This window comes from Panicum virgatum, chromosome 1K, assembly GCF_016808335.1.
Source record: "Panicum virgatum strain AP13 chromosome 1K, P.virgatum_v5, whole genome shotgun sequence".
Taxonomy (NCBI): Eukaryota; Viridiplantae; Streptophyta; class Magnoliopsida; order Poales; family Poaceae; genus Panicum; species Panicum virgatum.
Window position 1 is genome coordinate 22,949,678 of NC_053136.1, and position 144,179 is coordinate 23,093,856.

The 144,179-nt window shown below is 47.6% G+C and overlaps 3 protein-coding genes and 1 long non-coding RNA gene across 4 annotated transcripts; 1 reads left to right on the forward strand and 3 right to left on the reverse strand.

The window, feature by feature from the left end:
- Window positions 1-51,703: 51,703 nt before the first annotated feature.
- On the reverse strand, window positions 51,704-53,181 carry LOC120651821. Its single transcript, XR_005666330.1, has 2 exons — window positions 52,148-53,181; window positions 51,704-52,071 (listed from the first exon to the last, which is right to left on the reverse strand). It is a non-coding gene; the product is annotated as an uncharacterized LOC120651821 (long non-coding RNA).
- Window positions 53,182-82,213: 29,032 nt separating this feature from the next.
- On the forward strand, window positions 82,214-83,176 carry LOC120699946 (monooxygenase 2-like). Its single transcript, XM_039984062.1, has one exon. The coding sequence runs from the start codon at window positions 82,732-82,734 to the stop codon at window positions 83,062-83,064; it is 333 nt and encodes a 110-aa protein (XP_039839996.1). The 5' UTR covers window positions 82,214-82,731; the 3' UTR covers window positions 83,065-83,176.
- LOC120699937 (transcription factor bHLH144-like) lies at window positions 83,085-84,633 on the reverse strand. The gene is made up of 2 exons (XM_039984053.1): window positions 84,381-84,633; window positions 83,085-84,273 (listed from the first exon to the last, which is right to left on the reverse strand). Exon 2 carries the CDS (start codon window positions 84,150-84,152, stop codon window positions 83,346-83,348), a length of 807 nt encoding a protein of 268 aa, XP_039839987.1. The 5' UTR covers window positions 84,153-84,273; window positions 84,381-84,633; the 3' UTR covers window positions 83,085-83,345.
- Window positions 84,634-99,747: 15,114 nt separating this feature from the next.
- LOC120653921 lies at window positions 99,748-100,251 on the reverse strand. The gene has a single exon (XM_039931590.1). The coding sequence runs from the start codon at window positions 100,249-100,251 to the stop codon at window positions 99,748-99,750; it is 504 nt and encodes a 167-aa protein (XP_039787524.1).
- Window positions 100,252-144,179: the final 43,928 nt, after the last annotated feature.

Sequence of the window (144,179 nt, forward strand, 5' to 3'; positions counted from 1 at the left end):
ACCTTGGGTACTCGAACCAGATAAGCTTTGAGCCTTCTTCTCAGCTTGGAAAACCTTATTGGTCTCCTTCATCATCACGCCATTCACCATGTTTGGCTGTATACATACTTGTCATGTCCTCATCACAGTCTGCGTGGCATGCTCTGAAGCGCTTGAAAGGAGTCTGCCAGCGCATATTCCATGTGTCAAGCTTGTCACACCACTCTCACCGGCATGACAGTATAGTCTTGTCTTGTCACGCCACCCTCGCCGGCGCGACAAGATCTGATCTTAGAAAAATCATATCTTTTCATACGTACTCGGATGAAGATGATTTTTATATGAAAATTGTATCTCTCAACAAGATCTACAACTTCGTAGTTTTGAGTTTTTTCATTTGGAGTCATTACGATGCTTAAATATTTTATTTAAACTTTTAACAGCATAATAAGCACTTTACCTCTATCGGATCGTCGCAAACTTGGCGTGTTTATCATGATTCCACCTATTAAGTTCTATATAACATTTGATATATGAAATATTATGAATTAAATTATAATAATTTAATAAGAAATATAATGAGAAATCGAACTATATAATTGTTGGATATAGAATATAATTGTTGGATATAGAATATAATGTAACTCTCTAGATATTAGTATATGGTAGCTAATATCAAGAGTGGTGGGATAGATGGGAGGCACCTCGAGCGATGGTCTTGGCTAGACAAGCAAGTGGTGTGATAGACAAGCGTCCCGCTGACCAGAGGATGGAGATATTATGGTGGAAAAGAAGGCTATAGGTACATAACTTTCATTATAAACTAAGTTGACAGCTAAAGAGAAGGGGAACGTACAGTCAGCAAGCCATGTCGGCATTACGTGCATATGTGGATAGGTATGGACCTACGGCGAACAACTAAAAAAATATATGAACTTTTTGGGTTGATTGACACACATCCACACAAATTTACGATGGAATTAATTCAAGGTTGACAATTGAATTAAAATAATCAAATATATATATATATATATAATCGTAATAATCTTAATTTTCTAAACACTGGACATTTTATTAAGTAGCTAAGTTGAGGGGCACAATTAAAAACCTTTAAAAGTTGAATTAAAAGAAGATTAAATGACACTCATCAACATTTGAAGAAAGGATTAAGTTCTAAATGAATATTTAAAGGGAACATATCAGGTGCAAACCAACATCTCCTTGCAAACTATGAAAACTCCAACATGAGACATTGGATCAACATCCAAGGGTATGGAGGACTGGATAATTTTACAATCCAGACCCGCCCTCCCTTGGATTGGGTCATCATAGTTTTGCAAATCCCCCCTCCCACCTCTCTGCGCCCCTCCCCTTGGATGTTGATCTGATGGCCTAGATTGAAGTTTTCATAATTTGCACGGAGAGATTGGTTTGCACCTGATATGTTCTCCTATTTAAATGGTCTAAGTTGCATTAGAGAAAAGAATCACACTGATAATAAGGTGAAAATCTAGCTAAATTTGGCCAAAGTGAGTAAGTTGAGTATTTAAAAATGAGACGGTAAAAAATAGTATAAATAGCTGGACAACATTAAGACTAGACCAAATGAACGAAATAAGTTTAAGTGTCATTCAAAAATATTTGAATTTGAATAAGTATTTGAAGAAAAGCAATGTGATCTATTAGTCATTTTATAGAGTTTCAAGTTTGAAATGTAGTTGAACAGTGAAGTTGTGGCCAATATAAAAGTTGTAATATGAATCCTGTACTACAATATGGGAGAAAGTTTTAATAAAAGTTTGAAGCATTTGAGTTGTTGGTATCAAATAGATAAAACATATGATAAAATTGTCAATTCCGGGATGAATCTAAAATAACCTAAGCGTTGGGATGCAATATATAGCAAAAGACGAACAAAACAATTACTAAGGTCCTGGCCAATCTATTTTGTCTCTAGTCATAAAGAGTCAATATAGCTTTGCTCAACAATCTATGTTCATGCAATATCAATTTAGCTACTTGATCTCCAGATTACATCATATGTATAGTCTTAGTAATTTGAAATTATAATATTAAAACTTATCACTATGGAAGAGGGAAGCCATGTCTATCAATTCAATAGATAGATATTTTAAGGTCTTAATCTTTTAATAAGTTACTTGATCTAGCTTATAGCTACCATTAATATCTAAACTGTTACATTATATTCTATATTCAACAATTATATAGTTTGATTTTTCATTGTATTTTTTAAAAAATTATTATAATTTAATTCATACTATTTTATATATCAAATGTTATATAGAACTTAATTGGTAGAATCATGATAAAACGCGCCAAATTGGAGACGATCCGATAGAGGTACAAGTGCTTAATATGCTGTTAAAAGTTTAAATATAATATTAAAGAATCTTAATGACTTTAAATGAAAAAACTCAAAACTACAAAGTTGTAGTTCACGTTGAGAGCTATAATTTTCATATAAAAACCATCTTCATCCAATTTCGTATGAAAAGATATAATTTTTCTAATATCAGACCTTGTCGCGCCATCGGGGTGTCACGCCGGTGTGAGTGGCGTGACAAGCTTGACACGTGGAATATGCGTTGGCAAACCCCTTCCGAGCGCTCCAGAGCGTGCCAACGTGGCACATCTTGTCACGCCAATGCATATGACGTGACAGCATGTTTTTGTCACGCCACGTGGACTGGCGCAACCAAAATGGTTAGATCTGCAAATATTTGTTTGAGTGATTTATTTTTAAAATAAAACTTAAAAATAGGTTAAAAATAAAAAATTCCCGTTTCACCTCCTCCAGCCGCGTATTTTTGGTATGCTGTCTTTTTGCGTACTTGCAAGTTGCAACACGCCGGGGTCCCAACTAGGTTAGGGTAAAGTCGCCCTCTTTCCAGTCGAGATTTCTTCTGTTGGCAAAGATATGGAACTGGATCCATTTCCGTGCGCGAGGTCAGAGCAGGCACCCAACAGTGCTCCCGTGCGTACTGTTTGCTCCCAGTGGTGCGCGGGGACGTGACGGGGGTTAGTTGTTCAATACTACTCCTGTGGCTACAAAGTACTAGTAGTCAGCTAGTGGGAGGAGGACGACCCGTGCCCCGTGCCCCGGTGCCGTGCGCGCGCACGCACGCACTAGCGCTCTGCTCCTCGAGCGGTGCGGTGCGGCTGGCCACGCGCGCCTGCGGCCCGCGGCGCACGCGTGCGTGCCGCCCCCTCTCCTCTGGGCCGTCCGCTGGTGCCTGGTGGATCCGGTCGATGTGGATGGCATGCATGGCCCTCTCCATCCAGCTGGCAGCCGGCTTCCTGCTTGCTCCGCTCGGACAGAGCAATAGAGCATTGACCTGACGCTGCGTGCTGCGCGAATGGATGTGATGTGCGTGCGCTGACTGACTGTTCCTGCTGCCCACTGAGTACCAGCCGGCTGCCGTCCACCACGGCCCCCGCTCGGGGGCTCTGTTGGCCTCTTAATTGTCGTATGTGTTGTTGATCTCACGCTTCCATGTATATTTATCCTGTTCATTCATATATCCCTATCGCACGCGAGGAGTCCGACAGCTAGCGCCACGACGGAGCAAAGCAATTGAACCACACACTACATGTACCGAGATGCACCTCAGCTGGCCTGCTGGCGGGCGAGCGCACCTAGCTGCATGCTGTCCCCGTTGGCACCCGCGGCGAGCGCGGGCGAGAGTGGCGGACGCACCCATCGCACGCACGCACGCACGCAATACGTCGTTGCGCTCGCGCCACAGAAATAGTGGTGGAAAGCACGAGCACGATCGGACTGCCCCGAGGCCGCACCCACTGCCGGCCCCAGCGTGGTGCTGGACGAACGGAACCGCGAACCACCAGAGAGAGATATCGATCTCACGCCGGCGAACGCGCGCGTGGGATCTGCGCACCAGCTAGCTCACCAACGGACGCTCGCCCATAGCTATCGCATGCCGCGCGCACAGCCAAGTGAGCGAAGCAATGGGCGGCGCGCACAGGGCCGTCCTGGATCACTCGCCGAGCGCCGAACGTTATTTCGTTATTTATAAAATCAGTTCTCTTTTTTTTTTAAAAAAAGTTTGTATGGAGAAGAAAAGAGGAGGATGACAGCAGTCAGCAGATACATAGTAGTTCAACAAGCTAGAAGCTTGTGGAAACGTCAATCTTTTTTTCTTTTGGTCCCAGGTAAATTCGAACAGTTTTTATAGGTCGAACTGTTGCCAATTTTGTCATAATTAACTAGCCGGTCTTCAGAGCAACTCCAAGAGGCTAGGTATAATCCTATAACAACTCCAATGTGGGAGCCCAAATCCGTGCTAGTGCTGCTCTGCGGTGGAGCAGCAGCTCCAGAGCTGAACCCTAAATTTAGAGTTTTGGAGGACTGTAAAAGAATTGAAACCTTCCTAGCTAACCGGTGGGGTAAACCAACAGATCTGACTATCCATATTCAAATTGCCTCCATGTCGGGGCCACGTTGCCGAAGCAGGGGAATGCCAGCGACTTTGGCAGCCACAGCCGGGGACTGGCAGTGTCGGCCCGGTGCCTCGACGGCCGCATCAAGGGATGGGGGAGGAGCGGTGGTGTGACGGCCATGTACAGGGAGGGGGCAGTCACGCGCCGATAGGGGAGGAGCGGTGGGGACAAGTCACGCGGGCTGGAAGCGGCGGGGATGGAGCAGAGGGGCGAGGAGGGCGCGCGGGAGGGAAATGACGAGTGGGAACCGCTCGGCGAAGATGCCTAGCCAACGGGAGAGGATACCGAGCCCGATAGAAAAGAGAGGAAGAAGGAGAGGCTGTTGGATTGTTTTTCCTAGTGTTTTTCTATTTTTACAGATCCGAATGGATTTAGCTACGCTCTTGAATTTGCTGGTTTGCGTATCAATTACATATCTTTTCTCGATCTAGCAATGACCACTACACCCCCCCAAATGTCGTCTACAGTTTGGTCGGCAAAGACTGAATCAGCGTCTGGCGATCAGTCGCTATAGACTTATGCCGACTGACGTCTTTAGTCATACAAAGTGGCGCCGCTATAACCTTATAGAGACAGACAGACCTATAGCGACCTGTTGACAGTCATTATTTCAAATTCTAACCGTTAACTTCTCGGGAATAAATTGAGCTTTACACTATATTCCATTCATATTCTATTTAATTCTAATAAGTTTTAGAAGTTTTGGATGAGTTGTGATTTCAGGAGCAGATGTACCAAAAGCGGACAAATTTGGGCACAAACCCAGGCCGACTGGCCTCTCCTAGGCCGGCCGGCCTGGCACCCCTGAAGACCTTGCCACGTCTTCGATCCAAGGGCAACATGACACACTCACAATGCCTCTGAGTCGTGGATTGGATGTCGGTTTGATCGAATGGGCCGAAAGGCTTGCACAAGGATCAAAGGACCCACAACTCAGCGTAAACCCTTGTCCAAGTCATCGATCCACAACCCTGCGAAGATCACAAGCGTACAAGAGTAACGTCGATGCAATGGAGGGCTGAGGAGTGCCAGAGGGAGGCCGGCCGGCCTAGCACGTTCCTGGGTACAACTCAAGCAAGTTACACCGACACCAAGGAGAGATCACAGACGTCCAGGTGAAGGCGGTGGCCAGATGGCCACAACCCTAGGCCGGCCGGCCTAGGGGAGGCCGTCCGGCCCCACCTTGCATCGTCTCGCGTCCCGATTTTGCGTGGAAGACAAGCACACCGTCCTTAACTGCTTACAACTGACGCGTCCCGATTTTGCGTGGAAGACAAGTACACCGTCCTTAACTGCTTACAACTGACGCCACGTGCTTCACCTACTCAGAACTGACCATGGAGGACTATAAATAGGACCTCCATCCATCACTTGTAACACACACCATTTGGAGCTCAATCTCTCTTACTTTCTAGGGTAGGTTAGTAGTTTGGGAGTTAGGGTCGAGTCGAGCTTGCTCGAGATTTCGGAGTCGTCGGAAGTCTGGTTATCTTTCTTTTGACTTTATTAATATAAGTTATCTTCTCTACTTTTCTGAGTCAGCTTTACTTTTCGCATTCTTTTATCTTCTCGAGTCTGAGTGTTCAGCTCGAGCGCGGAAGTTGTACCCTTTAGCTTAGGTTAAGTTATCTATCTAGTATTCGGAATCTTATCTTAAGGGTTTTCTTGATCGGACTAGAGTAACTCAAGTTAGTTCTCTAGGTTGAAGGGTATTTCTCTCAAAGGCCTTGAGAGAAATCCTAACACCGAGTGCAGACGTGGTGTCTGAGCTTAGTGTTAGCTAGAAAGTGTGTTCCACCCCACAAAACTATTGTGGTAGGCGGCAGATGTTGACAGCCCTGTCCGTCCCTTAATCCACCACGTTCGGGTGCTTTCATAGCTGTAGTGCAGGTTGCCGTTGGACTCCCCTCTCATCCTTTTCTGAAGTCCTTCCTCTTCCAGCCGCCGAAGTAAGCTCTTCTATCGCGAAGATTAGTTAGGTAATTAGTCTGATCTAGAGAGGCTAGCTCGATAGTTCAGAAGTGTATCAGGTGTCTTATCTCGCTCGTTGTCCTCATAGCTGCTACCTCTCTAAGGAGTTGAGTCTCCGTGTGTCACTCGGTCATTGATTGGCCATTTATTTCATCTATATATATCTAGCTTACCCCCGTCGAGTTTAGTCGGTTGATTGAGCTAGTACGGTTATCATTCAATTTACGATACTCTTTATTATAGTGCTTCCTTGAGGAAAATTACGATACCCTGGAATACTCCAAGGTGAAGTGCTACAGTGGTGATTCTATGCGCTTGCGGAATTTATATTCTATTGGGCATAAGAAATGACAACAAGCATTTCTGGCGCCGTTGCTGGGGAAGCAATTGGCTAAAGATATCGTAAACAGTTTGATAAACTTTACTAGTTTGTTCCGCTAATCCTGGCGGGCTTACCATCGCTCTCTCTATCTTGTGATTGATGCAGAGTAGTGGATGACTGGTTTCGACCTACCAAATAACTTCAATCCGAATCCAGAAAGAATTGGGAGGATTGTGAGATGCCACGTCGTCCCACCTCAGAAAAGACTCACTTGGCCCATAAGTTCTCCATCCACTTCAGCCTCATCACCCATGGCTCAGAAGACTCTTCGTCAGTTCTCAGCCCCGTACAATAGCCACATTCCTACTGCATTCACCAAGACCAAGCCGGCAATGACGGCTTTGAGCTGAAAACTGGACTGGTGAACATGGTTCAAGCAAGTCCAATCTATGGAAAGGCATCCAAGAATGCCAACGCCCATCTCCAGAACTTCCTGGAGGGGAGTAACACCATCAACCCCAAAGGAACTACGATGGATATCATCCGCCTTCAACTATTCCCGTTCTCATTGCTCAGGAAGGCCAAGACGTGGTTTTACTCCAACAAGGAAGCTTTCACAACATGAAAGCTTGCTCAAATGCATTCCTGACCAAGTACTTCCCGGTGGGCAAGACCAATGCCCTTCGGAACAGAATCTCCGGTATCCAGGAACTACCGCATGAGACCATCGCAGAAGTCTGGGAGCGTCTGCAGGAATACATTCAAGCATGCCCACACCACGGCATGGAAGAATGGCTGATCATTCAGAACTTCTTCATGGCCTGAATTAGCAAGCCAAGGACCATGTTGATGCAGCAGTGGGTGGTTCATTCCTCTCTCTCTCGATGTTGCGGGAGCGAAGACGCTGATAGACAAGATATCCTCCAACCAGAGTTGGAGAGGTGAGAAGGAGCCAGCCCGCCCAAGGGCGTGCACCAAATCGACAGTGTCGATATACTGGCTGCCAAGATGGATCTTCTTATGAAGCTGGAATCTCTACACAAGGAGGTTAACCAGGTCTCAGAGTCTCGAATGATTTGTGAAACATGTGGCGAGACTGGGCACTCGGGCACTTGGAGCCCATTGACTCAAGAGGACGCAAACTTCGTTGGAACCAACAACAATCCCAACTCGGGATTCCATCCTCAGCAAGGCTGGAAGTCAAAGCCCAACCTCCCCTTCGGTCAACATCAAGGTATGAATTTCAATAACAATTTTCAGCCTACCCTAAAAGATGTAGTGTACGGACAAAAGCAAATAAATGACAACATTAGCAAGAAGTTCCTTTGTAATGACAAGATTTTGGAGTCTATGGCCGCACAGCTAGAGGGCTTTAATTCTGTCATTAAAAATAAGTCCATGCGAGAGCCACCTCTCCCACAGGATGCAGGAACCGGGCGGAAGGCCACAACCGCCAGCCATACCTACACTGATGATGAAGAACAGGAGGAGGCCGTCGACTCCAACACCTTCGCAACATAGGAAGACCCTGTGGAACCCCCTAGAACTTCACGGGACTACCAAGATACAACTGACTTATCGTTTCCAGAGCGGATAAGGAAGCCAGTGGCTGACGAACAATTCGGCAAGTTCGTCGAGGTGATAAAGAAGTTGTATGTCAATATACCGCTTCTTGATGCAATGCAGGTACCTATGTACGCCAAGTATATCAAAGATATCCTTGGAAACAAAAGGGTGCTACCCACCACCGAGGTTGTACAGTTAACAGAGGAGTGTAGCGCTGCTATACTCGATCCCCTCCTGGTGAAGAAGAAGGACCTAGGCTGCCCAACCATCACATGCTCTATCGGGACCCAACATTTCTCAAATGCTCTATGCGACTTGGGAGCAAGTGTCAGCGTCATGCTGAAGGTAGTCTATGACCGCCTTAACCATCATGCGCTTGCCCCTACTGCCATGTGCTTGCAACTAGCAGACCAATCGGTTTCCTACCCCGTGGGAATAGTGGAGAACATTCCGGTCAAAATCCAGAATTTCCTGATTCCCGTTGACTTCGTCGTCCTCGACATGGAAGTCGTCACCAAGACGCCTCTCATCTTGGGAAGGCCGTTCTTGAGCACAGAAAATGCACATATTGATGTAGGAGCCGGAGAAATCCATCTCAACATCAATGGCCAGAAGGAGAAGTTCGCCTTCAAACCGAAGGTCGAACAATGCTCACAAGTCAAGGCAATCAACCAGAAGAAGAGATCCGAGAAAGAGCCGGAGAAGCCATCCATCCCACCTATTGAAGCCCTCATCGAATTCGTAGAAAGTCTACGGATTCAGGAGGAGGCGAAACAAATTAAGCTTCACAACTACATAAATGCGAGACGAAGGATCCAACATAAGAAATTTCTTGAGTCGGAAAAGAAAGATGTCAAAACACCACCCACAACCAAGAAAGTGTGGCGTAAGAAAGTGTCGTTGTCAAGGACTCCACCCAGCGACGACAAACAAACCAAAGGTATGGAGAGTCCCGCTCCGGACTCAAAACCCGAGCCCGCACCATGAGGTTCATGGTATGTATCCCTCATTTCATTGCATATAGGATAGTTTGAATTTCCCATGCATAAAATTTCGTTTAACTTCTGCACAAGCATATTTGTTTTCAAACCAAAGCATGTTTGAACTTCAAAACTTAGTATGCATTAGAACTTCACAAAAAATTTCAAAAATTTTTGGCCGAATGTCAGGCCGGCGGGCCCCACATTGTTTCACTTTGGCCAGGAGCAGCAATGAGCAGGATGCATTGTGTGCACATGGAGCAAGGAAGAAAGGAAGCGCACTGAAGGTGCCAGATTCATGCTGTTCGGCCCCAAGCAGGCCAGCCGGCCTCTCTGCTCCTCATGTCCTGTCACCACCAAAAGATGCACTACCACCTGCAAATCTAGGGAGTAGAGCGCCGGCGTGGCTCGTTCTGCACCAAGGAGGAGCCGACCGGACTGCCCCAGGCCGGCCGGCCGGCCTGGCCCCTGCACTCCTCTATAAAACTCGTCGACAGCGACACTTCTCGGTGCACCAGAGACTCAGGTTTGCATGCCTCATCCAGAGCTCGTCCATCTCCTCTCCCTTTCTTAAGTCTCTTTGCTTAATCAAGCTCTTCTGAGCTAATTGAGTAGAGAACTTAAGTGCTAGCTCAACCAAAAGCAAATAAAATTTCGTGGTAATTAGTGAAGTTCATAAACCAGAAAATACCTAAAATATTTCCCTTCGAATAAATTCATGGAAAGCTTAACAATGAACGTTTGTGGTGGTGTAATGCCCCACAAGTATGACTAACCCTCTTCCTAATTTCCATATCCTTTGGGTATTTTATGTGCTAACATTTTGCAGGCACCATGATCGGAAGAGCGAAGGAGAAGCTCAAGAAGGCGCTCTCAATGAGCTCACGAAGCTCATGAAATTCATCTTCCTCCCGGGATAATATGTCAGTCAACTTCGGTCGCCGTACGAATATATCCCGGAGCGAAGAAGAAACTCCAGTAGTCCGAAGACCCCATCTCCGCATCAAGATTCTAACGATGGTCGAGAAGATCGCCGTCAAGAGCGACTACGAGCGGGAGGCCCTAGAGCTATTGAAGAAGCAAAGTTTCGGCCATGCCAAGATGTTCAAAACTCGCTTTCTCATGAAGACTCAAGCAGGACATGAACCAAGCTTGCACTCCAGTCAGGACCATGCTTGCTCATTGGCAAAAACAGATCTGTTGTTCTCCAGTCAGGACCATGCTTGCTCATTGGCAGAAGATGATCTCCAGCAAAAGCCCCATTGATATGACCTCCTTGGTCAGTCGTATAGCGAGGTATATCGATGTTATAGAAAATGCCGAAGTCACCATCTTGCTTGAGATAGAAGCGTTCTGATATGAGGTCGGTCTCGAGCATTTTGTGCAAGGGCACATGATGCGCGAAGGGCCTAAAAACTCTATCTTTATGATAGGGAGATCGAGCTTCCATGCCCGAGACTCTCTCTCTACTCAGTGAAAAGCCTAGCTGTAGCTTTCACCCAAGAGTATTCCAGGGTATCGTATCCACGGGGGATGTGAGTACACTATCTACGGGTTCAGGCTATCGAAGGACACACGCACTGGTGTGGGAAGGATAGGATAGAGAGGACTAAGATTTAGAATCTATGTTTAGAAGAAGAGATCACGTCGCCGTTATACTTCAAACTACTGGTTTTGACCGGCTTATACAAGCCGATAGCTCCAGTAATACGTGCACTATTTGATATCCGAACGTGGAGGATTACTAGGGCTCGAACAGGGCTGTCACCACCTGCCAGCTACCTCTACAAACCGTGGGACTATCAGACAACAGAGTGGTATAGTGCAGCCTGGACACCACGTCTACGCTATTCCCTACTAACTCTAGAGGCGTACAAGGTTATCCTTGTGGCAGAACCAGTTTGAATTATACCAGTTCGAGTGCACTAAACATCTAAAAGCACCTCAACTGGCATAACCACTGGTCCTTCGGGTAACATCCCGATATAGCCACTGAATAGCGGATCGTAACACAAGTAAACATCCCGCACGAAGGCGAGTCAGAGATACAACATTCCACAATATTTTACATCACTTAGGTAAAGGTATAATTTACATCAGATTTGAAGCTAGAAAGTTGAAGAACTTTAAAGAGGTTTTACAGAAATTAAGTGTAGAAGAGAAGCTCTGCAGCTGAAAGGTAAAACACGACTATACATAAACGTCGTAGGGGTGATGCCATGATAAGCCCAAACATGACATCATTCAGCCGATTCATTGCTAGTAGATGGTTCCCATTCCATAGACCAGCCAGCAGGTAAAGCATTAGGCCAAGTCAAACTAGAGTTTGGCTCTTCCGAAGTCACACCTGAAAACATTGTCACAAGCAAGACTGAGTATACTAATACTCAGCAAGGCTGACCCGACTAAGGGTATAACATAGCCCTTTAGCTAGACATGCAAGGTTTGTGAAGGCTCTAAAGTTTATTTTGCTGAAATGCAATAAGGAGTAAGTCCTTAGTTTCAAATTTTAGCTTTCAAATTCTAGTTGGTTTAACCAGTCTAAGTTTGCACCTAACTATACAAGCATGGTAGAGAAATTATTTGCATCCAACAAGATTGAGTATCATTTTGGTTCCACTTCTTACTCTATGTGGCAAAGAGATTAAGCAGTCTCAATATCCGTGAGAGGCTGAACAGTTCGAATCGAATTTCAATCCTTGCAAGGTAAAACCTAACACACACGCTTGGAGTATCGTTGAGCCATTCCCAAGCAACCGTTAGCCTTTCATTCCGGTTCGTGGATCAGGGCCACTCTCCCCGAGTACAGCGAACAATCCACATCCTGTACCCGTAGTCGTTGCTTAACATATAAGAAACTTTCGTCATAAATTAACTTCCTATCTCTAAGAGAGAGTGGGGTAAAGTCCACTTACCGGGCCGATTGGTTACTAGGCTTGCCGCGTACCATATTTACGGCATGTGGCTAGTACTTTCAAATGCTTAATCAACACTACCACACACTGCGGCCTTATCAAGTTTATCAACATAGACGGATTTCAATATGAAGCTTGCAACCAAATCCATCCATGATCCTTATAGTGATTGCAGAAAGTAAACAATCAACTCCTATAAGCTCGCGAGTGACAGGTAATCACTCGACTTTTACCGGTCCTATTAGCATAGCAACTATTCAGGCTCAGATCTAGTGTTCAATCAATAGGTACCTAAGAATTATGCATCTAGGGTTTGCATTCAATTCCAATAACTTAAATGCACAAGTAAATAGAACAATAAGTTGCATAATTTGAAATACTGGGATTATGCACCGGGGCTTGCCTGTAGAAGAGTCTATAAAGTTAGTAAACTTCAGCTTTTCCGAATCGAAGTTCAGAACTTCAGTTAATTTCACGACGTTGGTTGAATTTCATGTAGTTCATTCTCGGACTCCGGGTTCACATTCAGGTCTTCATTATCTTCCATAATGTTGACTTGGGCTTCAGAAATATCCTCGTTTGGTTCTTGAATGAGTTCGTACGTTCTGTCGACTAGCGATATTATTTCTATATGCAATGCAGTACTCGAAATTAGTGAAGTGCTTAAGTATAACTTTTTTTCACTAAAAAGTTGTTATCCAATAAAGTAAACATTTAAGACTAGGCTTAAAAATGTTACTTTACTAGGCAATCATTTATAGAGTAAAAGCAAACACAAGGAATTCCATAAAATAACAAAACTAACTATACTTAAGAAACATGGCTTGAAAACAAAAGAAAGAAAGGGTACTTTCATTTAGAAACAAGGGGTGAATTGAATTCAAATTTAGAATTTGAATTCAAAAGAAAATTAATAACTAGGGTTCAAACATCAAACATCAAAATTAAAAAAGAAAGACTATGCATATGAATCAAATCTAAACATGGAGTTTATTCGAACAAAAACAACACTAGCATGAATTATCCTTAAAACTCAAACATAAAATTAAAACTCAAACTAAACAGTGCAAAAATTATTCCAAAAATTACCATCAACTATTTATGATTATTAGAGCCCATGGTAAAAAGATGACCCCAAGAAATTAACAAAAACATGCTTTAATAAATAAAACAGGTGTATAAGCTAGAAATAAACAAACACATGAAATAACAAGCAAAAAATAAGCATTAAAGCCACAATGTTTACACAAGACTATACATGGCAAAAGGATGCTAAGTTTCTAAAATAAATCATAACAGAGCTATGGTTAAAAAGATATAAATAAATCATTTGTTTGCTAACAATTAAACTAGAGCACACAATATAAAGTTTCAAACAAACATTATTAGCCAAAGTTATAGAGCTAGTTGAGGGGAACACAATAAAATTAATTTAGCATTTTTCTGATTTTTCTACATTTTTCTAGGATTTATCAAAGTTCACGAGATTTAAAAGAAAAAGGGACTGATATATTGTAGAAAGAACCTTAAAAAGAACCCAATCATTGCAATTGATTCCCTGGGGAGGGACGGTGGCAGAGGAGAAAAGGGGCCGGCCGATTTCCTGCGAGGGGGTTGCCGGCGGCGAGGGCCGAGGGGCCAGGGAGCACAAGGAGGTCACGGCGCATTTGTTGGAGGTTCTGGGTGGGGCGGGAATGGCTCGTGGCGGCGGGGCCATGGGAGCAGGCGGCCGGCGGAGGAGAAGCTCGTCGGCGAGGGTGCTCCGGCGATGCAAGGAAGGGATGACCAGGCTAGGAAGCTTTACGGGGGTGAGGATAGGCTTGAGGAATACTCTATTCGGGCAGAACTGAAGTGGAGAGGCGGCTCCACGTGCGCCGGCGAGCGGCGGCGCAAATGGGGAAGGGCGGCGGTGGAAGCCGAACATGGAGGGTGGCTGGCTATTTATAGATCAGTGAAGGGAGGGATGAGCATGAGGAGAGGCTCCTGGAGGAGATAGGCTCGCCGAGGGGGCGAATTTGGGGGCGAGGGGGTGAATCCGCGGCGGGCCGGTGTAACACCCTAATTTAAATTTCAGCATTTATTAATAAATTTAATTGGCTTTATTTAAATTTCTAAGGTTTATTGTGTTTAGCCTTGCATTTAATTTAATTTTGTTTCATAAGTAATTAAAATTTATCATAGGTTTAATTTTTTTTTGTGTTGCATTCATGCTGGAGCATACTTTTATTTGAGTGTGGTTTGAATTCAAATTCAAATTTGAATTCAAACTTTGTTTGAATTAGATTTAGAAAGGAGAGAAATAGAAATTAGAAAGAAAACCCAAAACCCAGAAAGCCCAAAACCCAGAAAACCCAAAAACCCTCTCAGCCCGACCCAGCTCCCAGCGGCCCAGTTCGCTCGGCCCAAGCGCACGGCCCAGCGCTCGGCTCACCGGGCCCGCTCCACCCCGGCCTGTTTCGCTCAGCACGGCCCGCTTCGCCTCCCGCTTGGCCCCGCTCCGCACGGCCCATCCCGCGCAGGCCAGCTCGCCCAGCGCCCAAGTCGCCCCGCACCGCCTGACAGCCCGACCCCACCAGCCAGCGCCCGCTCTCAGCCGCGCGTTGCCCCCTCCCCGTCGCTGCCAGCCGGGCCCACCAGTCAGCTCCGTCCCCTCCGCCTCCGCGCAGCGCAGCAACGGCTGCCCCGCGATCTCCGCCGCGACTCCGCCCGGGCTCGCACGCCGAAATCCCCGGGGCCCCTTTATTTAGCCCCCACGGCCGCAGCCCTGCATCCTATCCACTCACGCGCCGCCCCGCGAACCCCTCGCCGCGCCGCTCACCCCCGCCGAGCCGCGCCTCTGCTCCGCCACGGCCGCGCCGCCCCTGCTATGCCGGAGCCCCGGCCGAACAGCACGCCGGCTCCGCCTCGACGCTCGGGTCTTCCCCGAGCCGTTTCCCTCCGCTGCGACCCACACCGACCCCGGTTCAACCCCCCCTCCGCGAGCTCCACCGACGCGCCACCGCCGGACGACGCCGCCGAGCACCCTACGCCGGCCACCTCCTTCAATACACAGCTCGGTGAGCACCCCCAGTTCCTCACCATGTTTTTGCGCCCGTTGTTTTAGCCGTAGCGCACCCCAGCCCCTGGAACACCGCACGCCGGCGGGTTCCGCCGCCATAGCGCCGCCTCGCCACTCGAAACCGCTGCTCCGGCCCTGGATAGCCCGCGCAACCACTCCCAGTGGGTTACGCATGCGGCGGGCTACCCCCCCAGGCCAAAGCCCCGCCCGAATCGAGCCCCGGAGCGGCCGATTAGCCAACTCCGGTGAAGCGCCGCCGTGGGAGCTCCTGCTCCGGCGACGTTCCGCCGCCACCCCGCGCCCCTTTTGCCCCGGACCGCCGGATCTTGGATCAACGCGCCAGATTAGATCTGGGATCCATTAGATCTAGACCCTCAGATCTAGATCCAGCGGCCAGAAACCGCGCGTACCGGTTCGGCCGGTACTTTTGTTAAAGAGACCCCCGGTTCTGTTGAAATCAACCCGCAGTCCGAACTTGTTCAAAAGTATTTACGCAGAGGTCCTGTTTTTATTCACTTAAGCCCCTGATCTTTCTAAATATCGAACCCGCGGTCCAGAGTTGTAGTGTTTGCACGTTGGACCCTAGATCTTTAGTTTAATTACATTTTAGCCCTCGGTTTTAGCAGAAAAGCCCCTGAAACTTCAATTTTCTTACAAATAAGCCCCTAGGACTTGTTTTTAGCCTAGAAAATGCGTTTTAGCTCCGTTTTTAGCGTTCTTTATATCCACGCGATCGTTGTAACGCGTAGAATAGTTCTAGAGTAGTTTTGTGCGCTGTTTTCATGTATTGTTGTACTATTCTTAGTTTTTGTTAGTATTTGCTTGTATGCTTATTATTGTGCATTGTTTTGGCCATGTGTTCGTGAGTAGACGTTGATCCATCCGAGGAGCCCCAGTACCAGTACCCGGAGCAGCCGTCTTCCGAGCACTTTGAGCAGCAGCCAGAGCAGTACGAGGAAGGCAAGTATAACATGAACAACCTATCACTTTAATTACAATTTCATACTGCATTTTAATACTGTATGCCTATAAGGATTTCCTAGCCACTTTATATCCTTTATATATACCTTTGGGTTGCATTTTAGTTAGTTGTGCTAGGTTGCTGCGCTATAACACACCTTGGTCCTTTTTAATTAATTTGATTAATGGTTTACTTGAACTTAATTCTGAGAGTGGCACTCTGTGTGGCTTGAGTGGCTCACGTCTCGTTAAAATTGGCTTTTGTTAGAAACATGGTTTAGGGGGCCAGCACGGTGCTTAGTGCTTGGTTGGCCACTCTCCATAAGGACCGGTTCATAGAGCGACAACCTGGGCCAACAGCGCTACCACAAGGCTAGAATGGGATAGACTTGGCGTAATAATTAGATCTTTTTGGTTTGGAGTAACTTACCTGCGGGGCAAGAGTAGTAAGCTACAATGGTCCCTGCTCCTCCGGCTTGGTCTGTGCTTGGATTGCGCTCCTGTGCTTGTACCCCCGGAGGTGGGCCCCATCGTCGCCGACCTAACTCTCGCGGTTACGCCTTACCAACGAGATTCTTTTTAAAGGCCTCGTAGTGAGTCGCTGGCCATCTCACCTAAGGAAGTGTGATGAACAACTGGCGTAGCTCACGACTTGTGGGTAAAGATGTGCAACCTCTGCAGAGTGTAAAACTGGTATACTAGCCGTGCTCACGGTTATGAGCGGCCCAGATCCTCCTTTTGATTAGTGGAGTTATCTCTTTCCGACGAGGGAGGTGCTTCTCGGGGTTACCTTGGTGGCTTGGTTTTGGTATGGTTCTCAGTAGTAGTATAATTAATTCTGATTAATTACTATGTAACTGGGTCAATGGTAATTCATCAACTCGTAGTAAATAGCTTTAATAAAATTTTGCCAACACTTAAAAGCTAATGCAGTTGAGTCAGCCAGCCTAGAGCCTCATAGTTTGTGTTATACTTGTTGAGTACAAGTTGTGTACTCACTCTTGCCTCTTCTCTACTTTTTCCTCTTGGCTACGCTACTGCTGCTCAGTTCCTGCCGACGCGAGGGAGTTCGCTCAGCGCTACCAGGACTTCGAGGACTTCTAGGTGTTCGTCTCCCAGTCGACGTCCCTGTGGCGCCCTGCTTCAGCTCCGGAGAGCTTTTATCGTATTTTTGTACTTCGCTTCCGCTGTATCAGACATTTTGTCATTATTGTAATAAATAACATTCGTATTCGCTTTATTATGTCCTTTTTACGTGATATGTGCTATGATATACTGTTCATTCTGTTGTATATACGTGTGACTTGATCCTGGCACGTATATGATTGCTCGGTTTATGTTCTTTTATAAACCGGGTGTTACAGCCGGCGAGGTGTCACAGTGCGGCAGCGTGACGTGCGCGAGTGAAGCCAGCAGGGCGGCTTGGGGTGGCGGCGGGTGTAGCGAAAATGGCCTCCCATGCCATATTTCAATATAATGTTTTGGCGATTGATGACACACACAACACTTGGACTAATGTGATTGTTAAGATGACTATTCTCAGGCTTTTAGGTTCAAGTGATGACAAAGAGAAGAGAGGCGTAGCTAGGCCCATAGGGCCACCCCTACGGGGGTTCCGCAAGGGGGAGGCATGGAAAATGCAATGCAAAAGGATGCATGGTGATAGGGGGAGGTACTTAGTCAATATGGGGGAGAAGTGCAATTTGATGATGATGCCATGGACTAAGGTACAAATTTTTCATTGCTCATATGGTTCAAACCACACACAAGCCATTGTTCTACAATTCTTTCTACAATTGGTATCAAGGGCTTTTAAAATGAGCATTGAAATGTCATCCAAGCAAGCTAAGTAGTTTCTAACTTTTCAAATTGGTATCAATTTCATATTCTTGCAATTCATCTTGCTTGCTTTGGTTGTGTTGTCATCAATCACCAAAAAGGGGGAGATTGTAGCGAAAATGGCCTCTCATGCCATATTGCAATATAATGTTTTGGCGATTGATGACACACACAACACTTGGACTAATGTGATTGTTAAGATGACTATTCTCAGGCTTTTAGGTTCAAGTGATGACAAAGAGAAGAGAGGCGTAGCTAGGCCCGTAGGGCCACCCCTACGGGGGTTCCGCAAGGGGGAGGAATGGAAAATGCAATGCAAAAGGATGCATGGTGATAGGGGAGGTACTTAGTCAATATGGGGGAGAAGTGCAATTTGATGATGATCCCATGGACTAAGGTACAAATTTTTCATTACTCATATGGTTCAAACCACACACAAGCCATTGTTCTACAATTCTTTCTACAATTGGTTTCAAGGGCTTTTAAAATGAGCATTGAAATGTCATCCAAGCAAGCTAAGTAGTTTCTAACTTTTCAAATTGGTATCAATTTCATATTCTTGCAATTCATCTTGCTTGCTTTGGTTGTGTTGTCATCAATCACCAAAAAGGGGGAGATTGTAGCGAAAATGGCCTCCCATGCCATATTTCAATATAATGTTTTGGCGATTGATGACACACACAACACTTGGACTAATGTGATTGTTAAGATGACTATTCTCAGGCTTTTAGGTTCAAGTGATGACAAAGAGAAGAGAGGCGTAGCTAGGCCCGTAGGGCCACCCCTACGGGGGTTCCGCAAGGGGGAGGCATGGAAAATGCAATGCAAAAGGATGCATGGTGATAGGGGGAGGTACTTAGTCAATATGGGGGAGAAGTGCAATTTGATGATGATCCCATGGACTAAGGTACAAATTTTTCATTGCTCATATGGTTCAAATCACACACAAGCCATTGTTCTACAATTCTTTCTACAATTGGTATCAAGGGCTTTTAAAATGAGCATTGAAATGTCATCCAAGCAAGCTAAGTAGTTTCTAACTTTTCAAATTGTTATCAATTTCATATTCTTGCAATTCATCTTGCTTGCTTTGGTTGTGTTGTCATTAATCACCAAAAAGGGGGTGATTGTAGCGAAAATGGCCTCTCATGCCATATTTCAATATAATGTTTTGGCGATTGATGACACACACAACACTTGGACTAATGTGATTGTTAAGATGACTATTCTCAGGCTTTTAGGTTCAAGTGATGACAAAGAGAAGAGAGGCGTAGCTAGGCCCGTAGGGCCACCCCTACAGGGGTTCCGCAAGGGGGAGGCATGGAAAATGCAATGCAAAAGGATGCATGGTGATAGGGGGAGGTACTTAGTCAATATGGGGGAGAAGTGCAATTTGATGATGATCCCATGGACTAAGGTACAAATTTTTCATTGCTCATATGGTTCAAACCACACACAAGCCATTGTTCTACAATTCTTTCTACAATTGGTATCAAGGGCTTTTAAAATAAGCATTGAAATGTCATCCAAGCAAGCTAAGTAGTTTCTAACTTTTCAAATTGTTATCAATTTCATATTCTTGCAATTCATCTTGCTTGCTTTGGTTGTGTTGTCATCAATCACCAAAAAGGGGGTGATTGTAGCGAAAATGGCCTCTCATGCCATATTTCAATATAATGTTTTGGCGATTGATGACACACACAACACTTGGACTAATGTGATTGTTAAGATGACTATTCTCAGGCTTTTAGGTTCAAGTGATGACAAAGAGAAGAGAGGCGTAGCTAGGCCCGTAGGGCCGCCCCTACGGGGGTTCCGCAAGGGGGAGGAATGGAAAATGCAATGCAAAAGGATGCATGGTGATAGGGGGAGGTACTTAGTCAATATGGGGGAGATGTGCAATTTGATAATGATCCCATGGACTAAGGTACAAATTTTTCATTGCTCATATGGTTCAAACCACACACAAGCCATTGTTCTACAATTCTTTCTACAATTGGTATCAAGGGCTTTTAAAATGAGCATTGAAATGTCATCCAAGCAAGCTAAGTAGTTTCTAACTTTTCAAATTAGTATCAATTTCATATTCTTGCAATTCATCTTGCTTGCTTTGGTTGTGTTGTCATCAATCACCAAAAAGGGGGAGATTGTAGCGAAAATGGCCTCTCATGCCATATTTCAATATAATGTTTTGGCGATTGATGACACACACAACACTTGGACAAATGTGATTGTTAAGATGACTATTCTCAGGCTTTTAGGTTCAAGTGATGACAAAGAGAAGAGAGGCGTAGCTAGGCCCGTAGGGCCGCCCCTACGGGGGTTCCGCAAGGGGGAGGCATGGAAAATGCAATGCAAAAGGATGCATGGTGATAGGGGGAGGTACTTAGTCAATATGGGGGAGAGGTGCAATTTGATGATGATCCCATGGACTAAGGTACAAATTTTTCATTGCTCATATGGTTCAAACCACACACAAGCCATTGTTCTACAATTCTTTCTACAATTGGTATCAAGGGCTTTTAAAATGAGCATTGAAATGTCATCCAAGCAAGCTAAGTAGTTTCTAACTTTTCAAATTGGTATCAATTTCATATTCTTGCAATTCATCTTGCTTGCTTTGGTTGTGTTGTCATCAATCACCAAAAAGGGGCAGATTGTAGCGAAAATGGCCTCTTATGCCATATTTCAATATAATGTTTTGGCGATTGATGACACACACAACACTTGGACTAATGTGATTGTTAAGATGACTATTCTCAGGCTTTTAGGTTCAAGTGATGACAAAGAGAAGAGAGGCGTAGCTAGGCCCGTAGGGCCGCCCCTACGGGGGTTCCGCAAGGGGGAGGAATGGAAAATGCAAAGCAAAAGGATGCATGGTGATAGGGGGAGGTACTTAGTCAATATGGGGGAGAGGTGCAATTTGATGATGATCCCATGGACTAAGGTACAAATTTTTCATTGCTCATATGGTTCAAACCACACACAAGCCATTGTTCTACAATTCTTTCTACAATTGGTATCAAGGGCTTTTAAAATGAGCATTGAAATGTCATCCAAGCAAGCTAAGTAGTTTCTAACTTTTCAAATTGGTATCAATTTCATATTCTTGCAATTCATCTTGCTTGCTTTGGTTTTGTTGTCATCAATCACCAAAAAGGGGGAGATTGTAGCGAAAATGGCCTCTCATGCCATATTTCAATATAATGTTTTGGCGATTGATGACACACACAACACTTGGACTAATGTGATTGTTAAGATGACTATTCTCAGGCTTTTAGGTTCAAGTGATGACAAAGAGAAGAGAGGCGTAGCTAGGCCCGTAGGGCCGCCCCTACGGGGGTTCCGCAAGGGGGAGGAATGGAAAATGCAATGCAAAAGGATGCATGGTGATAGGAGGAGGTACTTAGTCAATATGGGGGAGAAGTGCAATTTGATGATGATCCCATGGACTAAGGTACAAATTTTTCGTTGCTCATATGGTTCAAACCACACACAAGCCATTGTTCTACAATTCTTTCTACAATTGGTATCAAGGGCTTTTAAAATGAGCATTGAAATGTCATCCAAGCAAGCTAAGTAGTTTCTAACTTTTCAAATTGGTATCAATTTCATATTCTTACAATTCATCTTGCTTGCTTTGGTTGTGTTGTCATCAATCACCAAAAGGGGGAGATTGTAGCGAAAATGGCCTCTCATGCCATATTTCAATATAATGTTTTGGCGATTGATGACACACACAACACTTGGACTAATGTGATTGTTAAGATGACTATTCTCAGGCTTGTAGGTTCAAGTGATGACAAAGAGAAGAGAGGCGTAGCTAGGCCCGTAGGGCCACCCCTACGGGGGTTCCGCAAGGGGGAGGAATGGAAAATGCAATGCAAAAGGATGCATGGTGATAGGGGGAGGTACTTAGTTAATATGGGGGAGAAGTGCAATTTGATGATGATCCCATGGACTAAGGTACAAATTTTTCATTGCTCATATGGTTCAAACCACACACAAACCATTGTTCTACAATTCTTTCTACAATTGGTATCAAGGGCTTTTAAAATGAGCATTGAAATGTCATCCAAGCAAGCTAAGTAGTTTCTAACTTTTCAAATTGGTATCAATTTCATATTCTTGCAATTCATCTTGCTTGCTTTGGTTGTGTTGTCATCAATCACCAAAAAGGGGGAGATTGTAGCGAAAATGGCCTCTCATGCCATATTTCAATATAATGTTTTGGCGATTGATGACACACACAACACTTGGACTAATGTGATTGTTAAGATGACTATTCTCAGGCTTTAAGGTTCAAGTGATGACAAAGAGAAGAGAGGCGTAGCTAGGCCCGTAGGGCCGCCCCTACGGGGGTTCCGCAAGGGGGAGGAATGGAAAATGCAATGCAAAAGGATGCATGGTGATAGGGGGAGGTACTTAGTCAATATGGGGGAGAAGTGCAATTTGATGATGATCCCATGGACTAAGGTACAAATTTTTCATTGCTCATATGGTTCAAACCACACACAAGCCATTGTTCTACAATTCTTTCTACAATTGGTATCAAGGGCTTTTAAAATGAGCATTGAAATGTCATCCAAGCAAGCTAAGTAGTTTCTAACTTTTCAAATTGGTATCAATTTCGTATTCTTGCAATTCATCTTGCTTGCTTTGGTTGTGTTGTCATCAATCACCAAAAAGGGGGAGATTGTAGCGAAAATGGCCTCTCATGCCATATTTCAATATAATGTTTTGGCGATTGATGACACACACAACACTTGGACTAATGTGATTGTTAAGATGACTATTCTCAGCCTTTTAGGTTCAAGTGATGACAAAGAGAAGAGAGGCGTAGCTAGGCCCGTAGGGCCGCCCCTACGGGGGTTCCGCAAGGGGGAGGAATGGAAAATGCAATGCAAAAGGATGCATGGTGATAGGGGGAGGTACTTAGTCAATATGGGGGAGAAGTGCAATTTGATGATGATCCCATGGACTAAGGTACAAATTTTTCATTGCTCATATGGTTCAAACCACACACAAGCCATTGTTCTACAATTCTTTCTACAATTGGTATCAAGGGCTTTTAAAATGAGCATTGAAATGTCATCCAAGCAAGCTAAGTAGTTTCTAACTTTTCAAATTGGTATCAATTTCATATTCTTACAATTCATCTTGCTTGCTTTGGTTGTGTTGTCATCAATCACCAAAAAGGGGGAGATTGTAGCGAAAATGGCCTCTCATGCCATATTTCAATATAATGTTTTGGCGATTGATGACACACACAACACTTGGACTAATGTGATTGTTAAGATGACTATTCTCAGGCTTTTAGGTTCAAGTGATGACAAAGAGAAGAGAGGCGTAGCTAGGCCCGTAGGGCCACCCCTACGGGGGTTCCGCAAGGGGGAGGAATGGAAAATGCAATGCAAAAGGATGCATGGTGATAGGGGGAGGTACTTAGTCAATATGGGGGAGAAGTGCAATTTGATGATGATCCCATGGACTAAGGTACAAATTTTTCATTGCTCATATGGTTCAAACCACACACAAGCCATTGTTCTACAATTCTTTCTACAATTGGTATCAAGGGCTTTTAAAATGAGCATTGAAATGTCATCCAAGCAAGCTAAGTAGTTTCTAACTTTTCAAATTGGTATCAATTTCATATTCTTGCAATTCATCTTGCTTGCTTTGGTTGTGTTGTCATCAATCACCAAAAAGGGGGAGATTGTAGCGAAAATGGCCTCTCATGCCATATTTCAATATAATGTTTTGGCGATTGATGACACACACAACACTTGGACTAATGTGATTGTCAAGATGACTATTCTCAGGCTTTTAGGTTCAAGTGATGACAATGAGAAGAGAGGCGTAGCTAGGCCCGTAGGGCCGCCCCTACGGGGGTTCCGCAAGGGGGAGGAATGGAAAATGCAATGCAAAAGGATGCATGGTGATAGGGGGAGGTACTTAGTCAATATGGGGGAGAAGTGCAATTTGATGATGATCCCATGGACTAAGGTACAAATTTTTCATTGCTCATATGGTTCAAACCACACACAAGCCATTGTTCTACAATTCTTTCTACAATTGGTATCAAGGGCTTTTAAAATGAGCATTGAAATGTCATCCAAGCAAGCTAAGTAGTTTCTAACTTTTCAAATTGGTATCAATTTCGTATTCTTGCAATTCATCTTGCTTGCTTTGGTTGTGTTGTCATCAATCACCAAAAAGGGGGAGATTGTAGCGAAAATGGCCTCTCATGCCATATTTCAATATAATGTTTTGGCGATTGATGACACACACAACACTTGGACTAATGTGATTGTTAAGATGACTATTCTCAGGCTTTTAGGTTCAAGTGATGACAAAGAGAAGAGAGGCGTAGCTAGGCCCGTAGGGCCGCCCCTACGGGGGTTCCGCAAGGGGGAGGAATGGAAAATGCAATGCAAAAGGATGCATGGTGATAGGGGGAGGTACTTAGTCAATATGGGGGAGAAGTGCAATTTGATGATGATCCCATGGACTAAGGTACAAATTTTTCATTGCTCATATGGTTCAAACCACACACAAGCCATTGTTCTACAATTCTTTCTACAATTGGTATCAAGGGCTTTTAAAATGAGCATTGAAATGTCATCCAAGCAAGCTAAGTAGTTTCTAACTTTTCAAATTGGTATCAATTTCATATTCTTACAATTCATCTTGCTTGCTTTGGTTGTGTTGTCATCAATCACCAAAAAGGGGGAGATTGTAGCGAAAATGGCCTCTCATGCCATATTTCAATATAATGTTTTGGCGATTGATGACACACACAACACTTGGACTAATGTGATTGTTAAGATGACTATTCTCAGGCTTTTAGGTTCAAGTGATGACAAAGAGAAGAGAGGCGTAGCTAGGCCCGTAGGGCCACCCCTACGGGGGTTCCGCAAGGGGGAGGAATGGAAAATGCAATGCAAAAGGATGCATGGTGATAGGGGGAGGTACTTAGTCAATATGGGGGAGAAGTGCAATTTGATGATGATCCCATGGACTAAGGTACAAATTTTTCATTGCTCATATGGTTCAAACCACACACAAGCCATTGTTCTACAATTCTTTCTACAATTGGTATCAAGGGCTTTTAAAATGAGCATTGAAATGTCATCCAAGCAAGCTAAGTAGTTTCTAACTTTTCAAATTGGTATCAATTTCATATTCTTGCAATTCATCTTGCTTGCTTTGGTTGTGTTGTCATCAATCACCAAAAAGGGGGAGATTGTAGCGAAAATGGCCTCTCATGCCATATTTCAATATAATGTTTTGGCGTTTGATGACACACACAACACTTGGACTAATGTGATTGTCAAGATGACTATTCTCAGGCTTTTAGGTTCAAGTGATGACAAAGAGAAGAGAGGCGTAGCTAGGCCCGTAGGGCCGCCCCTACGGGGGTTCCGCAAGGGGGAGGAATGGAAAATGCAATGCAAAAGGATGCATGGTGATAGGGGGAGGTACTTAGTCAATATGGGGGAGAAGTGCAATTTGATGATGATCCCATGGACTAAGGTACAAATTTTTCATTGCCCATATGGTTCAAACCACACACAAGCCATTGTTCTACAATTCTTTCTACAATTGGTATCAAGGGCTTTTAAAATGAGCATTGAAATGTCATCCAAGCAAGCTAAGTAGTTTCTAACTTTTCAAATTGGTATCAATTTCGTATTCTTGCAATTCATCTTGCTTGCTTTGGTTGTGTTGTCATCAATCACCAAAAAGGGGGAGATTGTAGCGAAAATGGCCTCTCATGCCATATTTCAATATAATGTTTTGGCGATTGATGACACACACAACACTTGGACTAATGTGATTGTCAAGATGACTATTCTCAGGCTTTTAGGTTCAAGTGATGACAAAGAGAAGAGAGGCGTAGCTAGGCCCGTAGGGCCGCCCCTACGGGGGTTCCGCAAGGGGGAGGAATGGAAAATGCAATGCAAAAGGATGCATGGTGATAGGGGGAGGTACTTAGTCAATATGGGGGAGAAGTGCAATTTGATGATGATCCCATGGACTAAGGTACAAATTTTTCATTGCTCATATGGTTCAAACCACACACAAGCCATTGTTCTACAATTCTTTCTACAATTGGTATCAAGGGCTTTTAAAATGAGCATTGAAATGTCATCCAAGCAAGCTAAGTAGTTTCTAACTTTTCAAATTGGTATCAATTTCGTATTCTTGCAATTCATCTTGCTTGCTTTGGTTGTGTTGTCATCAATCACCAAAAAGGGGGAGATTGTAGCGAAAATGGCCTCTCATGCCATATTTCAATATAATGTTTTGGCGATTGATGACACACACAACACTTGGACTAATGTGATTGTCAAGATGACTATTCTCAGGCTTTTAGGTTCAAGTGATGACAAAGAGAAGAGAGGCGTAGCTAGGCCCGTAGGGCCGCCCCTACGGGGGTTCCGCAAGGGGGAGGAATGGAAAATGCAATGCAAAAGGATGCATGGTGATAGGGGGAGGTACTTAGTCAATATGGGGGAGAAGTGCAATTTGATGATGATCCCATGGACTAAGGTACAAATTTTTCATTGCTCATATGGTTCAAACCACACACAAGCCATTGTTCTACAATTCTTTCTACAATTGGTATCAAGGGCTTTTAAAATGAGCATTGAAATGTCATCCAAGCAAGCTAAGTAGTTTCTAACTTTTCAAATTGGTATCAATTTCGTATTCTTGCAATTCATCTTGCTTGCTTTGGTTGTGTTGTCATCAATCACCAAAAAGGGGGAGATTGTAGCGAAAATGGCCTCTCATGCCATATTTCAATATAATGTTTTGGCGATTGATGACACACACAACACTTGGACTAATGTGATTGTCAAGATGACTATTCTCAGGCTTTTAGGTTCAAGTGATGACAAAGAGAAGAGAGGCGTAGCTAGGCCCGTAGGGCCACCCGTACGGGGGTTCCGCAAGGGGGAGGAAATGGAAAATGCAATGCAAAAGGATGCATGGTGATAGGGGGAGGTACTTAGTCAATATGGGGGAGAAGTGCAATTTGATGATGATCCCATGGACTAAGGTACAAATTTTTCATTGCTCATATGGTTCAAACCACACACAAGCCATTGTTCTACAATTCTTTCTACAATTGGTATCAAGGGCTTTTAAAATGAGCATTGAAATGTCATCCAAGCAAGCTAAGTAGTTTCTAACTTTTCAAATTGGTATCAATTTCGTATTCTTGCAATTCATCTTGCTTGCTTTGGTTGTGTTGTCATCAATCACCAAAAAGGGGGAGATTGTAGCGAAAATGGCCTCTCATGCCATATTTCAATATAATGTTTTGGCGATTGATGACACACACAACACTTGGACTAATGTGATTGTCAAGATGACTATTCTCAGGCTTTTAGGTTCAAGTGATGACAAAGAGAAGAGAGGCGTAGCTAGGCCCGTAGGGCCGCCCCTACGGGGGTTCCGCAAGGGGGAGGAATGGAAAATGCAATGCAAAAGGATGCATGGTGATAGGGGGAGGTACTTAGTCAATATGGGGGAGAAGTGCAATTTGATGATGATCCCATGGACTAAGGTACAAATTTTTCATTGCTCATATGGTTCAAACCACACACAAGCCATTGTTCTACAATTCTTTCTACAATTGGTATCAAGGGCTTTTAAAATGAGCATTGAAATGTCATCCAAGCAAGCTAAGTAGTTTCTAACTTTTCAAATTGGTATCAATTTCGTATTCTTGCAATTCATCTTGCTTGCTTTGGTTGTGTTGTCATCAATCACCAAAAAGGGGGAGATTGTAGCGAAAATGGCCTCTCATGCCATATTTCAATATAATGTTTTGGCGATTGATGACACACACAACACTTGGACTAATGTGATTGTCAAGATGACTATTCTCAGCCTTTTAGGTTCAAGTGATGACAAAGAGAAGAGAGGCGTAGCTAGGCCCGTAGGGCCGCCCGTACGGGGGTTCCGCAAGGGGGAGGAAATGGAAAATGCAATGCAAAAGGATGCATGGTGATAGGGGGAGGTACTTAGTCAATATGGGGGAGAAGTGCAATTTGATGATGATCCCATGGACTAAGGTACAAATTTTTCATTGCTCATATGGTTCAAACCACACACAAGCCATTGTTCTACAATTCTTTCTACAATTGGTATCAAGGGCTTTTAAAATGAGCATTGAAATGTCATCCAAGCAAGCTAAGTAGTTTCTAACTTTTCAAATTGGTATCAATTTCATATTCTTGCAATTCATCTTGCTTGCTTTGGTTGTGTTGTCATCAATCACCAAAAAGGGGGAGATTGTAGCGAAAATGGCCTCTCATGCCATATTTCAATATAATGTTTTGGCGATTGATGACACACACAACACTTGGACTAATGTGATTGTTAAGATGACTATTCTCAGCCTTTTAGGTTCAAGTGATGACAAAGAGAAGAGAGGCGTAGCTAGGCCCGTAGGGCCGCCCCTACGGGGGATCCGCAAGGGGGAGGAATGGAAAATGCAATGCAAAAGGATGCATGGTGATAGGGGGAGGTACTTAGTCAATATGGGGGAGAAGTGCAATTTGATGATGATCCCATGGACTAAGCTACAAATTTTTCATTGCTCATATGGTTCAAACCACACACAAGCCATTGTTCTACAATTCTTTCTACAATTGGTATCAAGGGCTTTTAAAATGAGCATTGAAATGTCATCCAAGCAAGCTAAGTAGTTTCTAACTTTTCAAATTGGTATCAATTTCATATTCTTACAATTCATCTTGCTTGCTTTGGTTGTGTTGTCATCAATCACCAAAAAGGGGGAGATTGTAGCGAAAATGGCCTCTCATGCCATATTTCAATATAATGTTTTGGCGATTGATGACACACACAACACTTGGACTAATGTGATTGTCAAGATGACTATTCTCAGGCTTTTAGGTTCAAGTGATGACAAAGAGAAGAGAGGCGTAGCTAGGCCCGTAGGGCCGCCCCTACGGGGGTTCCGCAAGGGGGAGGAATGGAAAATGCAATGCAAAAGGATGCATGGTGATAGGGGGAGGTACTTAGTCAATATGGGGGAGAAGTGCAATTTGATGATGATCCCATGGACTAAGGTACAAATTTTTCATTGCTCATATGGTTCAAACCACACACAAGCCATTGTTCTACAATTCTTTCTACAATTGGTATCAAGGGCTTTTAAAATGAGCATTGAAATGTCATCCAAGCAAGCTAAGTAGTTTCTAACTTTTCAAATTGGTATCAATTTCGTATTCTTGCAATTCATCTTGCTTGCTTTGGTTGTGTTGTCATCAATCACCAAAAAGGGGGAGATTGTAGCGAAAATGGCCTCTCATGCCATATTTCAATATAATGTTTTTGCGATTGATGACACACACAACACTTGGACTAATGTGATTGTCAAGATGACTATTCTCAGGCTTTTAGGTTCAAGTGATGACAAAGAGAAGAGAGGCGTAGCTAGGCCCGTAGGGCCGCCCCTACGGGGGTTCCGCAAGGGGGAGGAATGGAAAATGCAATGCAAAAGGATGCATGGTGATAGGGGGAGGTACTTAGTCAATATGGGGGAGAAGTGCAATTTGATGATGATCCCATGGACTAAGGTACAAATTTTTCATTGCTCATATGGTTCAAACCACACACAAGCCATTGTTCTACAATTCTTTCTACAATTGGTATCAAGGGCTTTTAAAATGAGCATTGAAATGTCATCCAAGCAAGCTAAGTAGTTTCTAACTTTTCAAATTGGTATCAATTTCGTATTCTTGCAATTCATCTTGCTTGCTTTGGTTGTGTTGTCATCAATCACCAAAAAGGGGGAGATTGTAGCGAAAATGGCCTCTCATGCCATATTTCAATATAATGTTTTGGCGATTGATGACACACACAACACTTGGACTAATGTGATTGTCAAGATGACTATTCTCAGGCTTTTAGGTTCAAGTGATGACAAAGAGAAGAGAGGCGTAGCTAGGCCCATAGGGCCACCCGTACGGGGGTTCCGCAAGGGGGAGGAAATGGAAAATGCAATGCAAAAGGATGCATGGTGATAGGGGGAGGTACTTAGTCAATATGGGGGAGAAGTGCAATTTGATGATGATCCCATGGACTAAGGTACAAATTTTTCATTGCTCATATGGTTCAAACCACACACAAGCCATTGTTCTACAATTCTTTCTACAATTGGTATCAAGGGCTTTTAAAATGAGCATTGAAATGTCATCCAAGCAAACTAAGTAGTTTCTAACTTTTCAAATTGGTATCAATTTCATATTCTTGCAATTCATCTTGCTTGCTTTGGTTGTGTTGTCATCAATCACCAAAAAGGGGGAGATTGTAGCGAAAATGGCCTCTCATGCCATATTTCAATATAATGTTTTGGCGATTGACGACACACACAATACTTGGACTAATGTGATTGTTAAGATGACTATTCTCAGGCTTTTAGGTTCAAGTGATGACAAAGAGAAGAGAGGCGTAGCTAGGCCCGTAGGGCCACCCCTACGGGGGTTCCGCAAGGGGGTGGAATGGAAAATGCAATGCAAAAGGATGCATGGTGATAGGGGGAGGTACTTAGTCAATATGGGGAGAAGTGCAATTTGATGATGATCCCATGGACTAAGGTACAAATTTTTCATTGCTCATATGGTTCAAACCACACACAAGCCATTGTTCTACAATTCTTTCTACAATTGGTATCAAGGGCTTTTAAAATGAGCATTGAAATGTCATCCAAGCAAGCTAAGTAGTTTCTAACTTTTCAAATTGGTATCAATTTCATATTCTTGCAATTCATCTTGCTTGCTTTGGTTGTGTTGTCATCAATCACCAAAAAGGGGGAGATTGTAGCGAAAATGGCCTCTCATGCCATATTTCAATATAATGTTTTGGCGATTGATGACACACACAACACTTGGACTAATGTGATTGTCAAGATGACTATTCTCAGGCTTTTAGGTTCAAGTGATGACAAAGAGAAGAGAGGCATAGCTAGGCCCGTAGGGCCGCCCCTACGGGGGTTCCGCAAGGGGGAGGAATGGAAAATGCAATGCAAAAGGATGCATGGTGATAGGGGGAGGTACTTAGTCAATATGGGGGAGAAGTGCAATTTGATGATGATCCCATGGACTAAGGTACAAATTTTTCATTGCTCATATGGTTCAAACCACACACAAGCCATTGTTCTACAATTCTTTCTACAATTGGTATCAAGGGCTTTTAAAATGAGCATTGAAATGTCATCCAAGCAAGCTAAGTAGTTTCTAACTTTTCAAATTGGTATCAATTTCATATTCTTGCAATTCATCTTGCTTGCTTTGGTTGTGTTGTCATCAATCACCAAAAAGGGGGAGATTGTAGCGAAAATGGCCTCTCATGCCATATTTCAATATAATGTTTTGGCGATTGATGACACACACAACACTTGGACTAATGTGATTGTCAAGATGACTATTCTCAGGCTTTTAGGTTCAAGTGATGACAAAGAGAAGAGAGGCATAGCTAGGCCCGTAGGGCCGCCCCTACGGGGGTTCCGCAAGGGGGAGGAATGGAAAATGCAATGCAAAAGGATGCATGGTGATAGGGGGAGGTACTTAGTCAATATGGGGGAGAAGTGCAATTTGATGATGATCCCATGGACTAAGGTACAAATTTTTCATTGCTCATATGGTTCAAACCACACACAAGCCATTGTTCTACAATTCTTTCTACAATTGGTATCAAGGGCTTTTAAAATGAGCATTGAAATGTCATCCAAGCAAGCTAAGTAGTTTCTAACTTTTCAAATTGGTATCAATTTCATATTCTTGCAATTCATCTTGCTTGCTTTGGTTGTGTTGTCATCAATCACCAAAAAGGGGGAGATTGTAGCCAAAATGGCCTCTCATGCCATATTTCAATATAATGTTTTGGCAATTGATGACACACACAACACTTGGACTAATGTGATTGTTAAGATGACTATTCTCAGGCTTTTAGGTTCAAGTGATGACAAAGAGAAGAGAGGCGTAGCTAGGCCCGTAGGGCCACCCCTACGGGGGTTCCGCAAGGGGGAGGAATGGAAAATGCAATGCAAAAGGATGCATGGTGATAGGGGGAGGTACTTAGTCAATATGGGGGAGAAGTGCAATTTGATGATGATCCCATGGACTAAGGTACAAATTTTTCATTGCTCATATGGTTCAAACCACACACAAGCCATTGTTCTACAATTCTTTCTACAATTGGTATCAAGGGCTTTTAAAATGAGCATTGAAATGTCATCCAAGCAAGCTAAGTAGTTTCTAACTTTTCAAATTGGTATCAATTTCATATTCTTGCAATTCATCTTGCTTGCTTTGGTTGTGTTGTCATCAATCACCAAAAAGGGGGAGATTGTAGCGAAAATGGCCTCTCATGCCATATTTCAATATAATGTTTTGGCGATTGATGACACACACAACACTTGGACTAATGTGATTGTTAAGATGACTATTCTCAGGCTTTTAGGTTCAAGTGATGACAAAGAGAAGAGAGGCGTAGCTAGGCCCGTAGGGCCACCCCTACGGGGGTTCCGCAAGGGGGAGGAATGGAAAATGCAATGCAAAAGGATGCATGGTGATAGGGGGAGGTACTTAGTCAATATGGGGGAGAAGTGCAATTTGATGATGATCCCATGGACTAAGGTACAAATTTTTCATTGCTCATATGGTTCAAACCACACACAAGCCATTGTTCTACAATTCTTTCTACAATTGGTATCAAGGGCTTTTAAAATGAGCATTGAAATGTCATCCAAGCAAGCTAAGTAGTTTCTAACTTTTCAAATTGGTATCAATTTCATATTCTTACAATTCATCTTGCTTGCTTTGGTTGTGTTGTCATCAATCACCAAAAAGGGGGAGATTGTAGCGAAAATGGCCTCTCATGCCATATTTCAATATAATGTTTTGGCGATTGATGACACACACAACACTTGGACTAATGTGATTGTTAAGATGACTATTCTCGGGCTTTTAGGTTCAAGTGATGACAAAGAGAAGAGAGGCGTAGCTAGGCCCGTAGGGCCACCCCTACGGGGGTTCCGCAAGGGGGAGGAATGGAAAATGCAATGCAAAAGGATGCATGGTGATAGGGGGAGGTACTTAGTCAATATGGGGGAGAAGTGCAATTTGATGATGATCCCATGGACTAAGGTACAAATTTTTCATTGCTCATATGGTTCAAACCACACACAAGCCATTGTTCTACAATTCTTTCTACAATTGGTATCAAGGGCTTTTAAAATGAGCATTGAAATGTCATCCAAGCAAGCTAAGTAGTTTCTAACTTTTCAAATTGGTATCAATTTCATATTCTTACAATTCATCTTGCTTGCTTTGGTTGTGTTGTCATCAATCACCAAAAAGGGGGAGATTGTAGCGAAAATGGCCTCTCATGCCATATTTCAATATAATGTTTTGGCGATTGATGACACACACAACACTTGGACTAATGTGATTGTTAAGAAATTCAATACACCGGTTGAACCGATGTTAAGGAAAAGACACACGCCGGTGTAATTGTCCAGAAGCTGGAAACTGAAGATACACTCACCGGATTAACCGACGTTGAAGAAAATGCATACGTCGGTGCATTTCCAAACGAAGACCGATGAAAATACATACACCGGTTGAACCGACGATACATCGGTCAATTGCATCGGTTCAGTTGTCCAGAGAGGTGGTTTTTGGAGGAACGTGAAGAAGTTACAATCACCGGTTAAACCGACGCTAATTTTACATACACCGGTTGATTGCTTCGGTTAAACCGGCGATACACCGCTTAATTGCTAATGGCTAGTTTTTCAAGTAGCAGTTTACATACAACGGTTAAACCGATGATGGCTTTTGGGGTACGTCGGTTTAACCGGCGTTACGCAGTTTTCTGGCAGCTTTTCTCAAACGGCTACATTTGCTTGGGCTGCCTATATATACCCCCAAGGCCGGGTCATTTGAAGGTGCTGGAGTTCAAGGAAGTATACAAGAGCTAAAGATCATCTCCAACCACCATAGAGCTTCATTGTACATCATATAGGCTTAAGCACACTTGTGAGAGTGCTTAGTGCTTGTAATAGAGATTAGTTCTTGCGAGAGCTCCCTTGAGAGAAGTCTTGCTGCGGCAAGCAATCCTTGTGATTCGCCGTGTGACCCTCCGACTTGGTGTGGAGTGGCAACGACACTTTGTGCGGGGGAAGAGGAGGCCCCCTCCTTGGTGGAGAAGCTCCGTAGTGGATTTCGGCCGGGTGACCGAGAGAGACGGTGGCGGTGCACGAGACTCGGTGTCTTGTGGGCACTTGCCTTTGCTTGCCGGCATCGCCATTGGTGGCGTAGTGCAAGACGGTGATGGGAAGAGCCTCGATGTCCCGTGGACGTAGGCGTTTATGCCGAACCACGTTACATGACCGTGTCTACTCGGGAGTTTGCATCCCTCTTGCACTTACCTCTTTACTTACCGCATTACGTTTCCGCACTTACTCTACCTTGCATACCTTTACTTTCCTAGTTAGTTTGATTAGGATTAGCTAGGTTGCAAGTCTTTTTAGGGGTAAGTAGAGAGTAGCATAGATAAACCTTAGTCATAACTAGCATGCGTAGGACGTGTTAGGTTTATCTTATGCAAGTAGTTTGAGCCCTAGGTTAAAAAGCCATTAGCGACCCTATTCACCCCCTCCCCCTCTAGGGTCGGACACCCCGGTGATCCTTACAGCGGGGAGGGGTACTCGACGCGTGGGGCATCGCGGGACAGCTGGCGGGCGGAGAAACCAGCGGCGAAGTGGTGCCCCTGTTCGGGCAGAGGCAGAAGGAAGAAGAAAGAAACCAGGGCCGGTTTTGTAATTTTCCAAAATTCTAGGGGTCTAACTGTAAACCAAAAATTTTCCGTTGATCTAGGGAAAAAGTATTCAACATGAAAGTTGTGTAACTTTTTAAGATATACATCTTTCCTGTTGTGCAAATTTTCACTAGATTAAAGGATTTTGAAATATTTTGAAATCCGTCAAATCTTTTAAAATGCAAAAGTACTCGGCTCAAGTTTTGAAATTGCAAGGGTATCCTTAAGCATAAATATATCTTTTTATGAGGGTAAAATGTTAAAAACAAAATATGCATTTTAACCCCTCATAAATTTTGAAATTTTTGCCTTTTGCAAAAACTATTTTGTAAAAAGGACTTTGCATTTTTCCAAAATAAAAAAATACCCTTGCTCTGATTTAAATTTTTAAAACAACAAAAAATTTATTTTTAACCCCTAAAACCTTGACTGTCACAATCCTTTTCTATTCGGAGCCCAACTCTAGAGTCAAATGCTACTCCCTAAGCATACACTCATGTAATATAAGGCAGAGATGATAACTTGCAACCTAAACTCTAATTCTAAATAAGAAGGTACAAGCATCCGTCGAGGTACAAGCGGAGAAGAGCGCCGACAAGGCCGGCACATCCCCCGATTCCTCCTCACTCTCTTGTAGAGGTACTAATTGGAGAAGAGTGCCGTTACCGGCGCCCCTTCTGAATACCTCTACTCCTAACTCCCTAAGACAACTCTCACTCAAGTGATAACTCAAGAGAAGAGTAAATGTGTTGTGTGGAGTGGGCATTGTATTCCTTACCCCCTCCCCTCATATATATACGAGGGAGCCAGGGTCCTTGTGTTGCCGTGCTGCAGCTAATACTGCCCAAACCGACATTCTCCACCAATGAGGAAGCGCCACATTGAAGCTTGAGGCGGTGGGGCACACTGGGCCGTCGGCCGACTAGGCCCAGCTGCCAACTGCCTTCAGCCTTCGTCCAGGAGTTGACACGTGGGTTCCTCGATCTTTAGCACGTGGTTTTGCCTCTGGTAAGTCGGTTTAGCTGCTGCATTTGGGTCCATGGATCCTCGCGCTTGCATCTGATTGGTCGAGAGGAGTTTGCCTCGGATTGCTGATGTGGCATTGCTTCATGGGCTGTGTCTCCTTCTCCTGTGAGGCTGCCAAACAGGCCTTTTTGGCCCTTGGGCGTACTTGTGCCTGATCTAGGAATTTATGCCTTGGATAATATACTTGTTACATGCAGTTTTGACCCAAATTCACCTGCATGCATTCTCAGACTAGCATCTGTGGAATTTGTCAAATAATCATCCTATGCTAACATTTATTCCTTATGATGCTCGAATTTTGCACAATAGTTGATGGTCAAAGTGGGTCATTAGTGACCGTCAACAGGCACACAACAACAGCAGATGCAGGACACCATAGCACAGAACACCCAGCTTACTCAGCAAAGCTGGGGGTTGACATCGGCCATGCAGTACGACGTCTCCAACATCTTCATCCACCTGGGGCTGGACTACCAGCAGTCTCAGCCATACCAGGAGCCCGTACAGGAGAACTCGGACGAGGAAGAGGAGGAGGAGGACCCTGATGAGGAAGAGCAGGACTCCGATGAGGAGGACTGAGCTTCATCGAAGCTTGGGGGGTCGTATCGCCAGGTAAGTCATCACATCCCGACCGTTCCTTCAGCAGCCATGCTAAAAAAAATCCAAAAATATTTCCCATGTTTGAATGAAAATATGAGTGGAAATCCGTGTAAGCTCTTGCTTTGGAAATGATGAATAGTTGCTCTGTTCATGCCTCGTATGTGTCTCGTTTACAGTTTTTTACTCTCCTAGTACATGAGCAAGTTGGCACATTTTAGTTCCACTGAAATATGGTTGTGTGGAGGCATGAGTTTAATTTCCAAAGTCTAAGTTGTTGCGGGATTCGAGATGGCCCAAACCGGATTTAAAACTGCTTACTCTAGTAGGGAACCTCTCGGAGTTCTTTTGAAAACTAAAATCTTGGTTAAGGTTCTCCACATGGTTAAAATGACCCATCCAGAGCCTTTCATGTTTAAACCAATATGAGCTATCTTGTGTTATCATGAGCTTTGCGGAACGGTGTGTCCACCTAGGAAATGTAACTTGCCATCTACCGATCTTTTTCCTTCACGTACCCATTGTTTGCTAGCCTCAAAATGTCTGGTCCTTCAACTATCCACTCCAGGTATTGGCATCCACCCTCGCCAGACATAATTCCTCCAAAATCAAAAACCCAAAACCTTCGCAGTGTACCCAGTCATCCCACGAAAGGTCGTCTCATCACAAACTCCAAAGAATTCAAAGCGTATCAGCAAGAGAGAGTGAGGATTATCTTCTCTAAAAAAATGATGAAAATGAGAGAATTAGAAGTCCCACTCTCCTAAAAGAGTTGCAAAATATAGAGTTCAAATAAGAGACAAAATTCCTTTCCAAGTGTGAGTCCATTTCCTTCCTTTCCCATGGACATTTCATCCTCCACAAGATTGGAATTTGGCTAAGTTACAGTCCTTTGTGGATCACCATTCGGCTCGGCAATATAGGTAACCAAGGTATGCAAAACCTTTCCCTACCCATAAACTCCACATATCAACCTTAGGGGTAGGAAAAAGAGGGTCAAAACTCTGACCCTATGTGAGGATCATACACCTTGAGTGACTCAAGAGTACCATTGGGGAACCTGAATCTCTCTTGAATTTTTTTTTGCAAAACTACGAGCTAGGAACCTGAACAGGCAGCAGAAAATATTCCGGTGAAGGTTGTTCAGTCCTTCAACCGCTCAAGACCGAGGGATGAAAAATAAGTACGCCCTATCCTCCAGAACCTTAGGTATGAGCGAACTTACTCATAGTACATACGCGACGAGTAATATGCTGTGCACAAGGTACCTGTAGGGTGTGAACATTGATGCAACTCCTGATCCACCGAGCCTCAGTCTAAGCTTTGCTCGAGGACGAGCAAAAGTTTAAGTTTGGGGGGGTGTTGACGGCCATTATTTCACATTCTGACTGTCAACTTCTCGAGAATAAATTGAGCTTTACACTATGTTCCATTTATATTCTATTTAATTCTAATAAGTTTAAGAAGTTTTGGATGAGTTGTGATTTCAGGAGCAGATGTACCAAAAGTGGACGAATTTGGTCACAAACCCAGGCCGACCGGCCTCTCCTAGGCTGGCCGGCTTGGCACCCCTAACGACCTTGCCACGTCTTCGATCTAGGGGCAATGTGACACTCACAATGCCTTTGAGTCGTGGATTGGATGTCAGTTTGATCGAATAGACCGAAAGGCTTGCACAGGGATCAAAGGACCCACAACTCAGTGCAAACCCATGTCCAAGTCATCGATCCACAACCCTGCGAAGATCACAAGCATACAAGAGTAACATCGGTGCAACAGAGGGCCTAGGAGTGCTAGAGAGAGGCCAACCGGCCTCCCCTAGGCCGGCCGGCCTAGCACGTGCTTGCGTACAACTCAAGCAAGTTACACCGACACCAAGGAGTGATTACAGGTGTCTAGGTGAAGGTGGTGGCCAGATGGCCACATCCCCAGTCCGGCCGGCCTAGGCGAGGCCGACCGGCCCCACCTTGCAGCGTCTCGCATCCCGGTTTTGCGTTGTTGGCGCTCCTTAAGTACCCCTTTTATCCCTTGTTTATCCTTGATAATGGCATGAATTTAATATCAAAATCACTAACCATCCTAACCCCGGCCTAATTATTGGTCATTTTCACACTTGCACATATATTTTGGAGGAACTTTGTTTTTGCAGGTTTTTGGCCTATTTTGGAGCATGAAATGACGAGGCCCGTGATCGAGCGCTGACACGGGGAAAGACGAAGGCCAAAGCCCAAAGCCCAAAGGAAGGACCAAAGCCCATGTTGATTCGAAGCCCATTCATGCACATCCATCCTCCAAGAGAGCCCAAAGGACCGAGCCCACGAAGATGAGATCAAGATACTTCGGGATTAAGCAAAGCAAATGAAGATTTAATGAAGGATTCCCTATCCTATCATTTCCTCGAAGATATCTCCAAGATAACGACGTCAAAAGGGGTGCAATCGTGAAAGACATAAACTCTAGAAGATGCGAGGAGTCTGCACGCGAAAAATGAGACCGAGGCGAGCCCGAAACAGGGTAGGCCGGCCGGCCTAGGCCCATGGGGCCGGCCGGCCCAGCTTGTTTTCGAGGCGGTTTGGCCTCCCCTTCGACCGGTGGCTTCCTCGGCTTATAAATAGCTCGCACCTTATTCATCTCGAGGCATCCATCCACCCAGAACTTGACGAAAACCTAGGGTCAAGACCGGAGGGAGACGACGGTCGCCGCAAGTCTTTGAAGTTGTCTTGGAGATGGCTTAGGCCACCCCTAGCCGCCATGGCCTCCCTGTGTGGTTGTGCCATGGTGGAGTTCATGAGCTAGTTGGAATCGTCAATGGTATGTACTCGGTGGTGACGATCCAAATGAATCTATTATGTGCGTAATGATAATCATGTCTTCCAAATCTTTTAGCGACCATGTTCTCTCTTTCGATTTCGTTTTTTTCTTTGGGTTTGCTTCATCCTAGATCTATTATCGAGATAGATCGCTTAGCATGATCTTGTAGTCATGGTGGCTAGAGGTTCATGGCGGAACTACCAAAGGGGGTTCGACTTGCTTCAGGGTATTTCGTTCAAAAGGGGGGCGTCGTGACAGGCTGTCTCCACAGAGTAGGCGGAGTATCGAGGGATCGGATTGGAGATTTTGAGTTTAAAGATGCTTTTGATTGAGATGCATGATTTATTTGCTTGTTAGCTTGAACTACAACTAGATGACGATAGGCCTAGTCATGTCTTTGGTTTTGCTATGATTAAGCCTATGTTCATGGATGAGATCAACCTTTACACATCACTCATATCTGTCAAAGGTTTACACTTTATATGCAATCAATGCTTCATGTTAGGATAGATCCGTTAGATTAGATGGAAAATCTTAGGTAGTTCTTTGTCGATCCATGGATTGATAAACCTTGGGGGAATACTCTAAGGGAAAAGCTACACGAACCGTGCGCTTGCGGTATACAAATCGGGGCGCTAAGGAGTGTCAACATGCGTGGAAGACAAGCACACCGTCCTTAACTGCTTACAACTGACGCTATGTGCTTCACCTGCTCAGAACCGACCATGGAGGACTATAAATAGGACCCCCATCCATCACTTGTAACACACACCATTTGGAGCTCAATCTCTCTTACTTTCTACAGTAGGTTAGTAGTTTGGGAGTTAGAGTTGAGTCAAGCTTGCTCGGGATTTCGGAGTCGTCGGAAGTTTGGTATAACTCTTGTATCTTTCTTTTGACTTTATTAATATAAGTTATCTTCTCTACTTTTCTGAGTCAGCTTTACTTTTTGCATTATTTTATCTTCTCGAGTATGAGTGTTCAGCTTAAGCGCGGAAGTTAGTATCGTTTAGCTTAGTCTAAGTTATCTATCTAGTATTCGGGATCTTATCTTATGGGTTTTCTCGCTCGGACTAGAGTAACTCAAGTTAGTTCTCTAGGTTGAGGGGGATTTCTCTCGAAGGCCTCGAGAGAAATCCTAACACCGAGTGAAGACATAGTGTCTGAGCTTAGTGTTAGCTAGAAATAGTGTTCCACCCCATGGAACCGTTGTGGTAGGCGGCAGGTGACAGCCCCGTCGGTCCCTTATAATCCACCACGTTTTGGTGCTTTCATAGCAGTAGTGCAGGTTGCCATTGGACTCCCCTCTCATCCTTTTCTGAAGTCCTTCCTCTTCTAGCCACCGAAGTAAGCTCTTCTATCCCGAAGATTAGTTAGGTAATTAGTCTAATCTCGAGAGGCTAGCTCAATAGTTCAGAAGTGTATCAGGTGTCTTATCTTGCTTGTTGTCCTCCCAGCTGCTATCTCTCTAAGGACTTGAGCCTCCGTGTGTCACTCGGTCATTGATTGGCCATTTATTTCATCTATATATATCTGGCTTACCGCCGTCGAGATTAGTCGATTGATTAAGCTAGTACGGTTATTATTCAATTTATGATACTCTTTACCATAGTGCTTCCCTGAGGAAAATTACGATACCCTAAAATACTCCAAGGTGAAGTGCTACAGTGGTGATTCTGTGCGCTTGCGGAATTTATATTCTATTGGGCATAAGAAATGCCAACTCGACTGACTATTCATTGCTAGTGAGAAATACGAACAGACATACATATAACGTTTGACTGTCTGTTAAAACTTATCTTGACCAACAGTTGGACTCTATATGTCTTTAGCGACAAACAATCAGATGCTACGCTGATAGATAATCTTGCAGATCAGGCAATAATTGTTCACACTAATTATAGCAGACAATAATTAAGTTATCACTAATCAAACCAAATAAGATCACATTGAGGATTTGATAAAACTGATTTCAGTAAATAGAAACACACATATATAGCCCACATTGATCACCAGACAATATACATAGCTCAACATATGTTCATTGAAGTCATAATAGTTTGAACTACTAATAACACCACTTCAATAGTACATATATAGCAGCCAACAACACATCAACTCTTCACAGCAGCCAAAAAGACTAAGTGTTCACACAACCATAAATTAAGTTCAGTTGGCACATGTCACATATTTGGCTTGCATAACCACTACTACATTTGTTTACAAAATGTCTCATCCTTAGGAGATCCAAAATAGCAGAGCATCCATAGAAACTTTAGTTGGCTGTGTAGTGTGTGCACCAACTTGCATGCCTTCCTCTAACATCTCCTAGAAGTGCCTAAAAACCTGAAGTCACCATTCAATCAACATTTACTTTCACCCAAGTTTCAGAAGTTCAAATGAAGAATAAGAAATGCTACAATTTGGCATACTATACTGTGTATTTATCCATGTTCAATCATTTTGACAGCTACAATCAAATGCTAGGATTTGCTTTATGAACACTACCTGCCGTAGCACAGTAAGATATAGTTTTAATGGTACTATAAAGAAAACTAAAAGTTGTCTACAAATTCAAGCCACATGTAAAAGCAGATGATCAAAAGGTAGCAGCTATGGCAATTTTGGGGCTAATCATCACTAAACAGATGGTAGAATGCATGAAAATAGACTAAACATATTATGTTATTTTTAAAGTAAATTCAGAATAAATTACCTGCAAACCCATGGGCTGACATTGATGCCTTGTTGACAACCTTCAGCTATGAAAAATATTGGTAATTAGAAACTATGGTTACTCATCACATATCAAAATAAGAAACAAACTCAAGTTTAAAATTGTTACTTTCTTGTATGGCCACGCAATTCACATCATATCAGCATCGCCCATAGTCTCCATTTCAGCATAGGGCGAGGCAGAATTGCATCCCTTTTGAGCACAATATTCACAATAACTTCACAATATTGCCTTCCAAGAGACTGACCTCCTACCTCAGAGCTTGGATCAGTTGAAATAATTATACCCTTAGCCACATCTTGATTAGATCTCAATATGGCATATAATATCACCTCCTTTCCAACCTGAATATATGATGCATTTATGAGACTTGAATAAATATATGGAACATATATTAGATCACAACTAGGAATGCTGTAGGAAGGTTGAGAGGATTACAAGTTCATCATGTGCAAAGCGAGGGGAAACATCATTCCTCGACGTGGTTGTAATCTCCATGGCAGGCGAGGAGGGGGGGGGGTAGCAACACGCCTATGGTCAAAAGAAAGTTCTCACCCTCAGAGTCATCATAGTGCTGATCATTAGAAACATCATCTCCACACTGAACATCATTGTGCTCATTGACAAGTTCTTCGGAACTTGGGCTCTACATGAAGCATCAAAATATCATATAAAATTTAGGTATTAGTGGAAGGCAAGGCAAAAGCTGGCGAAAGTGTTTTACCTCCTAGCGTTGTGAATTAGAACCATGCTGCGAGTTGTCTTCAATATTATGACTTTCTCACACCATCCTTTCCTCCCGCATTTCCTTCTCCATGTCCAATATGCGCTGTTCAAGAGCTGCTTTCTCCCCTTCAGCCTTTTTACGAGGCAAAATTTCCATTTGAAGCCTTGTAGGTACATAACACTTTGAAAGGACCTTAATCACATGATGTCGCCTAGAGGGGGGGTGAATAGGCGTTTTAAGTAATTCTGCAAATTAAAAACACTTAACACAAATGTCAGTCACTAGCCGGTCAAGACCGGTCAGGACGGTCCAACACTTAAAACAGGAATCAAACACACCAACGGTCAGACCGGTTGAGCCGACCAGTCAGACCGGTCACACACAGAACCTGCACAAACAGAGTTAATCCCCCTTCTCGAGCCCTAGCACAAATGCTACATGGTGTTGTGCTTCTATAGGTGTAACACCCTAATCTAAATTTTAGTACTTAATAATAAATTTAATTGGCTTTATTTAATTTTCTAGGATTTAGTTTGCTTAGCCTTGCATTTATAATTTATTTTTTGCTTCATAAAGTAATTAAAATTTATTTTAGGTTCAACATGTTTGTGCATTCATGCTGGTGCATATGTTGTTTATTTTGGTTGAGTGCTAGGGAGTTTGAATTCAAATTTGTTTGAATTCAAACTAGTTTGTGTGAGTTTGCAAAAGAAAAGGAAATAGAAATAGGAAAGGAAAAGGAGAAAGAAAACCAGAAAATAGAAACCCAACCCAAGCCGCCGGCCCAAACCAGCAGCACCCAGGCCCGGTCCGTTTTCTTTCCCCGGTCCGGCCCAGCTCTTCCCGCGCTCGGCCCAGCCTTCTTCCCGCCCACGACCTCCTTTCCCTGGGCCATTCCCACGCGACCGGCCCACCTTCCGCGTCCCCGGTCGGCCCAGCGAGACAGCATCGCCCCGCGCTCAACCCCGCTCCGTTCAGCCCACACGCGACGTTCTCCGTCCAACTTACAGGCGGGCCCAGTGCATCAGCCTCAGTTCACGCACCGCGTGCTCGCCGCGTCCTCATCTCAGCTCGCTGACCAAGTGAGCCCACCTGCCAGCCTCCCTCGCTCACGCACCGCAGATCTCACGCACCCTCTCTTGTCGCTGACCGAGTGACCCCACCAGTCATCCCCCTCCTCCCGTCTTCCCAGCGCGCAATGGCCGCGCCCGTCACCCCGCGATCTCCGCCGGGATCACGCTCGGGCTCGCACGCCGAGATCCCCAGCCTTATCCTTTAAACGCCCCCGCGCCCCTCTGCGCCCTCTTCTCCGCCCCGCACCCGCCTCCAACCCTACCAGCCACCTCCGCCATCGCCTTGGCTCGGAGCGACCCCTGCGCTGCCGTGGTCCGGCCGTTCCGCAGCACCTCCGCCACCACAGGCCATCGCCGCCGCTCCGCCTCAGGACCAGGACCCTCTCAGAACTCTTCTTCTCCGACCCCGGCCCCGCTGCGCTCAAGATTTCGCGTGGAAAAGCTTCGTCGACCTGCCTCTGCGACGCCGTGATTCCGCCTCTGCGCCACGCCCCCGTCCACCTCGAGCCCCTGGTGAGCTTCGCCCTGTTCCCCTCTTGCTCGTGTACTAGCATTGGACGAGTTTAGGCCGCTGTCCCCGCAGTTCCGCACGAGATGGCTCGCCGGGACGCCGTCGAGCCGCCACGCCGTGGCGTGTTTCATTTTTCCTATGCCATAGCACCGCATTGAGCCTCTAGATAGCCTACCTGTGTTGCGCGTGATCTCTCTGTGCGAACCCGAGCCCGAATCGAGGCCTAGAACCGTGTTGGCACGTTCGCCGGCGATCCAGCGCCACCTCTCACCGCGGCGAACCCCGTCCGAGCCCCGAGCCACCTCCCTGTGGCCTCCAGTGCATTACGCACGCCACGGCGGTGCTCCATGACCAAACCGAACCCTGAGCGGACCCCTGGAGTGCCGGATTAGCTTTCCCCAGTGAGCTCACCGCCACGGAGCCTCCGGCGACCCAGCCCCGCCGCCCGCGGTCCAGCTCGCCCCTGGTCGTCCGATCTTGCGTGGACGATCCGGATTAGATCCAGGACCAATCTAATCCTGGCCCTCAGATCTAGATCCAACAGGCTCGAGCCACCAGGCGCTTTTGCTAAAGATCCCCCCAGTTTCCTCGGAATCAACCCGCAGTCCAGTTGTGTTCAAAAGTAATTACAGATGAGCCCAAAATCTTACACAGACCCCCTGAACTTTCCAGTATTAGAACCCGCCATCCTGACTTGATGTCTTTGCACTCTAGCCCTTAGAACTAAGGTTTAATTACGTTTAGGTATTGATGTACTGTTTCTTAGCTTTTGCTCTTGTTTGCATGTATGTGTATATGTGGACTTGTTTTGGCGTTGCGATCGTGAGTAGACGTTGATCCTTCGGAGGAGCACCAGTACCCGGAGCAGACACCATCTTCAGAGCAGTTTGAGCAGCAGGAACAGTTTGAGGAAGGCAAGTATAACATGAACAACACCTATCACTTTAAATACATTTTCATACTGCATTTTAATACTGTATGCCTATAAGGACTTTCCTAGCCACTTTATATCCTTTATATATATCCTTTGGGTTGCATTTTGGTTAGTTGTGCTAGGTGCCGTGCTATAACACACTTGGTCCTTTTTAATTAACTTGATTAATGGTATATGCAACTTAATTCTGAGAGTGGCCCGTTTGAGGGGCTCACGTCTCGTTAAAATTGGTTTTGTTAGAAACATGGTTTAGGGGGCCAGCACGGTGCTTACTGCCTGGTTGGCCACTCTCCATAAGGACCGGTTCATAGAGCGACAACTTGAGACAACAGCGCTACCACAAGACTGGAATGGGACGGTCCTGGCTTACTAATTAGGTCATTTTGGTTCGGGAGTAACTTACTGACGGGGCAGGAGCGGTGGTGAGGTTCAATGGTCCCCAGGCTACGAGGCTTGGTCTGCGTACCCCTCGAGGTGGTCACCATCGTTGCGGAGCCTGATTCCTTAGCGGTTACACCTTACCAACGTGTCCTTTGTAACGGCCTCGTAGTGAGTTTGCTAGTCATCTCACCTAAGGAAGTGTGATGAACAAGTAGCGTAGCTCACGACTTGTGGGTAAAGATGTGCAACCTCTGCAGAGTGTAAAACTGGTATACTAGCCGTGTTCACGGTCAGGAGCGGCCCAGATCCTCCTTTTGATTAGTGGGGTTATCTCCTTCCGACGAGGGGGGTGCCTCTCGGGGTTTTGGTATGGTTGTGGTTTGGTTCTCAGTAGTTCATGGTTAATATTGATTAATTACTATGTAACTGGGTTTATGGTAATTCATCAACTTGTAGTAATTAGCTTTAATAAAATTTTGCCAAGACTTAAAAGCTAATGCAGTTGAGTCAGATAACCTTAGAGCCTCATAGTTTGTGTTATACTTGTTGAGTACAAGTTGTGTACTCACTCTTGCCTACTCTACTCTTTTTCCTCTTGGGGATACTCTACTGCTGCTCAGTTCCTGCTGACGCGAGGGAGTTCGCTCAGCGCTACCAGGACTACGAGGACTTCTAGGCGTTTCGTCTCCCAGTCGACGTCCCTGTGGCGCCCTGCTTCTGAGAGCTTCTCGTATATGTTTTTACGCTTTCGCATACTCTGTATCAGACTTTTGTCATTATTGTAATAAATAACATTCGTATTCGCTTTATTATATCTTTTACGTGATATGTGCTGTGATATACTATTCATTCTGTTGTATATACGTGTGACTTGATCCTGGCACGTATATAATTGCTCGGTTTATGTCCTTTTATAAACCGGGTGTTAAAGAGTGGTATCAGAGCTATATCGACTGTAGGACGAAAGCCTAGATAGAACTGGTCGAGTTTTAAGTCTTCTTCTCTCTCAGCCTTGTCTGCTGAAACTATTTTGCTATTATACTCCTTGAATTCTGAATTTCTTACTCGTCTTCCCTTGATTTTTCTCTATAGAATTAGTTTCCGTAGCTTTGGCCCTGAAGTATCTCACCGACCCTTTTCAGTCTAGGATTCCCTGACCTCATCACGATAGAATGTTCTGCGACGCGTTGTGTTAGTCGAGTCGTGTGTTAAACTCGGCTAACTTGTGAAACTGTATGCTTGTTATTATGCTACATGTTTGATTTGGATTTTTGAATGATTGCATAGCTTAGTAGTTAAAATTGTTTAATGAAAATCAGTCATAAGTTAAAGTTAATTAATTAATAAAATGAGTTAGATCATTGGGGTAAAACCATCCACTCTATCCTCTCTACCTTATCCTGCCTTGGGTTTCTGTCTTGCTTGTTGAGAAGGATAGCGCGAAGATGAGGTGATATCCAGAGATTCACCGACGAGGACGTCGGTTTCTGTAAGGGGGTAGGGATGTGACACCCCGGCCTACAGATAGAACTGGAGAATTTGAGTCTCTCAAATGAGGCAGAAGAGTTATGCTATAGTTCCTTTTTCTCGGAGTTATGTAACACCCATCTGGAGTTAGCAGCAAAGATGCCTGCGCAGTGTTGTCTAAATAAGATAGAACCTTAAATAGTGGAGTTTTTATCTCTTCCTTGACCTTACCTGTGTTTCCTCTTTACCCAGCTCAGATGTCAGCAGAACAAAAAGATCTTGGAGACCGTGCAATGGGTGATAGTGTTCATGCAACAGTTTCCGTGAAGCAGCCGACAACGTTACAAGATCAGTCTTCGCAAACAACATACCACCCGAAGAATGGTGAGAAAGCTTGCCCGTGTTGCCAATTCTATGGCGTTCCTTGTCGTCAAGTTCGTGCGACTGAAGATGAAGCCACAACTAGGAGGAACCAGAGGTTGTTCTCCGGTACAAAGAGAAAGAGGTCTCATCAAGAGCAGCTAGCAGAGGATTCCCTTTTCCTTGACTGTCCATCGGTAGATGAGCTACAGACCATCCAGAAGAGAAAGGATTCTGAGTGCTCTAGAGATACACAGGTCAAGAACCAAGCACTCTATGATTATATTGATGGGTTGACTATCACTATGAATGTGTTTCAACCAAGTAGCGCCATTCACCACCACCGCAAGTGCTACAAGTGCGGGCAAAAAGGTCATTATGCCAAAAGTTGTCCACAGAAGCTCCTGTCACCGGTAGCACCAGTCCAGGACCTTTCACCAATCCCGTGTACCAGTGGTGACGAGACTCACCTCATTTCTGAGAACTGCTCCAAGCAAGACGCCTAGAGTGACCAGGATCAGCAGCAGGTGATGCCAGTGTGCAGTGATTGTACAAAGCATGAGCAATCCGAGAAGGGACCAAAAGAGTACCTCCAGGGTAGAGTTCACCATGTGTCAGCAGAAACCATTCGGGGTGATAGTCCAGTCATTCTTGGTATGCTTCTAGTCAACTCAATTCCAGCTTCAGTGTTGATAGATCCTTGTGCTACACATTCATTCATCAGCACGCAGTTTGCTGCTAAGCATGAGATATTGAAGCTTCCCATGAAGAAGAGAATGGTCATCAAATCATTAGGAAAAGAACAGATCTCCAGTTACATATGTCCTCGAGTCAGCATAAGGATAGGTGAGGCAACCTTCCCTGAGGACCTTATTGTAATGGAGTCAACAGGAATCGATATCATTCTTGGTCAAAACTGGTCAGCTCGAAACAAACTTGTGATGCAGCCTACCAAAAGAATGGTAAAGATCCAGACCCCGTCAGGAGAGCAAATTGAGCATGAGGTTCAACATACTTCCAACTCAAGTCACGTGGGTATGAGAATCCAACTCCGGAGTGAGTAGAACTTAATCCCATCCTTGTTTCTCTTTGCTAGCCAGCCCAGAATATCGGGACGAGATTCCTGTAAGGGGGTAGGATTTGTAACACCTTAATCTAAATTTTAGTATTTAATAATAAATTTAATTGGCTTTATTTAATTTTCTAGGATTTAGTTTGCTTAGCCTTGCATTTATAATTTATTTTTTGCTTCATAAAGTAATTAAAATTTATTTTAGGTTCAACATGTTTGTGCATTCATGCTGGTGCATATGTTGTTTATTTTGGTTGAGTGCTAGGGAGTTTGAATTCAAATTTGTTTGAATTCAAACTAGTTTGTGTGAGTTTGCAAAAGAAAAGGAAATAGAAATAGGAAAGGAAAAGGAGAAAGAAAACCAGAAAATAGAAACCTAACCCAAGCCACCGGCCCAAACCAGCAGCACCCAGGCCCGGTCTGTTTTCTTTCCTCGGTCCGGCCCAGCTCTTCCCGCGCTCGACCCAGCCTTCTTCCCGCCCACGGCCACCTTTCCCTGGGCCGCTCCCACACGACCGGCCCGCCTTCCACGTCCCCGCTCGGCCCAGCGAGACAGCATCGCCCCGCGCTCAACGCCGCTCCGTTCAGCCTCAGTTCGTGCACCGCGCGCTCGCCGCTTCCTTGTCTTAGCTCGCTGACCAAGCGAGCCCACCTGCCAGCCTCCCTCGCTCACGCACCGCAGATCTCACACGCCCTCTCTTGTCGCTGACCGAGTGACCCCACCGGTCATCCCCCTCCTCCCGTCTTCCCCGCGCGCAACGGCCGCGCCCGTCACCCCGCGATCTCCGCCGGGATCATGCTCGGGCTCGCACGCCGAGATCCCTGGCCTTATCCTTTAAACGCCCCCGCGCCCCTCTGCGCCCTCTTCTCCTCCCCGCACCCGCCTCCAACCCTACCAGCCACCTCCGCCATCGCCTTGGCTCGGAGCGACCCCTGCGCCGCCATGGTCCGGCCGTTCCGTAGCACCTCCGCCACCGCAGGCCATCACCGTCGCTCCGCCTCGGGACCAGGACCCTCTCAGAGCTCTTCTTCTCCGACCCCGGCCCCGCTGCGCACAAGATTTCTTGTGGAAAAGCTTCGTCGACCCGCCTCTGCGACGCCGTGATTCCGCCTCTGCGCCATGCCCCCGTCCACCTCGAACCCCTGGTGAGCTTCGCCCTGTTCCCCTCTTGCTCGTGTACTAGCGTTGGACGAGTTTAGGCCGCTGTCCCCGCAGTTCCGCACGAGATGGCTCGCCGGGACGCCGCCGAGCCGCCACGTCGTGGCGTGTTTCATTTTTCCTGTGCCATAGCCCCGCGTTGAGCCTCTAGATAGCCTACCTATGTGCGTGTGATCTCTCTGTGCGAACCCGAGCCCGAATCGAGTCCTAGAACCGTGTTGGCACGTTCACCGGTGATCCAGCGTATATACGTGTGACTTGATCCTGGCACGTATATGATTGCTCGGTTTATGTCCTTTTATAAACCGGGTGTTACAATAGGTGATAACTAATGTATTTCTAATCCCTGCACACACAGAAACAACAAAACCAAGTACATCGAAGCCGAAGCCCAAATAAAGCTAGAGAATAAAGTATTAGGCAAACCAAATGAAGATGATGCAAAGAAGACACAACGATTTGTTTCACCGAAGTTGAGATTCACCACGTTTACCACATGTGAATCCTAGTCTCCGTTGAGGAAGCCTATCGCGACCACAAGGTCAAGCTATCTCCTCCTTTCCACTATATGACCATGTGCCCTTGTGGCACACAATCGCTGCTGCAACAAACTTGCCACTGCTCACCATAAGCCTGGGAGCTAGCCGGCGATGCCTAGCCGTCTAGGAGGCTTCACCTCCAAGAGTAACAAATGCTTCAACAAGTTGGCCGACGCGACCACAAGTTTTCAAAGCTAGGGAAGATGCTCTTGCTGCTCAAATGCTCTCCTACAATGGTTTCACTAAACCCAACTCAAGGATCTAGCTTGATTCACTCAAAACTCACAAAGAGAGGTTGGAGATGACTTCTCAAGTGCTCACACGGCTCAAACATGGCTCAGAATTGTAATGGCATCAGCACCCCCGAAAGGGTGAGGGTATAGGGTATACATACCCCTCTCTCAAAAACTAGCCATTGCTCTGTCAGAGCCAGACCGGTCGGTTAAAATAATCTAGCCGTTGGACCCCGACCGACAGGTCCCACGTGAATTCTGGACTAAATTGTTTTTCTCTTGGCTTATCTCACATAGGATACGTATAAGCACTTTCGGTAATGTCAAACCACTGATGTTGCATTCCCGTTGATAGTACAGCATCCTATACTCAAGTTCTCATAAAAGAACACATACATAACACTTGAGCTTTATGTCTCGATCAAGCTGAAATTTATTCAATCAATATATTGAGGTTGTCAACATCCTTAATTCATTGAGCATACCCGCTTTGAGCTAGTGACTTTGAATCTTCCTTCATATAAGAATAAAATCAATCTTTGATTCACTAGTCACCTTTCTTGTTCTAATAATGACAGTCTTCAACGTAGTGCTCTCCATGACTTTAGGATCTCCGATATTTGACCCGTAATGGTTTCCTTGCTCTCTCCAAGCCGACGCTTGTGTAGCTTCTTGAAACACGCCTCTTGCTCCTTTCTACCTTCATCCTAGCCATCCATTTTGAACATCACATTGACTTGTGTCATGCATGAAATCTTATTTATCAATTTAAATTCTCTATTCAATTTCCTACAAGCTTTCCAATTTGAGACTACATATGTATATGCATGTACTCTTGTCTCATTCATGTGTTCCTTGCTTGCTTTCTTTGATAATCAATATTCATAATATATATGACAAGTCTTCCCAATTTGAGACTATGTAACAGCATATCATGTCTCATTCTCATAACCTTTGCTTGTCATTTTGAATCCCTCAATAGTTTACAAGTTTCAATAGACATTAGAGCCTTTATATCCATCATGAATACCTTGCTCTCAATTTTCTTTTATAACTTTGCTTGTTACTTTTGAGTCCCTCATAATTTAATAAGCTTCAACAAATGTTAGAGTCTTCATATCAATCATGAATGCCTTGCTCTCCATTTTTCTTTCTCAATCGATCCTATTACATATATAATGATGCCAATGGGACATGCACATTTTGCTTGCAATACATGAGCTATCTCAATTTACATCAATCCCTGAATTAAACACCTGCTGATAATCTTATGAAACAAGTTAGTCCTTTAATCGTATTGTCAATCAATACACCAAAACTCACTAGGGGCCTAGATGCTCTTTCACACTTCAACCCTAGGGTACCAACATCTTGCGGAGTTGGTCCTAGACCCAGAACATGCACACGTCCTCTGGGCTCCTTTTCTCCACAAACAGCAACAAATGCATCACCTTGCTGAATTGTTCTATCCTTTAACTCTGGACGGGCTTCAACAATTTCTCTAAGTTTACTCTACAAAAATGAAATAGGAAAGTTTATGCACCAGAAATAATATTAAACATTGCAAATTTTTTAGGACAAAACTCACAATTATTGGTGCTGTCTGCCTTGAAGGAACTCCATTTTTTCTTGTATGTGTTTTGATAGAGTTCATCTCTTCGAGGGGGATGCCCTAACTCATCACCCTACAAGTGCTTCACTTTTAGTACTAAAACTACATGGTAGAAGTGTATTAAATTGCAGTATATAAAAGAGAGTTTTCTAGATCAATTCATGCCCGGAATAGGCGAAGCTCTTGCTGCCTGATGTATGATGTAGTTGTAACTTTCGACGATTTGCTTTAGCTCTTTTTTGTGCGCCTCTGTGATAGAAATAGTTAAATGCAAATGTTTATGATAAGATTCATGTTAGTAGTTACTTGCTCCGGATTCATGTTAGCTGTTACTTCCTTCATATTCAGGAGACTTTCAATAGCTAATAAGAAAATTCCACACTATGTCATTAATTCTTTCCCCATTTCTTTCCTTTATTTCATCATCAGTTAATTTGCCACTAAAATACAGCACCTTTAGCTTTGCCTTGAACTCCCTCCATTTATTTCCACAAGTACTCATAAACCAATCAAAGGCAGCATCGTCGATATCATAGATTGCCTAGTGCATTGGAAAAGGATCCAGTCAAGGAGCTCTCAGATTATATCTTTGCATACTAAAAAATACAAAAAATAGATAGTGTACACGCAACAAATCAGAATATTAGAATACGACAATATGAGAGGAGGGGATAGCAACTACAGAACCATACCGTCACCAAGGCCTTCACCAAGTTCTCAGCTAGGGTACTAGCTGCTATGGATGCTTGCAAGATGGGCACCAGCCCGTTCCCTAAAGAGAGGCAATCAGATTTTTAAAAAAAATCTATACACCTTGAAAAAAGAGTACTGGAAGTTTATGTATTTACCTTATATTGCAATACAAATTTTTGGTGTAGTGCAGATCTAAAGTTCAGCAGCTGAGGAAATAATGAAGTGCCTGGTCAGAGAAAAAGTCAAGCAACCATTTCATTATGCATCATGGAAGAATGGTAGGTTCACAGACACACTAGATTTATGGACACATAAAAGCAATACACCCCATGCCATATAGTTTTGTTTAGGTTGTAAAACTTCTTAAACCAAAAAAAATAGAGATAGTTAAAGCACAGGCATCTACAAATCTATTAACAAAGCTTGGTTCTAGTGATATTACAGAGCAAGCACTAAAAGAATGGCTGCTGACTTGAAACACTCATTTTATATCCCTATTTGCATCTACATTTGTCGCAGCAAATTTGCAAAATATACCAAACAAATAACAGGGACAACTCATCTGACATACATTTGAATCCAAAAACTGAAAAGGTAAAGAACTCCAGGCAGTGGAGGTTAAATAATTGAATTGACGAATGCAACAATGAGTTAACGGGGAGACAGATGGTGAGACAAACCTGGGAGCTGAGGGGAAGCTCAACAGATTTGGGGCAGCTGGAGGAGGCAGGGCCCAGCACCCCGGTGGCCGGCCGGGATGTCGGGTCCGGCGGCGGTGGAAGAAGGGCCCGGCGGCTAGCGGATGCCGGGTCTGGCGCCGGTAGAAGCAGGGCTCGACGGCCGGCGTAGACACGGCCGGTGGAGGCAGAGGTAGACTGACGGCGGCGTAGGCAGGGGCCGGCGCCCGGATTAGTTAGGTGCGGCCGGCACATGCAGGGTCCGGTGGCGGCGGAGGTAGGGCCCGGCGGCCGGCGGAGGTAGGGACGGATCGGCTTGGTGGATGGGGCGGCTGCGGGCTTTGGATTCTGAGTAGGGGAAAGGTTTGGATGAGGCGGCTGCACATTTTGGCTGCGGAAGGCCGCGAAATTTTGGAGCTCCCTGCGCGCACACGGCCGCCACATTGGGAAAAGATGAAGGCGCACGGGTGCTGGAGATTTGGAGTGAGCGGCGGCGGTAGGTTTGGGAAGGAAATAAATTGGATAGCTAGGGTTTCCTTTGTTCAACTGATTTGTGGGCCAGGACTAAAATATTAAGCGCTTAGAGATTCACTTGGAGCGCACCGTGCACGCATAGCTGGGAGGGAAAGGGGTGCGCACATTTGCCGACTATTGTTTAGACGCTATATTACCTTATGCCGACCAATAATCTAATGGTATCTCCATAGACCTAAAGTTGGTGACATTTTCGAGCCCTGATTGGGCCACGTCGTCCCGATTTCACGACCATCAGATTTTGATCGGACCTTCCCGATTTCACAATTCCAGCCCCTTCGCGAGTGCCAAACACCTCACGCCTCGCCGGCTCGCCGCCTGCCTCTCCACCTCTGTGGCCGTCGAGGCGCAAGAGAAGATCCCCCGTTCCTTTTCACATGTGCCAAAGCGCGAGGCGGAGCACGTCACTGTGGGCCAAGTGGCGCTCGGGCACGCGCTGATGCCGGGCCAGTGATTCACCGGCTCGCGGGAGCCAGTTTGGCGGTGGGGGAGGCAAACGAGAGTTCCAGTCGAGGGGTTCCGGCGGCCAGGATGAGCAGAGGCAAGCGACGCGCGACGGTGCCGATGACGGGGCAAGCCCGCTGCGTGGCCCCGATCCTTGCCCTGCAGGAGTGGCTGCTGCTCGAGTGTGACTAGCTCCTGTGGCAGTGAGGAGGGTGAGATCAGCGGTAGCACTAAGGAGGAGGAGGCTGTGTCGGCATCAGAGTCGGGCCGCGACGCGGGATCCGGTTCAGGGACTGGGACGAGGACGAGGACGGGACGGGATGGGGACGGAGGCTGCCTCCCCGGCGGAGCCCGGCTCAAGCATGGATAGGACCATGCCCTCGAAGAGCGAGCTGTCGTTGCCCCCACTGCCCCAGGCCTCGGCGGCGCCATCCTAGGACGCCATCGGCCCATCGCCCCTGACATACTCCTGACCAGCACCTGGTAGCTATACCTTGGCGGATCTGGGATGACGGTGGCAGAGTGGACTCAGCAATAGATGGGCGCAGCAATGGCAGTGGCACAAGCAGCAGCTCTAGCCACGGTCTCCTATTCTTGCACCATCTCTCCAAGGTTACAGAGGGTGTAGCCGACCCTGCCTCCACTGCCTGCTAGGTGTTCGACAAAATACCCAACCAATTCTAACCTGTTTTTATAGTACAATCTGATAATCACAAATATGCTGCCACTGCACTCCATAAATTACAAGCTCCCATACGTATAGAAAATTCAATTTAAGTGTAGCATATCCTTTATATGAAGATACCTATCTTCTATTCCTGTATTGCAAATAAATGACGCCAACAAAAGTTCACATTTGAAAGCCTGTTGTACTAGATGGAGTTCTCTTGCTCGTTGATAGGTAAATATTAAAACAGAATGAGCAGTTACTTTGCAATTTCCTTGGATAACCACCAGACCAGATATGAGGACGAATTGCTTCCTCTATGTAGCTAGTCATGTTATGGTAGCATAATATTTCTTCTGATCACACTAGCCACTCATCTGTTGCAATGCATAAGCACTGTGAATGCTGGTAATTTTCCATGCTTCTATCCTAAGATAATAAACTCATTAAGCTTTGTTCATCTTCACAGAATATCGACTTGAAAGCATGCTTGGTTTAACTTTTCACCATAAAAGGACAGAGAGTAGTCTATATAATCCAAACAAATGTTATTTGCCCTCAAATTTGATTGCCACTGATTATCCAAAAACACAGTCAGTAATACATTGAATTGCTAACATCTCATAACTTCATATTTTACTGTTAAAAACTATGAGACGTGATTGATATTTTGGCTTTTAAATCAATCTTCGCTTTATCATCAAGTACCTGCACATCTCTGCTTAGCAATTCCTGACCTGCAGTAGAGCTTACAAAAGCAATTTCCCGTGCATGGTTTCAAATAACATATAGGGATGAAAAACCTAAGTGTTCATCTTACTGAATATGACAAGAGGAACTACCAGTAAATTTTCTAATCTAACGATTGACCATTCAAATTCACTTTGGAATTTATTTTCTTTACTCTAAAGTTACAGTTACTAGATGACGACCTATGACAAATTGATTGTTTCAATTGTTTAATTACTTTTGTTGATGCTAGAAAATGAATCTGAGAAAAGAGTGCCAGAAGACATGTATCAAAAACAAGGAAGGAAGAAAAAGGGGTCGAGCAGCAAAAGTTGTATACCTATATTTAATATGGTATGCTAATATTTAATAAGAGCTAATGTATGCCAGATAACATTTGTCAATGATCTAAGCTCCTATTTGATATTTATATGGTATTGTAAACTTTAGTGGTATTGTTCTATTACACAGATCTTAACAGTTTATATTCACTTAATTAAGGAACGAAGAATGCTCAGTCATGACTTGGGTATCTTTTCAGCTTACCGTTATGTAGAACTCGAATTTTCGAAGGCTACCCTCCTGCATTGATTTCTTTGAAGGATTCTCATGATTTGCTACGAGGCAACATCTTTAAATGTGCAAACTTATTTGTATGACCAGGGATTGTATGAAAAACAGATTTCTTAAGTTATATATCTATAAATAAAACTCTTATAACCTCTGGCATTTGCATTGGCTACTCTAAAATGCATTGGCAACTACATACCCTCCGAGGATTGGAACTAAACAACTAGAGCACAATATGTAGAAGGTGTCAGACACTGGCCTAACTCCTGGGAAGGGCGCGGCAAAGCCGCGCTAGAGTTTCTAGTATAGAAACTAAATACAGACCGATTGTTGCTTGGTACATCTTGTATTACTAACACATCGTTCGTTGAGAACTTATAGCAACCAACGGTTTGTCGCTAATAATCGAGATTTAGTGACTGACATCCGACGCTAATCCAGTGTTGTGGTATAGTGGATGTCGTCGATTTTTTTCTTGAAAAGAAAGGGGAAAAAAGGGACCAAGTTTAACAATACCATAGGAGTAGATTGTCCATCAGTAGTGTGTGCTGGGGTCTCTGGTTTTTGTTTACACCCTCTGTCTAGCGCATGCATCGTTGGTGACACTAGTAGAAATAGTAGCATCCATGATGTTATTCCGCTTGACGTTTTTAGCTTCGTCATTGAACAGACCACATCTATGACAAAACGAGACAGGTTCGTTATAGGTCTTCGTCGTTGGCCCTTGGACACTACGCAACTGTGACAAAAGTAAAACACACATCACAAAACACGTTGGGTTCCATCATAGTTCATCGGCGCAGCCCTCAGCACATGCGGAACTATGACAAAAGTAAAACGCATGACACAAAACAATATTTCATATCATCACAAAAAAAGTTTGCCATCTAGTCCTCTTACCTACGATCGTCACGATTCGTCATTGAACCAGACCGGCTGCCACGTGTGACGATTCATCATAGAACCAGACCAGGGCGATTCGTCATGGAACGGTAGCTGGTCAACTATATCAACGCGAGTCCATTGCGAGAGGTTTGACCGGTGCGGGTAGAGCAGGCTGACGTGGGGTAACACGTGCAACTGTAGGCTCTAGTTAACTGGTCCAGTATGTCTAGCTGGCAGCCACGTGTGCTGACTGAAACCAGAAGGTCCACATGTTAGGGTTGTGGGTCAAATATGTCATCGTGGGCTCCACTGGATAGCAGTGAGCCGACGTCCACGTGTATGAGTACGAGCCACCAGGCCGTCGCCCGTCACTCATGGGCCATGGCTATCATGTTTGGCCTGTCCAACCTGCACCGTGGCCAAGTGGTGCCCGCAGATATAAGGCCTGGGCCCGTTTCAAAGTCAGGCCCAATACAGAATTGCTGTGGTGCTAGCAGAGAGGTTTGAGTGAGCCACCAGGATCCACTCCATCCGACCCATGAAAAAGAAAGGACCAATGTGAAGACCATCCTCGCATTTTATTTGGAATGGCCCCCCGACTACTTAAGGATAGGGGACCATCCATTTTCTTTTGTGAGATTGACATACGGGTCCCATCTGTCGGTGACCGGGGAAGAGGGGTTGGTTCCTTTTTCCGCGCTTCTTCCCGCCAAAGCTGTTGGCGGCGCCAGCTGAACTTCGTCTCCCCTGTCCAAAATTGGTGGTCTTTTTTTCAAGAAATCCACAACTCTCCCCTCTACTTGGCCCCTCTCGAGCTAAAGTAATCTGAATGCCTCATCTCCAGCTCGCCTACGTGCACACGGCAAAGCTCCATCCTCGCCGGCCGGCTCTCATGGCGGCGAGGCGACGCCACCCGTCGTCGTTGGCGGATCTCCCTACTGAGTTGGCCATTCGGATTGCGGGCCACATCGCTGCAACCTCAGTGCGGCCAATGGAGGACCTCCGCTCGCTTTGGGAGACCTGCGACTTCATGCACCGCTTCGGGTGACCTGCCACTCCGAAGTCAGCTGGCTCATCTCCGTCGAGCGGTTTTACAAGCTGTATCGGTATGTCATCCCTGATGGCTATCTGACACTCCTTCCTCACCTGGCCCAAGTGGGCAACTTGGAGGCCTGCTTCTTCGTCGGGATGATTTCCGTCCTCCATTATCCACTACTCAGACCCCTGCCAGTCATCGACAAGAATCTCGAGCGCGCCACCCGTGGCAGACACAAAGTGGCGGCATATGTCGCTGCCGTCCTCCTGTACACGGCCAATGGTGGCGCCGGCGTCGACAATACTGCTAGGTAGTACATGAGACAGGCCGTCAGCGGTAAACCGATGAAGGTGCCATGGGGCGGTGCCAAAATGCTGAGCAACGAGGAGTGTTACCAGATCCGCGAGACGGTCACGTGGCTGAGATTCTTGCTCCGGATGAGGAGAAAGGCGGTGGTGTTACCGATGTGCGCCAATCTAGATCCGTGCAAGCAAGGCAAGTGCGATTCCATTGTTGTTCTACCATGGCCGCAATTTGGATGCAAAGTGTCTTGCAATGAGGACTGCCAGATTCGTTTCGAGCTCAATTTGTTCTTGAGCTGAATTTTGTAAATTTGGATTGGGACGACGATTACTTTCTTTTTGCTTTCGTCTATCCACCGCGCTATAGTATTCCAGAGGACAGCTTAATTTAGACTGAATTATTAGTAGTGTAGCTTTTGCTTTTATGCTGCTTTTGCTTCATGAATTTTAGAGTGAAATAATTATTAATAGTTAATTAAAGTAGTGTACATATATATGCTATATTAATGCTTCTGCTTCATGAATTTTGGGGACAATGCATCCACGCTGTCAGTGTCCCGAGTTGTTTCCACCCAACAGCCACTGACATATGGGGCACAGAAACTAGGGGCCACAAACAAGAGACGAGGACGTGATGTGCTGACCAGGCGCCTTCGTCGCGTCCGTTTAGTTCTGTGAGATTGACATGCGGGTCCCACCTATCGGCGACTTGCGAAGAGGGGCCGGTTATTGTATATTTCAATTTTCTGAATGATTATTTCTACTCCAAAGGATCGAACACGGGCGAGAAGAATTGCACTGTGTGACCTTTTCCGTACCAAAGGCTGCACCGGTTACTGTTCCGCATGCGGTTGCCATCCACCGAGACACGGCGCCGCCTGAACCTCCTGGCGTCGCATTCAAGAGCTCCAAATGAGAGTTTCTTCCACGATCGTGATCTGAGATAGGAGCTGCGGCTGGCCACTCCTGAGATTGACATGTGGGTCCCACCTATCAGCGACCGGCGAAGAGGGGCCAGTTACTCCTCCCAACCATATTTTCTGAGACCATTGGCATCCCTAGAGACACGGCTCCAACTCAACTTCCCCTCCCCTTCCCTCCAAAAAAAAATCCCCAACTCTCCACTGCGATGGCGTGTTAGTTGCAAGAGAGAGCAGTAGTTCAGCCCCCACCAAAAAGCACCGCGTCTTCTCCGATCAACGGCTCCGGCTCGCCGATGTCCACGTGGCTCCACACCATCCCCACTGCAGCACCACCTGGCGACGCATTATTCAAGAGCTCAAAACGAGAGTTTTTTGCACCGCTCCTCCTCCCCGCCGTCCATGCTCCCACCACAGCTCCATCCACGCCTCGTCTCGCGCCGCTTCTGGTTTCGACTCGTCGTCGAGCCGGCAATCACACATGGAGGCAAAGCGGCGCCGCCGGTCGTGGCTGGGGGATATTCCTTTCGATGTGCTCGTTCAAATCGCAGGCAACATCGCTGCGACCTCGTGGTCTCCAATGGAGGACCTCCGCGCACTTTGGGGGACAAGCCGCTTCATGCGCCACTTGTGCAGAAACCCCGAAGTTGGCCGGCGCATCAACTTAGAGCGGGTGCCTAGCTCCAATAATAGGTGGAGTCGGCGTATTGTGTACCAGGCCCTCCTTTATCGCCTGACCAACATTGGCAATCCCCAACCATGCTTTATCACTGGATGCGTACCGTCTTCCTTGGACCTGTGTTCACAACACCAGGGCTAGTCCTCGACGAGAATCTCGAGCGCACTGTCGCGGGCGGCCACAAAAAAAATTAATAAAATCATAAGTTTGTCAGAAAATCATACAAACTTACACAGAAACATATGTTAGGTATATAATCTTGTGAAAAAAATTTCAATGTTTTTGGAAAGTCGGACCATACATTGTTCACAAATGGATACATCTCCCGCATAGATTTCTATAACTCAAGACAAACTATCAAGTTTCTATAGCACAGTGAAACTTTTGGCCTCATATACACCTCCAATTGGGACACAATATAACATTTATGTTACAATTACAAAATATGAAGTTATATTTGCAATTTTTATGCCAAATCTCTTATTAATTATTGTTTTAACGTGTAACAAACTAAGCGATATGTAAAAGATCTATGCAATAGTGTAGAATTTTTGAAACAAACACAACTAAATGGAAGATTGGTATTTTAGATAAAATCGGGAAAAAGAATCATCAAAATCGGAGTTCCTATGAGGGAGAAATACCAGCTACAAGTTCTAAGTCCGGATTAAAATGAAACAAATGGACAATTTACGACCTCTTATGCATGTGAACTAATCACGCGCTACCACGTGGACCAGCTGGCGAAGCCCACCCCACCGAGCACTTGCGGTTGCAGTTTCTGGGTACCCCGGCTCAAACTCCCCCAGGTGCAGGCTGGATCGGAGTTGGACCGAGGCCAACGCAGTCATGGCGCAGTGGCGAGCGCCCAGGGACATCGCCGCCCGGATGCGGCCCGGTAGGGCCTGGAGGCGGTCGGTGAGTAGTAGCTCCTCCGCCCTCACGACGCGGAAGACGCTGAGCGCCACCATCGAGACGGCCTTGCGCTGATCCTGCATGTCGCTGAGGCGGCGGCGTAGCTCATCCGCGTCGTGGTACGCGGCGCCCAGCTCCTCCACCAAGCCTGCCAACGGGAACAATAAGGGCACACCGACCTACTACAAAAACAAGAACCACTACTAGCAGGACACAGCCGTGGAACTCACCGATGACCAGGGCCAGTGCGTCTGCGGTCGAGGCGCGCGCTGCCACCATCTCTTCCTCCGCTGCACCCAGGGCCACCTCGACGGCGTCCAGGCTCCCTCGCAGGCGCCCGATTTCAACTGTAGCAGCCGACTACGGACCGCGTGCCTGGTCCGCCTCGCGAACCAGGTCCGCCACGTCCGGGTGCTACTCCTCCGGAGGGTCGGAATCCGACGAGGAGGATGAGCCGGACAACGGAGGTGAGCCCGGGGTGGCAATGGCGGCGGCAGACATTCCAGCACCGCCCTGCGCCGCTATCCACTCATGCAGACCACTCGACGCAGCGCTGCCAACAAAAAAACTTGCCACAGAAGAAACATTAGAACGGCAAGGCGAGAGCGAGCGATAAGGAAACAAAGAAAGATATGATGGATTCCGGTGGCGGAAGAGCTCCTGACGAAGACGCAGCAGACCACTATGCAGGGCACTGGACTCCTCGTCGACATCACGGGGGCGCTTGCCATCGGCCATCGCCATAGTCCGACGCGATGGCGGAAGCAGTTGTGCTCTCCCCTCGCCCCGCTCGCTCTTGCCCCTCTAGTGCTTCTCTCTCTTTTTTCTTCTTTCTCTAGAAAGGAAATGTGAGCGCGGATGAAGGCAACGTTCGGGAGAATAAGGGATTACGCCCTCCCTACTCCGCGGCAGTTCCGAGATGAGCGACGCCTCGAACCCCGTTCGGTTTTTCCGTCACGATGGAAAAAAAATTGGTGCAGGAGGCTTGAGCCCGCAAACACGGCTTGATGTTTCCCCCATCTACTCCATCCCTGGCGCCATCCCATCTACGATCTGTACCGCCGCAGACGCCTGTCACACCACGGCAACCGTCGCGGCAAGTCCGCGGGATGTGGCCATGTGGGTCGTCGATTGGCAGATCAATGGCTAGGAGGGAGCGGGCAGGACTAGAAAAAGGCCCGTGAGAGGTTTTGTGGCCCATCTAACACAACAGTTATTTGAAAAGTAGGTTCAAATTGAAATACGTGTGCATCCAAAATGATTCAAAAAATTAGAGAAAAAATATATTCAGAACCATATGTACCTTTATAGCCCATGTCCTAGGTATGGAGGCAAAATTCAACTATTTGAGATGGATAATTCAAACATCTATGGCTAAGGTAGTTTTTAAAAAAAATAATAAAATCATAAGTTTGTCAGAAAATCGTACAAACTTACACAGTAACATATGTTAGGTATATAAGCTTGTAAAAAAAATTTCAATGGTTTTGGGAAAGTCGGACCATACATTGTTCACAAATGGATACATCTCCCGCATAGTTTCCTATAACTCAGGACAAACTATCAAGTTTCTATAGCTCAGTAAAACTTTTGGCCTCATATACACCTCCAATTGGGACACAATATAACATTTACCTTACAATTACAGAATATGAAGTTATATTTGCAATTTTTTTTGGCAAATCTTTTATTAATTATTAATTTGAGGTGTAACAAACTAAGCAATATGTAAAAATCTATGCAATAGTGTGGAACTTTCAAAACAAACACAGCTAAATGGAAGATATGGATTTTAGATAAAATCAAGAAAAAGAATCATTAAAATTGGAGTTCATATGAGGGAGAAATACCTGTTACAAGTTCTAAGTCCAGATTAAAACAAAAAAAAATGGACAATTTACGACCTCTTATGCATCTGAACCAATCACGCGCTACCACGTGGACCAGTAGGCAAAGCCCGCCCCACCCACCGCGCTGGTGGCACGTGTCCATTAAAATTAATTTGTGTAGCATTGTATGCCATGTACGTTCAAAGCCGAGCCGTTGTTCTAGTGGTAGCGATGTTTAATCTGAACCTTGTGGACCTGTGTTCGAACCCTATGTTTGCTTCTTTTACCTCCAAATTATTTCCCCTTTCCAATTCTCCAACATAGATTCAGACATACGGATTCATCCACACGACAAATTAAGACAAACCCACATGATTAACTAAACATAGGATTAGCAATTGTTCACCATACATAGGATCTTCCCTAGCATTAGGGACACCAAATTAACACCAACATGGATAGTGATTTCAAAAAAAAAACACAAACACCCACACCCAGTTTTTGCTCTCGATTTCCAATTCTCAACTTCATCTTCGAGGGCAGCAATCTTGGCTTGCGCTTTTGCAAGCATCATGCTCTTCTCATACAATTCATCACCCATTTGATGCATGTGCTTCCTCATGAACTCTAGTTCGTCCAAGGAGTCGGATGAGTCATTGTCACCAAGGAGACGTAGTTGCTAGAGGCCAGCCTCGAGACCCCGGATGCCGCCTTCTTCGGTGGCCTGCCGCAGGGCCGTTTAGCCGGTGGCGAGGCCCTTGGTGGAGCTACCCTGGGTCGCTTTTCTGGCAATGAGGCTGTGCAGGGCGCCAAGGCCGAGGAGGTCACCGCATCCTTCCGCGTGCGCCCACAGGGGTGCTTGTCCGTCGGCGAGGCCGAGGAGGGCGACGCAGCCTTTCGCGGGCGCCCACGGGGGCGCTTAACCACCAGCAGGGAAGAGGATGGCAATCTAGCCTTCCGTGGGCATCCACGGGGGGCACTTGGCCGCCGGCGAGGCCGAGGAGGGCGACGCAGCCTTTCGCGGGCGCCCACGGGGTGCTTGACCACTGTTGGCGCTCCTTAAGTACCCACTTTATCTCTTGTTTATCCTTGATAATGGCATGAATTTAATATCAAAATCACTAACCGTCCTAACCCCAGCCTAATTATTGGTCATTTTCACACTTGCACATATATTTTGGAGGAACTTCATTTTTGCAGGTTTTTGGTCTATTTTGGAGCATGAAAAGACGAGGCCCGTGATCGAGCGCTAACACGGAGAAAGACGAAGGCCAAAGCCCAAAGGAAGGACCAAAGCCCATGTTGATTCGAAGCCCATTCATGCACATCCATCCTCCAAGAGAGCCCAAAGGATCGAGCCCACAAAGATGCGGGATTAAGAAAAGCAAATGAAGATTTAAGGAAGGATTCCCTATCCTATCCTTTCCTCGAAGATATCTCCAAGATAATGACGTCAAAAGTGGTGCAATCGTGAAGGACAGAAACTCTAGAAGATGCGAGGAGTCTACACGCGAAAAATGAGATCAAGACGAGCCCGAAAGGGGGTAGGCCGGCCGGCCTAGGCCCATGGGGCCGGCCGGCCTAGACCGTTTTCAAGGCGGTTTGGCCTCCCCTTCGACCGGTGGCTTCCTCGGCATATAAATAGCTCGCACCTTATTCAACTCGTGGCATCCATCCACCTAGAACTCGACGAAAACCTAGGGCCAAGACCGGAGGGAGACGACGGCCGCCGCAAGTCTTCGAAGTTGTCTAGGTGATGGCTTAGGCCACCCCTAGCCGCCATGGCCTCCCTGCGAGGTTATGCCATGGTGGAGTTCATGAGCTAGTTGGAGTCGTCAATGGTATGTACTCGGTGGTGACGATCCAAACGAATCTATTATGTGAGTAATGATAATCATGTCTTCCGAATCTATTAGCGATCATGTTCCCTCTTTTGATTTCGTTCTTTTCTTTGGGTTTGCTTCATCCTAGATCTATTATCGAGATAGATCGCTTAGCATGATCTTGTAGTCATGGTGGCTAGAGGTTCATGGCGGAACTACCAAAGGGGGTTCGACTTGCTTCAGGGTATTTCGTTCAAAAGGGGGGCATCGTGACAGGTCGTCTCCACAGAGTAGGCGGAGTATCGAGGGATCGGATTGGAGATTTTGAGTTTAAAGGTGCTTTTGATTGAGGTGCATGATTTATTTGCTCGTTAGCTTGAACTACAACTAGATGACGATAGGCCTAGTCATGTGTTTGGTTTTGCTATGATTAAGCCTATGTTCATGGATGAGATCAACCTTTACACATTACTCATATCCGTCAAAGGTTCACCCTTTATATGCAATCAATGCTTCATGTTAGGATAGATCCGTTAGATTAGATGGAAAACCTTAGGTAGTTCTTTGTCGATCCACGGATTGATAAACCTTGGGGGAATACTCTAAGGGAAAAGCTACACAAACCGTGCGCTTGCAGTATACAAATCGGGGCGCTAAGGAGCGTCAACAAGCTTTTCTGGCGCCATTGCCGGGGATCGGCAACACGAACCATAGGGCGATTTATCTAGTTTTTGGACTAACCCTAATTTTATTATTGCATATATCCTGTGTTTCTTGTTTGTGTCCATGAATGCAGGTAAAACCCTAGAAACAAAGCGATTGAGAAGTTCTCAACGTCCGTACTTTGACAAGTCCAATCTCACTCAAGCAAGTTGATGGCTACGTCAAGACCCGCTCTTTAGTGGTAGGTGCTAACTTTTGTTAGTGGCCCAGCATCCGCTATCGAGTCCCCACTCCCCAAAGCAAAAGATGATAAATAAGGTACGCCGCCGTGTCAATTGATTTTAAAGACTAATGTTTTTGGGAAAAATTGTTTGTTCAAGCAATAGGTATGAAGCATGCCCGCGAAGAAAATCGTGCGATCGGATCATCATCATCTCCAAAGTGTTACTGTTGTAATGAGTTTTTCGTCCAAGATCAGAGAAGTACCATGAGCAAATAATAGATTATTTTGAAGCTCCATCAAGTCTACTTTCCAACGCATCAAGAATCATGAATTTTGGAGATCGGTGTGAAGAGTTATGGTAAAATCTTTTAACACTGCGCGTTCTGAAATGTCTCGGGACAGAGCGTAGTGCCTGAGTAAAACGACCATAACTTCTTCATCCGGAGTCCATTTGGGATCAATGACCACTCTTTGAAAAGGTAATTTCATAAGGCTTTACATGGAGTAGAATTTTGGTACATGTTCTGTGCAGGATGATCAAGGAATTCAACGAAGAAGAGGCAGCAACAAACAATGGAGAAAGTGATGACGATGTCGCAAGATGTTTGGAGAACCTTGTGCACAAAAGTTGATGATTTGAAGCTGACCAACGCTAGAGGAAACAAGATTAGAGGAACCAAGATGCCACCCATGGAGGTAGACCATTGGAGCCATGCTACTCGCTGGTGAATCAATGGTGATGACCTTGAAGCCAAGGATGCACAACAAGACGCTCCGAAGACCACAAGATCAAGGTCATCAACATCTTCGGATCGATTCGTAAGAAGTCATTGTTATCATCAATATTCTGCTCAACCTCAGAAGCAAATAGCAGCATATTTTTGGATATTCAAAAGCTCCACGAAGTCCCCGTCCCAACGAATCAAGAACCAAGTCAATCGGAGATTCCTACAAGCGGGTATGGCCAAAACATTGAAGGTTGTGCACTCTGAAAATTTCTGGACAGCACGCAGCACCAAAAGTGAAACGGGCATAACTCCCTTGTTTGGACTCCGTTTAAAGCGAATGACCACTTGTTGGAAAGGTAATTTCATAAACATTTCAATATATCTATATTTTGGTATATGTTCTGTTGAGTATACAGGAGAGATTCCACAAAGAAGAGGCAGGAGCAACGCGATGAGAACAAGATAGAGAAGATGACGATGATAACAATGAAGGCGAGCTTGGGCTATGTTTTCATCAAGCGTACATGATAAAATTCAGAGGCTTGGAGCAGAGGAAGAACCCCAATGACATTGACAAATGAAGGCACAAGCGGTCAACCTTCGACAAACGAGGATGTTGCAAACAAACCACGATGGATTACAAGAGTGCAACATTCAGCACATAGAGACGTGAGAAGCAAATCATGACGGACCACGAGGAGTGCATCAAGATGACATCTCGCACAAAGCACCACGACTCCAATGAGTCTGAAAAAGCTCCGAGGCTAAGGTATACAGTGAATTCTCAAGCTTCTATTGGTTTTGTTGATAATTGTTAAAAATCTCATGCTCGAACCAATAGTTGGAATGAAAGTTTAAATTCTATGCCTTGTTCTTTTCATGATGATAGGCTAGAGTTTCTTGAGAAGGTTGATTTCATGCTTAAAGAACCTCTGCCTAATAATGAGCTCCGCACTATGCAAGAAACACATGCTGCATTTAATTACACCATGCTTTGTTGATAAAATTTAATTGAGGATGTGATTATGTTGCATATGTTTACAAATAATTGCAAATCTCGATCTTGCTTTGCGCTTGGTCAAGTTCATGACCCTAAAAGAGCACATGTCGGGAGAAGCCCCGAATTTCACTAACCATGCAGGACATGAAACTCAAATGATGAGGAGGGAAACTGTGCCCAAAATTTTGAACACCATCATCAACATCTTCAAGTTTCAAGAACGGACGTCGCTAAGCCTCATAAATTTTGTGCACAAGTCCAGAGATTTACAATGCAAGAAAGTTGAATATTCAGGATCTCCATCAAGTCCTCGGTTCAACGCATCCATGATTGATACAATTGAAGACCCATGGGAGGAGCTATGTCTCAAATATGGGAGATGCATGTGCTGAAATCAGCACGGGGCAGATTGAAGTGACGGGGAAAAAGGGGCATAACTCCCTCCATTGTAATGCGTTTTGGGCAAATGAAGACTTGTTGGAAAGAAGATTTCGTGCACCTTGCATTGGATCAATTGTTTGGTGCAATTCCCAATCTGGACAGAGAGGAAAATCTGTGAAAAGAAAGGTAGCAACGAAGGACAACAAAGAAGGAGGTGACCATGATGTGAGAGACGATTGGGCAAGTTTTCCATTAAGCGTGATTGATCATGTCCAACATGGGAAGTGGAATAAGAGCTGCATGGAACACCTTCACCTCTTGCATGAAGGACCATGGCTTCGCATCAATGAGAAGGTATGTAAGAAAGTCGAGCTCTATGACTCTAAATGAAGCGCTTTGCGGGAGGCAACCCGATCTTTTATTATATATATATATTAAAATGACCGTCTACATTGCACTCTTTAATCGGAATATCAAGTAACATTGTACCATTGCTCTAACAAAAACCACAACTTCATGTTGTTCATTCTAAATGTTATTGAGGGAGCACTTTGTTATTTGATCTTGGGAAACTTGTAGACCTTTTTTTGTGCCTATTAGTGTTTTGAGTCTTTTTCTTTGTGTCTTTTTAGAGAGATTTATGAAGCATTGCACCACCCTTTGATTCTAAACTTGTGGCTAGTTAACTTAGGCTAACTTTTTATTTTGTTTTAGACCACTTCATCATGTCATATCATTTTGTTCACCAACCCCGTGTTGCATTGCATACCATGTTGTTCATCTCACCCTTGCATTGCATTGCATGTAGCATTTTTTAAAAAAAAACCTTTTCTAAAAACATTGACTAGCCTCGCTTTTGAGATCCTAAAACCCTTAGGAAAACCACTCATAGAGCAATCCCAAAACCATAGGGTATGTTTTTCATTAAAAAAATCTAACTTTTGTTTCTCTCTAGTTTTTTTTTAAACCACCTTAGATAGAATTTCTATACCCAACACTCTGTCTCTTCAAAAATTTTGTTTTAAGCCAAAAAAAATATAGGAAACCCATAAACCTACTTCTAAAACCTTGTTAGCTCGGTTGCTTGATCCTTTTTCGATAAATAACCTTTTCATTGACAAAAGCCTCACTTCTTATGAAGTGTCTCGAAGGCTTTTTGACACTCTTAGCAATTGTTTTTGAATAAACTAGTTGCGGAACAACATCGAAAGGTCCTTTCAACCTTGCTAACACTTGTTTTTGCTAACTTTGCATTTGCACTTTGCATCCATTCCATTGTTCATGCCCTCATTTTGCTAGCTTGGTCTCAATCTTATTAATGTATGCTTTCCTATCCATGTAATGCTTATCATGATAGCATTTACCTTTTGCAATCTTGTGTAAATGTGGTGTTTAAACTTGTTTGCGGACCTCCATCTTTAAGCTCTTTTGACCAAGATAGCAATCCATTTTCCTCTCATTTGCACACACACACACACCTCCCACTTGCATTCACATACACCCATTAGGTTTATTTTTCACTAGACCAATTATGCCACAAGTTAAGTATCTTAGGGGATGTTTTTGGTTTGTTGGCAATTGTCTCTACTCCTGACTGTCACCTTGGGGGTAGATTGTGCACTTGAATTGTTTTGCAGGCATGACAAAGTGCTCCCATGAATTCGTGATCAAAGAAGAAATCAAATTCGTGAACATCTCCAAAGTTCGAAAGCAAGCCCCGCTGTTTTCATCAAATTTTGCACATGGACAGAGATGTACAAGGAATAAAAAGTTGATATTCAGAAACTCCATGAAATTCCCATTCCAACTCATCCAAGATCAATGAATTGGAAGACCCGTACAAGGAGATATGGCAAGAACATTGGACGTTGCGCGTTCTGAAATTCGTCGAGACAGATTGCAGCACTGGGATGAAATGGACACAACTCTCTTGTTCGGAATCAGTTTTGGGCGAATAAGGACTCGTTGGAAAGGAAAATTCATACACTTCGCAATGGAGCAATGTTTCAGTACAGGTTCTGTTCTGGAAATTGAATGAAAAATTCGTGAAGATGAGGCAGCAATGGGACAACGAGGAATTGAAGGAGGCGACGACGATGAGAAGCAAAGATTGGGACCATGACTTAGTACAAGAAGAAGTTGAAGGAAATTGAGGCAACAAAGGTGAAGACACATTGAAGATGATATTCATACACATTAGGGAAGGACTTCAAGAATTGCAAGATGGTCCATCTTCTCCTTCTACGCCTAGCATCATGCTAAGCATGGGGGAGGATTTCATGGACAAGGAAGAAAGATCTCATGGAGTAAGATAATCACGGTTGCCACAAGATGCTCATGATTCTTTTTTCATGCTTAGCACAATGCTTAAGTATGGGGGAGGTCGCTCTACACTTCATTACGAGCATCGAGAAGGATGGTAATTCTTCCTCAACCCTCTCTTTTTCTAAATGTTTGTACATATATGCCTTCAACCATAGATGCAACATTTGTATATATCTCTCAACCTATCACATGGCTTCTAGGAGGACAACCTAGTTTTGTTTTTATTTTCAATAAGTGTAGGATCACCATCACTTTGTGCTCACCACATTGATACATTTTGGCAATGCCTTATGCTTATGGAAAAATGATGAAAGTTGCCGCTTTGTTTTACCTACGCTATGTTGTATATGACTTGACCATTTTCTCTCAATTAAATGGAATTAAATAATTAAATACCGGCTCTTTTATTTGTGGAGGTTAAATGACTAAATTCTAAACCCACATATTCTATGTTGCTCTTTGATTTAAGTCTACCGATGACCTTACACCTTGTGATTGTTTAATTTAAAAACTTAATTCCTATGCTATCTACATTTGTGAATCTCTTGCAAAGTTCTACCTACCAAAGCCTATACATACATATTCTTTCATGATGAAACCTTTAGATTGCAAAATTATATTTTGATGAGTTGGATTAAGATTGATTTCTTTGGTATGAGACTAAGAAGCTGGTCATTCTGTTTTTTTTGTGTAACCTTCTTTCTGCTAGCTTATTTATCCATGCATTGTGAGTTTCTACTTTGGGAATTTTACAAACCTCGCTGGATATCCACCCTAAACCAAAAATATCTTTTTGTGATTACCTCCTTGACCACAACCCAATTTGAGTATGGATTATCATTTCGACAGAATCAAAAGAATCAAGGGCACCATATAAAGAAAAGTTTTGGGAGACAAGGCACCCCGGAGATTCAAGCGGTTCTACAAAGAAGAAGGTGAATTTGAGATACTTACCCTAGCTAGTTGGTTCTCCCACTATTCATACTCGAGGACGAGCATTCGTTCAAGCATGGGGGATGGCTGGGTAAGTATTCTATGCTATCAAAAGTTCTAAGGAGCAAAAAGAAATAAAAAAAAGAAAGAAAGAGAAAAAGAGAAAAATGAAAAAAAGGGAGAAAAGGAAAGAAAAAAAAAGAGAGAAGAATAAAATGCTCCTTAGCTCTTTTTGGCTTCATTAATTTTCCACATTACTTTGAAGAACTATTCCATACTCAAATCTTCCAACCATGTGCAATCCGATAACGAGAACTTCATTTGTGTCTCGGGATCATCCATTTGCCACTTGCACATGTACCTATCTAAATGTGTGTGTTTCATCTTTCTCCCTCTCCAACATTATTTTCCAATGGCCTTTTTGACTAGTCTCAGTAAATCCAATAGATCTCTCTCTTAGTTTGACAATATTTTAGATATAATGTTTTGCTAGGATTGTTTTTACCTACCAAGCTCCACATAAGCCTTCCACTTTTATATATGAGTAGAATAGGTTGAAGACAATCTAACGTAGGCTTGGGCGACTTGATGAGATGAGTATTTCCATGATCTTTTGCAAGAGAACCTCACTTATGTTGGATATGCATTCTTTTGAAAACTCTTCACGATGAAACAAGGTAAAGGTTTGAAGTTCGCTTAAGTTTGAGAGCATTGCATTTATTTATTATTGTGGCTTGTTCTTTAATTGCTAGTCTATCTTCCATAATGAAAAAGTAGCCGGTCACAACATGAACTTAAATGTTAAATACTTGAGAGAGCAATATGTCTTGTTATGTATGACTAAGTGCAGAGAGGACATTGAGGGGCAACGCTGATTTCTTTATAAGCAAAGCTCCTGGACTTACTCGAGGACGAGCAAGGTTTAAGCATGGGGGGAATGTTGGTACTCCTTAAGTACCCACTTTATCCCTTGTTTATCCTTGATAATGGCATGAATTTAATATCAAAATCACTAACCGTCCTAACCCCGGCCTAATTATTGGTCATTTTCACACTTGCACATATATTTTGGAGGAACTTCGTTTTTGCAGATTTTTGGTCTATTTTGGAGCATGAAATGACGAGGCCCGTGATCGAGCGCTAACACAGAGAAAGACGAAGGCCAAAGCCCAAAGGAAGGACCAAAGCCCATGTTGATTCGAAGCCCATTCATGCACATCCATCCTCCAAGAGAGCCCAAAGGACCGAGCCCACGAAGATGAGATCAAGATACTTCGGGATTAAGCAAAGCAAATGAAGATTTAAGGATTCCCTATCCTATCCTTTCCTCGAAGATATCTCCAAGATAATGATGTCAAAAGGGGTGCAATCGTGAAGGACAGAAACTCTAGAAGATGCGAGGAGTCTACACGCGAAAAATGAGATCGAGACGAGCCCGAAAGGGGGTAGGCTGGCCGTCCTAGGCCCATGGGGCCAGCCGGCCCAGACCGTTTTCAAGGCGGTTTGGCCTCCCCTTCGACCGGTGGCTTCCTCGGCTTATAAATAGCTCGCACCTTATTCAACTCGTGGCATCCATCCACCTAGAACTCGATGAAAACCTAGGGCCAAGACCAGAGGGAGACGACGGCCGCCGCAAGTCTTCGAAGTTGTCTAGGAGATGGCTTAGGCCACCCCTAGCCGCCATGGCCTCCCTGCGAGGTTGTGCCATGGTGGAGTTCATGAGCTAGTTGGAGTCGTCAATGGTATGTACTCGATGGTGACGATCCAAACGAATCTATTATGTGAGTAATGATAATCATATCTTCCAAATCTATTAGCGATCATGTTCTCTCTTTCGATTTTGTTCTTTTCTTTGGGTTTGCTTCATACTAGATCTATTATCGAGATAGATCGCTTAGCATGATCTTGTAGTCATGGTGGCTAGAGGTTCATGGCGGAACTACCAAAGGGGGTTCGACTTGCTTCAGGGTATTTCGTTCAAAAGGGGGGCGTCGTGACAGGCCGTCTCCACAGAGTAGGCGGAGTATCGAGGAATCGGATTGGAGATTTTGAGTTTAAAGATGCTTTTGATTGAGATGCATGATTTATTTGCTCGTTAGCTTGAACTACAACTAGATGACGATAGGCCTAGTCATGTCTTTGGTTTTGCTATGATTAAGCCTATGTTCATGGATGAGATCAACCTTTACACATCACTCATATCTGTCAAAGGTTCACCCTTTATATGCAATCAATGCTTCATGTTAGGATAGATCTGTTAGATTAGATGGAAAACCTTAGGTAGTTCTTTGTCGATCCACGGATTGATAAACCTTGGGGCAATACTCTAAGGGAAAAGCTACACAAACCGTGCGCTTGCGGTATACAAATCGGGGCGCTAAGGAGCGTCAACAACCACCGGCAAGGCCGAGGATGGTGACTTAGCCTTCTGCGGGCGACCGCGGGGGCGCTTGGCTGCCAGCGAGGCCGTGGAGATGTCTTTCAACGTCAGTGCGAGACCATGGGGCCGCTTGTCCGGCTCCAACAGTTGCAAGGATGTCGTCAGATCATCCGCCGGCACGGGGAAACCCATGCCAGAATTGGAGCCGGAGTTATTGTTTACCTTGATGAGAACCATACCGCTCGTGGGGCTGGTGGTTGGTGGCTGGTGCTGGTGCTTGTGCTGGATACAGATCCATTCAGGGAGGTGGGGGGAAATGGGGACGAAGGGGGAGATGCTGAGGGGCATGTAAGTAATTTCCATCGATTCAGGTTATTAAGCATGACCATGCGTTCAAGACTAGTAGGTTGTTGACGCGTGTCGCCACATCCCATGACAAAGGACCCTTTTGTCCCTGCCTTATCCTTTAGGACAACCCAAGAGCCCGGACCCGAGCCAGACACGCTTCCCTGCCGCTACTCTGCTTGCCGCCAGCCATTGCCGCCGGAATCTGCCCCTGCTCACCACCCGCAATTGCCGCTGGCGCAAAACAATGTTGCATGTTGTAGATTCCTCATCTAGACGCAGGCAGATGACAGAGCTTCTTGGCGAGGAAACTGGGTTGCCCATGGTGATTTGCCTGAAGTGCTCGAGGGCAAGGGTGCGTGAGGCCCGATTACATAAGGAGAATTTGAACATCGATCGGGTGTATATGAAATGCCCGGTCAGTGAATTGAGCTTTGATTTGGTTTTTGTACTTTCAGATCTCTGATAGGGTGTAATCAAAGGTTTCTTGTTCATGCAGTCCTGTGGTGACTTCAAATGGCAGAGGCGTTACTTGGACGATTTGATTAAAGCAAAGAAGGTCCAGCTAGTTTAGATGATCAAGATGGGATTCAAGAAGTCCAGCCCATGGAGTAGATCCATGCTGTTGGGAGCTCTGTTGCCATGGCACCCCTTGGTGACGGTTTCGTGAAGAGCAACGAATTGGAAGCAAAAGTTGAGAGATTAACCCAAGCTATGATTTTCTGCAGTGTGTTTGCTGTAGCCCTTGTTGCAATGGGAGCTTGTTATTTGTTGAAGTAGAATGTCACGATTAGGTGTTGGTTTTCACATTCCTAGCATCAGCTTTTGCTTGACTAGAAGACAATGTCAATTTCAAAAAAATTAATAAATTGCGTTTCCATAGTAAAAGACTTTGATTTTATATGCAGTTTACAAAAAGAATCAAGTAATTTTGAGGTTTTACAAGGGAGAAAGGATAATCCAAATTTCAAATCGGATATAATAAAGAGAAACAATCATGTTCCCAACAAATGGTCGCAGCATTCATAAAGGGATTCCACTAACACTGACGTGTGGGGTCTATTGGTTAGTGCGACACCCGCGCCGCGGTTTCGAATTTTACCGAGCGCCAATTCTGCTGCCAAAGCCGAAAGCAATTGCGTGAAATGTCCCTCCTACCCCTCGGGCAAAAGGCCCACTGGCACCCGCTACCCCATCTCTCCAGGGTATTTGTGAGAATCTCCCCCAGCTCCCCACATCCATGGCCCGCTCACCGGATCTGCCACCCCTTCGACGAATCCCGTCGCACCGGCTCTGCTACAATGTTGACGACGGCAGGCTCACCAGATCTGCTACCCCTTTGACGAATCCCATGGCACCAGATCTGCTACACTCTCGTCGGCTAGTACCTCCTCACCGGATTTGATACAAGTACGTATAGTGAACAATATTGACATTAGTGGGTTCTTATCAGCTAATATGTTTGCAATGCTTATTAGAAGCCGCACTATTTCCCTCTTGCTTAATTTATCGAATGCTTGTGAATTCTCCTTTTCGAAGTGTATAGATTCTTAGTAAGGTCTGTGGAAGGAGGACAACACTACAGGAAAACCCACATTTGCCGAGTGCCTAAAGGTTTGCCGAGTGCATTGCATCGGGCACTCGGCAAACAAGCCATTTGCCGAGTGTCAAAAAACATACACTCGGCAAACTCGCTTGTTCGCCGAGTTCCAAAAAAAAAGCACTCGGCAAAAAGCTTATTTGTCGAGTGTTTTTTTTTGGCATTGGACGAACAAGCAAGTTTGCCGAGTGTTTTTTTTGACACTCGATAAAGAAATAATATTTTTCCTCTTCTCACCTCAAAACTTTTTCTAATCCCCACATACATGTAGTACTCCATGTTAAAATTTGGTATCGTTTTGAATTTGTTTGCTATATCTAATTAATTAATAATATTTCAAGCAATTTTTTAAATCAAGTCAAATTTGAACTGAAAGTGAATCAAATTAAAGAATAAAATGAGTAGAAAAATGTATTCATGTTATTTAGCCCAGTTCGAGGCATTGCTCATGAAATGAAAAGAAATTTCGAACTTCTTGTTCAGGAAACACGGGCACGAAATTTTGTCCAAATGATTTTTAAACTCTAGAAAAAAGAAATGAAGTCTAAAAATCATGAGATTTGTCGGGATGGGATGGTATCACACGTGGAGGTTGTGATAAAAAAATGAGAAGATTTCGCACATTTTGTCACGTACGATGTTTACAAACAGAAACATCTCACAACAAAAATCGTAGCGTTCAGAAGGATTCAATCGTTCAGAAGGATTCAATAAGATTTGGAGTCCTAGAGATGGTCGAATTGTGGATTGTCTTCAAAATTTTTATATAGTCAATAGACACCATATATTGGTTCATGTTAAATTTTAATTATTTTTTGTATTTGTTTGTTAATTTTAATTTATTCTGGCAATTATATAAGATTAGTTCATATAAACTGAAAGAAGGAAAAAAAAAGTTTGTCGAGTGCCAGATCTGGGACACTCAGCAAACTGTGACTACGCCGAGTGCCCGATCTGGGGCACTCGGCAAACCGTCGTCCTCCCCCACCCCCACACTTAAACTCAACATACACACGCACCCATGCACACAACATACACAACACACACGCACACACCCAGCAGAGGAGGCGTGGCCGGCGTTTGCATCCCGGCGGTGCGCGGCACGCGGGGCCTGACCCCCTTCCTCTAGTGGTCGCAGCGGCCAGATCCTCCTCCACCGGCCAGAGCACCCCTCTCCAGCGGCCAGATCCTCCTCCGCCTCCTCGCCTCCTCGAGCGCCGCCGGCAGCCAGATCCGGCGGGAGGTCGAAGGGGCCCGTGCTGCCCCGTCCCTCCCTCTCCCGCCACTGCCGCATGTCCCGTTCCGCCCCCTCCCATCCCTCGCTCGCCACCGCCGGTCCCGTCCCCGGGCCCCTCCTCGCCGGCACGCCTTCAACTCCTCACCTCCTCGAGCTCTGCCACCTCGAGCTCCTCCGCCTCCTCGAGCGCCGCCGGCGGCTAGATCCGGCTGGAGGTCATGCCCGGACCGGTAGACGGGGCCTCCCCACCCCTGCTCGAGCTCCGATACGGCTCTTTAGGGAGGGCGGCGCTGCCACGCACGTGTGCTCAAGCTCGAGCGCAACGAGGAGGGCTCTGAGCTCGAGCTCGCCATGAGCCTCGACATCGCGGATCCGAGAGGCCCAGGTGCTCACGAGCGGATCCATGGCCGGCGCGATCTCCTTCCTCCTTACGACAGTGTGGTGGCGGCGGCGGTCGAGGGGCGGGGGCCGGTGGCTGGTGGTGGCAGCACCAGGGCAGGTGAGGGGGCCGGTGGCTGGGGGCGGCGGCGCCGGGGGAGCCGCAGGGTTGGCGGCTGGTGGCGGCGGCGCCGAGGAGCCGCGGCCAACCGTCATTGGTGTTTTTTTTTCAAAAAAACATTGCCAATTGTTAGATTTAGCACTCGGTAAAGGTTCGCCGAGTGTGCGATATAAAACAATCGGCAAAGATAGCTTTACCGAGTCCAGATGTGCCGAGTTTACGTTGCCGAGTGTTACACTCGGCAACTCTTTTGCCGAGTGTTTTATGAGCTTCGCCGAGTGCACCTAGCACTCGGTAAATGCCCAGATTCCGGTAGTGCAAGAGGTGCTTCCATGGCGCCAGGAGGTAGGCAATCGAAGAGGAAGAGGTCAATCGTTCCTGCAGCTTCAACACGAGTACTATGGTCATCATCAACACGTCAACACCCTTTGCCTGAACAGTTTTCACCCAGTGCAGAAAATAGAAGTGGAGGTGAAAATATTGTGTAGGAAGAATTGGCAACAGCTGCGGACAACACTAGCTGTCATGAGAACTTGAACAATCCAGATGGTGCTAATGGCGTCAACGAAACAGAGACTGGACGGAATACCGACTCTGGGCAGACTGGTTCCCGCTCTAAAGGTTTGATGTTGTGTTTCAATCAAGTGTTTTAGAGCTGTTGGTCTTTAATTTGATGAATAATGGGAATTTGAATGAAATCACTGCAGTACCTCTGCAAAGAGGTGGCCGGAGGAAGGCAACCAGGGGAGTTTTGCTTGACAAGATGACCAAAGCTATGGGGAGAAGGATGCCCATCTCTATTGCTGAGGGGAACCTAAGGCCGCATGAACCGGTGCAAGCTGCCAAGTTTGCATCAGAGGCTGGTGTTATCGTTAGGTCTCAAGTTCCTACCTCGACCCATTGGAATCAATACATGGAACAGACTGCACATTTTGATGGCTTCAAGGGAAGGCTATCTGTGAGTGCCTACGTACTAGTTGTTTTACATTCAACTCTTTTTCCTATGGCAGTTGTGCAACTCAGATTTTATTTCTGGTCACCAAGGGAGGTTAGCAATGAACACAAGTGACAAGGCAATGGCAGATGCTTATGCTAGCGTATTCAAGGCAGCCATACGGCAGAACCGGTATAGGTTGAAGCAAGATTACTTTGTTGGTGTCCCTGCTAATGAGATCCCTGCAACCTCTCCTCCCCCACCATGAATGATGGACAGTGGTTTCAACTTGTTCACATGTGGTCATATCCAGAGAACAAGGTATTTTCTCTTAGTGTGCTTTCAAATATGTACTTAGGACGTATACCAACACTTGCATCTCTTGCAGGGAGTTTTAGACCAGAACAAGCGAAACCGTGCTAGAGTCAAGTGGCCTGCAGCAACAGGATCTCGCTGCTACCTTGCTCAGTTGCATTCATATGTAAGTGTCAGCACTCTTGTGATGTAATCTCTCCACTCTTCTGCTTCCTTAAATGAGTACACACATGCACCTTAGATGTCTCCCGAAGCAAGTCTCATTATCAGCTATTCTTGGTTTTAATGTTTGTCTGACCACAATTTTGGTGCATCCATCAGAACAAGAACAAGGAGAACTCTTTAAATGCCACTGAATTCAACGAGGAGGAACCCCAGGAGTAAGTTGGTGAAGTTGATGAAGAAATCGATGTCGTGGAAGCCTTCAAGGTCTACCATACCAGCCGCAAGAAGGGTATGAGCGACGCGGCTAGGGAAGCAGTTGTAAGTCCCAGCACATGCTTATTTTCTCTTACATGATTTATCTAACTTGATTGACATTCGTACATGTAATTTCTATTTGTTGCCATGCTCAACAAGTTAGTACAAGCAAGTCTTACATGATTCTTAAACTGTTCATCAATTCTTTTTTACTTTGTCCAACACTCTCTTTACATGCTGCATTGTAATCGTATATTTTACACTATCTTTACATTACCACTATTTACTAGCAGTTATCCAATATATTTTTGTTCCGAGTCTCTTAAATAGTTTATTTTTTCCATTTTGTAGTTGTCAATGGAAACTATGCGGGCACAAGCTGTTACTGATGGGCAGGCACCTGAGGTTAGTTTCCAAGGTCTTGTCGCAATGCAGCTCCAATAACACATTCTTGAAAAATGCAGGTCTATCCGCTCCTTCCCCGAAATCTTCTCCAGCTCGTGAAGTGGCGCTATGTCGAGAACTTAATGCTCAAATACAAAGTTCAGCTGTTCTCCATGATCACCAAGAAGAACTAAATAAGAAGACTATAGCAGCAGAGGAAGTGTTCGAAAGAACTTCAAGCATGTTTGATGAGCTCCAGAAGCAAGAATAGGAGAGCCGTCTCATCCTTAAGAAATTCGGGAACGTCATCACCTCTGGTATAGCTTGTCAGCCCTGATCCTGTGTGTCTTGATCTGATGAGCTTATTTGGTTGTGTCAAGCTGATTTGGCTGCCTCTAGCTCGTTTGGTTGTATCATGAACTTATTTGGTTGTAAATTTATTGATTGTGGTTTGCTTTGTTAGAATAATAACGCTATTTTCTCGGAATAATAATGACGTTTCATTAGTTCTGTGATGAAATGGATCTGTATGAACGTCGACATGTAATAGTTTCGGACACGTGGCGGTCCGAAACGGGCATTCTCGAGAACGGGAAACGGATACGTGATCCAATAAGAAACTGACAGGTGGTCCAAGAGGGAACGGACACGTATAAACCGGACACGACACGTAGAGAGGACACGTGGTCCAATAGGAATATGGCTGCTGTTGGAACCTCGAGGCGACACGAGGCCGAACAGAAATTTGCCACGTCGACGCCACGTGTCCCTACCAGAAAGGCGCACGTGGCAGTGTGAAAAAATGACACGTTGACAAATAGGAAGACAACACGTGGCACAATAACAAAGCGGCACGTGGAAGCATACGGAGACACCACGCGTCCAAACTCGCCACCGACACATGTCACAACAAGATGGCGACACGTGGAAAATTACGGAAGCGGCATGTGTCACAAGCTTGGTGGCGACACGTAGTGAAACATAGTGGGGACACGTGGACATGTGTGGCGATGCCATGTGTCAGAACGGGGCGGCGACACGTGGCTACACTGTTTTGTGCCACGTGGGCAATTAACCAGAGGACACGTGTCACAAATCTAGACGGGAGAGGTGGCCGAACCCTCAAGTGAAAAGTGGACAAGCAGGAAAGCGACACATGGCCGAACCAGGAGGCTCCTGACAGGTGGACACGTGTCGTTCTGCTAGCCCGCCTCGTGTCTGTCTGTTGCCGAAATGGGCTGCCGGCACGGCACCTAACAGCGTTGACGGGACACGTGGATCCGGATGTCCGGTGACATTTTTGGGGCGCATCGCCAAAGCAAAAACGGTTAGGTGATGTAAGTTCCTTCGTCACAAAAAAAATCAGTTTCATGACGTTTTTCGCGGTCCGTCATTGTGGAACAAACTTGACGCGGCTTTCACGACGTTTCGAATTTCGTCATTAATTTGTCACCAAACTTTCTTTACGACGAATTTTGGTCCTTCAATGACGAATGTCATTTGTCACCGATGCATCATTTTCCCCTAGTGTGAGAAGACCAAAAAGCTGGCAAAAAGGGTGGACGGAACTCTCAGAAGCTTTCTGTGTGGCCACTTGCAGTCTTCCTCTAGCCGTCAGCGCCACGCATGCTCTCTGCAGACGAATTAACACCAAAAGAGTAGAGTCCATTCGTCCGGAGCCCAATGCAACCAAGTGTGTGAAGATGAGGGCAGTGCGTGGCAGCCGATCGATCGAGTGCTGCGTGCCGGAGTTCACTCGATGATGGAGGGGCACATCACATCTGGCGAGCGCCCTGACTCGCCCGATCCATCCTGAACTAGCCACGATATCCGGTTGGTCCGGTCCAATACATGGCCTGATGGCGATGGCGACACTGAAGTAGTCAACTGTCCAGTGCAAGTGAAAAGCCTTTGGGCCGCCGGGGGGGGGGGGGGGGGGGGGGGTCAAAGATTGTATGCGACAGTACTCAGAGCATGTAGAAAGGCTAGGTAGCTATGCAAAAGATGAAGCAGCTAATCATTGGCCAGTGACTTCGTTGAAAGGTCGTCGGCTAACCCGGCCCCTAAACCGTCGATAGATGCAGCTACCTAATTAAGTTTAATTTGCAGCCAGTCAAGGTTTATTAAGAAGGGAGCCGTGCAGTATGTATAGTCTAAGTTTTGAAGTATCACTAGAGACAACTTTAATTAGTTTAATTAACCATGCATCATCAAGCAAGTTGACATTGCTAAAGGAAGCAAGCATGGGGCTTAGGAGCTAGCTAGGTAAGTGCCGTGCCCAGCACCGGGCTCGAACACGGTGGTCGCAGCGATAATGGATAGACAAGTCGAATTGCAAGCACGGGAGGGAGTGTGCCACTGCCACCATCATGAGCAGCACAGATCGCAATCATGGAAGCTCACCATGCATGCACGCACGCACCAATGACCAATGGTCCATGGATGATGATATGTCGAGACAGATGAAGCGAAACGAGACAAAAGCAGCAGCAACTAACTGAAAAAGCAAAGCAACGAAACCTGACAAGGGGAGTGGGGCCCAGCCACCAGTAAACCCAACGTCCAGGCAGGGGCTTGTCTTGTTGCAGGCTTGTAGCAGAGGAATGGAAGCATGGCAGCGAAGACCAGCCGGCAAGCAAGCGCCCAAGCGTGCCTTCGATTCGATCCCTCTCCTGCCATGCCATGCCATGCTCGGTTGCCCACTTGATTTGATTCCGGCCACCACTTCATCATCATCATCATCTCTCTCCCCCCACTAGCTAGCAGTGAATCAATTCCCTATATGTTATTAGAAAATATAAGGATGTGCCATTAAAAATTATCACATCCTTTCTATACCATCGTTTATAATTTTTTATCTCATACATGTCATTGCCGTCAAAATGAGCTACATACATGTCATTGCCGTCAAAATGAGCTAACAGAACTGTTAAAGAGCATGATGAAAAAACAAAAATACCTCTCCTCCAAAATAGATGTACTGTCACCAGTTTTTTTTTCCCGAGTACTCTCTCACTCCCATCCCGACGCCAATGTCGTGAAGGAGCCCCCAACCGCCGAACTCTAGATCTAGCTGGGCGAATCTCGCCGGAGAGGAAGCAGCCGCGCGCCTCACTCACGCTGGGCGCTGGGCGCGAGCGCTGGGCAGCGGGCCGCGCGTGCCTCACGCGGGTGCTGGGCGCGAGCGCTGGCGCCGCATGCCCCTAGCGGGAGCTGCGTGCGCTCGCTGCCTCGCTGGGGCGGCGGACGCCGCCTGCCTCGCGCGGCGGTGCGGGCCCTGGGCGCTGCGTGCCCCTTGTGGGCGCTGCACGCGGGCGCCGGCCGCCGGGCCGCGTGCCTCGCGGGGGCTGGGCGTGGGCGCTCTGCGGCGAGCGGCCTTGCGCATTAGCCGGACGGCCACGACTTCGAGTCCACGACGACCAAAATTGCAGAACTAAATTGATGCGTCTTGTTCGTTCAGATAAAGGGCGTCGACGAGAGCGCGGCCAAGATGAAGCAGTTTGTGCTGGACAAGCTCCGAGGCTCGAAGGTGCCACAAGAGGCGCTGGTCACCGCGAGCATCAGCAAGGGCAACGTGTGCGTGGCCGGAGACGCGCTGCACCCGATGACGCCGGACCTTGGCCAGGGCGGCTGCTCGGCGCTGGAGGACGGCGTCGTCCTGGCCAGATGCCTCGGCGAGGCCCGTGCAGTCAAGGACGCCAAGGGTGGTAGCGCCAAGAGGGAGCGGATCGAGGCCGGCATGCGACAGTACGCCAAGATGCTAGGGGTATTTTTGTCTTTTCATCATGCCCTTTTTTTTAACAACTCCGTTAGCTCATTTTGACAGCCATAGCATGTAAGGGATGAGAAATTATAAATAATGACATAGAAGAAATGTAGTAATTTTTAATGACAAATAAGGGACGAGCTGTATTTTCTAATGGCATATAAAAAATTGACACGCTACCAGTACAGCCTCGTGTCCCTGCCCAGTTGCCCCATGCTGTCATCATGGACGGAGCCCGTGGCCAAAAGCAGAGCGCAAGAAAGGAGTTCGGCCAGATCATGGCTGCTGCATCTGCATGCCGCCGGCGCCATCGGTTGGAGCTGTTGGCGATGAGCTAGCTAGCTGCCCGAGCCGCGCACGCCGAGCTTTTTGGCCTCCACCTTGAGCGACTTGAGGTACCGGACGGCCCCGTCCAACACGGCCGGCGTGTCCATCTGGCTGCCGCCGGGGACCATCCCCCTGAGCGTCCGCATCATCTTGCTCATCCGCTCCTTCTTGCGCGGCTCGCCGCGGCGGCTGGACGAGCACGTGGAGTCCGGGGAGCTCCCGTCGTCCCGGGAGGCGCCCGGGGTGCGCCCCGTGCTCACCACGTCGTCGTCGTCCTCCGAGCTCAGTAGCGCGTCGATCTCCTCCGTGTCCTCCTTCTGCCGCAACGAGCAGCCGCCGCCGCCGCCGTCGTCCCTGCACGCGCCCTTCTTCCCGGCGCCGTCGCCCGCGCCGTAGCAGCTGCCGCTGTGGGCCGACGACGGACCCCCGAGCTTGTGCGCCAGGGAGGGGTGGAACATGACCCGGCTCTTGGTGCACGTCTGGTCGAAGATGACGTAGTTCCTGGGGCACGCCTCCGATGGCTGCAGCTCGAGCCCGTTGAGCGGCGCCGGGACGTCGTGCGCCCGCCGCCCGGCCGCGAGCGGGTCCTCGTAGGCCGGCGCCGGCGGGTAGCCGTTGGAGTAGTAGGACCCGCCGGCCGCGGGGCCGTACCCACTGGTGTCGTAGCCGTACCCGCCGGCGTCGTAGCCGTACCCGCCGGCCGCAGAGCCGTACGCTCCGGCACCGTAGCCGTAGCCGCCGCCCGCGGAGCTGTACGCGCCGGCGTCGTAGCCATACCCGCCGTACCCGTAGCCACCATAGCCGTGGGCTCCCTGCATTCACGCTCACGCCTTGGTGCCTGTTAACAACTGTATTGGAAGCGCCCCCTCTGTTTTCTCTTGTGAGAGCTTAGAAGCCGTCTGAAGGAGAGAGGCTTTTGTAATGGGTGGCCAATCTGCCCTGCACATCACCACCAAACGAAAAAGGATCGCATCAGAAGGAAGTACAGAGAATAAAGAGTACAAGTCATTGGAAACAGAGGCGAGACAATGTGCAACAGAACTAACCTGCAATAGCCAGCGCCTAACGGTTTTTGCGAGGGTGCAAGTGCAAACAGGGGATCGGAGGGCACAAGCAAGGACGAGAGGCCGAAAGTAACTGCAACTGCCCGCAGCTGCTGATGCTGCAATGCTTAAAGGCCCCAACCCAATCGCACTCGCACGCAATGGATGACAGGAGTACGTAGCAGCAGTGCCGGAAGAGCGAGAGGGGAGGCTCGAGAGCTGAGCTGCCTGCCGGAGTGCCGGGCTTGGGTTGGGAGAATGGGACTATCTATATATATACCCACCCCAGACCCAGAGCAGACGTCGCATGCCAGGACAGGAGGCCGACACGCGGGCAGCTGCCGCATGATTGCGTCAAAAACGCAGGGGGAAAAAGCGCGAGAAGAATCCAAGATCGCTCCCCATTCTAACGAGCGTCTGTCTCTTGGGGAGAGGGGGTGGGGGGGGGAGGAGAAGATCTCGGAAAGTCTGTCACGACCTCCGAAACCATCTCAAGCTGATTTCCAATTCAACTTTCTCGATAAGCCCGGATGTGGCTTATCTGGGGACACGACAGGTCAGATTTACTGGGGCATTCGATGGTCACCTCAAGCTCGGATCATGGCGCGGGCCCCGCGCTCCTCCTGGTGCGCCTCTCTCCATGCGGCGTGCTCACCATCGCACCAATCGCCGTTGCACCCGGAACACGGAGCAGGGCGCTGCCGGCCTAGGCTCCCCCCGCTCGCATGATGGCACTTGACGGCGATGATGCCATGGCTTCCACGGCGGGCCGACAGGGCACGCCGACGTGGTGGAGTGTGCGCCCTGGCCGCGGGCCACGGCCACGGGGAGGGCGCGCGCCGCTGCCAAGGCCCAGCTGCCATGATGCCCCCGGCGCCTGGCCGCGCCCCTGCACGGCGACACCATCAGCGCCTCCGGTGCTCCGCCCATGATTCTATCGTCGCACGGGCTCGGATTAGCCTCGCCCCGTCGACCAATCGGGCGGCCTCGACCAAATGACTGCTTACGCCACCGCCATGCGTAGTAATCCAGCCTTGCGCCCTGGTATTTCACAGCGTGTTTGTGTCGTGCTCTTGTTGGCCGCAGCAATTAAACAAAAGAGAACTAGCGGAGCCTTGGGCTTGCGTTCGTGGTAAGCTCGATGCCTCAGCTTGATGAGAAAATTGGAATTTTGCCATTATCAAAAGTGGGCTTCGCCTGTTTGCCATCTCGTAAATGGGATTTGCTGGACAGTCATTATTAAATGGTGCCAACACGCTAGAATGACATTTGAGAAAATTTGAACTCAAATTTTATTGTTTTTCGACCAGACTATATTTTGTTTCCCATTTTGCCCCTGGCTTGGAGCCTTATCCACATGCCATCTCTCTCCCCCTCTCTCTCCCCATTGCTGTTGGATTGTTTATCCGGCAAATCCACCAGGAGTATGTAACACCCGGTTTATAAAAGGACATAAACCGAGCAATCATATACGTGCCAGGATCAAGTCACACGTATATACAACAGAATGAATAGTATATCACAGCACATATCACGTAAAAAGATATAATAAAGCGAGTACAAAAGTTATTTATTACATTAATGACAAAAATGTCTGATACAGCGGAAGCGAAGTACATATACGAAGTCTCTCGGAAGCTGGGCGCCACAGTGACGTCGACTGGGAGACGAACGCCTAGAAGTCCTCGTAGTCCTGGTAGCGCTGAGCGAACTCCCTCGCGTCGGCAGGAACTGAGCAGCAGTAGAGTATCCCCAAGAGGAAAAAGAGTAGAGTAGGCAAGGGTGAGTACACAACTTGTACTCAACAAGTATAACACAAACTATAAGGCTCTAAGGTTGGCTGACTGACTGCATTAGCTTTTAATCTTGGCAAAATTTTATTAAAGCTAACTACAAGTGGATGAATTACCATAAACCCAGTTACATAGTAATTAATCAAAATTAATCATGATACTACTGAGAACCAAACCGAACCACCAAGGCAACCCCGAGAGGCACCCCCCTCGTCGGAAGGAGATAACCCCACTAATCAAAAGGAGGATCTGGGCCGTTCATGACCGTGAGCACGGCTAGTATACCAGTTTTACACTCTGCAGAGGTTGCACATCTTTACCCACAAGTCGTGAGCTACGCTAGTTGTTCATCACACTTCCTTAGTTGAGATGACTAGCGACTCACTACGAGGCCTTTACAAAGAATCTCGTTGGTAAGGAGTAACCGCGAGGGTTGGATCAGCGACTATGGAGCAGGTCTAGTGGGCGTCATCGACGAGGCAACTCACTACGAGGGACATAGAAGCTTACCACCCTTGCCCCGTCGGTAAGTTACTCCAAACCAAATAGACCTAATTATTACGCCAAGACCGTCTCATTCCAGTCTTGTGGTAGCGCTGTTGTCCCAGGTTGTCGCTCTATGAACCGGTCCTTATGGAGAGTGGCCAACCAGGCAGTAAGCACCGTGCTGGCCCCCTAAACCATGTTTCTAACAAAACCAATTTTTAACGAGACGTGAACCACTCAAGCCACACAGAGGGTCACTCTCAGAATTAAGTTGCATATACCATTAATCAAATTAATTAAAAAAGACCATTATGTGTTATAGCGCGGCACCTAGCACAACTAACCAAAATGCAACCCAGGGGATATATAAAAAGGGAATAAAGTGGCTAGGAAATCATTATAGGCATACAGTATTAAAATGCAGTATGAAAATGTATTTAAAGTGATAGGTTGTTCATGTTATACTTGCCTTCCTCAAAAGTTCTCCTGCTGCTCAAACTGCTCTGAAGATGGCTCTTGGCACTGGTACTGATGCTTCTCCGGTAGCTCAACGTCTACTCACGATCGCAACGCCAAAACAAGTCCACAATCATATACATACATGCAAACAAGAGAAAACACTAAGAAACAGTACAACAGTACAATAAAACAGCACACTAAACTAGTCTAAAACTATTCTACGCGTTACAATGATTGCGTGGATATAAAGAACGCCTAAAACGGAGCTAAAACGCATAATCTAGGCTAAAAACAAGTTCTAGGGGCTTATCTGCGAGAAAAACTAAGTTCCAGGGGGTTTTCTGCAAAAACTGAGGACTAAAACATAATTAAACCTTAGTTTCAGGGGCTAACCTGCAAAAACGACGGCTCTGGACGGCGGGTTCTATTTCTAAAGAGCTCAGGGGGCTAAGTGTTAAAAACAGGCCTAAACTGTAATTATTTTTGAACATGATAGGACCGCGGGTTGAATCTAAGAAAACCGAGGGGCTCTTTAACAAAAAGGCCAGTGAACCGTTATCTTCACATGTGGATCGTCAGATCTTGATCTAATGGCTCGAGGTGGCTTGGTTCTAGATCTAATCTAGACCGTCGGTCCTAGATCGAGTGGCTGGGGCGCTTTGCGGGCGGCGGCGGCGGCGGAATGCCGCCGGAGCTCTGCTCCGCGGCGGTGCAGCGCCGGCGTTGGCCAAATCGGCGCCCCAGTGGCCCGTTTGCGCTGCGATTTGGCCGTGAGGCACGAGAGCGGCATGCGTAATCCACTGGAGTGGATGGCGTGGTGCTAGGGGGTGGAGCAGAGTGCACATCGTGGAGGCGGCTTGGCATGGCGGCACGTCGCCAACAGGAGCGTGTTCGTGCCGCGAAGGTGGCCTACGGGTTAAACCGTCTAACGCAACAGAGAGGGGAGGTGGGGATGTGGCTCACCGAGGCTCGAATCGAGCATGGGGGTCGTGCAGGGGGTCCGGCGGCGAAGACCGGCGGCGAGGTCGATGCGGAGCTCGCGGAGGAGTCGATGCAGGGCGTCTCCGGGTTCCTTGACGGCACAGATCGACCCAAGGCGGTCCTGCGGAGGTCCCACGGGGATTAGGGAGGCTCGGGGGTCGCCGGCGGTAAGAAATCGCGGCAGTGGAGCCATTTACCAGCGATGCGTCCCTGGCGAAATTCCCGGTGCAGGCGTGACTCGGTCCGGGGCCAAGGAGCTCGAAGATGCTCAAGGGGTCGAGGCGGAGCCGGTGCGCTCCTTGGACGGAGCTCAGGTGCGGCGGGGCGGCGGGAACCCGGCGGCTCAGAGGCTCTGCATGGAGGAGCAAGATGTGGCGCGGCGTATTAGGGTTTGGGGCGGCGATGTGGGGTGAAGATAGGGGAAAAGGGGGTCGTAGGAGGGGTGTTTAAAGGGGTGGCCACTGATCCTGGGCGTCCGTGCCGTGGAGGGTGCGGGCGTGATCCCCGGCGAGAAGCTCGGGTTCTGTTGGCACACCGGAGAAGGGAAGGAGGAAGGAGATGGCGCCGACAGGCGGGCCCGGACGGTCAGTGGCGGGGCGAGCGACGCGGAGCGGGGAGGTGCGCCGGGCTGTGCGCGGGGAGCTGGAAGCGCTGGCGAGAGTGTGGGCCGAAGGGAGAGGAGCGGCGCCTACTGGGCCGGCTCTGGTGCTGGGCCCGCGCAGTGGAGGCTGTTGTGCTGCGGCTTTGGGCCCAGCAGGTGAGGAGGTAGGCAGCGGGAAGGGAAATAGGAGGAAGTCGGACCGGGCCTGGTGTGGAGGAGTTGGGCCAAACTGGGTTTGGGTTCTGGGCCGGCCGAAGAGAAGAGAAGGAGGCCGGGTTGGGCCGCTAGAGGAAAAAGGAAACTGGGCTCTGCTGGGCTGCTGGGTTGGATTCACTTCTTCTTTTTCTTCCTCTATTTCCTATTTCTATTTCTAACTCAAACTCAAGCCAAATGAATTCAAATTTGAATTTGAATTCACTCTAGCACTCAAACAACTAAAGCAATGCTCCAGCATGATGCAACAACGAAATTTAACCTAAGATAAAATTTTAATGATTTAAGGAACAAAAATTGGATTAAATGCAAGACTAGCACAAAAATCCTTAGAAATTTGAATAAAGCCAATTAAATTTATTATAAAATGCTGAAAATTAAATTAGGGTGTTACAAATCCTACCCCCTTACAGGAATCTCGTCCCGAGATTCTGGGCTGGCTAGCAAAGAGATTAGGATATGTCTTCATCAACTCCTCTTCCTTCTTCTAGCAAGTCTTCCGGAAAGACATCCGGGAATTCAGACACCACGCGAATACCATCCGTGGGTCTAGCTTCCATCTGATGAGGAAAACCAGAAGGCTCTGTAGCACTGACTGTCACCTCTTGGCCATCAGATGCTGTCAAGTGAACTACCCGATGAGCACAATCAATTTTGACTCCCCACTTGGCAAGAGTATCCATTCCCAGAATCACATCGATACCCTTGGTGTCTAGCACCCTCAGAGCAGTACTGAACGTTGCCCCCCTTTATGGCTATACTGACTCGAGGGCTAACAATATGGGATCTCAACTCCCCTCCCGGTGAAGAGACTAGCAGATACTTCTTTAATGGGGTGGTAAAGAAACTATGCTGCTCAACATATGACTTGGTGATGAATGAGTGAGTAGCACCAGTATCGAAAAGCACTGTAGCTGGATGGGAGTTGACTAGGAACGTACCAATAACCACGTTAGGAGCCTCGACCGCTGACTCGGCCGTCACGTGGTTCACTCTGCCCTGAAGCGGCGCCCTGGGCTGAGCTGGGCGCCCCTGCTGTCCCGCCTGCCGTGGAGCCGGTGAAAGGCGCTTTTGTGGACAACCTTTGGCATAATGACCTTTTTGTCCGCACTTGTAGCACTTGCGGTGGTGGTGAATGGCGCTACTTGGTTGACTTCCCTGTGAACTTAACATCGCATCTTGCATTATTTCTACTGCCTGCCCTTTGGACTCCTTGTGACTGCGTGGCTGAATCACCTTCATAGTGATAGTCAACCCATCAACATAATCATGGAGAGCTTGATTCTCGACATGTGTATCTCTAGAGCACTTAGGATCCTTTCTCTTCTAGATGGTCTGTAGCTCATCGACCGATGGGGAGTCAAGGAAAAGGGAATCATCTGCTAGCTGCTCTTGATAAGACCTCTTTCTCTTTATACTGGAGAACAACCTCTGATTCCTTCTAGTTGTGGCTTCATCTTCAGTCACACGAGCTTGACGACAAGGAACGCCACAGAATTGGCAACACGAGCAAGTTTTCTCACCATCACCCATTGCACTGTCTCCAAGGTCTTTTTGTTCTGCCGACATCTGAGCTGGGATAAAAGGAAATAAAGATTGGTAAGGTCAAGGAAGAGAGAAAAACTCCATTATTTAAGGTTCTATCCTATTTAGGCAACACTGCACAGGCATTACTGCTGATAACTCTAGATAGGTGTTACATAAATCCGGGAAAAAGGAACTGGAGCATAACTCTTCTGTTTCGTCTGAGAGATTCTCAACTTCTCTTGTACTATTTGTAGGCTGGGGTGTCACATCCCTACCCCCTTACAGAAACCGACGTTCTCGTCGGTGAATCTCTGGATATCACCTTCTCTTCGCGCTATCCTTCTTCTCAACATGACAGAAACCCAAGGCAGGATAAAGTAGAGAGGATAGAGTGGATGGCTTTACCCCCAACGATCTAACTCATTTTATTAATTAATTAACTTTAAGTTAAAACTGATTTTCATTAAACAAAATTTAACCACTAAACTATGCAATCAACCAAAAAAAAATCCAAATCAAACATGTAGCATAATAACAAGCATACAAATTTCACAACTTAGCCGAGTTTAACACACGACTCGACTAACACAATGCGTCGCAGAACGTACTATCGTATTCTTATAAAAGGGTCACCTAGCTTATACTCATGGGGGTCAATTGACTGATTCAGGCCAAAATCTACGTAAACTATTCTTTAGAGAGAGAAATCAAGGCAAGACGGGTAAAAGTCATAGAATTCAAGGGGTATAATAGTAAAATAGTTTCAGCAGACAAGGATTGGAGAGAAGAAGTCCTAAAACTCGACCAGTCCTATCTAGGCTTTCGTCCTACAGTCGATACGGCTCTGATACCACTCTGTAACACCCGGTTTATAAAAGGACATAAACCGAGCAATCATATACGTGCCAGGATCAAGTCACACGTATATACAACAGAATGGACAGTATATCACAGCACATATCACGTAAAAAGCTATAATAAAGCGAGTACGAAAGTTATTTATTACATTAATGACAAAAATGTCTGATACAGCGGAAGCGAAGTACATATACGAAGTCTCTCGGAAGCTGGGCGCCACAGGGACGTTGACTGGGAGACGAACGCCTAGAAGTCCTCGTAGTCCTGGTAGCGCTGAGCGAACTCCCTCGCGTCGGCAGGAACTGAGCAGCAGTAGAGTATCCCCAAGAGGAAAAAGAGTAGAGTAGGCAAGGGTGAGTACACAACTTGTACTCAACAAGTATAACACAAACTATGAGGCTCTAAGGTTGGCTGACTGACTGCATTAGCTTTTAATCTTGGCAAAATTTTATTAAAGCTATTTACTATAAGTGGATGAATTACCATAAACCCAGTTACATAGTAATTAATCAAAATTAATCATGATACTACTGAGAACCAAACCGAACCACCAAGGCAACCCTGAGAGGCACCCCCCTCGTCGGAAGGAGATAACCCCACTAATCAAAAGGAGGATCTAGGCCGCTCATGACCGTGAGCACGGCTAGTATACCATTTTTACACTCTGCAGAGGTTGCACATCTTTACCCACAAGTCGTGAGCTACGCTAGTTGTTCATCACACTTCCTTAGTTGAGATGACTAGCGACTCACTACGAGGTCTTTACAAAGAATCTCGTTGGTAAGGAGTAACCGCGAGGGTTGGATCGGCGACTATGGAGCAGGTCTAGTGGGCGTCATCGACGAGGCCACTCAGTACGAGGGACATAGAAGCTTACCACCCTTGCCCCGTCGGTAAGTTACTCCAAACCAAAAAGACCTAATTATTACGCCAAGACCGTCCCATTCCAATCTTGTGGTAGCGCTGTTGTCCCAGGTTGTCGCTCTATGAACCGGTCCTTATGGAGAGTGGCCAACCAGGCAGTAAGCACCGTGCTAGCCCCCTAAACCATGTTTCTAACAAAACCAATTTTTAACGAGACGTGAACCACTCAAGCCACACAGAGGGTCACTCTCAGAATTAAGTTGCATATACCATTAATCAAATTAATTAAAAAGGACCATTATGTGTTATAGCACGGCACCTAGCACAACTAACCAAAATGCAACTTGAGGGATACATATAAAGGGAATAAAGTGGCTAGGAAATCCTTATAGGCATACAATATTAAAATGCAGTATGAAAATGTATTTAAAGTGATAGGTTGTTCATGTTATACTTGCCTTCCTCAAAAGTTCTCCTGCTGCTCAAACTCCTCTGAAGATGGCTCTTGGCACTGGTACTGATGCTTCTCCGGTAGCTCAACGTCTACTCCCGATCGCAATGCCAAAACAAGTCCACAATCATATACATACATGCAAACAAGAGAAAACACTTAGAAACAGTACAACAGTACAATAAAACAACACACTAAACTAGTCTAAAACTATTCTACGCGTTACAATGATCGCGTGGATATAAAGAACGCCTAAAACGGAGCTAAAACGCATAATCTAGGCTAAAAACAAGTTCTAGGGGCTTATCTGCGAGAAAAACTAAGTTCTAGGGGGTTTTCTGCAAAAACCGAGGACTAAAACATAATTAAACCTTAGTTTCAGGGGCTAACCTGCAAAAACGACAGTTCTGGATGGTGGGTTCTATTTCTAAAGAGCTCAGGGGGCTAAGTGTTAAAAACAGGCCTAAACTGTAATTATTTTTGAACATGATAGGACCGCGGGTTGAATCTAAGAAAACCGAGGGGCTCTTTAACAAAAAGGCCAGCGAACCGGTATCTTCGCATGTGGATCGTCAGATCTTGATCTAATGGCTCGAGGCGGCTTGGTTCTAGATCTAATCTAGACCGTCGGCCCTAGATCGAGTGGCTGGGGCGCTTTGCGGGCGGCGGCGGCAGCGGAACGCCGCCGGAGCTCTGCTCCGCGGCGGAGCAGCACCGGCGTTGGCCAAATCGGCGCCCCATTGGTCCGTTTGCGTTGTGATTTGGCCGTGGGGCACGAAAGCGGCTTGCGTAATCCATTGGAGTGGATGGCGCGGTGCTAGGGGTTGGAGCAGAGTGCACAGCGTGGAGGCGGCTCGGCATGGCGGCACGTCGCCGGCGGGAGCGTGTTTGTGCCGCGAAGGTGGCCTACGGGCTAAACCGTCTAACGCAACAGAGAGGGGAGGTGGGGATGTGGCTCACCGAGGCTCGAATCGAGCGTGGGGGTCGTGCAGGGGGTCCGGCGGCGAAGACCGGCGGCGAGGTCGATGCGGAGCTCGCGTAGGAGTCGATGCAGGGCGTCTCCGGGTTCCTGGACGGCACAGATCGACCCAAGGCGGTCCTGCGGAGGTCCCACGGGGATTAGGGAGGCTCGGGGGTCGCCGGCGGTAAGAAATCGTGGCGGCGGAGCCGCTTACCGGCTATGCGTCCCTGGCAAAATTCCCGGTGCAGGCGTGACTCGGTCCGGGGCCAAGGAGCTCGAAGATGCTCCAGGGGTCGAGGCAGAGCCAGTGCGCTCCTTGGACGGAGCTCAGGTGCGGCGGGGCGGCGGGAACCCGGTGGCTCAGAGGCTCTGCGTGGAGGAGCAAGATGTGGCGCGGCGTATTAGGGTTTGGGCCTGCGATGTGGGGTGAAGATATGGGAAAAGGGGGTCGTAGGGGGGGTGTTTAAAGGGGTGGCCGCTGATCCTGGTCGTCCGTACCGTGGAGGGTGCGGGCGTGATCCCCGGCGAGAAGCTTGGGTTCTGTTGGCGCACCGGAGAAGGGAAGGAGGAAGGAGATGGCGCCGACAGGCGGGCCCGGACGGTCAGTGGCGGGGCGAGCGACGCGGAGCGGGGAGGTGCGCCGGGCTGTGCGCGGGAAGCTGGAAGCGCTGGCGAGAGTGTGGGCCGAAGGGAGAGGAGCGGCGCCTGCTGGGCCGGCTCTGGTGCTGGGCCCGCGCAGTGGAGGGCTGCTGTGCTGCGGCTCTGGGCCGAGCGGGGGAGGAGGTAGGCCGCGGGAAGGGAAAGAGGAGGAAGTCGGACCGGGCCTGGTGTGGAGGAGTTGGGCCAAACTGGGTTTGGGTTCTGGGCCAGCCGAAGAGAAGAGAAGGAGGCCGGGTTGGGCCGCTAGAGGAAAAAGGAAACTGGGCTCTGTTGGGCTGGATTCACTTCTTCTTTTTCTTCCTCTATTTCCTATTTCTATTTGTAACTCAAACTCAAGCCAAATGAATTCAAATTTGAATTTGAATTCACTCTAGCACTCAAACAACTAAAGCAATGCTCCAGCATGATGCAACAACGAAATTTAACCTAAGATAAAATTTTAATGATTTAAGGAACAAAAATTGGATTAAATGCAAGACTAGCACAAGAATCCTTAGAAATTTGAATAAAGCCAATTAAATTTATTATGAAATGCTGAAAATTAAATTAGGGTGTTACAGGGTACGTCCGGCGGTAGATTTGTAGGTGAAGGGGAAATTTCGGAGCCAAGAGTCGGATGGTTACGTGAAGATGCAAGGGTTTGACAGGTTCGGGCCGCTCGGAGGCGTAATACCCTACGTCATGTGTTCTCTGTATTAGGGTTGCGTGGAGTTGCGAGTGAAAGTGATCGGCTGCTCTAGCCTAAGAGGGGGAGGGGGTGAATTAGGCAAGATAAAAACCTTAACCTATGGCTCCAACTAGTTTGCACAAAACTTAAGCTAAAACAAGCTATCTAGATGTGCAACTATGGTTCATCTTAGTGTGAAACCCTCATCCCAAATGAGTTTAGCAACCTATAGCCAATCCTATCAAGATACTACTCTATAAAAGTAAAGGCACAAAGATTGCAATATGAAATGCGAAAGCTTAAAGGAGGGATGAGAGGAAGCAAACTCTAGACGCGAGGATTTGTCCCGTGGTTCAGATTGCCACCAAGGCGCCCCAACATCCACGTTGTTGAAGCACTCACGAAGAGTATCGCTTCCCGGCTATCAAGTCTCTTCCGTGAACACAATCACGATCACCTTGATCCCGATTTCCACTAAGGGAGATTGCCCACGAAAGAGGGGTCTCCGTCCCACGCACAATGTTGTTAACATCGCTTCACACCAAGCCGGAGGGTCGTTGATGTGCCGGTGAGCCACAAATGCTCCAAGGAGGCCGGCGCACCGAAACACAAGTTTGGTTCACTCTAGAACCAGCCACAAGGATCTCAACCTTGCTTGTCCACTCACTAAAGAGCTAACCTAGCACTAACACTTACAAAGCTTGTGCTAAGAACTAAGGATTTGATTTCTTTGCTCTTGGATGGCTTGGTGGTGTTCTTGGATGTGTGTGTGATGTCTTGGGACTCCAGCAAGCTTCAAATGGTCGGGAGAACATATATATATATATATATAGGCCTCCAACTTGAACTAGCCGTTTAGAGCCGTTGGCCAGTTTTCTGCGTAGGCATTGGAACTTCCGGTGCTGAGGGCATCGGTTCTTCCGGTCACTCTGCGCTCTGAAGTAGCCGTTGGCTTCTCTGACACAGCTGCAGCAACTTTTGGGACCATCAGTTAAACCGATGCTAGGGCGTCAGTTAAACCGGTGACACTTGATCTTCTCGTAGCTGTTGCACTTGATCCTGCTCTGCTGACGTCATTGCACCGATGCTTGCTCCGATGGGGCATCGGTTCTTCCGGTGCTGAAGGCTTGGCATATGGGCACTTGACATCATCTCTGTACAATAGTACATCTATTGCACCGATGCCTGCTCCTGACCCGTCGGTTAAACCGGTGCTACTGAGTTTTCCTCACTTGGCTTAGTATGCACGACCAAATGCACCGATGCACGGGCGTTGGTGTATCCGGCAACCATCGGATACACCGATGGTGTGGCGTCGGTTCAACCGGTGCAGCTGAATCTGTGTCTTTTCGTCCAATTCGTCGCAGCTGAATCTCTGGATTTCCACTATACTTTGGCACCTCTGCGACTGATTGGACTTGTCATCTTGATGGTGGATTGGACTTGGCGTCTCGACGATAGATTGGATATTGCGTCTCGATGATGAATATGACGTGTTAACTCATATGCATGGGACCTAATAACTCCTAGAAGTGTGGTCTCACAAAATCATTAGTCCCATTAATTATGTTATCACTCAATCACCAAAATCACAAACAATGACCTAAATGGGGCCATGTTCCTTACAATCTCCCCATTTTTGGTGATTGATGACAACACAATCAAAGCAAGCATAAATTTGCAAAAATTAACAAATTTAACCACTTACACTTGCTTGGATGCTTACCACCATCCAATGTCGGCTTGGGCCTCCCCCTAAACCCATGATCTCCCCATTTGTTCCTCCACCTATCTTGCTAATTCTCCCTTATGAGTTGACTTGATTCACTTGGCATTTCTCCCCCTTTAGAATATACTTCTCCTCCTTGGGAACATGCCTTGCTTTGATCCACATCTCTCCCACTTTGGAATCAAATCACCTAAAAGGTCTTGCAAAACAAGATAGCTCAAAGGAAGGTTGTTAGCCTAAGGAGTTAGTTCCATGACTCATGATCCAATTGTATGATATCAATAAAGATACCAATTTGAAAAATTACTAAGGTGGATCACAAAATCACAAAACTAGAATGACATGAGCTAAACTTTCCATAAGTGTGTGCACAAAAGTGATAATGTGAAAATCAAGTGCACAACTAGATGTTTTAGCAAGAAAGCTTAGATCATATCAAGCTCGGAGGTAGCTCTAAAATAACAAGAACTTGACAATGATACCAATTGAATGAGTTTGGAACCTTGCATACCTCCGGGGGACACTACTAGATGTTTTTTTGTTCCGAGTTGTTCTGTTTTAGCCTTAGAGTCGTTTCTACCCTGCTTCTTCGTATGCAGGGCACCCGTTGGGTTGTAACCAACTCGGAATACCTTTGTGAATGCAAGAGAAAGGTCTGGAGTTCTGGTCTCCCGCTCCCCTGCCAGATGGGGATGTGGGGAAGGACGCCGCCGCCCCGGCTGATCTGAAGAAGCCGGAGGCGGTGGATTTGGAGGTGTCATCTGACTCGTCCATTGGGGACGGGTCGGATGTTGAAGTTGTAGGTGCCAGTGCCCCTTCGGCTGCGCCGAGGCGGAGGAGATGTGGCATCAAGAAGATCTCGGCCTCCAAGGCTAGCTTGAGGAGTGCCCTACCCAAGGGGGGCTCCGCCGCCGCCTCTAGGTCGGGGAGTGAAGAGCTGGGGGCGGAGGACACCCCCGAATTGTCAGGTGAAGGCGCCGGCGCTGACGCCGGGCGCGGTGAAGGGGAAGCAGCAGCCGGGCTGGTGCACCTTGGAGGGATTGGATCTCCTCCGCTCGTGCCCCGACCGCAGCCACCTGCTGCGCCGCTGAGACTGTCTTTCACCGCTCACCGGAGCGCAAGGTAAGTGAAGTTTTCATGAACAATCCCTTGTCATTTTGGATCACGATTTGTGTCTTGATGATGCACAATTGTTGGCTTCGCAGGAAGAGGAAGGCGGATGAGTCCGCTGATGAGACCCGCCGGGCCAAGGCGGCTAGCTCCTATCCATCGGTGGAGAGCCCGCCACAGTCCCGTGCTCGCCAGGAGGCGACGCCGGGCGAGGCGGAGGCGGAGGACACCGGGTGATCCATGGCCCGGAAGGCCGCCCCGGTGGAGGTAGTGGCGGTGCCATCTACAGCGCCGTCGTCTCTGCCGCAGGAGACCCCGAGCCGGGAATTGTTCCCCGCTCATTAGGGCCCTGTTCTGCCCGGGGTCCTGGTGGCAGAGGAGCAGGAGGCCGAGGGTGATGAGTCGGCCAGGTTGGCGGAGGAGCTCCAGGCCGCTGCGCGCCATTCGGCGGAATCGGCCGAGGTAGGCTGACATCCCTTGCCTGTGTAGTTGTTCGTGTCGTACTGAATTTTGAGATGATTGCCCTGTTCTTGTTAGGCACTGGCCGGCCTGAGCCAACGGGCCGGCGAGAGGATGCGGGGGGCACCAGCCGCGGACGGCCGACTCGAGCAGCTCGAATCCCGACTGGCCGAGTTGGAGGTGCAAAACCGCCTGCTGGAGAAGCAGCAGGCGGAGACAGAGAAGGCCCTCGCGGGCGAGAAACGGAGTAAGAGGCGTACCACGCTTTGTGCTGACTCATTTGTGTTCAAGCTGATCGATACCCTTTAAGGGTTGGAGAAGGAGGTCCGCACCCTGAAGCGCAACCTGACGGCCTGTGAGAAGGCCAACACCGAGCTGCAAATGGATCGGGAGGCCGCGGAGGCCAGGCAGGATGCCATGGAGGGCAAGCTCCGCCTGGAATGCCAGGCACACGAAGGTATGGTTCTGGAACCACTCTATTTCTTTTCAGAACGAACTCGCTTGGAGTTGAGATGAGACCGTGCTGACAGGTGCGGAGGCTCGGCTTGCGGCGGCGGTCGCGGCCCTGGGGCAGCTTACTAGCAAGGTGAGCACCATCCTTGCCGCCTTTGAGCTGGAGGGCACGGCTACGGAAGAAGAGCTGGACGCACGGCTAGAGGTGGCGCGCGGGCGGATCGGCGTCTTCGCCAGGGGGGTCGCCGAGGACGCGGCCCAGTACACCCTGGGACTCGTGAAGTCCCACTTCCCAGAGGCCCACTTGGAGCCGGTTGGTGATGGGATGGCGCCGGAGACCTCGGACCTCACCTGGGCCGACTACATCGCTGATGCCTGGCCAATCGCGGAGCGCGTGGCGGCCGACCTGAACCTGTAATCGTAGGATCTGAAGAAAAATGGTCAGCAGGTGGTCAAAAGAAACAATATTTATTTTGTATGTAAATAAATTTGTATGTTTTTGTGTTGGATTCCGTAATCCGAGTTGCTGCTGAGTTGGCCGAGTAGTTAGGAACTGACGACCCTGCGAAGTGCCTTTACTTGCCGGGTTGAGAGCTGATCATCAAGCGCGCGGGCGGTAGAAGGTGACGCAGGGTGGTTGCAGGACTAACAGGGTTGTGCTCGCAACGACTAGTTACATTGGGGGTGCCTGTGCTGGGCAGACTTGGACGAGTCGGACTGGCCGAACCCAACCCCTGAGTGTAAGAGACGAGTCGGGCTGACCGACACACATCCCCCGAGCGTACTGGACGGGACGGGGGGCAACAAATACGAATAATTGAAGACTTTGAACTTTATTAATAACTAATGAGTAGGGTACATATCTTTTTTTTTCTATGGATAGAAGCGACGAAGGTGTTTGTTATTCCATGGATTGCCCAAGTCCGTTCCGTCCTCGCGCTGCAGTCTGTAGGTTCCTGGGACGACTATGCTGCTCACGATGAAGGGTCCTTCCCATGGGGGAGTTAGCTTGCGTCCGGGGGTTTGGACCCGTCGGAGTACCAGGACACCAACATTGAAGTCGCGCTGCTGGACGTTTTTGTCATGATAACGGCGTAACTACTGCTCGTACCGGGCGTGCTGGAGGGCTGCCATCAGACGGTGATCCTCGGCCGAGTCGAGGTCTATTCGCTGAGTTGTTTCGGCCTCGCCTTCGTCATAGTTCTGGGTGTGTGGAGCACAAAAGGCAATATCCGTCGAGAGGATAGCCTCAGAACCATAAACCATGAAGAAGGGAGAGTAGCCGGTGGACCGGCTTCTCTGCGTGCGCAGCCCCCATACTACTCTAGGTATTTCCAGGATCCACTTGGAGCTATACTTTTCGATCTGGTCGAAAATCCTGGCTTTGAGCCCCTGAAGGATCAAGCCATTAGTGCGTTCCACCTGGCTGTTACACCTAGGGTGAGCTACGGAGGTGTAGTACACATCGATGCAGGTTTCCTGGCAGAAGTCCCAGAATTCGGATTCGGTGAAGGAGGTGCCCAGGTCTGTGATGATCCGGTTAGGCACTCCAAACCTGTGCGTTATCTCCTGGATGAACTCGGTTGCCTTGGCTGCTATCATGGCAGAGACCGGCTTCACCTCAATCCACTTGATGAACTTGTCGATGGCGATGTTGGTATTTTGTAATGTCACGAATAAAATCCGTAAGCGCAAGGATACCGCTGTAGTTTTCACCCAAGAGTATTCCAGGGTATCGTATCCACTGAGGAACGTGAGTACGCTATCTACAAGTTTAGGTTCATCCAAGGACACACACGCTGGTGTGGAAAAGACAGAAGAGAGAACTTTCTATATCTAGAATCTATGCCTAGAAGAAGAGATCACGTCGCCGTTATACTTCGAGCTAAAGGTGTCGACCAGCTTATACAAGCCGATAGCAACTAAATGATGCTCTATCCAATATCCGAACGTGGAGGATTACTAGAAGGCTCGAACAGGGCTGTCACCACCTGCCAGCTACCTCTACAAACCGTGGAACTATCAGACAACTGAGTGGTATAGTTTAGCCTAGACACCATGTCTACGCCTTTCCCTACTAACCTTAGCCCTGGCCAAGACTACCCTTTTCTATCCGGGGTCTTAAGCTAAGATCAAATGCTACTCGCTAGCATACACATCAACTAATATAAGGCAGATATGAACTCTAAACTCTAATACCAAATAAACAAACAAAGAAAGTCTCGAACACTTACAACCGAATAAGCATCCGTCGAGGTACAAGCGGAGAAGAGTGCCGACAAACCCGGCACTTCCCCCGACTCCTCCTCACTGTCCTCCTCTTCTTCTACACCTCCTAGTCTACCTAAGCATCTAGGATGAAGGCCTCAAGCTCCAAGGGAGAAAGGGTGAGTTGAGAGGGTGAGATGTGTGTGTGTGTGTGTGTTCTCACCCCCTCCCCTTGTATTTATAGGAGGGAGCCACGCCGGGAATGCAGGTCTTCCTTGCATAACCGACCTTGGGAGCCAGTGAAGGAGAGCCACGTGGCAAAGTTGAGGCGGTGGGGCCCATGGGCCTAGTCGGCCGACCAGTAGGTCGGCCGGCCTCCCAGTGGGCCCACGGACCTCCCTTTTCGCTCGACGGGTTTCTTCTTGGGCCGACTTGTCATTGGCAAGGGTATTGGCTCTTGTACTATTGGTTTCTTGCTCTGGTGGTCCATCTATTCCATATTCTGACACGTGTTGCATTCTGATTTGCTAGAACATTATGTCCTGGATCAAACCACACCATTATACTGCAAAATCAGCTGGAAACCACCTGCACACATTCTAGAACATCACCTGTGGAATCCGTTAGTAAATAAATCTATCCTAGCATTTATTCCACATTTTAGTCCCTTTTTGTGCAGGAGTTGACGGTCGAAATTGGTCGTTAGTGACCGTCAACAAGATCCCCCACACTTGGCCCTTTGCTCGTCCCGAGTAAAGGTCAGGACTGAGGTAAAGCGGTAGCTTCCTGATAGAATATCCTGCACCAAAGTTATTCCATATCTTGCTCTTGCTTGTGAACTTGAATGTGTCTATCATGATATCTTGAGTTGTTGAAGAACGGAATGATCTTGGCTTCAAGTGTCATCCCATCATGTTGCCAGACTTGGGGATTTTTTAAAGAATTTGTCTAGAAAAAATGTTCATGTTCTTACTCTCTTCCATGGGTCTCTTAGAGTTGCTCATAGCTTCTTACCAGCATTTATCTTTATTTTACCTCACCGGCTCTGATGGTATATGTGGAGTTTCGATGGATGAGGTCGAATGTCATCTGCTTGGCTCAAATCTATTGCAAGATCAAAGATTGGATCCATAGGTTTATACTCATATTTACGACTGATCAGGTTAGTGCACAGATAAATACATGCTCCTTTTCATGTCTGACTTTATTTGCTGGGTCATGCTTCTTTGGCATGCCATCTTTCCTCTCTTTCTCTCTCTCTTTTTTTTGGGTCATGTTTCTTTGGCATGCCATCTTTTCATCTCTCTCAATTTTTTTTGAATACTATTGTCAGATAGTATTTAAGGAGCACGAGGTTCATCTGGGCATAACACCTTAAATCAAGTGCGTAAATAAAGTAAAACCATAATGGGTCACAGAATTTGATCGAGCTCAACATGTAACCAAGAGACAAAATTTTTGCGAGTGGATAGTATTGTATGGCTCTGGTAGGATGGTGGATAAAGAGATAAGACCAAGAACTCAGTTTTTATAAATAAAATTCCCAAACTGGTCAACATGAGAGAAACGATCAACTTTAAACCAGATATATCACGTTAGTCAACAACCAAGCATCATGGGTCCTATAAAATATGGTTCACAAACTCAAGCGCAACATGAAAAACATTTATGCAAGGCATCTATCAAGAGCTCTTATTAGCAAATTTCTTAAATAGGTTAAAGAATTTGAGAAGATATGCTCATGTTTAGAAAAGCTAAAGAGAGGAAACAAGTGAGGTGATGCAAACTCATGAGTCGGAGCGGGAGGTGCACGTGACGTGTGAATGTGATCGTGAATGTGTAGCATCATGGGATCTGCCCCCACACCTGTTTTCGACCTGCTTTTCGATCATAGACAAAACAAACTAAATATGAAAGATAATGGGGCTCTGCCGGCATTAACACCGGGGAGCCAAAGTTCACAATCCTGAAATAAAAACCAGGGCGCGACTACACTAACCTAAACCTAAATGACACGAATAAAACTAGCGCCCAACTAATCCTATGATAACGACCTTTCTTAGGAGGTGACTCCTAATAGAGGTCCTTGTGACCCGTAGCCTCAAACAAGCGCTTCATCTTAGCGCTCAATCCTCTCCGTAAGAGACGGAGGTCGTCCCGAAGCTCCTCCACCTCGATCTTCCTCTCCGCAAGCTGGTCCTCGAGACGCCTATTCTCTAGGCGTAGCTGCTGGACCATCGCGGTGAGGTCGGCAATGGTGGGTCCATCTGAAGTCATGTCGTCCTTAGGCTTTGCAGGCGATGACTGGGATCTGGTCTTCTTTGGCGATGGACTGGCAGTTGTGCTCCTCTTCTGAGTGTCCGGAGTCCATGTCGGGGTCGCCCCCTGTGCAGATCCTGGAGCGCTCTTCTGTGTCATAGGAGTAGCCCGCGCGATCTAAGGGGACGTGGGTGGTCCTGTTGCCGCTCCATCCTTGAAGAGCTGCTGAACGATCGGCCTTGATGGGGCCGGAGCTTCCTTGGACGGCCGTCCATAGGGACTATGCGCACGTGCCCTGGATCTTGCAATCTTGAGAGTCGAGGGGGAATGTGTAGCAGAGCAGGGGCGGTGGTTGTCGCGCCCTCTGGTCGGCCGACCGGAGGGTGGCGCCCACCGGTCTTCCACTGTTCCCCTCGCCCGGGATCATGGCCAGAGGCTACACAAAGGTTGCCACGTCTTCCATTGATGCTTCAGTTGCAAGAATTGGGGAGTTGACTGCCGGAAGAGTCGCTGGAGGAGTCATGGCTGGTGTGGTGGCTATGGTTTTGGATTCTCCCTCGCCGGCCATGGGTTGATGGTGATAGGATACTAGTAGAAATGATGGAGGTTTCGGGGGAAGAGATGGAAACAAGGTATGGAGTTTAGGGTTTCTGAATAGAAGAAGAAGGGTACGAGACTCCTTTTCTTGTTGCGAAACACCGTCATGCCCCGCGGAGTTGGACTTTAGGTGGGTCAAGGCGGCCGTGCCCCGAAGCTGGGCCTCACTGGGGCTGGCCCGGAGTCGGCCGACCTATAGGTCGGCCAGCCCAGGCTGGGCCCCAGTGGGCCCCAGCTTGTGCGGGTCAACTGGTGGGGTTATAAGTTTGAGAGGTAGGATGGGCCCACCTGCCCTTTTGGCCTTTATGGCTCTTTTTGAATGTAAGTACGGGATCAACTAAGTCAATCACGTCTATCTCCTCATCAAGAGCTTTATTATGGTCTAGGGAAAGCTTAAGTCATTGACCGTTTACCTTATAGGCGTTACCATCATCATCTTGTATCGTGATGGCTCCATGTGGTGATGTGTCGATGATGTGATACGGTCCTTTCCATTTGCCTCGTAGTTTCCCATGACCAAATAACTTGACCCTGGAATTAAAGAGCAGTACCTTGTCTTCGGGATTGAAGTTCTTAGGCTTCAACCGCTTATCGTACCATCTCTTGGTTCTTTCATTGTAGATCGAGGCACTATGATAAGCTTTATCTCTCCATTCCTCCAGTTCCGAGATCGGCAGCTTCCAGTACTCTCTGGCTATTTTAAGGTCCATGTTCCACCTCCGGATAGCCTAGTGTGCTATGTGCTCCAGCTCTACAGGTAAGTGGCATGTTTTCCCGTAGACAAGCTGATAGGGTGACATTCCAATGGGTGTCTTGTATGCTGTCTGGTATGCCCAAAGTGCATCCGGTAATTTCAGCTTCCATCCCCTTCCCATCTCATTCACGGTCTTCTGCAGAATATTCTTGATTTGCTTGTTAGATGTTTCTGCTTGACTGCTGGTCTGAGGGTGGTATGGAGTCGCGATGTTGTGCCTTGTCCCTAGTTCCTTGAGGAAGTTCCGGAAGGCCGAGTCAATGAAGTGTGACCCTCCGTCATGGATTACCATCCGTGGTGTGCCAAACCTTGGAAAGATAATCTCATGAAACATCTTACGGGCATTCTTGGCATTAGCGGCTCTGCATGGCATGGCTTCGACCCATTTGGAGACGTAATCTACGGCGACTAAGATATACTCGCATTATTGGGATTTCACAAAGGGTCCCGTATAGTCAATACCCCAAACATCAAAAAGTTCAACTTGAAGATTGTAGTTTAGGGGCATTGAGTCACGAGCTGTGATCCCTCCATGCCTCTGGCAGTTTGGACATCTGCGGATGAAGTTCTTTGTATCTTCGTACATAGATGGCCAATAGAAACCGCTCTGCCAGATTTTCGCTTGAGTGCGAAATACACCATAGTGACCTCCATATGGTGCTGCATGGCATTTCTCTATGATCTTTTGTCCTTCTACCGTAGGTACACAATGTCTGAGTAACCCATCTGCACAGACTCGGTACAGATATGGTGCATCCCATAAGTGGCGTCTGCTTTCTTGAACTAACTTCTTTTTGCTATCCCCTGGGGGTACATACCCCGAGACCATGAAGTTCACAATATTCGCATACCAGGGGTGCAAAGCTGTTACTTTGAGAAGCATGTCATCCCGTAGGAAGTCATTTATCAGCGGGTCTTGGGTATTCGTATTGGTCATGCACGATAAATGATCCACCACTGAATTCTCTACTCCTTTCTTATCTTTAATTTCCAAATCAAACTCTTGGAGTAGAAGAATCCATCTGATCAACCTTGGTTTAGCATCCTTCTTAGTGAAGAGGTACTTGAGTGCGGCATGGTCTGTATAGACGATGCCTTGGTACCCACTAGATAGGATCTAAACTTGTCGATAGCAAAGACAACTACTAGGAGCTCTTTTTCTGTGGTGGCATAATTGAGCTGAGCTCCAGTGAGTGTCTTGCTTGCGTACGCGATCGCGTGATGCTTCTTCTCCTTGGTTTGACCAAGTACGGCCCCCACCGCGTAATCACTAGCATCACACATGATCTCGAACGGGAGCTTCCAATCCGGGGGTTGAATGATTGGAGCTGAGATGAGTGCCTTTTTGAGAGTAACAAAGGCTTTATGGCACTCATCTGTGAACTAGAAAGGAACATTCTTGGCTAGGAGACTTGTGAGGGGTCTAGCGATCTGTTAGAAGTTCGCGATGAACCTTCGATAGAATCCAGCATGGCCAAGGAAGCTTCTGATTCCTTTCACATTGATGGGAGGCGGAAGTTGTTCAATGACTACATTCTTCACCTTATCCACATCTATCCCTCTTTCGGACACTAAGTATCCTAGAACAATGCCTTCACGGACCATGAACTGACATTTCTCCCTGTTGAGGATTAGGTCCTTCTCTTGGCATCTCTGCAAGACTCTGTCCAAATTTTCTAGACAATGATCGAAGGTTGTTCCATAGACTGAGAAGTCGTCCATGAAAACTTCCATGATTTCTTCGATCAAGTCGGAGAAGATGGACATCATGCACCTTTGGAATGACGCGGGCGCGTTGCATAACCCAAACAACATTCATCAGTAGGCATATGTTCCATAGGGGCACGTGAACGTAGTCTCGTTCTGATCTTCGGGATGGCTGGGTATTTGATGGTAACCAAAATAACCATCAAGGAAACAGAAGTAGGAGTGCTTCGCCAATCGCTCTAACTTCTCATCGATGAAAGGTAGTGGGAAGTGATCCTTCTTAGTGGCCTTGTTGAGTTTTCTATAATCTATACACATCCTCCATCCCGTGACGGATCGTTGGGGAATTAGCTCGTTCTTGCTATTTTCCACCACCGTTATGCCTCCTTTCTTGGGCACGACTTGAACTGGGCTTACCCACTCACTATGCGGAACAGGATAGATAATTCCAGTATCTAAGAGTTTGAGGACCTCTTTCTTTACCACCTCCCTCATAGCATTGTTCAACCTTCTTTGGGATTCCCTAGAAGGTGCTATTGCGGGATCCAATGGGATTCGGTGGGTACAAAGGGCAGGATTGATGCCCTTGAGGTCTTGTAGGGTATAGCCTAAGACTGATCGATGCTTCTCTAGAACAGCGATGAATTTATTCGTCTCCTCTTCTGAGAGTTTGTCGCTAATGATCACGGGAGACTCTACATCGCTATTCAGAAAGGCGTATCTAAGCCCGGAAGGTAAAGGCTTTAGCTCAATCGGAGGTCGTGATGGCGTCTTAGCCGCGGGCAGTCGTAGTGAAAATGGCATGTCATGCCATATTTCAATATAACGTTTTGGCGATTGATGACACACACAACACTTACTAATATGATTATTAAGATGACCATTCTCAGGCTTTTAGGTTCAAGTGATGACAAAGAGAAGATATGCGTAGCTAGGCCCGAAGGGCCGCACCTACGGTGGTTCCATTGGTGACGCTTTGAGAGAGACGGTGGTGGTGGCCTTGTCTTGGTGACTTGGCGCCACTTAGCCTTTGCTTGCCGGAAGCCTTGGTGGCGAACGCAAGACGGTGATCAAGCGAAGAGACTTGGCATCACACTTGTTCTTGTTGGACAAGTGGCCGTGGACGTAGGGAGGGACTTGGTGTCCTAACCGAACCACGTTAAATCGTGTGTCTTGGTGTCTTCACGGGAGTTTGCATATTCTCTCCCTTACCTCTTTACTTACCGTATTACGTTTCCGCATTTACTCTATCTTGCGTGCCTTTACTTTCCTAGTTAGTTTGATTAGGATTGGCTATAGGTTGCAAGTCTTTTAGGGGTAAGTAGAGAGTAGCATAGATAAACCTTAGTCATAACTAGCATGTGTAGGACGTGTTAGGTTTATCTCATGCAAATAGATTGAGCCGTAGGATAGAAAGCGATTAGCGACCCTATTCACCCCCTCCCCCTCTAGGGTCGGACACCCCGGTGATCCTTACAATTGGTATCAGAGTAAGGTCTCACACCTCTTACGAGGATTAGCCAATTCCATTGGTAAATTTGTGAGAAAGCTCGTAGGAGACCCGTCGACTTCACCATCTAGTGAGTATCATGTCCGGGGAAGGGATGAGTACCGATAGGGCTCCATTTTTCGATGGCACGGGTTTTCCATGATGGAAAGTGCTTATGCAAGCACATCTCCAAGCCCGTGGGCTTGATGTTTGGCGTGTCACCGAATTTGGCAAGAAAAATGAGACTAAGGCCGAGAGACAATATGATGCCATTGCAAAATCAATTCTATTGTCTTCTCTATGTGATAGTGTGTTTAATCGTGTATTTGCAAATGAAAATGCTCATAAGCTATGGAAGCAAATTGTCGAGAATCATGAGGGCACAAAGGATGTTGCCAATCAAAAATATCATATTCTCGGCGAGGAGCTTAGTAGCTTTAAGCAACTTCCAAATGAAAATGCTCATGACATGTACTCACGATTAAATACTCTTGTCAATGAAATTAATGCCTTAGGTCTCAATCAAGTTAAAGATGAAGAAATCAACCGCAAGATTCTCCGAAGCCTTCACAAGCCCGACTACGACATCATCAATACACTCTTGCAAAAGGAAGACTTGGTCAAGCTTACACCCAACCAAGTCATCAATCAAATCATTGCCCATGAATATAGCATGGGGATGACAAAGAAGAAAGAGCAAGAGTCCACCTCTTCTTCAAGCAAAAAGAGTCTCGCCGCCAAGCACTCATGCAAGCACCAACCAAGGCGACAAGACTCATCAAGCTCAAGTGAACAAGAAGAAGAGGATGAGGAAGATAGTGATGATGAATCAAGTTCAAGTGATGAATAATATCCAAGGGTCGTGCTATACCACCACCGCAAGATTGCCGAGCATGTACATGAGCTCTATGAGCTTGGGTACAAAACTCTCATTAGAGGGAGTGCGGTTGGGATGGAGAAGATGGCAAGGAAAAAGAACAAATCAAGATCTCAAGCTCTCTCCGCCATCTACAAGCCCAAGAAAAGTGGTGAAAGCTCAAGTCACAATAAAAATTCCAAGAGCTCCACCACCTATCGCCCTCGGAGATCATCACCACCTCCCATGTGTCTTATGGCACTAGGTAGTAACGATGTAAGTGATGACTCCTCCTCCAATGATGAATCTGATGTTGAAACCGATGAAATTAGTGAGATGATGAAACTTCTCCAAAATCAACAAGAATATCTCACTAAACAAAATGAAGAAATCAAAGCTCTCAAGGGTAAAGAAAAACTTCATGCTTCATTTGTCTCAAGATATGAGAACTTGCTAAACAAATACAATTTGTTAGACAATGAGCATGAAGAGCTTAAAATGAAATGTGAGAGTCTTGAATCTAAAAGTTAATCATCATCGGATAAATCTTTTCCTTGCAATATTCCTTGTGCTATTCCCATTGTCAAGGTAGATGCGTCTACCTCTTGTGATCTAACCCCTTGCAATGAGGATGTGATTGTAGAAACATGTGACGATCTCATTGCTAAGGAAATTGATGAGCTTAAACAAGAAGTAGAAAGGCTAATGGCGGACTTGAGGAGGCTCAAAGGAAAGTACACTCAAGATCAAGTCCAACCTTCTCAAGATAACACCTCCGCGGGCGTGAAGAAGCTTGAGAAGGGAGAAACCGTGACTTGGTTCAAGTGTTGCAAAGAAGGCCACAAGTCCTACCAATGCAAGGAGAAAGAGGGCAAGGCAAAGGGCAAAGAAAATGGCAAGCCCAAGAACTTGAACAAGAGCAAGTCATCAATCAAAGAGTGATCATATCCATCTGAATTTATTCCTGCAATATCCTTACTCGTGAAATCTTTTGTCCGAAATTAGATGGTGAACACCAGGCGTGGTTCTGACTAGCAGGGGCAGAACAACCAGGGTCAGAACACCCAGGGGACCGGGATCCCGATGCCTCCGCCTTTGACTCCGGAGCAGTACTTCCAGCTCCAGATGCAGATGATGGCTACCCTGAACAACACGGTTCAGGCTCTTCAGCAGGCTCACACTCAGCCACCGCCTCCTCCACCGCCGCAGCCTCGCGACAGGTGTGCTGAGTTTCTGAGGGGTCACCCGCCGACGTTCTCTCACACGTCCGACCCTCTTCAGGCTGACGACTGGCTCCCAGTGCGATGATCGGGAGCGAGTTCTGTACGCAGCAGGACAGCTGCGAGGGGCAGCTTTGGACTGGTGGGAGTCCCACCCGGTTCACAACCGCGAGGCTCTCACTTGGCTCCAGTTCCGAGAGCGGTTCCACAGCCACAACGTCCCCGCGGGCGTTATGAAGATGAAGCAGAAGGAGTTCCTTGCACTGAAGCAGGTAATCTTAAGTATAATCATTCAGCGGTTTCTTTTGAGCTAATGCCCCTTGTTCTATCCTTATGAATCTTGAGTTAATCTTTCGATATCTATCTGTCTTTGTCACTTCAGGGGACTATGTCGGTCACGGAGTATCGTGATCGCTTTCTGCAGCTTGCTCGCTACGCCGCTGCCGATGTTGCGGATGACCGCAAGAAGCAGGAGCACTTCATGGAGGGCCTTGAGGACTACCTCCAGTACGCGCTGCTAAACCTCCGCTTCGATGACTTCAACCATCTGGTTGACAGCGCGCTCAACACTGAGCGCAAGCACTTGGAGATGGAGGACAAGAAGAGGAAGATTGTCCCCGTTGCTTCCGGCAGCAACACTCGTCCTAGCCTCCAGCAGCCTCAGCAGTACCAGCGGCCTCAGTACCGGCCTCCTTAGCAGTTCCAGCAGAGGCCACCACAGCAGTACCCGCCTCGACAGCAGCAGCAGGCGGGGCAGGGCCAGAGGTTGCCGGCACCTCCGGCTCGTGCTGCTCCACCGGCACCGCAGGCTCCACGTCCGGCAGCTCCTACCGGACAGCAGGCTCAGGGACCCCCTCGCACCTGCTTTCACTGCGGCCAGCCGGGGCACTACGCCAACACTTGCCCCCGGAAGGCGCAGGCGGGACAGCAGGAGCGCCCATCTCAGCCCAGGGCGCCAGCACAGGGCAGAGTGAACCACGTGACGGCCGAGTCAGCAGCCGAGGCTCCTAACGTGGTTATTGGTACGTTCATGGTCAACTCCTATCTAGCTACAGTGCTTTTCGATACTGGTGCTACGCATTCCTTCATTACTCAGTCTTTTGTCGAGCATCATGGTATTCATACTAGCACATTAAAGAGGTGCCTGTTAGTATCTTCACCGGGAGGACAGTTGAGGTCTCACACTTACTGCCCGAGAGTCAGTGTTTCCTTGAGGGGAGTAGAGTTCTGTACTGATCTGATGGTGCTAGACACCAAGGGCATTGATGTCATTCTGGGAATGGAGACTCTGGCCAAGTGGGGAGTCCGGATAGATTGTGCTCAGAGGACAGTCTTGCTATCAGCTCCCAGTGGCCAAGAGGTTGTTATCAGTGCAGTGGAGCCTTCTGGATTTCTTCATCAGATGGAGGCTAGATCCACGGACGGTATTCGCGTGGTGTCTGAATTCCCGGATGTCTTTCCGGATGATTTGCCAGGTATGCCGCCTGAATGCGCCATTGAGTTTTGTATTGATCTCTTGCCTGGCACAACTCCTATTGCAAAGGGGCCCTACCGTATGGCACCTATAGAGCATGAAGAAGTCAAGAAAACTATTGATGATTTGCTAGCCAAGGGCTATATCCGTCGCAGCTTCTCTCCTTGGGCTTTTCCATTATTGCTGGTAGATAAGAAGGATGGCTCGAAGATGATGTGTGTGGATTATCGGGAGCTGAATGCAGTTACTATCAAGAACAAGCATCCACTGCCCCGTATTGAGGATCTCTTTGATTTGCTTCGAGGTGCCCGTATATTCTCGAAGATTGATCTTCATTCGGGTTATTTTCAGCTGAGGATCCGTCCTGGGGATATTCCGAAGACGGCATTCACTTGCAAGTACGGGCTATATGAGTATACGGTCATGTCCTTCGGCTTGACTAATGCCCCGGCTTTCTTCATGCATCAGATGAACATGGTCTTCATGGATTATCTGGATGTCTTTGTGGTGATTTTCATTGATGATATTCTGATCTTCTCCAAGACAGAAGAAGAGCATGAGGAGCATCTGAGACTCGTATTGCAGAGACTGAGGGAGCATCAGTTGTCTGCCAAGTTCAGCAAGTGCGAGTTCTGGATTGACGAGGTGCCATTCCTCGGTCATGTTATCTCTCAGGGAGGCATTGCTGTTGATCCGAGCAAGGTGAAGGATGTGCTCGAGTGGGAGACACCACAGACAGTAAAGGAAGTTAGGTCTTTCTTGGGCTTAGCTGGATATTATCGGAGGTTCATTGAGAATTTCTCCAAGATCGCGAAGACTTTGACTTCTTTGCTCGAGAAAAATGTGGCTTTCGTATTGTAACACCCTAATTTAAATTTCAGTATTTATTAATAAATTTAATTGGCTTTATTTAATTTTCTAAGGTTTATTGTGTTAGTCCTGCATTTAATCTAGTTTTTGTTTCACAAGTAATTAAAATCTATCATAGATCTACTTTTAATGTTGCATTCATGCTGGATGTTTTTATTTTTGCTTGTGTGCTTTAGGTTGTGGAATTCAAAATTTAATTTGAATTCATCTAGTTTGGTTTGAGTTAGAATTAGAAATAGAAAAGTAAGAGAAATAGAAAGGAGAACCCAACCCAGTCCGGCCCAATCACCCCTTTCCCTTTTTCCTGAGCCCAGCCCAAGGCAACCCAATCCTCTTCCACGGCCCAAGTCCCCACTCGGCCAGCAGAACCCCGCCCAACCCGAGACGGCCCAGCCCGCTCCCCGGCCTGCCTCACGCTCCTCGCGCCAGCCCAGCTCCCGCGGCTTTCCCCTTCCCCGCACGCACTCCTCCCTCCAGTCCCGCTCAGCCCGTCACCGCGCGATCCCGCAGCCTAGTAAGCCGCGCGCTTCCCCGGCCTGGCTCACCGCGAGCGCGCCCCCTCCGGCTGACAAGCATGGCCCACCTGTCGGTGCCATCCCCTTCCTCCTTCCTCTCTCCGCGCGCGCGTAACGCCCCGCCGCGATCTCCGGCCGAGATCCCCGGCGAGCCCCGCGCCAGACCCGCACGCCGAGAGACCCGGGGTTCCTTTAATTAGCACCCGCGACCCTCTGCGCCCGCCATCCCACCCCGCAGCGCAGCCCAAACCTTAGTCTAGCGCCGCCATGACGTCGGATCCCTGCCACGGTGAGCCCTCGCCGAGTTTCCATGCCGCCAGTGTCCCTCCTGCCACGCTAATCCTCTCCTTGGCTTCGCAGCTAGACGCAGACCCCACTCGTGAAGATCAGAAGCCAGGAGACCCCGCCTGCGTCGACCTTCTCCACGAGCGCCGCCATATCCTCGCCAAGCTCGGAGCTCCGCCGCGCCCGCTCCGGCCCTCCGTCGCCTCCCTTCCCCAGCCAAGTGGTCCCAGAGCTTCACGCCGCGGTAACGAAACTCCCCGTGCCTTCTTTTCCCTTGGTCTGTCCCTGCCCCGTGCGAGATTTCTCGCCGGTGTGCCGCCGAACCGCCCTCGCCGTCGAGGGCCATGCTCCCAATCCCGCACCACCTCCCTAGGTACCCCAGTGGGTTACGCACGCCGCCCTAGTTCCTTTGCACCAGCCCGCAGCCTAAAATGAGCCCAGGAGCGCCGGATTCGCTCACTCCGGCGACCCCACCGCCGCGGGAGCTCCGCTCCGGTGAGCTTCGCCGCCGCCCAGCGCCCCCTTTACCCTGGACCCTCCGATCCGAACCCAGCGGTCACGATTAGATCGTGGCCCGATCCGATCTGATCCGTCAGATCATGATCCAACGGCCCTTATCTGAAGATACCGGTTCGGCCTGGTGTTTTTGCTTAAGAGCCCCTCTAGTTTTTATTAATCAACCCGCGCTCCATCCAGTTCAAAAGAAATTCCAACCAGGTCCAAAACTTTATGTTTTAGCCCCTGAGTTTTCCCAGAATAGAACCCGCCGTCCTTTGCTGCTAATTTTGTGAGTTAGACCCTGGAGTTAACGTTTAATTGCGTTGTAGCCCTCGGTTTTTGCAGAAAACCTCCTGAAACCCTGTTTTTATTACAAATAAGCCCCTAGAACTTGTTTTAGGCCTAGATTTTGCGTTTTAGCTCCGTTTTAAGCGTTCTTTATATCCACGCGATCGTTGTAACACGTAGAATAGTTCTAGAGTAGTTTTGTGCGCTGTTTTTATGTATTGATGTACTGTTCTTTAGTTTTTGTTAGAGTTTGCTTGTCTGCTTATTACTTGTGCATTGTTTTGGCCATGTGTTCGTGAGTAGACGTTGATCCATCTGAGGAGCCCCAGTACCAGTACCCGGAGCAGCCGTCTTCGGAGCACTTTGAGCAGCAGCAGGAGCAGTATGAGGAAGGCAAGTGTAACATGAACAACCTATCACCTTTAAATACAATTTCATACTGCATTTTAATACTGTATGCCTTTAAGGATTTCCTAGCCAGTTTATATCCTTTAAATATACCTTTGGGTTGCATTTTGGTTAGTTGTGCTAGGTTGCTGCGCTATAACACACCTTGGTCCTTTTTAATTAATTTGATTAATGGTTTACTTGAACTTAATTCTGAGAGTGGCACTCTGTGTGGCTTGAGTGGCTCACGTCTCGTTAAAATTGGCTTTTGTTAGAAACATGGTTTAGGGGGCCAGCACGGTGCTTAGTGCTTGGTTGGCCACTCTCCATAAGGACCGGTTCATAGAGCGACAACCTGGGACAACAGCGCTACCACAAGGCTAGAATGGGATAGACTTGGCGTAATAATTAGATCTTTTTGGTTTGGAGTAACTTACCTGCGGAGCAAGAGTAGTAAGCTTCAATGGTCCCTGCTCCTCCGGCTTGGTCTGTGCTTGGATTGCGCTCCTGTGCTTGTACCCCTGGAGGTGGGCCCCATCATCGCCGACCTAACTCTCGCGGTTACGCCTTACCAACGAGATTCTTTTTAAAGGCCTTGTAGTGAGTCGCTGGCCATCTCACCTAAGGAAGTGTGATGAACAACTGGCGTAGCTCACGACTTGTGGGTAAAGATGTGCAACCTCTGCAGAGCGTAAAACTGGTATACTAGCCGTGCTCACGGTTATGAGCGGCCCAGATCCTCCTTTTGATTAGTGAAGTTATCTCCTTCCGACGAGGGAGGTGCTTCTCGGGGTTACCTTGGTGGCTTGGTTTTGGTATGGTTCTCAGTAGTAGTATAATTAATTCTGATTAATTATTATGTGACTGGGTTAATGGTAATTCATCAACTCGTAGTAAATAGCTTTAATAAAATTTTGCCAACACTTAAAAGCTAATGCAGTTGAGTCAGCCAGCCTAGAGCCTCATAGTTTGTGTTATACTTGTTGAGTACAAGCTGTGTACTCACCCTTGCCTCTTCTCTACTTTTTCCTCTTGGCTACGCTACTGCTGCTCAGTTCCTGCCGACACGAGGGAGTTCGTCCAGCGCTACCAGGACTACGAGGACTTCTAGGTGCTTCGTCTCCCAGTCGACGTCCCTGTGGCGCCCTGCTTCAGCTTCGGAGAGCTTTTATCGTATTTTGTACTTCGTTTCCGCTGTATCAGACATTTTGTCATTAATGTAATAAATAACATTCGTATACGCTTTATTATGTCTTATTCGTGATATGTGCTATGATATACTGTTCATTCTGTTGTATATACGTGTGACTTGATCCTGGCAAGTATATGATTGCTCGGTTTATGTTCTTTTATAAACCGGGTGTTACAGAGTGGTATCAAAGCCGTATCGACTGTAGGACGAAGCCTAGATAGAACTAGTCGAGTTTTAGGACTTCTTCTCACCAATCCTTGACTGCTGAAACTATTTTACTATTATACCCCTTGACTTCTATGACTTTTACCCTTCTTGCCTTGATTTCTCTCTCTGAAGAATAGTTCTCGTAGATTTGGCCTGAATCAGTCATCTGACCACCATGAGTTAGCTAGGTGACCTTTTTATAATAACACGATAGCACGTTCTGCGACGCGTTGTGTTAGTCGAGTCTATTGCTAAACTCGGCTAAGTTGTGAAAATTGTCTGCTTGTTATTATGCTACATGTTTGATTTGGATTTTTGAATGATTGCATAGCTTAGTAGCTTAATTTTGTTTAAAGAAAATCACTCTGATGTTAAAGTTAACTACTTAATGAAATGAGTTAGATCGTTGGGGGTAAAACAGTCAACTCTATCCTGTCTACTTTATCATGGCTGAGTCTTTTTCCGCAAAGAGTTATCATATCCATCTGAGTTTATTCCTGCAATGTCCTTACTCGCGAAATCTTTTGTTCAAATCAGATGGTGAACACCAGGAGCACCGGTTCCGGTTCTGGCCAGCAGCAGGGTCAGAACAACCAGGGTACCGGGATCCCGATGCCTCCGCCCTTGACTCCGGAGCAGTACTTCCAGCTCCAGATGCAGATGATGGCTACCCTGAACAACACCGTTCAGGCTCTTCAGCACGCTCACACTCAGCCTCTGCCTCCTCCACCGCCGCAGCCTCGCGACAGGCGTGCTGAGTTTCTGAGGGGTCACCCGCCGACGTTCTCTCACACGTCCGACCCTCTTCAGGCTGACGACTGGCTCCGTGCAGTGGAGCGTCAGCTGGACATCGCCCAGTGCGATGACCGTGAGCGCGTCTTGTACGCAGCAGGACAGCTGCGAGGGGCAGCTTTGGACTGGTGGGAGTCCCACCCAGTTCACGACCGCGAGTCTCTCACTTGGCTCCAGTTCCGAGAGCGTTTCCGCAGCCACAACGTCCCCGCGGGCGTTATGAAGATGAAGCAGAAGGAGTTCCTTGCACTGAAGCAGGTAATCTTAAATATAATCATTCAGCGGTTTCTTTTGAGCTAATGCCCCCTTGTTCTATCCTTATGAATCTTGAGTTAATCTTTCGATATCTATCTGTCTGTGAATTCAGGGGACTATGTCGGTCACGGAGCATCGTGATCGCTTTCTTCAGCTGGCACGCTACGCCCCTGCCGAGGTTGCGGATGACCGCAATGTAACACCCGGTTTATAAAAGAACATAAACCGAGCAATCATATACGTGCCAGGATCAAGTCACACGTATATACAACAGAATGAACAGTATATCATAGCACATATCACGTAAAAAGATATAATAAAGCGAATACGAATGTTATTTATTACAATAATGACAAAATGTCTGATACAGCGGAAACGAAGTACAAAATACGATAAAGCTCTCCGAAGCTGAAGCAGGGCGCCACAGGGACGTCGACTGGGAGACGAAGCACCTAGAAGTCCTCGTAGTCCTGGTAGCGCTGGACGAACTCCCTCGTGTCGGCAGGAACTGAGCAGCAGTAGCATAGCCAAGAGGAAAAAGTAGATAAGAGGCAAGAGTGAGTACACAACTTGTACTCAACAAGTATAACACAAACTATGAGGCTCTAAGGTTGGCTGACTCAACTGCATTAGCTTTTAAGTGTTGGCAAAATTTTATTAAAGCTATTTACTACGAGTTGATGAGTTACCATTAACCCAGTTACATAGTAATTAATCAGAATTAATCATACTACTACTGAGAACCAGACCAAGACCAAGCCACAAGGTAACCCCGAGAAGCACCTCCCTCGTCGGAAGGAGATAACTTCACTAATCAAAAGGAGGATCTGGGCCGCTCGTAACCGTGAGCACGGCTAGTATACCAGTTTTACACTCTGCAGAGGTTGCACATCTTTACCCACAAGTCGTGAGCTACGCCAGTTGTTCATCACACTTCCTTAGGTGAGATGGCCAGCGACTCACTACGAGGCCTTTAAAAAGAATCTCGTTGGTAAGGCGTAACCGCGAGAGTTAGGTCGGCGACGATGGGGCCCACCTCCGGGGGTACAAGCACAGGAGCGCAATCCAAGCACAGACCAAGCCGGAGGAGCAGGGACCATTGAAGCTTACTACTCTTGCCCCGCAGGTAAGTTACTCCAGACCAAAAAGATCTAATTATTACGCCAAGTCTATCCCATTCTAGCCTTGTGGTAGCGCTGTTGTCCCAGGTTGTCGCTCTATGAACCGGTCCTTATGGAGAGTGGCCAACCAGGCAGTAAGCACCGTGCTGGCCCCCTAAACCATGTTTCTAAAAAAACATCTTTTAATGAGAAGTGAGCCACTCAAGCCACACAGAGTGCCACTCTCAGAATTAAGTTCAAGTAAACCATTAATCAAATTAATTAAAAAGGACCAGAGTGTGTTATAGCGCAGCAACCTAGCACAACTAACCAAAAATGCAAACCCAAAGGTATATATAAAGGATATAACTGGCTAGGAAATCCTTAAAGGCATACAATATTAAAATGCAGTATGAAAATGTATTTAAAGGTGATAGGTTGTTTATGTTATACTTGCCTTCCTCGTACTGCTCTGGCTGCTGCTCAAACTGATCCGAAGACGGCTGCTCCGGGTACTGGTACTGGGGCTCCTCAGACGGATCAACGTCTACTCACGAACACATGGCCAAAACAATGCACAAAATAAGCATACAAGCAAACACTAGCAAAAGCTAAGGAAACAGTACATCAATACATAAAAACAACACACTAAACTAGTCTAAAGCTATTCTACGCGTTACAACGATCGCGTGGATATAAAGAACGCTAAAATCGGAGCTAAAACGCATAAACTAGGCCTAAAACAAGGTTCAGGGGCTTATTTGTAAGAAAACTGAAGTTTCAGGGGCTTTTCTGCTAAAACCGAGGGCTAAAACACAATTAACGACTAAATCTGAGGGCTAGCGTGCAAAAGGCCAGGCGCTGGACGGCGGGCTCAAAATCTAAAAAGATCAGGGGTCTAAGCGCTAAAAACCGGACCTGGATCTAATTGTTTTTGAACTACCAGGGACGGCGGGTTTATTTCAAGCAAGCTGGGGGGCTCTTATGCAAAGTTAACAGGCCGAAGCGGTACCATCTAATCTGGGCCGGCGGTTTTAGATCTGACGGTCCGGATTAGATCAGTATCTGATCTAATCTAGCCCGCTGAAAGCTAATCGAGCGGCTCAGGACAAAGAGGCGCGCGGGGTGGCGGCGTTCGACCGCCGGCGGCCCTGTCCGCGGCGGCGCGGCACTAGGCTCGCCGGAGTTCGCCGATTTCGGCCCTCCGGGGGTCAAATTGACCCGCGCCTGGGGCTGGGGTGATCTACGCGGAGCTTGTAGCCCACCTGAGGCCCATGCGAGACTTGGGGAGGGTCCGAGCGGTGCGAGCGAGGGCTGCGGCGGCTCTGCACGGCGGCTCTCGCCGGCGAGCGGTGTTCTGAGTCCCGGAGTGGACTACAGGCCAAGCTATTAAGCGAAAAAGTACCAGGGGGGCTCTGGGGTGCTCACTGAATCCTTGGGTCGGCCGGAGTTGTAGCACAGGCGGTCGGCGACGAGGACCGGCGGCGTGGTCAGGGCGGAGCTCGCGGACAAGGCGGTGTCGTGGTCCTCCTGGCTCCGGATCTCCACTGGCGGCCTCGTGGGGTTCCTGCGAACGCGTGCAGGGGGTCAAGAAGGCTCGGAGGTGGCCGACGGCGAGCAATCGCGGCGGCGGGCCGACTCACCCGCGGCGGCGTAGGGCTCTGCTCCGCGCTGAGATCGAAGGGCGGCGGCGGATAGGGTTCGCGGCGGCTGCGGGATGGGGATGGCGTACAAGGGGGCCGTGGTGTGCGATTTAAAGAAGGGGCGGGATCTCGGCGTGCGGGTCGGGCAGGAGATTCCCGGCGGGGATTGCGGAGCCGTTGCTGCTCTGCGCGGAGGCGGGGGAGACGGTCCTGGCAAGCGGGCCCGGGGGCTCAGCGAGAGCGACGCGCGCGCGGGCTGCGGGAGCTGGCGGACGGGTGGGGGGCGTACGCTGGGCCGGCGTGCGTCGCGGGCCGAGCGGGAGCCAGTGGGCCTGGCGGGGAGAGAGGGAGTGGCTGGGCCGCGCCGGACTGGGCCGCGGGAAAGGAAATGGGCCACCGGGGTTAGCTGGGCCCTCGTGGAGAGAGAAAGCAGGGCTGGGCTGGGTTTTCCTGGGTTTTGGGCTTGCTTTGGGGTTTGGTTTGGGTCTAGCTTTTCCTTTTCTATTTCTATTTTCTGGTTTTCTTTCTCCTATCTAAATCTAATTCAAACAAAGTTTGAATTCAAATTTGAATTTGAATTCAAATCACACTCAAATAAAATTATGCACCAGCATGAATGCAACAAAAATTTAAACCTATGATAAACTTTAATCACTTATGAAACAAAATTAAATTAAATGCCAACTAAACACAATAAACCTTAGAAAATTTAAATAAAGCCAATTTAATTTATTAAAAAAAAAATACTGAAATTTATATTAGGGTGTTACAGACCCTACCCCCTTAAAGAAATCTCGTCCTCGAGATTTAGCTGGGCTGGCTAGCAAAGAGATCTGGATAGGTCTTCTTCAACTCATCTTCTCGCTCCCAAGTAGCCTCAGCTTCACTATGGTGACTCCACTGAACTCTGCACATCTTGATGCGCTTGTTCCGAGTAACCCTCTCTGATGTCTCCAGAATCTTCACCGGATGCTCAGTATAAGTCAGATCCTCCTGGACATCTACTCCATCCAGGGGTGCCTGCTCCTCGGGTACTCGCAAACACCTCTTCAACTGTGATATATGGAAGACATCATGAACTCCTGAGAGACTGAGAGGTAACTCCAGGCGATAAGCAACTTCGCCTTTCCGCTCTAGCACCTTGAATGGCCCCACATAACGAGGTGCTAACTTCCCTTTGACATTAAATCTGCGGATTCCTCTCATCGGAGACACCTTCAGATACACATAATCACCGATACTGAAAGTCAGGTCTCTCCGTTTGCCATCTGCATAGCTCTTCTGTCTGCTCTGTGCAATCCTCAGATTTTCTCGCACAGCCTGAACCATCTGCTCTGCATCATCGATGATCTCAGGACCGAAGAGCTGCTTTTCACCAATCTGATCCCAATAGAGAGGAGTCCTGCACTTTCTGCCATACAATGCCTCAAAGGGAGACTTCTTCAGACTGGCCTGATAGCTGTTGTTATATGAGAACTCAACAAACGACAGGCACTTATCCCAACTAGTACCATATTGAATAGCACAAGCTCTCAGCATATCCTCCAACACTTGGTTGGTTCTCTCTGTCTGCCCATCTGTCTGAGGGTGATAAGCCGTACTGAAGCGCAGCTTCGTATCCAGAGAATCATGGAGCTGCTCCCAGAACCGAGAGGTGAACTGAGACCCTCTGTCAGATATAATCTTCTTGGGCACACCATGCAAGCAGACAATCCGAGAGATGTACAACTCTGCAAGTCTAGCACCGGAGTAAGTAGTGTTCACTGGAATGAAGTGAGCAACCTTCGTCAGACGATCCACTACTACCCAAATGGAGTTGTACCCTTTCTGAGTACGAGGCAATCCAACAATGAAGTCCATAGTGATTTCCTCCCATTTCCACTCTGGAATCTTCAAAGGCTGCAATAGACCTGCTGGCCTCTGATGCTCAGCCTTGACACGCTGGCAGGTGTCACAAATAGCCACGTACTCTGCCACTGAACGCTTCATCCCATACCACCAGAAACGTTCCTTCAGATCATAATACATCTTCGTGCTGCCCGGATGAATAGAGTAAGCTGTATCATGGGCCTCACTCAGAATCAACTTCCGGAGATCCTTTACATCTGGAACACAGATCCGGTTCTTGTACCACAAGGTACCCTGATCATCCTCTCTGAAATGAGGAGCCTTGCCCTTCTTGAGCAACTCACGAATCTCCTGCAGCTTCTCGTCATCTTTCTGTTGCTGCCTGATCTCTGACTCTAGAGTCGGTACTGCCTCAAATGCTGCACTGGAAGTATGATGCAAGAAGCCCAGACTCAACTGCTCAAACTCCTCGCATAACTCTGGAGGCATCTGGAAAGCAACGGCCATGTTGACATAACTCCTTCTGCTCAAAGCATCTGCTACAACATTGGCCTTGCCCGGATGATAGTGAATCTCCAGATCATAGTCCTTGACCAACTCTAGCCATCTTCTCTGCCGCATATTCAGCTCATTCTGCGTGAAAATATACTTGAGGCTCTTGTGATCAGTGTAGATATCACACCGCTGCCCATACAAGTAATGCCTCCAAATCTTCAGAGCATGCACAACAGCGGCTAACTCAAGATCATGAGTCGGATAATTCAGCTCATGCCGGCGTAGCTGCCGTGAAGCATAAGCTATCACTCTGCCCTCCTGCATCAGAACACACCCAAGACCATCCTTCGAAGCATCACAATATACCGTGAACCTCTTCGTCTGGTCTGGCAGAGTCAGGACTGGCGCCGTAGTCAACCTCTTCTTCAGCTCATCAAAGGCCATCTGACGCTCATCAGTCCATACGAAAGCCACATTCTTCTCCAGCAAAGAAGTCAAAGGCTTCGCGATCTTGGAGAAATTCTCAATGAACCTCCGGTAATATCCAGCTAAGCCCAAGAAAGATCTGACTTCCTTTACTATCTGCGGTGTCTCCCACTCGAGCACATCCTTTACCTTGCTCGGATCGACAGCAATGCCTCCTTGAGAGATAACATGACCGAGGAATGGAACCTCGTCAATCCAGAACTCGCACTTGCTGAACTTGGCATACAGCTGATGCTCTCTCAATCTCTGCAACACGAGCCTCAAATGCTCCTCATGCTCTTCTTCTGTCTTGGAGAAGATCAGAATATCATCAATGAAAATCACCACGAAGACATCCAGATAATCCATGAAGACCATGTTCATCAGATGCATGAAGAAAGCCGGGGCATTAGTCAAGCCGAAGGACATGACTGTATACTCATATAGCCCGTACTTGCAGGTGAATGCCGTCTTCGGAATATCCCCAGGACGGATCCTCAGCTGAAAGTAACCCGAACGAAGATCAATCTTCGAGAATATACGAGCACCTCGAAGCAAATCGAAGAGATCCTCAATACGGGGCAGTGGATGCTTGTTCTTGATAGTGACTGCATTCAGCTCACGATAATCCACACACATCCTCTTCGAGCCATCCTTCTTATCTACTAGCAGCAATGGAAAAGCCCAAGGAGAGAAGCTGCGACGGATATAGCCCTTGGCTAGCAACTCATCAATAGTTTTCTTGACCTCTTCATGCTCTATAGGTGCCATACGGTAGGGCCGCTTTGCAATAGGAGCTGTGCCAGGCAAGAGATCAATACAAAACTCAATGGCGCGTTCAGGCGGCATACCTGGCAGATCATCCGGAAAGACATCCGGGAATTCAGACACCACGCGAATACCGTCCGTGGGTCTAGCCTCCATCTGATGAAGAAATCCAGAAGGCTCTACTGCACTGATGACAACCTCTTGGCCACTGGAAGCTGATAGCAAGACTGTCCTCTGAGCACAATCTATTCGAACTCCCCACTTGGCCAGAGTCTCCATTCCCAGAATGACATCAATGCCCTTGGTGTCTAGCACCATCAGATCAGTACAGAACTCTACTCCCCTCAAAGAAACACTGACTCTCGGGCAGTAAGTGTGAGACCTCAACTGTCCTCCCGGTGAAGATACTAACAGGCACCTCTTTAATGTGCTAGTATGAATACCATGATGCTCGACAAAAGACTGAGTAATGAAGGAATGCGTAGCACCAGTATCAAAAAGCACTGTAGCTGGATATGAATTAACCATGAACGTACCAATAACCACGTTGGGAGCCTCGGCCGCTGACTCGGCCGTCACGTGGTTCACCCTGCCCTGTGCTGGCGCCCTGGGCTGAGCTGGGCGCCCCTGCTGTCCCGCCTGCGCCTTCCGGGGGCAAGCGTTGGCGTAGTGCCCCGGCTGGCCGCAGTGAAAGCAGGTGCGAGGAGGTCCCTGAGCCTGCTGTCCGGTAGGAGCTGCCGGACGTGGAGCCTGCGGTGCCGGTGGAGCTGGTGGAGCACGAGCCGGAGGTGCCGGTAACCTCTGGCCCTGACCTGCCTGCTGCTGTCGAGGCGGGTACTGCTGCGGTGGCCTCTGCTGGTACTGCTGAGGAGGCCGGTACTGAGGCTGGTACTGCTGGGGCTGCTGGAGTCGAGGACGAGTGTTGCTGCCGGAAGCAACGGGGACAACCTTCCTCTTCTTGTCCTCCATCTCCAGGTGCTTACGCTCAGTGTTGAGCGCACTGTCAACCAGATGGTTGAAGTCGTCGAAGCGGAGGTTGAGCAGCGCGTACTGGAGGTAGTCCTCAAGACCCTCCATGAAGTGCTCCTGCTTCTTGCGGTCATCCGCAACCTCGGCAGGGGCGTAGCGAGCCAGCTGAAGAAAGCGATCACGATACTCCGTGACCGACATAGTCCCCTGAATTCACAAAGACAGATAGATATCGGAAGATTAACTCAAGATTTATAAGGATAGAACAAGGGGCATTATCTCAAAAGAAAACGCTGAATGATTATATTTAAGATTACCTGCTTCAGTGCAAGGAACTCCTTCTGTTTCATCTTCATAACGCCCGCGGGGACGTTGTGGCTGCGGAAACGCTCCCTGAACTGGAGCCAGGTGAGAGACTCGCGGTCATGGACCGGGTGGGACTCCCACCAGTCCAAAGCTGCCCCTCGCAGCTGTCCTGCTGCGTACAAGACGCGCTCACGGTCATCGCACTGGGCGATGTCCAGCTGACGCTCCACTGCACGGAGCCAGTCGTCAGCCTGAAGAGGGTCGGACGTGTGAGAAAACGTCGGCGGGTGACCCCTCAGGAACTCAGCACGCCTGTCGCGAGGCTGCGGCGGTGGAGGAGGCGGAGGCTGAGTGTGAGCGTGCTGAAGAGCCTGAACGGTGTTGTTCAGGGTAGCCATCATCTGCATCTGGAGCTGGAAGTACTGCTCCGGAGTCAAAGGCGGAGGCATCGGGATCCCGGTACCCTGGTTGTTCTGACCCTGCTGCTGGCCAGAACCGGAACCGGTGCTCCTGGTGTTCACCATCTGATTTGAACAAAAGATTTCACGAGTAAGGATATTGCAGGAATAAACTCAGATGGATATGATAACTCTTTGCGGAAAAAGACTCAGCCATGATAAAGTAGACAGGATAGAGTTGACTGTTTTACCCCCAATGATCTAACTCATTTTATTAATTAGTTAACTTTAACATCTGAGTGATTTTCTCTAAACAAATTTAAACTACTAAGCTATGCAATCAGTCAAAGATCCAAATCAAACATGTAGCATAATAACAAGCAGACAATTTTCACAACTTAGCCGAGTTTAGCAAAAGACTCGACTAACACAACGCGTCGCAGAACGTGCTATCGTATTATTATAAAAGGGTCACCTAGCTAATTCATGGTGGTCAGATGACTGATTCGGGCCAAAATCTACGAAAACTATTCTTCAGAGAGAGGAATCAAGGCAAGAAAGGTAAAAGTCAAAGAAGTCAAGGGGTATAATAGTAAAATAGTTTCAGCAGGCAAGGATTGGTGAGAAGAAGTCCTAAAACTCGACCAGTTCTATCTAGGCTTCGTCCTACAGTCGATATGGCTCTGATACCACTCTGTAACACCCGGTTTATAAAAGAACATAAACCGAGCAATCATATACGTGCCAGGATCAAGTCACACGTATATACAACAGAATGAACAGTATATCATAGCACATATCATGTAAAAAGATATAATAAAGCGAATACGAATGTTATTTATTACAATAATGACAAAATGTCTGATACAGCGGAAACGAAGTACAAAATACGATAAAGCTCTCCGAAGCTGAAGCAGGGCGCCACAGGGACGTCGACTGGGAGACGAAGCACCTAGAAGTCCTCGTAGTCCTGGTAGCGCTGGACGAACTCCCTCGTGTCGGCAGGAACTGAGCAGCAGTAGCATAGCCAAGAGGAAAAAGTAGAGAAGAGGCAAGAGTGAGTACACAACTTGTACTCAACAAGTATAACACAAACTATGAGGCTCTAAGGTTGGCTGACTCAACTGCATTAGCTTTTAAGTGTTGGCAAAATTTTATTAAAGCTATTTACTACGAGTTGATGAGTTACCATTAACCCAGTTACATAGTAATTAATCAGAATTAATCATACTACTACTGAGAACCAGACCAAGACCAAGCCACAAGGTAACCCCGAGAAGCACCTCCCTCGTCGGAAGGAGATAACTTCACTAATCAAAAGGAGGATCTGGGCCGCTCGTAACCGTGAGCACGGCTAGTATACTAGTTTTACACTCTGCAGAGGTTGCACATCTTTACCCACAAGTCGTGAGCTACGCCAGTTGTTCATCACACTTCCTTAGGTGAGATGGCCAGCGACTCACTACGAGGCCTTTAAAAAGAATCTCGTTGGTAAGGCGTAACCGCGAGAGTTAGGTCGGCGACGATGGGGCCCACCTCCGGGGGTACAAGCACAGGAGCGCAATCCAAGCACAGACCAAGCCGGAGGAGCAGGGACCATTGAAGCTTACTACTCTTGCCCCGCAGGTAAGTTACTCCAGACCAAAAAGATCTAATTATTACGCCAAGTCTATCCCATTCTAGCCTTGTGGTAGCGCTGTTGTCCCAGGTTGTCGCTCTATGAACCGGTCCTTATGGAGAGTGGCCAACCAGGCAGTAAGCACCGTGCTGGCCCCCTAAACCATGTTTCTAAAAAAACATCTTTTAATGAGAAGTGAGCCACTCAAGCCACACAGAGTGCCACTCTCAGAATTAAGTTCAAGTAAACCATTAATCAAATTAATTAAAAAGGACCAGAGTGTGTTATAGCGCAGCAACCTAGCACAACTAACCAAAAATGCAAACCCAAAGGTATATATAAAGGATATAACTGGCTAGGAAATCCTTAAAGGCATACAATATTAAAATGCAGTATGAAAATGTATTTAAAGGTGATAGGTTGTTTATGTTATACTTGCCTTCCTCGTACTGCTCTGGCTGCTGCTCAAACTGATCCGAAGACGGCTGCTCCGGGTACTGGTACTGGGGCTCCTCAGACGGATCAACGTCTACTCACGAACACATGGCCAAAACAATGCACAAAATAAGCATACAAGCAAATACTAGCAAAAGCTAAGGAAACAGTACATCAATACATAAAAACAACACACTAAACTAGTCTAAAGCTATTCTACGCGTTACAACGATCGCGTGGATATAAAGAACGCTAAAATCGGAGCTAAAACGCATAAACTAGGCCTAAAACAAGGTTCAGGGGCTTATTTGTAAGAAAACTGAAGTTTCAGGGGCTTTTCTGCTAAAACCGAGGGCTAAAACACAATTAACGACTAAATCTGAGGGCTAGCGTGCAAAAGGCCAGGCGCTGGACGGCGGGCTCAAAATCTAAAAAGATCAGGGGTCTAAGCGCTAAAAACCGGACCTGGATCTAATTGTTTTTGAACTACCAGGGACGGCGGGTTTATTTCAAGCAAGCTGGGGGGCTCTTATGCAAAGTTAACAGGCCGAAGCGGTACCATCTAATCTGGGCTGGCGGTTTTAGATCTGACGGTCCGGATTAGATCAGTATCTGATCTAATCTAGCCCGCTGAAAGCTAATCGAGCGGCTCAGGACAAAGAGGCGCGCGGGGTGGCGGCGTTCGACCGCCGGCGGCCCTGTCCGCGGCGGCGCGGCACTAGGCTCGCCGGAGTTCGCCGATTTCGGCCCTCCGGGGGTCAAATTGACCCGCGCCTGGGGCTGGGGTGATCTACGCGGAGCTTGTAGCCCACCTGAGGCCCATGCGAGACTTGGGGAGGGTCCGAGCGGTGCGAGCGAGGGCTGCGGCGGCTCTGCACGGCGGCTCTCGCCGGCGAGCGGTGTTCTGAGTCCCGGAGTGGACTACAGGCCAAGCTATTAAGCGAAAAAGTACCAGGGGGGCTCTGGGGTGCTCACTGAATCCTTGGGTCGGCCGGAGTTGTAGCGCAGGCGGTCGGCGACGAGGACCGGCGGCGTGGTCAGGGCGGAGCTCGCGGACAAGGCGGTGTCGTGGTCCTCCTGGCTCCGGATCTCCACTGGCGGCCTCGTGGGGTTCCTGCGAACGCGTGCAGGGGGTCAAGAAGGCTCGGAGGTGGCCGACGGCGAGCAATCGCGGCGGCGGGCCGACTCACCCGCGGCGGCGTAGGGCTCTGCTCCGCGCTGAGATCGAAGGGCGGCGGCGGATAGGGTTCGCGGCGGCTGCGGGATGGGGATGGCGTACAAGGGGGCCGTGGTGTGCGATTTAAAGAAGGGGCGGGATCTCGGCGTGCGGGTCGGGCAGGAGATTCCCGGCGGGGATTGCGGAGCCGTTGCTGCTCTGCGCGGAGGCGGGGGAGACGGTCCTGGCAAGCGGGCCCGGGGGCTCAGCGAGAGCGACGCGCGCGCGGGCTGCGGGAGCTGGCGGACGGGTGGGGGGCGTACGCTGGGCCGGCGTGCGTCGCGGGCCGAGCGGGAGCCAGTGGGCCTGGCGGGGAGAGAGGGAGTGGCTGGGCCGCGCCGGACTGGGCCGCGGGAAAGGAAATGGGCCACCGGGGTTAGCTGGGCCCTCGTGGAGAGAGAAAGCAGGGCTGGGCTGGGTTTTCCTGGGTTTTGGGCTTGCTTTGGGGTTTGGTTTGGGTCTAGCTTTTCCTTTTCTATTTCTATTTTCTGGTTTTCTTTCTCCTATCTAAATCTAATTCAAACAAAGTTTGAATTCAAATTTGAATTTGAATTCAAATCACACTCAAATAAAATTATGCACCAGCATGAATGCAACAAAAATTTAAACCTATGATAAACTTTAATCACTTATGAAACAAAATTAAATTAAATGCCAACTAAACACAATAAACCTTAGAAAATTTAAATAAAGCCAATTTAATTTATTAAAAAAAATACTGAAATTTATATTAGGGTGTTACACGCAAGAAGCAGGAGCACTTCATGGAGGGTCTTGAGGACTACCTCCAGTACGCGCTGCTCAACCTCCGCTTCGACGACTTCAACCATCTGGTTGACAGTGCGCTCAACACTGAGCGCAAGCACCTGGAGATGGAGGACAAGAAGAGGAAGGTTGTCCCCGTTGCTTCCGGCAGCAACACTCGTCCTCGACTCCAGCCGCCCCAGCAGTACCAGCAGCAGTACCGGCCTCCTCAGCAGTACCAGCAGAGGCCACCGCAGCAGTACCCACCTCGACAGCAGCAGGCAGGTCAGGGCCCGAGGTTACCGGCACCTCCGGCTCGTGCTCCACCGGCTCCACCGGCACCACAGGCTCCACGTCCGGCAGCTCCTACCGGACAGCAGGCTCAGGGACCTCCTCGCACATGCTTTCACTGCGGCCAGCCGGGGCACTACGCCAACGCTTGCCCCCGGAAGGCGCAGGCGGGACAGCAGGGGCGCCCAGCTCAGCCCAGGGCGCCAGCACAGGGCAGGGTGAACCACGTGACGGCCGAGTCAGCGGCCGAGGCTCCCAACATGGTTATTGGTACGTTCATGGTTAATTCATATCCAGCTACAGTGCTTTTTGATACTGGTGCTACGCATTCCTTCATTACTCAGTCTTTTGTCGAGCATCATGGTATTCATACTAGCACATTAAAGAGGTGCATGTTAGTATCTTCACCGGGAGGACAGTTGAGGTCTCACACTTACTGCCCGAGAGTCAGTGTTTCTTTGAGGGGAGTAGAGTTCTGTACTGATCTGATGGTGCTAGACACCAAGGGCATTGATGTCATTCTGGGAATGGAGACTTTGGCCAAATGGGGAGTCCGGATAGATTGTGCTCAGAGGACAGTCTTGTTATCAGCTTCCAGTGGCCAAGAGGTTGTTATCAGTGCAGTAGAGCCTTCTGGATTTCTTCATCAGATGGAGGCTAGACCCACGGACGGTATTCGCGTGGTGTCTGAATTTCCGGATGTCTTTCCGGATGATTTGCCAGGTATGCCGCCTGAACGCGCCATTGAGTTTTGTATTGATCTCTTGCCTGGCACAGCTCCTATTGCAAAGCGGCCCTACCGTATGGCACCTATAGAGCATGAAGAGGTCAAGAAAACTATTGATGAGTTGCTAGCCAAGGGCTATATCCGTCGCAGCTTCTCTCCTTGGGCTTTTCCATTGTTGCTGGTAGATAAGAAGGATGGCTCGAAGAGGATGTGTGTGGATTATCGTGAGCTGAATGCAGTCACTATCAAGAACAAGCATCCACTGCCCCGTATTGAGGATCTCTTCGATCTGCTTCGAGGTGCTCGAATATTCTCGAAGATTGATCTTCGTTCGGGTTATTTTCAGCTGAGGATCCGTCCTGGGGATATTCCGAAGACGGCGTTCACCTGCAAGTACGGGCTATATGAGTATACAGTCATGTCCTTCGGCTTGACTAATGCCCCGGCTTTCTTCATGCATCTGATGAACATGGTTTTCATGGATTATCTGGATGTCTTCGTGGTGATCTTTATTGATGATATTCTGATCTTCTCCAAGACAGAAGAAGAGCATGAGGAGCATTTGAGACTCGTATTGCAGAGATTGAGAGAGCATCAGCTGTATGCCAAGTTCAGCAAGTGCGAGTTCTGGATTGACGAGGTTCCATTCCTCGGACATGTTATCTCTCAGGGAGGCATTGCTGTTGATCCGAGCAAGGTGAAGGATGTGCTCGAGTGGGAGACACCGCAGACAGTGAAGGAAGTCAGGTCTTTCTTGGGCTTAGCAGGATATTATCGGAGGTTCATTGAGAATTTCTCCAAGCTCGCAAAGCCTTTGACTTCTTTGCTGGAGAAGAATGTGGCTTTCGTATGGACTGATGAGCGTCAGAGGGCCTTTGATGAGCTGAAGAAGAGGTGGACTACGGCGCCAGTCCTGACTCTGCCAGACCAGACGAAGAGGTTCACGGTATATTGTGATGCTTCGAAGGATGGTCTTGGGTGTGTTCTGATGCAGGAGGGCAGAGTGATAGCTTATGCTTCACGGCAGTTACGTCGGCATGAGCTGAATTATCCTACTCATGATCTTGAGTTAGCCGCAGTTGTGCATGCTCTGAAGATTTGGAGGCATTACTTGTATGGGCAGCGGTGTGATATCTACACTGATCACAAGAGCCTCAAGTACATTTTCACGCAGAATGAGCTGAACATGCGGCAGAGAAGATGGCTAGAGTTAGTCAAGGATTATGACCTGGAGATTCACTATCATCCGGGCAAGGCCAATGTTGTAGCAGATGCTTTGAGCAGAAGGAGTTATGTCAACATGGCCGTGGCTTTCCAGATGCCTCCAGAGTTATGCGAGGAGTTCGAGCAGTTGAGTCTGGGTTTCTTGCATCATACTTCGAGTGCAGCATTTGAGGCAGTACCGACTCTAGAGTCAGAGATCAGGCAGCATCAGGAAGATGATGAGAAGCTGCAGGAAATTCGTGAGTTGCTCAAGAAGGGCAAGGCTCCTCATTTCAGAGGGGATGATCAGGGTACCTTGTGGTACAAGAACCGGATCTGTGTTCCAGATGTGAAGGATCTACGGAAGTTGATTCTGAGTGAGGCCCATGATACAACATATTCTATTCATCCGGGCAGCACGAAGATGTATTATGATCTGAAGGAACGTTTCTGGTGGTATGGGATGAAGCGTTCAGTGGCAGAGTACGTGGCTATTTGTGACACTTGTCAGCGTGTCAAGGCTGAGCATCAGAGGCCAGCAGGTCTGTTACAGCCTTTGAAGATTCCAGAGTGGAAATGGGAGGAAATCACTATGGACTTCATTGTTGGATTGCCTCGTACTCAGAAAGGGTACAACTCCATTTGGGTAGTAGTGGATCGATTGACGAAGGTTGCTCACTTCATTCCAGTGAACACTACTTACTCCGGTGCTAGACTTGCAGAGTTGTACATCTCTCGGATTGTCTGCTTGCATGGTGTGCCCAAGAAGATCATATCTGATAGAGGGTCTCAGTTCACTTCTCGGTTCTGGGAGCAGCTTCATGATTCTTTGGATACGAAGCTGCGATTCAGTACGGCTTATCACCCTCAGACAGATGGGCAGACAGAGAGAACCAACCAAGTGTTGGAGGATATGCTGAGAGCTTGTGCTATTCAGTATGGTACTAGTTGGGATAAGTGCCTGTCATTTGCTGAGTTCTCATATAACAACAGCTATCAGGCCAGTCTAAAGAAGTCCCCATTTGAGGCATTGTATGGCAGAAAGTGCAGGACTCCTCTCTATTGGGATCAGATTGGTGAGAAGCAGCTCTTTGGCCCTGAGATCATAGATGATGCAGAGCAGATGGTTCAGGCTGTGCGAGAAAATCTGAGGATTGCACAGAGCAGACAGAAGAGCTATGCTGATGGCAAGCGGAGAGATCTGACTTTCAGTGTCGGTGATTATGTATACCTGAAGGTGTCTCCGATGAGAGGAATCCGCAGATTTAATGTCAAAGGGAAGTTAGCACCTCGGTATGTGGGGCCATTCAAGGTGCTAGAGCGGAAAGGCGAAGTTGCTTATCGCCTGGAGTTACCCCTCAGCCTCTCAGGAGTTCATGATGTATTCCATATATCTCAGCTGAAGAGGTGTTTGCGAGTACCCGAGGAGCAGGCACCCCTGGATGGAGTAGATGTCCAGGAAGATCTGACTTATACTGAGCATCCGGTGAAGATTCTGGAGACATCAGAGAGGGTTACTCGGAACAAGCGCATCAAGATGTGCAGAGTTCAGTGGAGTCACCACAGTGAAGCTGAGGCTACTTGGGAGCGAGAAGATGAGCTGATGAAGACATATCCAGATCTCTTTGATAGCCAGCCCAGCTAAATCTCGGGGACGAGATTTCTTTAAGGGGGTAGGGTATGTAACACCCTAATTTAAATTTCAGTATTTATTAATAAATTTAATTGGCTTTATTTAATTTTCTAAGGTTTATTGTGTTAGTCCTGCATTTAATCTAGTTTTTGTTTCACAAGTAATTAAAATCTATCATAGATCTACTTTTAATGTTGCATTCATGCTGGATGTTTTTATTTTTGCTTGTGTGCTTTAGGTTGTGGAATTCAATATTTAATTTGAATTCATCTAGTTTGGTTTGAGTTAGAATTAGAAATAGAAAAGTAAGAGAAATAGAAAGGAGAACCCAACCCAGTCCGGCCCAATCACCCCTTTCCCTTTTTCCTGAGCCCAGCCCAAGGCAACCCAATCCTCTTCCACGGCCCAAGTCCCCACTCGGCCAGCAGAACCCCGCCCAACCCGAGACGGCCCAGCCCGCTCCCCGGCCCGCCTCACGCTCCTCGCGCAAGACCAGCTCCCGCGGCTTTCCCCTTCCCCGCACGCACTCCTCCCTCCAGTCCCGCTCAGCCCATCACCGCGCGATCCCGCAGCCCAGTAAGCCGCGCGCTTCCCCGGCCTGGCGCACCGCGAGCGCGCCCCCTCCGGCTGACAAGCATGGCCCACCTGTCGGCACCATCCCCTTCCTCCTTCCTCTCTCCGCGCGCGCGTAACGCCCCGCCGCGATCTCCGGCCGAGATCCCCGGCGAGCCCTGCGCCAGACCCGCACGCCGAGAGACCCGGGGTTCCTTTAATTGGCACCCGCGACCCTCTGCGCCCGCCATCCCACCCCGCAGCGCAGCCCAAACCTTAGTCTAGCGCCGCCACGACGTCGGATCCCCGCCACGGTGAGCCCTCGCCGAGTTTCCATGCCGCCAGTGTCCCTCCTGCCACGCTAATCATCTCCTTGGCTTCGCAGCTAGACGCAGACCCCACTCGTGAAGATCAGAAGCCAGGAGACCCCGCCTGCGTCGACCTTCTCCACGAGCGCCGCCATATCCTCGCCAAGCTCGGAGCTCCGCCGCGCCCACTCCGGCCCTCCGTCGCCTCCCTTCCCCAGCCAAGTGGTCCCAGAGCTTCACGCCGCGGTAACGAAACTCCCCGTGCCTTCTTTTCCCTCGGTCTGTCCCTGCCCCGTGCGAGATTTCTCGCCGGTGTGCCGCCGAACCGCCCTCGCCGTCGAGGGCCATGCTCCCAATCCCGCACCACCTCCCTAGGTACCCCAGTGGGTTACGCACGCCGCCCTAGTTCCTTTGCACCAGCCCGCAGCCTAAAATGAGCCCAGGAGCGCCGGATTCGCTCACTCCGGCGACCCCGCCGCCGCGGGAGCTCCGCTCCGGTGAGCTTCGCCGCCGCCCAGCGCCCCCTTTACCCTGGACCCTCCGATCCGAACCCAGCGGTCACGATTAGATCGTGGCCCGATCCGATTTGATCCGTCAGATCGTGATCCAACGGCCCTTATCTGAAGATACCGGTTCGGCCTGGTGTTTTTGCTTAAGAGCCCCTCTAGTTTTTATTAATCAACCCGCGCTCCATCCAGTTCAAAAGAAATTCCAACCAGGTCCAAAACTTTATGTTTTAGCCCCTGAGTTTTCCCAGAATAGAACCCGCCGTCCTTTGCTGCTAATTTTGCGAGTTAGACCCTGGAGTTAACGTTTAATTGCGTTGTAGCCCTCGGTTTTTGCAGAAAACCTCCTGAAACCCTGTTTTTATTACAAATAAGCCCCTAGAACTTGTTTTAGGCCTAGATTTTGCGTTTTAGCTCCGTTTTAAGCGTTCTTTATATCCACGCGATCGTTGTAACACGTAGAATAGTTCTAGAGTAGTTTTGTGCACTGTTTTTATGTATTGATGTACTGTTCTTTAGTTTTTGTTAGAGTTTGCTTGTCTGCTTATTACTTGTGCATTGTTTTGGCCATGTGTTCGTGAGTAGACGTTGATCCATCTGAGGAGCCCCAGTACCAGTACCCGGAGCAGCCGTCTTCGGAGCACTTTGAGCAGCAGCAGGAGCAGTACGAGGAAGGCAAGTGTAACATGAACAACCTATCACCTTTAAATACAATTTCATACTGCATTTTAATACTGTATGCCTTTAAGGATTTCCTAGCCAGTTTATATCCTTTAAATATACCTTTGGGTTGCATTTTGGTTAGTTGTGCTAGGTTGCTGCGCTATAACACACCTTGGTCCTTTTTAATTAATTTGATTAATGGTTTACTTGAACTTAATTCTGAGAGTGGCACTCTGTGTGGCTTGAGTGGCTCACGTCTCGTTAAAATTGGCTTTTGTTAGAAACATGGTTTAGGGGGCCAGCACGGTGCTTAGTGCTTGGTTGGCCACTCTCCATAAGGACCGGTTCATAGAGCGACAACCTAGGACAACAGCGCTACCACAAGGCTAGAATGGGATAGACTTGGCGTAATAATTAGATCTTTTTGGTTTGGAGTAACTTACCTGCGGGGCAAGAGTAGTAAGCTTCAATGGTCCCTGCTCCTCCGGCTTGGTCTGTGCTTGGATTGCGCTCCTGTGCTTGTACCCCTGGAGGTGGGCCCCATCGTCGCCGACCTAACTCTCGCGGTTACGCCTTACCAACGAGATTCTTTTTAAAGGCCTCGTAGTGAGTCGCTGGCCATCTCACGTAAGGAAGTGTGATGAACAACTGGCGTAGCTCACGACTTGTGGGTAAAGATGTGCAACCTCTGCAGAGCGTAAAACTGCTATACTAGCCGTGCTCACGGTTATGAGCGGCCCAGATCCTCCTTTTGATTAGTGAAGTTATCTCCTTCCGACGAGGGAGGTGCTTCTCGGGGTTACCTTGGTGGCTTGGTTTTGGTATGGTTCTCAGTAGTAGTATAATTAATTCTGATTAATTATTATGTGACTGGGTTAATGGTAATTCATCAACTCGTAGTAAATAGCTTTAATAAAATTTTGCCAACACTTAAAAGCTAATGCAGTTGAGTCAGCCAGCCTAGAGCCTCATAGTTTGTGTTATACTTGTTGAGTACAAGCTGTGTACTCACCCTTGCCTCTTCTCTACTTTTTCCTCTTGGCTACGCTACTGCTGCTCAGTTCCTGCCGACACGAGGGAGTTCGTCCAGCGCTACCAGGACTACGAGGACTTCTAGGTGCTTCGTCTCCCAGTCGACGTCCCTGTGGCGCCCTGCTTCAGCTTCGGAGAGCTTTTATCGTATTTTGTACTTCGTTTCCGCTGTATCAGACATTTTGTCATTAATGTAATAAATAACATTCGTATACGCTTTATTATGTCTTATTCGTGATATGTGCTATGATATACTGTTCATTCTGTTGTATATACGTGTGACTTGATCCTGGCACGTATATGATTGCTCGGTTTATGTTCTTTTATAAACCGGGTGTTACACGTATGGACTGATGAGCGTCAGAGGGCCTTTGATGAGCTGAAGAAGAGGTTGACTACGGCGCCAGTCCTGACTCTGCCTGACCAGACGAAGAGGTTCACGGTGTATTGTGATGCTTCGAAGGATGGTCTTGGGTGTGTTCTGATGCAGGAGGGCAGAGTGATTGCTTATGCTTCACGGCAGTTACGTCGGCATGAGCTGAATTATCCCACCCATGATCTTGAGTTAGCCGCAGTTGTGCATGCTCTGAAGATTTGGAGGCATTACTTGTATGGACAGCGGTGTGATATCTACACTGATCACAAGAGCCTCAAGTACATTTTCATGCAGAATGAGCTGAATATGCGGCAGAGAAGATGGCTAGAGTTGGTCAAGGATTATGATCTGGAGATTCACTATCATCCGGGCAAGGCCAATGTTGTAGCAGATGCTCTGAGCAGAAGAAGTTATGTCAACATGGCCGTGGCTTTCCAGATGCCTCCAGAGATATGTGAGGAGTTTGAGCAGTTGAGTCTGGGCTTCTTGCATCATACTTCGAGTGCAGCGTTTGAGGCAGTACCGACTCTAGAGTCAGAGATCAGGCAGCATCAGAAAGATGATGAGAAGCTACAGGAGATCCGTGAGTTGCTCAAGAATTGCAAGGCTCCTCATTTCAGAGAGGATGATCAGGGTACTTTGTGGTACAAGAACCGGATTTGCATGCCTGATGTGCATGATCTCCGGAAGTTGATTCTGAGTGAGGCCCATGATACAGCTTACTCTATTCATCCGGGCAGCACGAAGATGTATTATTATCTCAAGGAACATTTCTGGTGGTATGGGATGAAGCGTTCAGTGGCAGAGTACGTGGCTATTTGTGACACCTGTCAGCGTGTCAAGGCTGAGCATCAGAGGCCAGCAGGTCTGTTACAGCCTTTGAAGATTCCAGAGTGGAAATGGGAGGAAATCACTATGGACTTCATTGTTGGATTGCCTCGTACTCAGAAAGGGTACAACTCCATATGGGTAGTAGTGGATCGTTTGACGAAGGTTGCTCACTTCATTCCAGTGAACACTACTTACTCCGGTGCTAGACTCGCAGAGTTGTACATCTCTCGGATTGTCTGCTTGCATGGTGTGCCCAAGAAGATCATATCTGACAGAGGGTCTCAGTTCACTTCTCGATTCTGGGAGCAGCTCCATGACTCATTGGATACGGAGCTGCGTTTCAGTACGGCTTATCACCCTCAGACAGATGGGCAGACAGAGAGAACCAACCAAGTGTTGGAGGATATGCTTAGAGCTTGTGCCATTCAGTACGGTACTAGTTGGGATAAGTGCATGTCTTATGCTGAGTTCTCATATAACAATAGCTATCAGGCTAGTCTGAAGAAGTCCCCCTTCGAGGCATTGTATGGCAGAAAGTGCAGGACTCCTCTCTATTGGGATCAGATTGGTGAGAAGCAGCTCTTTGGCCCTGAGATCATAGATGATGCAGAGCAGATGGTTCAGGCTATGCGAGAAAATCTTAGGATTGCACAGAGCAGACAGAAGAGCTATGCAGATGGCAAACGGAGAGACCTGACTTTCAGTGTCGGTGATTATGTATACCTGAAGGTGTCTCCGATGAGAGGAATCCGCAGATTCAATGTCAAGGGGAAGTTAGCACCTCGGTATGTGGGGCCATTCAAGGTGCTAGAGCGGAAAGGCGAAGTTGCTTATCGCCTGGAGTTACCTCTCAGCCTCTCAGGAGTTCATGATGTCTTCCATATATCTCAGCTGAAGAGGTGTTTGCGAGTACCCGAGGAGCAGGCACCACTGGATGGAGTAGATGTGCAGGAAGATCTGACTTATACTGAGCATCCGGTGAAGATTCTGGAGACATCAGAGAGGGTTACTCGGAACAAGCGCATCAAGATGTGCAGAGTTCAGTGGAGTCACCACAGTGAAGCTGAGGCTACTTGGGAGCGAGAAGATGAGTTGAAGAAGACATATCCAGATCTCTTTGCTAGCCAGCCCAACTAAATCTCGGGGACGAGATTTCTTTAAGGGGGTAGGGTCTGTAGCACCCTAATTTAAATTTCAGCATTTATTAATAAATTTAATTGGCTTTATTTAAATTTCTAAGGTTTATTGTGTTAGACTTGCATTTAATTAAAATTTTGTTCTATAAGTAATTAAAATTTTGTCCTAGGTTTACTTTTAATGTTGCATTCATGCTGGAGCATTGATTTATTTGTTTGAGTGTTAGAGTTGAATTCAAATTCAATTTTGAATTCAAATAGATTTGATTGAGTTAGTTTGAATAGGAAAAGAAATAGAAGAAGTAATAGAAAAGAAACCAAGCCCAAACCCAAAACAAGAAACCCAAAACCCCTTCCCGGCCCGACCTCAGGCAGCCCAGCCCGCACCCACTCTCTCCTGCGGCCCACGCCCGCGGCCCGAACTCCTTTCTCTCCCCAGGCTCGCTCCGGCCCATGCCGTGCGCGCAGCCCAGTCCACCCCGCGGCCCAGCTTTCCCCCGCGCTGGCCCAGCGCCCTCTCGCCCCACACGGCCACTCGCCCCGCTCCCACACTCCCCAGGCCCGCACGCCAGCGCCTGCAGCCGCCCGCGCCGCGTCGTCCCTCCCCCTCTCGCTGCGGTCCGGGCCCAGCTGCCAGCTTCATCCCCGTCCCGTGTTGCTCGCCCGCGCAATGGAAACCGGCCGCGATCTCCGGTGACCCTCCTATTCGGGCGCGCCCCCCCAAGATCCCCGGCGCCCCTTCTTAAACCAACCCGCGGACCCCCCCTGCGTCTCTCATCCCGCTAGCGCCGCCACCCCGCAACCCTAGCGCATCGCCCCGCCTCGCCTCCGCTCGGAGCAGAGCCCCCGCGCCGCCGTGGACCGGCCGCCCTGCTGCGCCACAACCGCCCAGAACTCCGCTGGAGCTCCATCCCGTGCCCGGGATCGATCCTGAGCTCGCTCGCCCCACGTCGGCCCCGTCGCCACGCTCCGTCGAGCTCCGCTGCCAGGTTCACGCCGACGACCCCTCTACACCGGCCCTCCCTTCAATCCGAGCCCTCGGTGAGCACCGCCTGGACCTCCCCTTTCCTTTGCACCTATTTGCCTAGATCGTAGTCCGCTCTAGAGCTTAGAACCCCGCTCGCCAGCGAGAATCTCCGAGCAGAGCCGCCGCCGTCCATGTTTGCGCCGCCTCAGACCCGCTCGCGCCTAGATCTTGTCCCAGGTGGACTACACGTATCGCGTAGTCCCCTCATGACCCAAATCCCGCTTGATTCGACCCCGGGAAGGCCGGATTCGGATTACTCCGGCGATGCGCCGCCGCGGGAATTGGTTTCCCGGCGACCCGTGCCGCCGCCGTTGCCCCCTTTCAATCCAAGCCGTCCGATCCACCACGTACGGCCACGATTAGATCCCTAGGACGTCCGATCTGGACCGCTGGATCTAGATCCAGCGGCCGTAATCCAGAGATACCGGTTCGCCTGTCCTTCTTGCATAAGAGTCCCAGTCTTTTGTTAATATCAACCCGCGGTCCATCGGTATAGAAAAATATTTACGCAGAGGCCCTGTTTTTAACGCGTAGCCCCCTGAGTTTCTTTAATATAGTACCCGCAGTCCAGGCTTGAAGTTTTTGCGAGTTAGACCCTGGAGTTAACATTTAATTGCGTCTAGGCCCTCGGTTTTAGCAGAAAAGTCCCTGGAACCCTGTTTTTATTACAAATAAGCCCCCGAACCTTGTTTTTAGCCTAGATTATGCGTTTTAGCTCCGTTTAAAGCGTTCTTTATGTCCACGCGATCGTTGTAACGCGTAGAACAGTTTAGGCTTAGTTTTTCTTGCTGTTTTTATGTATTGATGTACTGTTTCCTAGTTTTTGTTAGTGTTTGCTTGTATGCTTATTATTGTGCTTTGTTTTGGCCATGTGTTCGTGAGTAGACGTTGATCCATCTGAGGAGCCCTAGTACCAGTACCCGGAGCAGCCGTCTTCCGAGCACTTTGAGCAGCAGCAGGAACAGTATGAGGAAGGCAAGTATAACATGAACAACCCATCACTTTTAAATACATTTAGATACTGCATTTTAATACTGTATGCCTATAAGGACTTTCCTAGCCACTTTATATCCTTTATATATCCTTGGGTTGAATTTTGGTTAGTTGTGCTAGGTTGCTGCGCTATAACACACTCTGGTCCTTTTTAATTAATTTGACTAGTGGTTTACTTGAACTTAATTCTGAGAGTGGCCCTCTGTGTGGATGAGTGGCTCACGTCTCGTTAAAAGATGGTTTTTGTAGAAACATGGTTTTGGGGGCCAGCACGGTGCTTAGTGCTTGGTTGGCCACTCTACATAAGGACCGGTTCATAGAGCGACAACCTGGGACAACAGCGCTACCACAAGGCTAGAATGGGATAGACTTGGCTTACTAATTAGGTCTTTTTGGTTTGGAGTAACTTACCTGCGGGGCAAGAGTAGTAAGCTTCAATGGTCCCTGCTCCTCCGGCTTGGTCTGTGCTTGGTTTCCGCACCTGTGCTTGTACCCCCGGAGGTGGGCCCCATCGTCGCTGACCTAACTCTTCGCGGTTACGCCCTACCAACGAGATTCTTTGTAACGGCCTCGTAGTGAGTCAATAGTCATCTCACCTAAGGAAGTGTGATGAACCTCTAGCGTAGCTCACGACTTGTGGGTAAAGATGTGCAACCTCTGCAGAGAGTAAAACTGGTATACTAGCCATGCTCACGGTTATGAGCGGCCCAGATCCTCCTTTTGATTAGTGGGGTTGTCTCCTTCCGACGAGGGAGGTGCCTCTCGGGGTTACCTTGGTGGCTTGGTTTTGGTATGGTTCTCAGTAGTTACATAATTAATTCTGATTAATTACTATGTAACTGGGTTAATGGTAATTCATCAACTCGTAGTAAATAGCTTAAATAAAATTTTGCCAAGATTAAAAGCTAAGGCAGTTGAGTCAGCCAACCTTAGAGCCTCATAGTTTGTGTTATACTTGTTGAGTATGGTTGTGTACTCGCCCTTGCCTCTTCTCTACTTTTTCCTCTTGGATACGCTACTGCTGCTCAGTTCCTGCCGACGCGAGGGAGTTCGCTCAGTGCTACCAGGACTACGAGGACTTCTAGGCATTCGTCTCCCAGTCGACGTCCCTGTGGCGCCCTGCTCAGTTTCGGAGAGCTTTTACCGTATTTGTACTTCGCTTCCGCTGTATCAGACATTTTTGTCATTAATGTAATAAATAACATTCGTATTTCGATTTATTATGTCTTATTCGTGATATGTGCTGTGATATACTATTCATTCTGTTGTATATACGTGTGACTTGATCCTGGCACGTATATGATTGCTCGGTTTATGTCCTTTTATAAACCGGTGTTACACACCCTAATTTAAATTTCAGCATTTAATAATAAATTTATTTGGCTTTATTTAATTTTCTAAGGTTATTGTGTTAGACTTGCATTTAATCTAAAATTTTGCTCCTTAAGTGATTAAAATTTTGTCTAAGGTTAAAACTTTGTTGTTGCATTCATGCTGGTGCATATTTTGTTTATTTTGGTTGAGTGCTAGGGAGTTTGAATTCAAATTTGTTTGAATTCAAACTAGTTTGCGTGAGTTTGCAAAAGAAAAAGAAATAGAAATGGAAAGAGGACCCAACCCATAATCCAGCCCGGCCCAACCCCTCCTGGCCCAGCAAACCCTGTGGCCCAGCTCCTTTCCCTCCCAGAGCCCACTCGCGACCGGCCCACCTCCTCACCTTCGGCCCGCTCCCACGCCGAAACCCGCACCGGCCCAGACACGCGTCGCCCTCTCTCCCTGCGCCCCCGGGCCCACCTGTCGACGCCGCTCAGCCCACAAACACGCTCCCTCCCACTGACCAGCCTGGCCCGCCTGTCATCCCCAACCCCGCTTTCCCCGCGCTGCAACAGCCTCGCCGCAATCCCCGCCGGGATCACGACGGGCGCGCCTCCCCAGGATCCCCGCCGGCCTTTAATTAGCACCCCACGGACCCCCCCCCCCCCCCGCATCCTATCCCGCTAGCGCCGCCACCCCAAAAACCCTAGCCGCGCCGCCCGTGTTCCCGGAGTCAGAGCAGAGAACCTGCGCCACCGTGGACACGCTCTTCCACCGCCGCTCCGCCTCCACAAGTCGACGCCACGACTTCGCCTTGGAGTCAGGAGCGCCGTCGACCTCTTCTTCCCCGACCCCGACCCCGCACTGCACGGGATTTCCCGTGGAGGAGCTCTGTCGAGCCGCGCCTGCGCCACCGGATTTCTGCCGCTGCGCCGCACCACAGTCTACCCCGAGCCCTTGGTGAGCTTCGCCATGTCACTCTCTCTCATTTGTGCTAGAACCTGAGCCCCAGGACCACCAGACGCCCGCGCACCGGCGAGCCCTGCGCCGCCGAGCCGCCATCTCTGTCGAGCATCACGCTCTGAGTCCCGAACCACCTCCCTGTTGCAGCCAGTGCGTTACGCATGCCGTGTGGAGGCTCCCCAGCCCAACCGCATCCCGATTAGGCCCCTGTAGCGCCCGTTTCGCCAGCTCCGGCCAAGCGCCGCCGCGGAGCTCTGCTCCGGCGACCTTCCGCCGCCGGCCCGCGCGTCCAAACCACCCTGGCCATTCGATCCGTAGCCTACGGCCAAGATTAGATCCAACGCTCACAAAATCCTGGCCATATGATCCAGATCTGACGGCCGTGATTCGCGCATACCGGTTCGGTCTGGTACATTTGTTAAAAAGCCCCTGCACTTTAGTAGTTTCAACCCGCGGTCCCTGGTAGTTCAAAAATATTCCCAAACAGGCCCAGAATTTTACACGAAGCCCCCTGAGCTCTATGGAAATAGAACCCGCAATCCTAAGCTGTCAGTTTTGCACGTCAGCCCTTAGATTTAATGGTTAATTACATTTAGGCCCTCGGTTTTTGCAGAAAACCCCCTGGAACTTAGGTTTTATCGCAAATAAGCCCCTAGAACTTGTTTTTGGCCTAGAATACGCGTTTTAGCTCCGTTTTAAGCGTTCTTTATGTCCACGCGATCGTTGTGACGCGTAGAATAGTTTTAGACTAGTTTAGTGTGCTATTTTTATGTATTGATGTACTGTTTCCTAGTTTTTATTAGTGTATGCTTGTATGCTTATTGTTGTGCCTCGTTTTGGCCATGTGTTCGTGAGTAGACGTTGAGCTACCGGAGGAGCCCCAGTACCAGTACCCGGAGCAGCCATCTTCTGAGCACTTTGAGCAGCAACAGGAGCAGTACGAGGAAGGCAAGTATAACATGAACAACCTATCACTTTTAAATATAATTTCATACTGCATTTTAATACTGTATGCCTATAAGGATTTCCTAGCCACTTTATATCCTTTATATGTATCCTTTGGGTTGCATTTTGGTTAGTTGTGCTAGGTGCCGCGCTATAACACACTCTGGTCCTTTTTAATTAATTTGATTAATGGTTTACTTGAACTTAATTCTGAGAGTGGACCTCTGTGCTTCGTGCTTGGGTGGCTCACGTCTCGTTAAAATATGGTTTTTGTAGAAACATGGTTTAGGGGGCCAGCACGGTGCTTAGTGCTTGGTTGGCCACTCTCCATAAGGACCGGTTCATAGAGCGACAACCTGGGACAACAGCGCTACCACAAGGCTAGAATGAGATAGACTTGGCGTAATAATTAGATCTTTTTGGTTTGGAGTAACTTACCTGCGGGGCAGGGGCGGTAAGCTTCTATGGCCCTCGTGCTGAGTGGCCTCGTCTGTGCTTCGTGTCTTGACGCCCACTAGACCTGCTCCATAGTCGCCGATCCACCCTCGCGGTTACTCCCTACCAACGAGATTCTTTGTAAAGGCCTCGTAGTGAGTTTGCTAGCCATCTCACCTAAGGAAGTGTGATGAACAACTAGCGTAGCTCACGACTTGTGGGTAAAGATGTGCAACCTCTGTAGAGTGTAAAACTGGTATACTAGCCGTGCTCACGGTCATGAGCGGCCCAGATCCTCCTTTTGATTAGTGGGGTTGTCTCCTTCCGACGAGGGAGGTGCCTCTCGGGGTTACCTTGGTGGCTTGGTTTCGGTTTAGTTCTCAGTAGTAACATGTTTAATCTTGATTAATTACTATGTAACTGGGTTAATGGTAATTCATCAACTTGTAGTAAATAGCTTTAATAAAATCTTGCCAACACTTAAAAGCTAATGCAGTTGAGTCAGCCAACCTTAGAGCGTCATAGTTTGTGTTATACTTGTTGAGTACAAGTTGTGTACTCACTCTTGCCTCTTCTCTACTTTTTCCTCTTGGCTACGCTACTGCTGCTCAGTTCCTGCCGACACGAGGGAGTTCGTCCAGCGCTACCAGGACTACGAGGACTTCTAGGTGTTCGTCTCCCAGTCGACGTCCCTGTGGCGCACTGCTCAGCTTCGGAGAGTTCTTTTATCGTATTTG

Excerpts from the sequence above, each read along its gene's own strand:
- LOC120699946 (XM_039984062.1), top strand. The coding sequence starts at position 82,732 with ATGAAGCAGTTTGTGCTGGACAAGCTCCGAGGCTCGAAGGTGCCACAA.
- LOC120699937 (XM_039984053.1), bottom strand. The coding sequence starts at position 84,152 with ATGCAGGGAGCCCACGGCTATGGTGGCTACGGGTACGGCGGGTATGGC.
- LOC120653921 (XM_039931590.1), bottom strand. The coding sequence starts at position 100,251 with ATGATAGCAGCCAAGGCAACCGAGTTCATCCAGGAGATAACGCACAGG.